At 31.9% G+C, this 131019-nt stretch overlaps 14 protein-coding genes and 1 pseudogene across 15 annotated transcripts; 8 read left to right on the top strand and 7 right to left on the bottom strand.

Annotated features, from left to right (window-relative positions):
• Positions 1-21519: 21519 nt before the first annotated feature.
• PTAC12 (plastid transcriptionally active 12) lies at positions 21520-26903 on the bottom strand. The gene is made up of 9 exons (XM_047298708.2): positions 26689-26903; positions 25846-26523; positions 25396-25508; positions 24317-24576; positions 23587-23708; positions 22881-22949; positions 22409-22462; positions 22183-22287; positions 21520-21964 (listed from the first exon to the last, which is right to left on the bottom strand). The coding sequence occupies exons 1-9, from the start codon at positions 26740-26742 to the stop codon at positions 21866-21868; spliced, it is 1554 nt and encodes a 517-aa protein (XP_047154664.1). The 5' UTR covers positions 26743-26903; the 3' UTR covers positions 21520-21865.
• A 2505-nt stretch (positions 26904-29408) lies between these two features.
• Positions 29409-32910, top strand: LOC124825949 (BTB/POZ domain-containing protein At5g03250-like). Its single transcript, XM_047298709.2, has 5 exons — positions 29409-29656; positions 29852-29921; positions 30195-31406; positions 31964-32473; positions 32607-32910. The coding sequence occupies exons 1-4, from the start codon at positions 29598-29600 to the stop codon at positions 32441-32443; spliced, it is 1821 nt and encodes a 606-aa protein (XP_047154665.1). The 5' UTR covers positions 29409-29597; the 3' UTR covers positions 32444-32473; positions 32607-32910.
• A 1637-nt stretch (positions 32911-34547) lies between these two features.
• Positions 34548-35267, bottom strand: LOC124825950 (ubiquitin-like protein 5). The gene is made up of 2 exons (XM_047298711.2): positions 34969-35267; positions 34548-34786 (listed from the first exon to the last, which is right to left on the bottom strand). The coding sequence occupies exon 1, from the start codon at positions 35195-35197 to the stop codon at positions 34976-34978; it is 222 nt and encodes a 73-aa protein (XP_047154667.1). The 5' UTR covers positions 35198-35267; the 3' UTR covers positions 34548-34786; positions 34969-34975.
• A 685-nt stretch (positions 35268-35952) lies between these two features.
• LOC124825951 (hydroxyproline O-galactosyltransferase GALT2-like) lies at positions 35953-42429 on the top strand (annotated as a pseudogene). The gene is made up of 7 exons (XR_015786660.1): positions 35953-37243; positions 38306-38538; positions 39192-39482; positions 40924-41023; positions 41201-41374; positions 41480-41602; positions 41688-42429. The product of XR_015786660.1 is annotated as a hydroxyproline O-galactosyltransferase GALT2-like (transcript).
• Positions 42430-44739: 2310 nt separating this feature from the next.
• ERD4 (Early-responsive to dehydration stress protein (ERD4)) lies at positions 44740-49401 on the top strand. Its single transcript, XM_047298712.2, has 6 exons — positions 44740-45295; positions 46323-46480; positions 46666-46941; positions 47260-48110; positions 48452-48707; positions 48835-49401. Exons 1-6 carry the CDS (start codon positions 45025-45027, stop codon positions 49207-49209), a joined length of 2187 nt encoding a protein of 728 aa, XP_047154668.1. The 5' UTR covers positions 44740-45024; the 3' UTR covers positions 49210-49401.
• A 995-nt stretch (positions 49402-50396) lies between these two features.
• LOC124825953 (Tetratricopeptide repeat (TPR)-like superfamily protein) lies at positions 50397-52296 on the bottom strand. The gene has a single exon (XM_047298714.2). The coding sequence runs from the start codon at positions 52220-52222 to the stop codon at positions 51107-51109; it is 1116 nt and encodes a 371-aa protein (XP_047154670.1). The 5' UTR covers positions 52223-52296; the 3' UTR covers positions 50397-51106.
• Positions 52297-56666: 4370 nt separating this feature from the next.
• LOC124825955 (nucleoporin protein Ndc1-Nup protein) lies at positions 56667-60168 on the top strand. Its single transcript, XM_047298715.2, has 4 exons — positions 56667-57281; positions 57359-57583; positions 58041-58409; positions 59456-60168. Exons 1-4 carry the CDS (start codon positions 56871-56873, stop codon positions 59921-59923), a joined length of 1473 nt encoding a protein of 490 aa, XP_047154671.1. The 5' UTR covers positions 56667-56870; the 3' UTR covers positions 59924-60168.
• Positions 60169-67477: 7309 nt separating this feature from the next.
• Positions 67478-71026, top strand: LOC124825956 (BAG family molecular chaperone regulator 2-like). The gene is made up of 4 exons (XM_047298716.2): positions 67478-67845; positions 68583-68839; positions 70042-70188; positions 70669-71026. Exons 1-4 carry the CDS (start codon positions 67632-67634, stop codon positions 70807-70809), a joined length of 759 nt encoding a protein of 252 aa, XP_047154672.1. The 5' UTR covers positions 67478-67631; the 3' UTR covers positions 70810-71026.
• A 5911-nt stretch (positions 71027-76937) lies between these two features.
• On the top strand, positions 76938-81513 carry LOC124825958 (potassium channel KAT3-like). The gene is made up of 11 exons (XM_047298719.2): positions 76938-77700; positions 77796-78011; positions 78095-78250; positions 78365-78422; positions 78520-78837; positions 79210-79449; positions 79552-79650; positions 79748-79780; positions 79869-80054; positions 80179-80893; positions 81124-81513. The coding sequence occupies exons 1-11, from the start codon at positions 77519-77521 to the stop codon at positions 81255-81257; spliced, it is 2337 nt and encodes a 778-aa protein (XP_047154675.2). The 5' UTR covers positions 76938-77518; the 3' UTR covers positions 81258-81513.
• MNS3 (alpha-mannosidase 3) lies at positions 81339-85541 on the bottom strand. The gene is made up of 6 exons (XM_047298717.2): positions 85264-85541; positions 84074-85038; positions 83645-83906; positions 82413-82610; positions 82093-82241; positions 81339-81936 (listed from the first exon to the last, which is right to left on the bottom strand). Exons 1-6 carry the CDS (start codon positions 85339-85341, stop codon positions 81687-81689), a joined length of 1902 nt encoding a protein of 633 aa, XP_047154673.1. The 5' UTR covers positions 85342-85541; the 3' UTR covers positions 81339-81686.
• Positions 85542-100271: 14730 nt separating this feature from the next.
• On the top strand, positions 100272-104823 carry NMAT1 (Intron maturase, type II family protein). The gene is made up of 2 exons (XM_047298720.2): positions 100272-102769; positions 103853-104823. Exon 1 carries the CDS (start codon positions 100419-100421, stop codon positions 102498-102500), a length of 2082 nt encoding a protein of 693 aa, XP_047154676.1. The 5' UTR covers positions 100272-100418; the 3' UTR covers positions 102501-102769; positions 103853-104823.
• A 583-nt stretch (positions 104824-105406) lies between these two features.
• LOC124825876 (uncharacterized) lies at positions 105407-106298 on the bottom strand. Its single transcript, XM_047298605.2, has one exon. The coding sequence runs from the start codon at positions 106221-106223 to the stop codon at positions 105744-105746; it is 480 nt and encodes a 159-aa protein (XP_047154561.1). The 5' UTR covers positions 106224-106298; the 3' UTR covers positions 105407-105743.
• Positions 106299-107913: 1615 nt separating this feature from the next.
• LOC124825960 (transmembrane protein (DUF616)) lies at positions 107914-111171 on the bottom strand. Its single transcript, XM_047298721.2, has 4 exons — positions 110708-111171; positions 110405-110608; positions 109610-110170; positions 107914-108501 (listed from the first exon to the last, which is right to left on the bottom strand). Exons 1-4 carry the CDS (start codon positions 110955-110957, stop codon positions 108131-108133), a joined length of 1386 nt encoding a protein of 461 aa, XP_047154677.1. The 5' UTR covers positions 110958-111171; the 3' UTR covers positions 107914-108130.
• A 437-nt stretch (positions 111172-111608) lies between these two features.
• LOC124825877 (uncharacterized) lies at positions 111609-113126 on the bottom strand. The gene is made up of 4 exons (XM_047298606.2): positions 112691-113126; positions 112444-112590; positions 112279-112365; positions 111609-112070 (listed from the first exon to the last, which is right to left on the bottom strand). Exons 1-4 carry the CDS (start codon positions 113063-113065, stop codon positions 111867-111869), a joined length of 813 nt encoding a protein of 270 aa, XP_047154562.1. The 5' UTR covers positions 113066-113126; the 3' UTR covers positions 111609-111866.
• A 15104-nt stretch (positions 113127-128230) lies between these two features.
• On the top strand, positions 128231-130408 carry LOC124825961 (gibberellin 2-beta-dioxygenase). The gene is made up of 3 exons (XM_047298722.2): positions 128231-128775; positions 129173-129518; positions 129890-130408. The coding sequence occupies exons 1-3, from the start codon at positions 128375-128377 to the stop codon at positions 130139-130141; spliced, it is 999 nt and encodes a 332-aa protein (XP_047154678.2). The 5' UTR covers positions 128231-128374; the 3' UTR covers positions 130142-130408.
• Positions 130409-131019: the final 611 nt, after the last annotated feature.

Raw genomic sequence — 131019 nt, 5'->3', positions numbered from 1 at the left:
GTTTTTTAACAGTATTAGGATTTATTTAAATTATTATTACTACCGAATTTATTGAATTGATTAACCGTTTGTTATTCAGTTACTGTTTAATTACTTACATATATCGGATTTTATAAACTTCACGCTACAAAATCCTATATTAACTAATGATATAGTTAATATAATTTGTAAATACTAATGATTACGTCTTAGTATGTGTTTGCGTGTTTGATCTGACATCAATCCATTTCCCTTCATCATTTTAAGTTTTGCTTATCTTGATACGTGGAATTTTTTTAGTCAATGTTGTTAACAATTTTTCAAAAATAACTTAAGTGTTTGTTTGTAAAAATGTTCTCCCATTCTTTTCAATTCAATTGAGTATTATACGACAAAAAAAAAGCATTAAACAGATATTTAATTTAAAAATAAATCTTAGAGCAATTTCTTACAGATTGTATGCTTCGTTCCTTCGGTCGTAATTATTCTTACGAACGAGTAAATAAAAAAAACAATTCTAAAAAAGTATATAATTTTTGTCTTGAAAATAAATATAAACAAACCCGAACTCTTTTTAAGAATTTAATTAAACTCGAATTCTAAACGTTATAAAAAATAAACGTACAAAAACATTTCCGCTCTAGAAGTTTGTATACTGTTAGATAATATTTTCGAAACTGGTTGGGAAAAAACCTCAGATTAAGGTAGGTTTAGGGGTACTAGGTATGAGAATGAATTGAATATTTGGATAACATTGTCATGCTGTGGGGGTAGAATACTTTATTTAAGATAAAGTTGGACCATTTGCAAAATCTAAATGCAGGTGCATTGATTTTGACAATGCAGTGACCCAACTTTGATAATCATGAGGTAAGGAAGATACAGTGTCTTATGTTGATAGTCAGTTATCTCTTTAGATGTGAAACCATATCCTCTTTTAAAATTCCCCTCTTCCTCCTCATATAACTTCATATTTTCATAGCTTTCCTCTTTATATTTCATCAAATTATAATTAATATCCTATCAAACAGACTTTTTACAGTATTTCAAGTTTTCAAGAGTAAATGTTTTGTTGTATGGATAAGGAGGTCACACTTCTCGCAATTTTTATCGAATAGGTAATCAATATGTACATTTAAAAATTGTTTAGACAAGTGATAATATCCTATCAAACAACTTTTTACTATAAATCTTTAGACAAGTAACAATATTTGATTAACTAGAAAAATATTAACTTCTATTCTTAAAGGTTAAAAAACACAATAATATTCACTCTTTCACATCATACTCAAAAAGAAAATTATAATTTTGTAAATAAGAAATAATGAGTATAAGAGTGAATATGATATTCTCTAAGTATAGTTAGAGAACATAGTTAAATGAAATTTTGTTAATTATCTCCTCACCTATATTTTACTAAACCACAGCTTTGGAACCTGCCAAAATAAAATAAATAATTTTGGGATGATTCATTTGTCCCATGACTTGAAAAAGGTCGTGAGAGTAGCGAATTATATTGCCAATTTTGGCCCTTATGATGAGAGAAATTAAATGTTGAATAAAACAAAGCATGGCATGTTATTGTTCTCTTTTAGAGTTTATATTTTGTGTACAACATAAGTATTTTATAGATCAATTAATAAAAATATTATTTTAAAGCGATTATCATAAAACCAATAATTTATAATACAAAATATTTTACATTATGAATACATTATTGTTAAATTTGAATATTACGTACCTACTTAAGTTCCATATGATGTTATCTAACCCCGTATTCCTACCCACCACGTGATTGGTTGAAATTGCTTAGTTCCTTTTTCGTTCGGTATCCATGTTTTAATACATATTAATTTCACCGGTGGGAATTTATAAATATGGCAATATCTTCCCTACCAAAGAAAAAACAACATTTCTTTTACCCTTAATTTATACAGCCTGCTAAATTTTCCTTTTTAGTCAACAAAAGTTAAAACCTTGTATACTTATATTTAAAACATTTATTCAATTAAAATAATATAAACCATGCAATTACTATGCCAGTGGTCGTTCCTTTAGAGAGAGAGTTGTTGTATGAAATTGACTTATCGACTACATAAGTACCCTATATATTATAATTAAGATCAGAATTTTCAATTAATCGTAAACCTTTTGTGCAGAAAGGACATTATTATTTTAAAAAGTATATTTATTTCATTGCAATTTTAAGTACCGTTAACGTCTATATAATATTTTTTTTTTCTTAAATCACAGGACTTCATTGAATCTCACCTATTCAAATATATACAAGATTAAGGCAGAATAGAAGCAACCTAAACTGTAATTAACAGACAGTTATAAACAGTGATGTCATTAACGCACTCTCATGTTAATGTCAAAGACAAATAGTGTCTGGAACGAAGACATTCTAACTATACAAACAAACTTAATTTGAAACAAGTTTTTTTTTTTACTATGAATTAAACATGAAAGAACCAATAATGCATTAAATATAAAATTATGCTGGAAATATAAGTACGAGTTAAAGTTTCATATTAGATAAAAAATAAAATAAAAAATGTTTAAATTTTTTGTCTTAAGATTTTTTACTTTTGAAATGAGGTCAATATTTTTTGAAAGACCTATAATACTCGTGATTGGAAAAACTTCCACTCAATAAAAATTATAGAAGTATTAAAGAAATTATTAAAAATTCAAATGAGTTTAAATTTCATTTATTTTATATATTTGGATTGAGTTTGTGTCTCATATTGCATATGAATTCTCTCTAAAAGTTTCATGAAAATTAAAGTTCAAACATAGAAGCATTGACCATGGCGGTGAAGAAGAAGCTAATTTGACAAGGAGTGCTTTTAACGAATAGTTGGTCTGAGAGGTGGGGGATGAGGTTTGAAAGTTCAAATGGGATCCAAGAAAAGTAACCAGTTATTTTCTACAGAATCAGGCACATTCAGAGAAAAAATAAATCAATATTATATATTTACTTTTTCTATTGTATAGATATATACCTTATAATTTCATTAGACAGATAAATGATTTGTAACCGTTATAATAAAAAATAATTAATTATTAAATATATGGAAATTTGTTACCTGATACAGCTATAAAAATACATAAAAAATCTGTTAGTTGAGTTCTCAAAATTTGTTTCTTAAGATTATTTAATCAAAGTCCATAATATATTTCTTATTTTCTTTCAATATTTCAAAATTTATTATCAAATATTATTTTATGTAATACAATAAAATCTTTCTCACTTCTCTTCCATACTTCTCCCATGCAAAGGAGATAATACAACGATGAAGGTCTTTGAACACTTTTAGTTTATAGTTTGATTTTAATGATTTATGTTAAAAAATGCAAGTGTCTGTTTTACTTCTGTGTAAAATAAGTGTGAATCATACGTTATTTACACAGTCTTATTAACTAAAATTGAAACTTATTCCGTAATTATTTCGTAAAATTGAAACTTATTCAAGTATTAACTAACAACTTGAAATTTATAAATAATTTGATGAGAAATATTAAGTGAATTTTAAGGTGTCAGTATAATTAATACGTCAAAATTAATAAATAACTTTCCACTATTATAATTTTTTCTTTAATATTTTTTAAATACTATTTATATGTTACAATAAAAAGTTTCTACTTTTCTTCCCTTTAATACTTGAATACAGACAAACACTCGTAAGGTTCTTTTTTTCTTCATTTTATTTAAGGTAGCAAATTGGTCTGTTTTCCCAATCAAACTTCTCCTACTTCACTTTTACGGTAATTTTTTCCATCAATTTTATTATACCACGCCCATGTCAACTTTCTTCGAATTATTGTCAACATATTCCAAACCTTTCATTATTTCTTCATTTTTTTTCCTCGATAATAAATGGAGGATGATGCTTCTTCACACAACTTTTCCAAAACAAGTAATAATTAAAACCACTGAATTTAAAAAGAAAAGAAAGTCCACGTATACGTCGGTTTTATTTAAACTGGGAATTTTTTTAAAACAAATACTTTAATAAACTTTGTCTTTGAAAATCCTAGAGTTGAATCACACAATGAGAATAATGAAAACCAGTTTTCACCTTCTTAAAATATTCACTCAAAATTATTTCTTTATAATTAATTTCAAAAAATAAGTTACAAATTTTATCATCGTCAATAATCAAATAGATTACAAATCACGAGCTTTGATGAATGATCAAATCGCTTACATAAGAAGGGATTGAGCACGAATGGTATTAAGGTTATAAACGTTATAGCTTATATAGTTTGTCTAATAGAAAAAAAACAATTATTTTTTAAGGATTTATAAAAATTATTTAACTTTATATGATTGACGATGTCAGACGTAATTATCTAAGTATTTGTATAACCATTTATTAGTATCATTTCTTAAAATACATCACTCCAACAATTGACCTTAATTTTTGCATTATTTAGTGAAACTTAAATATTAAAAAATAAAAATTGAGCTTAAATAATAAATAATTTAAGGATTATAAAGCGGTAGAATTGGAAATAGGGATAAGGTGTTAGCATAGTAATTAAGAAAAAAGTAAAAATTAAAAGAAAAAGAAGTGCGTAAGTAGGAATATTTAGGGATTGAGGAAAAAGAGCGTTGAGTGTGAAAGGAAAAGATTTGGTGATGGGACATAACAGTGTACAGTAGACGTAGTGGTATAGCTACAGTTACAGTACTTTCATTATTGGTCCTTGTCCAACTTGTACGTACCTCTTACCCCACCATCACTTTCGCACTTTACACCCTATATTATACTTCCACCTTTTCCCCAATTTATAATATCATTTCACAAAATACATCACTCACACTTTCATTCTCGACTACTTCTGATCAGTAACACGGAAATTTTTTTCTTCTATTTTATGTTTTTCATTTTTAGTTTTACAAGTGTGGTTTTTAATATTTAAATTTTTTAATTTCAGAAGTTTATTTTGTAGTACTACAAGTTTTTAGTATCATAAGTTTCTTTTGTAGCAATTTTAAATTGTTAATTTCAAAAATTCATTTTCTAATACTTTATATTTAGTCTCGAATATAATTTAAGAATAATCTTCTTATAAATACAAGATAATACTGGTCTAGAAAGATAACTCAAATAATATTTTAGTTTAAGACCACTTCAACTTTGAATGATAACATTCATATTTTATAATAGTAGCCTAGATTGTTTAATTGGTCCAACTAAACAAATTGTGATAACTAGATTCGTTAAAGTGTTGTACAAATGGTATTTAAAATAATGTAGATTGGCATTTTAATATATATATATATATATATATATATATATATATATATATATATATATATATATATATTACTTATTCTTTTCATTTGTAAAACCCCACATTTTTTTAAAATTCTTTTACACTTTTATATCAGATTCTGATTTTGTTTAACAATTTTTTTTTTATCAGAAAGGTCAAATTTGTAGATGACAGTTTGAAGTTATTATATAGTCTTTTTTAGTAAGCTTTTTATTCACTCAAATATATTTTTGGGATGCACGAGATTTATTCTATGCATCTAAGATTAGATCTGTTGAGTTAATCTACTTAGGAAGCATAGAATTAGAGGTGAGGAGAGATACTAGCTTTAGTTACTTTAATTATTATATATTTATATGAGATGTTGAATTTTAATGTATAATCGAAGGATAATGATAATATTTAGTTTAAATCTTGATAGTGTAAATTAAGTTTATAGCTTGTAGTAGAGATGTTGATTTTGATATAAGTATTATATTAAATATTTAAATTAAATAATTGTTATGAAGATTCGTAGTTTAATCTGGTTAAGGATAGTTCGTTGAGAAGAAATTATGAGATGCTTTTAATCTCATTTGAAATTTGAGATTAAGTTTTCAAAAAATGCATAATATGTGTACACACAAAAACTTGAATGATGGTAATTGATTAAAATAATCCCGAGTGAATCTTGTTAAAATTTTGATTACGTTTTAAATTATTACGTAGTTTCACTTCACTGTTCTTTTTGCTCAAGTGATGCAATCTTCCTGCAACAATGTATAATACAAGTTAAATTAAAAAATGGATTACGTAGTTTTCAGTATCAATATTCAACACATGCAAACGAGGATAAAAAGCTTTTCAAATGAATAGCCAACAAGCCAAACACACAGTAGTCAACTATGCTGCAAAATTTTAATTCAACCAATCCAAACGTGCTGTACTCAACCGCATGACATGTATCATGTTGACAAATACACTCAATAAAGTTTTTTTCTTCTTCTAATTATGTCTTCAAATTAATTTTCTTCAAATTGATGTAGATATATATTAAATTGTAAACTAACTAACACAATTAAATTTATTAAATAAAATATTAAAGTGTATTCTTATTAATAGTAATATAACTATATTCAAATGATTTTATTACTTAAATATGTATTTTTAGACCTCTATGTTGTTTTATTATTTAAATAATGAATAATATCATTTATTTCCTTAAAAATAATTTTAAAAACTTATTGAAAATAGTATTTAAAAATTAAAAAAACATTATTTAACTAACTCAACCCAATCCAACACATTCAATGAAAAATTAAGTGAAAGTGGATGTAATAGAAAAAAAAATATGTATATATATATATATATATATATATATATATATATATATATATATATATATATATATATATATATATATATATATATATATAGGGGTTTGCTAACGCGCGTACGCCTGTTTTTCAGTTGGTACATTTTAGCAATGTGTACCGGATTTTAGTAGACAAAAATACCCTTATATATCATGGATTCAAGTTTTAAGGTTAAGGGTATTTTAATAATTTTCATTCTCAAAACTTAAAAAAAAAAAAAAAAAAGAAACCCCCCAAACCCTTACTCACCTCTCTCATTCCTCTCAATCCTTTCTCTTTCATCTCTCTCACTCCAACCTTTTCTCTGTCATCCCTACTGTAGCCCTAATTGAAAAAATCAGAAATACTTGCCTTTAAACAATTTGTCTTTCTAAAGAGTTGAGTCATTGACATATTCACCTTGAGGCAAAGGTTCATTCAAGATCTCTTCAATTTCACCATCTTCACTAATTTCTCTAATTTCATCATCTGCATATGTTGAATCATCATCTCTAAAAAAATCCCTCCAGGCCAATTACCAATTCTTTCGGATGTCATTATGCTTGTAAAAATTAGATAAGACAAAAATTATAAAATAAAAACTCATTATAAAATCATTTTTTGTAAGAAATTGTTTAACAACAAGTATTTCTGATTTTTTCCAGGTCAATTACCAATTCCTTTATACTTGTGAAAATTGGATAAAATTAGATAAGACAAAAATTATAAGATCAAAACTCATTATAAAATCATTTTTTTGTAAGATTGTTTAATGGCAAGTGTTTCTGATTTTTTTAATTGGGGCTATAGTAGGGTGTTTCTGATTTTTTTCAATTGGGGCTACCATAGGGATGACAGAGAAAAGATTGGAGTGAGAAAGATGAAAGAGAAAGGGTTGACAGGAATGAGAGAGGTGAGTAAGGGTTTGGGGGTTTCTTTTTTTTTTTTTTAGTTTTCAGAATGAAAATTATTAAAATACCCTTAACTTTAGAACTTAGAATCCATGGTATATAAGGATATTTTTGTCTACTAAAATCCGGTACACATTGCTAAAATGTACCAACTGAAAAACAGGCGTACGCGCGTTAGCAAACCCCATATATATATATATATATATATATATATATATATATATATATATATATATATATATATATATATATATATATATATATATATATATATATATATATATATATATGAACCACTTCTTTTATGAGAATAAAAAATGAGTTTCTTTAAACTTATTCCAATGGATACACATTCAACCCATAATATCTATCAAGTACATTTGTTGTTACGACGATAAAATAACTCCAATGAACAACTTTTCTTTGAATTCCTAGTTTGTAAGTTGGAGTTTTCGCCCAAAAAAAAATCATTAAAGTTGTTGAGTTAACATGTGGATGTTCTTGATAATAAATATTAATTTTCATTTAAGAATCAATATTTAAAAATAAAAGAAATTAACTATAATAATTATATTATTTTTGAAGTTATAAAAAAGTAAAATATAAATATTATCAAGTAAATTATCCATCAAAATTTTGGACGGGAACAAAATTTCAGTAAGTTAATTATAGATTATTGGACATGATAAATTATCCGTTAAAATTGAAATTAAGAATCATCCACAATTTCTTACAACAATCTTTATCGAAAATGTTCTTTGAAAAATTCCTAACAAATAATTCTCTCGGAGTATACACTAAAATTCATATAGTTTTTTTTTTCTTTTACAAATTCATTGAGATTTCTTTTACGTTATTATAATTATTATTAAAATCCTACATACGATCTTGTTGTAGTAGTTTAGCGCGTGAAAGTATCTTCATCCAGAAATCAATCTGTTGTTGTATCGAATAGAAAGTAGATCTTCAAGTGTAATCTACTATCATATATGTGAGAACAAAATGTCTTACCTTATATAAACTGGTTTAAGGTATAGATATAACTTATAAGAAACTATGCACCACACGTACAGAGCGCAATTTTCTTGAGAGTCGGTGTTTGCAAGTATTCGAAGAATATTGAATAGATTCGAAGAAAATGATAAATTGTGGAATCGCATATAAAAATGAAGTAGAAAGTGGTAGGAGAAGCTTGGTAGGAACCAAGCATTATTGGTTGAAACATCAAAGTCGAATGCACAGCATAGCCGCGTCTGGTGTGGGAGATTTTTGGAGTAGGCCACATGTGAAGGGATTGCACAGATGTTGTTGAAATTGAGAGAAGAAAAAGACATGTTTTTTAGGTAATTTTTCTGCACTGGAAAGCAGCGAAAAAAGCCAAGTAATTATAAAAGGCGTAGGTACTGTCTCGGGCAGAAGTGGCAAAAAAAGCCGTTGGGAATTTTGCAAAACACAAGGTACTGCAAAACCTAGGCTGCTAGGTTCTCATAATTCAGATTTTGCAAGCAAGATAGGGTGAGAGTGTTAGGGGAAGATGAGTTGAATATAGGGAATTTCTTCAACAGTGGTTTGTGTTTAGTGTTTTGCGAACTGTGAATTGTAGTGATTGCGACAATGCCCATCCACCACTGTGTTTACCTTAATTCTGTAAAACGTGGACCATTCACAGCTACTGATTGCGAATGTATTACACACCCAACAGATTCATGTTTCGAATAACCCTTCAAGATCAATGCTTTAATCATTCTTTAATTAATGCCAAACATGTTATTCGTCCAAGAAGTTTCAATTAAGGAGGCAAGAACAGACAAAACCACTCAGAAAAGGAAAAAAAAACATCTTTCTATTACATGCAAAAACTTTCTCTGTGCCTAATTTTTCTTATAAATTAAATATACATCAAAATTATCAAAAGTTCCCTCCCTGGTTCAAAAAAATGTAATTTCAAGATGTCCAGTGAAGGAAAAACAGGATTATAATAAATCAAATAACGATTGACAGAATTACTTTCTTCTGACATTTATTATAACACGTCATTTAGAGTATGAACACTTTTTTTACTATTAAATAAATTAAATATTTATAGTTAACTAGTTTAAATGAGCATTTCCCAGTTGTCGAACATTAAAAGAAATAGATGGTAGGAGGGTGTGAAATAAATGTGGATGGGAAATTAGACGTATGCCCTTAAAATTACTATTTTAATTGGCAATGATAAACTTAGTGGGGCAGATTATAGATAATGAAATTTTGAAAATGGAAGAGGGTGGGACACAGGATCCAGCTTCAGATTTGTAAATGGTTCCCCACCCTTGGGTCGGCTTCTTCGGGATAACACCAAAATTTAATAGACATGGGCCCACCTACTTTTTTCCTTAATATGTTTTTTCAATCTTAATTACATCTTCTGGGATTGAAATTTATTCACCTTCATATTTCATACCCTCATACTACTTTGTATTTAAGGTTCCCAAAATGTATATTGGATCGGTCAGAAATTAGAGATTACACTTAATTTATACGAAATAATTAAAATATGGTATTTAATTTGTATACAATAAAGTAGTTCATTGTAATGTATACAAAACCGTGGTTGATGAAAGAATGATTAAAAAATTTAATATTCCACGGAACAAGTGGGCATGATATTTAGTTTTCCCTTTTAACAGATAAATAAAAAAGCATCTCCTTTTTCCTTGAAAGATTCGGATTGATTTTAAAAGTATCATCATTTTCCTTCCTTTTGGTTAAGAGTCAAAAAGCCTCGTTCAACAAGGTGTATAGCTGGTTTCATGCCTACCTATCTCTTGTTGAAGCCAAGAACAGACAAATTAATACACATATGATACTAAATTAGGGCATTACATCCTAGGAAAGTACAATAAGCTAAGGTTATTTATATTATAATGCAAAGCATGGCTACCTTATAGAAACAGTGCCAATAGTTCAGCTTGTTTTATACAGAATTTAGCTAAAACCATATGCAACAGGCTCGCATTTTATGATAAAAAGACTATTTATTAAATTAAAAAACAAAATATATGTCATAAATACACACAAAAACACAGCTTATAGTAGGGCCTTACACATATATAAACTTTACAGGGATCAAAATCGTTCTTAAATTAAGTTGACCCACTAGCCAATTCAATCCTCTAAAAATAGTAGTTGAAATAAAATGCAAACCGTTTTTATACATATAAATTAGCCAAATGACTGATATATTTAAACATCATTGTGTTCCTAGAGTATTTTTTTTTAACGGTGAGCAGTAAAATATAAATAAAATAATTGTTTGAAATTAATACTATTATTATAAGGAGTTTTGACTTAGTTTTTTTAATTATCATTCTAAGTGCTCATAATTAGTGATATGATTGTAGAGAGATGAGACAGAGCTTGATGTTGTTGAATAGGAGAAGAAAACAGCACTTAAAGGCAATTCCTAAGTCCTAACTCCGAAGGAGAAACATGGGACAAAGATGCAGTGAGCTTGGCCTTCATCCGAAAATTTGGGCATCCCTTGATTGCGACAGTTGCTACATAAGAGTGCCGAAGCAGTACCAGACAACCTTTAAGCCCTTGTGGTCCTGTGCATCTTAGGATCTACAAACAATTAACTTTCGAAATCCATACGTAATTTGCATGAGCAGTAATAGGTTTTCTGTCGCAACATAGACTCTTCCTTCTAGCGGCTATCGTTAATTTAATCTACTTCTTCCGGTATTCGCTTCCACATCCAAGTTCTCATCATGCACACAAAGCCAAACTTCTGATAGTAAATTCCTTCTCATTTTATCTTCAAATTATTATCGCTCTCTTTAGCATTTGACAAGATATCAATTCAACATTAGAACATATAATTATTGCTAAACTAATGTATATAATACAATAAAATTATCTATCTGTCTATCTATATCATACGTCTAATATATATATAAAATAATATCAGCAGGTGCCTCTGATTAAACCTGAAGCGTCTTTCAATCTGATATGAATTTTCTGACTCCAACAATCACAATATCACATCAGAAGGAGGAAGCTTATCTGGTGGTGCACTGATCTCAAGGAAATTCAAACCATTCACACGTGCAAACAAATAGACAGATTCTGACCTGATTCTGATACATGAACTTCAATCTTAATAAATTTAATTTAAACGTAAGAATATAAATATGTGCTGCAGTAGGTCCGTGGAGTGCAGTAGACAATCTTAATTCTTGTATATATGGGCCTTTATTAAATTAAGAAACGAAGCAAGAAATATTGCAAGTAGATTAAAACTCAACAACTAGTGGGTCCTATAATAATACCATGACCTAGACCATCAACTACACTATCATCATGCATCCATTTTTCGCCTCTCCTTTTTCTGCCATCTTATTTTCTTATCATATACAGCTATATCCCTACTAATAAATAACTCATAAAAAATCATTATATGAGAAATTAACTTACACAAATTTATTTTAATTTAATAACTGATTTTTGAATTCCAACTTTCTAAATATGTATTTGTATGAAATATATAATGATTTATTTTTGTGTTTTTAATGTATTATGTCATATCCGTAGTGGGTATATAATGGTGATGTTATACAGAATTGTAGATATTTAGAGTTTTATAATTAATAAGGTGGTAAAGGAAGATGGGTGGGGAAGGATAAGGTTATAGGAAATGGGTGTGGAGTTAATTTATAATAAAAAAAAAGATTTTGCATGAATATGAAGAGATAGCTTAGGTTAGCTAGGTAGTCTTTCATTTTCGTACATTCTCTATCATATTTTTGAATTGATAAGTGAGTTTGTGGGTTAGTGCATAGAAAGAGAGGGGGGAAAGAAAAAGTGAGAAATGTCAAAAAAGCAACAGCTCATGGCTTAGATTTGAGGGACCCTCCAAATTCTTCTCTCTGGATTTCATAGTTTCCCTTTTTGACGCTTTCGAATTGGACTCCATCGTCACCCCTTTCTCTTTCTCTTTCTCTCTCCACCATCATTTCTGCCTCGGTTTTGGAAGAATTTAATATAATATAACATACTTTATATTTAAATTTAGCTCTATGTATGTCTAATTTCAACCATTTTAGAAAACATCATTAACAGAAATTTTGACCTTTTTAAAGATAAAATGTTGTTTGTAACTTTAAGGTTTAATAGCCAATTTAGTCCCCACTTTGGTTGAAAAATCTCAATTTAGTCCCTCGTTATAAAAGTGTTTTACATTAGTCCTAACTTTTAAAATAGTGGGTCAGATTGGTCCTTTCTGTTAAATATAAGTTAACAAAATTAATGGATGATGATGTGACACAACTTAAAGCTAACGAAGGACCAATCTAACACATCAGCTTTAAGCTGTGTCACATCATCATCCATTAATTTCGTTAACTTATATTTAACAGAAAGGACCAATCTGACCCACTATTTTAAAAGTTAGGACTAATTCAAAACACTTTTATAACGAGGGACTAAATTGAGATTTTTCAACCAAAGTGAAGACTAAATTGGCTATTAAACCTAACTTTAATTTTATATTTGAAATAGTAGTTCAGTTTGCCTTGTGTTAAATCAAATCATTGAATGTGGATGTGAGAATTGTTTCATACTTCTCTTCTTTCTTTATTTTCCTTACCCAAACACACAAACGTTGGGGTTTCCATTATTCCACTAGTTTATGACTCAGTTTAATTAAAGAAAATGATAAATTATTTTTACTTGAAATTGACAAGTTTCATTATTTCAATTAATTGTGATCCCCGACTTATTATGAAAATAAAATATCATTAAACCTGTTGCTTCATGATTTTCAAGAATTTTATTCACTTCTTATATCAAAATATTCGAAATTGAAAATTTGAGAAACACCCAAACCCAAAAATTTGGGGGAAATTATATAATTTTTAAGAAAATTGAAATTTTAAAATTATTTTAATTTATCTAACTTTTAGAATAATTTTTTTAAACATTACTATTTTTTTTCAATAAAATATTTACTATCAAATATAAAATGTTATCAAATAACATTAGCAATGTTTATTAAAAACAATTCATACAAACATAAATAGAAAATATATACATTATAAACTCAAATCAAAATATAAACTAGCATGTGAGGATTGTTTTATAGATAATGGTTGAGAAAACCTTTATCAAAGTCAACTAACCTATATTAACAAATAGATAATTTTGATGATGTTAAAAAAAATTATTTTTTTATCAATGTTTGTTAAAGAAACTCTTATTTATTAAGAAAAATTATTGCTGTTGATAAAAAACTTTGGTTAGTACTAATAGAAAATTAATGTTAGATCTAACGTTTTCGGTTGTGGCTTTTGAACAATTAATACAATTCATACTAATTTCTTTCTAATGGAAATAAAATATGAATCAATAACTTGACTCACTTAATTGAAACAATTTATGCCTACTAATTAATATTAACTGTGAAACACTTATTAGTGTTGATGGAAAAATAATCTGTGATTTACATTTAAAACAATATGATTAAAAAAATTAACTAAAATTAATTCAAACATAATTTTAGTATGTTGATTAATGAAAAAAAAAGATAATTAGAATGATTTTAAGAGGAAAGAAACTTCCACTGTTACCAATAAAAAAAAAATAGTATCACGTTGAGGATATCCCAATTTTAATTAAGCCACCAATGTCATAAAGAAATCAACTCGACAATTTCCTGATTAAATTTGAGTATGTAAAGTAATATAAACTGAAAGAGATATATTGAAAATATAAAAAAAAAAGTCTAAATTCTTATTATTTAAGTAAAATTTAAATAATTTAATTATTCTTATAAATTTCTAAATTTTCACTTTTTTAGCTTTTATATCAAATGGCATGTTTTATCATAAAATATTTTATTTTTTTAAAAAAATTATTAAAAAATTAGAAAAAAAAATCTATTTTATCTGAAATCTTATCAAAGTTCCACCATCACCATGCATTAACTAAGTAATACTCTCCACCAATAGAAACAGAGAGTAAAAATAAAAATGTGTCCTAAAAAATTGTTATACAACAATTTTTTAAAAGATAGAAAGAAAAAACTTCTGAAAGAGTTCTTTAATAATGAATTCACATCGTTGTTCTCTTTTGGTTACTATTGAGCATAATTCATTGAACCTAATTAACTTGCTTGGTACATTATATCTTGTTCAAATGGTAGTGATGTGGCAATGATGTATCCAATTCAAAACCTACCTTTGTTTGTCTCATCAAAACATGTCCATTTTCAATCGCTGTGTATTATCGTTTCATCTATTGTTTTTCTTCTCCTTCTTTGTTTCACTATGACAAGTTGAAAATATTGGAGCAATCAAATCATTGAGAAAAAAGACATTATCACCGAGTCAGGAAAATTTTACTACTTCAATGTCTTTCGAGTCAAACATTTCCATCACGCAATCATTCAAAGTAAACAGTCACTCGTTATATTTTTAAAACAAAAATTATATAATTCGACTTATTTTGTTTTTCATTTTACAAACTAACCCAATGGTGCACACTGTTGTGTAAAAGAGAGTAGAAAAACTGATCAAACTAATAATCTAATTACCTTTAAATTATAGGCTTGTTTGTGTTATGTGTGTTTAACCTTGTTGAATTTGAATTGGACTTAATGATCGTTAAAATACATAAAGATGCTAATAAAAATATGACAATTTTTTCTTTGATTTTACTCTAATTTATGACTAAATTGACAAATGGTATATAAAAAAAATACAACAATGAGTAAAACAATAGATGGTGCAAAACGATGATATGAAGAAAGGATAAAAGCTTAGAATTATGGATGAAATGATGGAAACGAAAAGTGGAAATAGTTTGTGTAGAGTGTAACATCAAGTTGTTTTCAATATCAGCTACTAACGTGCTTTATTCTCATTGGTATTTTCTCTACAAAACCTTTTTAGGAGGTCTTCCATTTGAAAATAGTTCCAAAGTACACATCTTTGTGGTATAATAAGTAACAACTAAATGGTAATTTTGTTTGAGTTATTGTTAACTACATGTTCTTATACTCGAACAACTTTATAATTTATAGTATTTATTAATACATTTTTTTTGTTTAGAATCTGTCAAAGAATAATTCTTATAAAATAAGGTTTAGACTCATTTATAAATTATGAATTGATCTTATTTATAATTGATGTGTAATTTTTAATCGATTTATCTCCATATGGTGAGATATTATAGGGTAAAGATAGGTAGGGTTAATTGGGTTGAATAAATGAAGGTAAAAATAGGAATGCATGAAGAAATAATAATGGATAGCAAAGGGACAAGGGAGAAGGCATGATGTTTGTAGTGGCAATTTATCTGGAAGACATTGGTTATTGTGTAGATGACTAAAAAGGACATGTTATAATTGTGGGAGAGAGGTGGCTTTCAACCTCCAATAATTTCGAGGATCTTGCGGAATTTGTGACTCCAGTATGTCCACTAAGATACTTTCTTTTCCACTCCTCCATTCTTGTCAATCAGCTAGGTATCACACTTCAAAATCGCTACTTTCTTTTTATTTAATATTTTTTTTCTTTCTAAATTTACTAACTCTTTGCTTATTTACTAATGGATTTCTTTAATCCCTCATTTTAAATATGTAAAATTTATTGTCTGAGAAAAATATGTTCTATATTTTCTTTCTGCGCCAATCATTTCATATCAATACCTGCAATGCTGATGAGGTAGACTCTGTAAACACGTGTAACATGATCGTACGTTGTCATTTTTTGTCATCAACAACATACGCTTCATCAAACATTGTTCTTCAAAGATTGAAAATCTCAGAAAAGTGTTGCATCTTTGCACAGGTGACCATTTTATTCTCTCTCTCTCTCTCTCTCTCTCTCTCTCTCTCTATATATATATATATATATATATATATATATATATATATATAATCATAAAAGGGAAAAAAAACATGAAGAAGAAGAATTTCATCGATTGATTTTTTCTGTTTTAGAATTTAACTCGATAAAATGGAGGAAAGTGTGGTAAGAAAGCTACGATTATATTAAATATGGAAGAAAGTTGTATGCAGATAAATCATAATCAATGAGTGAGTCATTTAAGTGGTATTTATTCTCTTTGCTTTAAATATTGTTTTGCATTTAGGTAAATAATAGACACCGTTAACCTTATCGTATAATAAAAAAAATATGATTTCATAAAATTATCTTTTTAAAAAATATATTATCTCATTCTACAGATTAAAAATAAATATATTAAATTAGAGTTTTTTCAATTATATTTTAGCAATATATGTTTTGCATGTGCTTTTAAAATAATTATTAGTGGACAAAAATAAAACACGTGTAGTTATTTTTTAAGAAAATATCTAATATAAATTAAATTCTTTATAAGGAAATAAAAAAATGATTTCCCAACTCCCTTATTCACCTAACCAGTTTCATTTCTTAAAAAACATGTAATCTCTTTTTTTATTAATGTCAAGATTTAATAAGAAATTCTGAGAGTAAATAAAATTTAGAAATTGACATATTTAGTTATACAACGTTGTTTTACTGCAAATCTGTTATTATTAGTCATAGTTGATGATGTGTGATTTATTTTCCGGATAAGTATAGTCACTAACCCAAAAGACTAGAGAATTACTAAAATAATTTTTCAGAACTTTCTGTAAAAAGAAGAAAAAGATGATGATGATAAATATGATTTTTGTGGAGGACCAATTTTAACAAAACTAAGGTCTAAAAGTAATATTTATATTAAATTGAAGGATTAAAAAACATTCATTTTTTATATAAATTCCAATACGTTTAAAAGAGAGTACCGAATAATTAAAACAACTTTATATCACGGTGTAATTTAGTATGAACATAAAATATATATTTTAAAATATTTTTTAACTATAATAATTTGCCCATTTAAAATTAGTTAATTATTATGTATTTTAGAGATACATACATTATACAAGCTAAACTATTAATTTATAAAGTTTTTAAGAAAGAAAAGTGTAAACAACAACTTAACTGGTCACGCAACTTAGTAAGAAATTAATAGGTCACGTAACTTTCGATCGAGTTGGATGGTGGATACATTTCCTTTTAATTATATCTTAACGTATAGTCTTTATCATATTTAAATTAAATTCCCATTACAAAGAGAAAAAGAGAAATTTAAATTTCTCTTTTTGAATTCAAAATATTTTTAATATTCACAACAAATCAGGAAATGGGGATTAGACTACGATTAGGTAGTTTTTTCTTATAATTTTACTAATTGTCGAGAGAAATTACAATAATATTTAAACCTTACATCGTTGCTTCCTTTTTATTCCCCCTCAAGTATCTCTTTAATATAGTTCGAAGTTATAGAAAATTGCTGTATAATAAGTATGAGAACGAGACTTGTAGGGATCAGAGACATCACAGTCCCAAAACAACAAAAACAACACACCTGTCCCATTTCACATGCTTATAAAATTTATGAATTATTATATAATCACAATCTTCAAATTAATTCATTTCACTGAATAAAATAAATTAATTCTATAACCTAGCCATTACATGTAATGTATTTCTTGTAAATATATAGATATAAATATTGTTTATTCAGAGAACTTTGAGATTGTACTACAATTTAGTTAGAAAAGAAAAACATGAATAATAAGAATTATTATTAGTATTACTATTCTATGATTCTAGTGATTTTATGTATATATATATAGCCCTTTGTGTGAAATATATGTTGAAGCTGAAGATGAGATGGAGTGAAGGTAACTAACAGTAACACAGACGCCTAATTAATTTGAAAATAAAGGTGAAACATAAGAATCAGAAAAATTGTTAAGGTAATTATGATAATTAAAAAGCAGTGATTAGAGGGAAGATGAAAGTAGAAGGTAGAGAAAAAGGGAAGAGAATAATTTAGAAGTGGAGCCCACAGGTAATGATTAAGGTGTGTAGCATGAGACGAATGCGACTAATGAGTGATAAAGAAAGGTTAAGAGTGGCACTAAGCATGATTATAAGTGATGAATGAAAAGGGGTTTGGTTTAGGCATATTTTGAAACGTAAGAGAAAGAAGAGGATGAGAGAGAATGAAACATGTTGACCAAATGTTTGTGTTTTTCACTCTCTTTCATTGCCATATTTCAAAGGTAACTGGGAGGCAGGGAGCAGAGGGAGCAGAGCAAGAAAGCAAGGCAGCATCCATTTGGATTTTTTCTTGGCCATGTTTTGGGTGACACACATCAAACATAATAAACCCATTAACAGTTTTTCCTTTTAATTATACCAATTATAATAATAAATTCATGTTTGCTCAACACCATACTTCCTAATCATTTCTATATCATCTTGGTTAGTGAAAATGGACCTACAACACCTACAATAAACATTCTGTCTTTCAAGTCAAATCCAAAATTCCTTGTCATTAGACCCTTAATATATTTTTTCTCTCTCTTTTTGTCTCTCTTATGCACATCTATATCTACATGTAGCCACATGAGCATGCATGGCATGATGTGGGAGTGAAAGATGACATATTACAAAGGATGTTTTGGGAATAAAATAAAGTAGAAAAATTGTAGAGCGGTTGAGATGGGGTGGTCAAACATTTGATGGTATTAATTCGAGGATATCGGTATTGTAGAAGGGTGAATTAAAAAGGTGTTGTGGAGTATCCCTTAAGATATAGAATTGAAAGGTTTGATGTTATGAGAATGTGTCAAAGATGCATTTGAATATGAAGCTCTGAGTAGGAAAGGGTCTATTATTAATGGGACCACATTCCAAGCAAGGCAAGTGGGTTCAACACATTTCTTGGTTTAGAAAATGTTAGACATCAATGATGGTATTAATTCTGCAGAGAATTATGACCATAAAAGTTCATTATAATATTGTTAACATTTTTCAATCGCTGGGATTTAATATTACTGGAAGGAATGATATCTTAATTTGTAGGGCACTTTTAAGATCTAGGAGAAGAATCCCTTGGATAGTGTAGGGTAGACAGAATAAATTATTGTGATCTAGGGGTAGAGAACAACACACCTGCCCTTTTTATTAGATTTCCTTTTAATTTCACCAGATTTCACTCAAATATGCTCTGCAACTCACTAAGATCCAAAATTAAAGAAACCTGTGTTTATTCTTCCTAATAAATCAAAGGGATTATTGTTTATTTTATTTTATTTTTTGCAGTGATTGTTCATTTTGGTCTGTATTATTTGGTTGATGGTGACGAGTTTTATAATGTGGCGAATAGTGCTTCGTATAACGCAATGGGAGCACATGGTTGAGTCAAACATCAAATTATCACAAGAGAGCCAAAATAGTCTATGGAAAAGCAAAATACACGCGCGCAACACACACTGCATCGTAAGCATATAAAATATATATAGTACGATTTATAAAAATTAGTCAAATAAGTTGCATAGCTTTTTTCTTTATATATTTGTCCATGTTTGAAGTATAATAATTGCTTTGAATTTTTTAAATAATTAATGAAAGTAATAATTTAGTGAGAAATTAAGCAAGCAAGTAACAGTTTTAGAAGAAGATGGCTCCGATTGAAGTTGAATTCCAGATGGGATTTCAAATGTGAAGATACGCACCCAATACCTAACTCTGGAATTGAGGTCAGAGTCATCGAGTTTCCTTTGTTCAAAGTAGGATATTTAATTACTTATCTTTCATTTTTTTAATCATTACTTTCTTGAATTCTTCTCCTACTTCAATTTTTTCATACATATAATTGCCGATACAAGGAAAGCATATCGATGGATTCTCAGAATTCCGCTATTTCACACACTGAATAACTCCTTTCATTTAGAAAAAAAGTCCAGAATGTTATTTTTGCATTATGGGTTCTTATCCTTTCAAAATAAAAGGATTTGAATACATAACGTTTAGATACGGTAAAAAATGTTCTACATCATTTACCCAAAAGAACTCTGAAAATGTGACTACTTTTTTTTTTGCATCCAGTCTTGGACATGTCGTATTTATTGTGGAAGGTTTTTGGTATGGGTTTTTTATATTTCGAAAGCTCATTTCAAAAGGAATGGTAGTTGCCCAAAAATTAATTGAATGAAGAAAAAGAAAATACTCAGAAATATTACAGCTTAACTGGGCCCGATAACTGTATGAGACTTTACCACTTTGGGTATTGCTTTCTGCAGCCCCGTAGTTACGAACTGCACCCCCATAACAACAGGAAAAGACAAATATTTTCCACCTCTGCACCACACTACCATTGTCACTGTCAGTGCTGCGCCACCGCACCGCTGCTGTATAGGAAGAATAGAGAAAACGCATAACAGAACTAGTTTTGGGACACTCTTTCTTAAACACATTTTATATATGGAAAATGATACTTGAACAACCATTTTTGACAACATTTAGACACGCGCACACGTGTCAAAATCTGAGTGGTCCATTTTCATTTAATTTTTCCAACTGGACCACTCAGATTTTGACACGTGTGCGCGTGTCTAAATGTTGTCAAAAATGGTTGTTCAAGTGTCATTTTCCTTTATATATTCCAAAAAGGTAGCTCTTTCTAAAATATATTTTAGAGGTGTTTCGAATTTTTTTCTCGTAATATATTATTATATACATTCCAGAAAGATTATTTTAAAAGCTTGTTTCAGAATGCATTTCACACGTTCCAAAAATTCTGTACCAAAAATCTCGTTCCAAAAATTTTGTTCTAGAAATATTGTTCTGAAATCTCGTTCCAAACATGTATTCTACAGGTCACTTTACGGAGGGTGGTTATTTTGAAAATTTGAAGAGGTGAGAAAATAAACTGTTGAGGTGCAGGAAGTAAAAGCCTACAACGTGATAATTTCTTTCAAATAAACCATAGCCATCTGATTAAATAAAAATAATCAAACGGATCAAACAAAAGTGCTGGACCCATATACTTTGATGCAACCAAATCTAAAGTCTATGTACATGCCTTGGGCCAAATTCTGAGGGAGGTCGTAAATCTCAATGAAGGAGGACATCGTAATATGAACTACTTGAGAAAGAAGATGTGACTTCACATATCTATTTTGCACCAAAACTACAAAATGCACCAATATGTTTAATATATTGGATTGGTCACCTCCCTAGTTAATTTATCGACTAAGTTCCGTATGAAGAGGGATATCAAAATTGTTAATGTAGACATGTCTAGGGAACAAGTGCTTAACAAAAACTAGAACCCTTGAATCAGAATCTCACTCTAACTATAATCGCATTGGCCATCATCCACTCTAACAATATAGAAATCGACAAGGAAGACTAACAACCAAACCTTCTGTTCTGTCTACAAAGCAACACAATACTCCACTTGACATGGAACAAAGGATGCATGTCATTCTTCTTCTTCAAAGTCCATGAGGAAGTCAGTCAAGTTTTCTGAATCGCCTACAGCTTCTTCCAGTGACATAGGACCATCTTTCTTTGGCTTTGGCTGCATATTCAAGGAGAGGAAGGGATGATTTGTCCATTAAACAATGTTACGGATAAGAAAGAAACGTGCGAACTACAAAAATATGTCAACGATTTCTTATTTGATTGTCATCCCAATACTAGGAGATACCAGAAAGCCTTTGATTCATTACTTAACTAGAAAATAGATGACACCAGCAGAGAAACGACTACTAGAAAATATTTGATTTACAACAGTACCTTTGACTTGCGAAGCTCAGGAGTACTTTTCAAAACACTCCAATAATCACTAAGCTTCTCTTCCCCCTCTTCCTCTACCTCCTCAACATCACTCTCCTCTTCATCCTGGTCGATAGAGAGAGAAACAAGGGAGAAAATGTTTCTTATAGCCAATCATTTTGGAATAAAACTAACAAGACAACTACTATAAATGAAATCCTATACAACTGACTGAACAGAAGCTCACATCATTTTCCCCAATGTCAACAGCTTTGGCCATAGCTTCATCCATGTCCGTCATCTGCCATAATACAAAACAAAGGGTATCAGACCATATAATAGAATGACAGGTCAAAGGTAGTATTAAATGGAGGAGGATGAAAAGCAGAAGGTAATTGTTACAAGAGGTTCATACTTGATCCTGAGTAAAGGAAGAAATTCAAGTGAAAAAACCAACCAACACATAAAGTTATTCCATAATAATTCTGTTGTCAATGAGTTATACATCCGTTTATAACTTTTGAGAACTTTCGAAAAGGTCATGTCTACCTGCTATAAATTAGACATAAGGATCATAGTATAGGTTGCCGTGATAAAGAGGAAACTTACTCATTAAATATGTAATTTAAAATGGATCTTCCCCGTTTTATAGCTCAACTTTAATAAATAAAATAAAAGAATAAAGATATTTTTCTTATTTGAATTTGTAGCTTCCTTACCTCAACTTGTTCAGTCTTTTCATCGGCCATATTCTTCTCAAATTCTTCCCTTGAAATGAGTTTTCCATGCTGATCGTATAAACAATAGAAATTCAGAAATTGTGGCATAAATAAAATAATCACAATTTTTATTAAAAAGTTGGTGTTGGCATCATGTAACTGTGAAAATGAATGACAATCAGTAAATAAGACAAAAATCAAATATTTGAGGGAAAAATTTGGCCAATGACTACAGTGCGACACTTGTAACAGTATGCCAAGTGCTTTGGTGGATTATCCTCATAAAGTAACAATAACAGTAAAATTGAAAGGATTAGAACAGAAATGAATATAACAGTAACAGATTCAACTCCATCTCGTAACCAACATGGAGAATTGTCTTACTTTTTTTTTTATAGAATTCGAAAGAAAAGTAAGACAAGATATCTTATGAGTTAAAACTATCACATTATAGTGTGTAAAAATCTAGTTATGACGTGGATAAAAATAACAAAAAATTATCATATGAAGCTCACATTTTGAAGAGACAGTATAAGTAGTATCAAGCACATAATTTAAACGGTGTGAAAATTTATGCCAATTTTGTTAGCACACCACCCTGGAGATATATGTTCATATTCATCTAAAGAGATTAACTATTGCAACTTCAATTTTAACGAAAAGAAGGAGTAATCAGAAACAGGGACAAGATCTTAGAGTAAATAACCTCCTTCAGATAAGCCACCATATTTGGTGTTGGTTCATGAAAATTTGGCCCCCTGTAGTCAATCACTTCATTTGGATCTTGAATATAGTTCACAGTCGGGTAAACTGGATCTCCGCCCCATACTGCGAGACAAATATTGTTTAATCAAATATTCTGAATTCAAATATTATCAGTAAAGCGAGCAAAATTGTTAGATAAAAAGATGGCAATGCATAAATTATGTCATGATGACGACAGACAACAGGTGAATAGTTTAACAGTAATTATTAGAGGTAAAAGTAGATGACCTTTAATTAAGTAAACAGGAAATAAATGCAAGCCCGGAGTTTCAAGGACAACAACAAGATGTAAGATGCTGAAAACTCCCAGTTATATATTGTGAAATTGATATAGAAAAAAAAATGAATAAAAGGCTTTCGAATAAAAGCAGATGATCAGTAAACAGATATAATAACAAAAGGAAGTCAAAGTTCTCCTTTCTGATATAACTTCAGTTAATTATTCTCTTATTTCTTAAATACATTAAAAATTGGTCCAGATAAAAGCATACATAGCGTTTTTTTTTTTCTGAGAAAAAAAGTTCATTAAATGGTTCTTTAACTAGCAGCTAATTAAAGCGAAACAAATTCAAAATCATAGAAATAAGAAGAATGGGTCATGTGACATTAGATGACTGAGAAACTAAAAAGTTACAGCCATGACATAAATATTTAAGTTTTAAAGTCAGTACTTTGCTTTATCTGATCTTCCCTCATTCGCATTGCCAAAGGATCCCTTTGTATTCGATAATCAGTCCCCATCATTACGCGGTACTCTCGATCAGTTTGGTGGCTAAACATTTCAATTAGTTGTGTATTTTCATCTTCTCCAGTCTCTTCAAAATGTTTCTGAATAGCTTCGCGAGATGTGTCCCTTTTCCATGCTTTCACCCATTCTGAATAGTATGCAATTGGACCGTCTCTTTCCAGTCTTTCTTGCTCAGCCTGAAGCCTGCAAAAATCAAGAGTACTTTAATTGATTAAATTATGTGACTAGACAAAATAATACAGGAAGCTTTTGTACTAGACATTTTCCCGGTTTGAAAGCAAAAAAAAAATGAAGTGAGAATACTTTTTATTCCAATTTAAGATAAAATGATTTTGAATTTTAAAATTAATTCTTCTGTATGAATTTACAATTATGAAAAATTAAATTCAACCCCAGACACTTATGCTTAGGCACACTAAAACCCAACACAGCCATAGTAGGTAGGTTTTCTCAATATTTTTTCCTGCGTTCAACTGTGCTCTTTACTTTTGCTTTAAAAAAAACAACTCATAGTGCATTTTCTTTTCCTTTTGAAAAGATACAGATTTAATGAGTCTTGTAATCCGTTGTTCACCTATTACATCCGTTTTAACAAGGAAGCAGAACTCAAACTTGAACCTTTTAAATGAATGAAGCATATTGACTGGTACCACTTATTTCTAACTCAGTTTATTATAAAGTACATACAATGTAGGGGCTTAGATAAACTTGGAGCAGCATATATGTTCGGCCAGGACAGCAAGAACTTTGTCAAATTACCCTCCTTACAGTAAGTGAATTCATGATGTGATTTATGTCAAGTAGTCTTCTTAGCATGTGAAGGTTACTCATGCATTTTCTCAGTCCTTTCAGAATGTTTTCCAATCTTCAAGCAACCGGTGTTTAACCTATCCAGTTAATCACTTTGTTTGCAGCTGTTATATGTTTTACATTTAGAATGCACTACAAGAATACCATTTTTATTTCTAGGATTATCAGAATTATGTTGTTAGTCAACAATACCTTTCTTCTTTATAAATTTCGCGCCTTGCTCGATAAAGGGCAGTTTCTGTTAATGTCGGTTCTTCGCCGTGAAGCTTAATTTGACCAGTTTCTGCCATAGCTTTCAGGAAAACCTGAAAAATGAAAGAGAAGTTGAGGTTCAATATGTAAAACTTAATAAACAAAACAGAATTTGTGACTTCAACATATATGACTGGCTTTTAGACCTATTGTTTGATGAACATAACCATGGATGATCTAACAAAATAAAAGTATCTCACACGGGGACTGGGAGCACCTTACAAGAAAATGATTTTACATCCCAAATCATTGTAGTCAGTTAACCGTATTGCCAACAGAAAAAATGAACTGCTCACATGACCTTTTAATCCATAAATTGCCCGTGGTGAATTTATCAACAGACAGAATAAATTCCGATCATAAAGCGCAAAATCGAAAATGAACACTAACCGTTTCAACATCAGGTTTCCTCCTTTGCCACCTGGACCATTGTTCTTTCTCCGGCTGTTGCCAATTCCACCACAGCTCCTCATTGGGAAGCACCCCCTCTATCGGCTTTTTAGCCTTTGGATCAACAAACGGATGAGGAAGGCCAACTCTCTTATTGAACTCATATTCACTCAATTCTTCCTCCACGGGTTCAGACTGATAAACAACAAAGTCAGACGAGTGATCCTGAGAATCTTCAGAAGACTCAACCAAAAGCTCGGAAGAGCCAGACCCATCACCAGTAAATTCAACAACGGGCTCAGAAGAAAAAGAAGCAGCAGGAACAGATGCCTTGTAGTTCTTCCTCCTACTTCCAGGCTTGGCTCCATAAGATGGAGAAGTTGATGATTCAGCAGTTGGAGCAGGTGCCCTTGCAGCTCTCACACGACTGGCAGTTCCCTCAGGCCAATACTCCTGACTGGGAATACTCGCTCGGGCGCCGGAGGCCGGCTCGAGCTCGCCGGAGGTGGAGTCAAAGTAACTGCTATAGGGTGGCCGCTCCACTGATACATGCTTAATGTGCTCCTCATCTTCCTTTTCGCACTTTATGCAAGGAAACCTCTTTCTTCTACAATAATTGCTTAAAATAACTCCAGGTTGCACAATACCAGCACCAACAAGATACGCTGATGGTGGTGCCTATAATGTTTGGTTTCAATTTTCAACCATCATTACAATACAAACTAAATTAGCCAAATTTCTCATCCAACAAAGGCATGTAATATAAGAAATGGATTTCCTTTTTTGTTCATGGCGTTAATGTAAAATGCAGATAAGGCGAAAAGTTGAAGTTAGAAGGGAAACCTGGAAGCGATTGAAGGACAAATTGGGGATGAAATTAGAATGAATGGAAGCCATGAGCTCCCACTGAAGTCTGGGTTGCCCTAAGGCGTAGATGACGAAATTCAAAACGGCGTCGTTCACGATTACTCCGTTACCGAGAGATAGAGTTGCAGCGATGGAGAGGGAAACAGTGCTTCTTTATCGATTTTCTCTGTTTACTTCCATCTGGATAAAATTCTTCATTACTTGTAAGAAAAAATAAAACCCAATTAAATAAAATCATTTTATTAGGCTTCATTTTCTTTTTGTTTTAAATTATTGTACATTTGTTATTTATTTCTGTAATGGTTATTAGACTTTCATAATGATCAATTTAGTTATTCAACTTTTGTAAATATAATAGTTTAATCCTTCTTTATATTTAAATTTCATACTTAGTATCAATTTTTTACTATTACAAAAAGAATAGAACGATGAAACTAACCTGATATATGATAGTTTTTTTATCATTAATCGTAAAACGAAAGACTAAAAGTCGTAAATTTCAAAAGTAAAAAGGGTAATTAATAATATTTGAAGTGAAAGGTTTAAATCCAAAAAAAAAATCAGAAATAAAAAGCATAATTAATTTTTTTAAAGCAAAGTTGAATTCGAATCTCAAACATAATATTACATTAAATATTAGAGAAATTGACTTAATTGTTTTCATGTGCCATCTACTTTCAACCAAAGAAACATTTGATTAAAAATACAAAACTATTCGAAACGATAGTCTCTTTTAAAAGTTTCTAAATAATAAAAATATTATCTATAAAAGTTTTTAATTAATAAAAATGTTATCTTAAGGTAAATTTTATAATAAATTCCTTACAATGGAAGAGAGAATATATATCTTACAAAATAACATTGTTTATTAATAAATAACAAAAATTGTAAACCTAGTAAATATTTATTTTTATGTATGGTATATGTAAAACTTTTTTCAAGTTAAAAGAAACTCCTCTTACACATTTATTTGTTGTTATCGACGAAAAGTAGTATTAACACTTTATTCTTACATTTTGTTTCGTCACCAAAATTCTTATCACATTTTTTCACACTCACTTCACACCTTTCTCATCTCATTGGACAATGGTTTATTGCATAACTTAAAAAGGAGAACTTTTCTATTACACGCATTCTTAATTTAGTTTAAGCTAAGTTTTTTTATCCTTTTGTTTTGAGTCAGTCCACTTCCACATGCAATCGTTCTATCTTCTCTTATATATGGCTATTGGATATCTTTTTGGTTCTCTTCTTTATTGTGAGTTCAATAAGACATTTGAATCAATAATCTGAACTCCTTTTGTGATTCTAGAGAAATTTTAAGTAGCGGAAACTTTAGGACATATTAGAGAAGCAAGAAATTTATCAAACATTGGAGTGATAGATGTGTTGGGATAAATTTGATGTTTCAGTATATATGTAATTTGAAAATTTTAAAGATATGTTGAGATAAATTTGATGAAATTTAAGGTTGTATTGTGGAATTGACGAGGTTTCCAACTTATATGAAGTTTACAATGAGTTTTTGGTTCTTTTGGCATTATCAAATTATAAAATTTGAATTTTTGCATCATGCAGACTTGTTGGGTGAGCAAACAATTCACTCAACGATTGTCAAAATCATTTTTGGCAGAGAAGTTATCTTGTTCGGCAAATAATCCCCACATTAGGTGAGTTGAGTTTTTCTCTTCTAAGTCATATAAAAAAATGAAATTATCTTTTCATTAACTGTTGGATCGAGCTAAACTTTTGACAACAGATACTAAACATATGATTCTTCATTATGACCTTTATAATCTTTAATCATAAACATGTAGTTAGAACATTTTTTGTGTAAGATTATAGTAGTTTATGTTGTTGACTACTTTAATCTTTGTTACTTGTGTAAGATTCTTGTAATGATATTTTTAATTATGTCAATAAATGAGAAATTTGAAAGAAAATATTGAAGTTGTCGTCTAGACTTATTATATTAGAACTAATATTTTTACATTATATTTTCAGAAATCTTGTAGACAACGTTTTAAATCTTAAATTTCATATAATTGTATTTGTATGCATCTCTCATATGTTATTAGAATTATTTTGGATGACTTTAATAACACTTCTCTAAACAGCAAACTACTTATTTATGATTATTAACGATGAGATATCCTATTTTAGTAACTATGATCTATTAAAGTGAGATGTTAGAGTATTCCTAAATCAAACATAATCCCAATATTGATAAATTTATTATTTGTATGTGAAAAACTTTAAATCAATTTGACTTGTGACTTATTGTTTGTAAATTTTGTATGCTAATTAATTCGAAATCAATCTGACTTGTGAATTTAAGTTGTGGAAGAATACTGTAAAATGTAAGTTTTTTAATAAATAAATATTTTCCATGAATCGAAAAATTCATTTATTATTTTGTAACTTTATTCTTATTTAACAAAAAATACCAAATTGTTTACTAGAAATAACCAAAACATATAAATGGCAAAATATTAGATTGAATGAATTGAATTAAAATGTTATTTTGAAATCAGTTTAAATGGAATATCAATTTTTTTTTTATAATCGAATGAAATCCATAGCTACGTACCTGCACGCACAGAAAATGATATTGTCCCACGCGCTACGCAAGCTAACAAATTATTGGATGAAAGAGGAGAGAGAGAGAGAGAGAGAGAGAAACATCATAAGCGGAATTTGGAGATAGCTACGTTAACCGTTTTCGTCGCTCCTTCAGTTACTGGCTTCTTGTGTGTGGAGCATCGTCACTTCCATCTTTCTCTTTTTTTTCTTCCTTTGAACCCTCCTCTACCCTCCATATATCAATTATCAATCTTCAAACAACAATCCGTATTCCAAATAATTAATTAGATATATGAATAATAATGGCATTCATGAAGCAGGGGTCAAAGTCTGAACCTTTTCGTCGGGAAGGTCAAACGTGGTGATCATTCATCTCTTTCAAAATCTATACTTTAATGGTTCCTTCTGCCATTAACCTTCGTTTTGTTAATTTCATAATTGTTAGGTTCCCACATAAATAAAAATGTAACCTTGTGTCCCTTGGCGGTTTTTTCATCACTTTGTTTTTGAATTCTCCTGATTTGGATCATTTATACTAATATTGTTTTGCATTCAGGGTGTGTACGACAGGACTACCAAGTGACGTGACCGTTGAAGTTGGCGAAATCTCGTTTTTCCTCCACAAGGTGCTTGGTCCTATTTAGCATTAGACAACTTAGATGCGTGTGCTTTTAGGTTTGCATTAAAAATGAATATAAGTTACCAAGGTGAAGCTTCAATTTTGACACGAGAACAACACTAGAAGCTCCTAAAGATCTGCGTCTAAGTTGTATTCTTTCATATGCTGCATGCGTTGTGTAGTTGATCTGTCCCCGTCTCTTCAACTTCTATGACTTTGAATGCCTTTTCAAGTTGATCCTTAGTTTGTTTCTACGTTTGTGTTTGTGATTTTGATGCAGTTTCCATTGCTTTCTAGAAGTGGCCTACTGAAGAAACTTATTGCAGAGTCCTCTAATGAGGATGGACCAAGTTGTGTTTTGCAACTTCATGATGTTCCCGGAGGAGCAACAACATTTGAGGATATAACCAGCTTCTGCTACGGTGTAAAAATAGAAATCACATCATTAAATGTAGTCAGCCTAAGATGTGCAGCTGAGTACCTGCAAATGACTGAAGAGTATGGTGAAGGAAATCTTGTTTCACAGACTGAGACTTTTCTCAATGAAATTTTCAGCAATTGGCGAGATTCCATAAAAGCCCTTGAAACATGTGAGGAAGTGCAACCCTTTGCGGAAGACCTCCATATAGTTTCAAGATGCATTGATTCCTTAGCTATGAAGGCTTGTTCAGATCCGAACTTATTCAGCTGGCCAGTGGCTGCACGTAATTGCAAGCAAAATCAAGCAGACAACCGTGCATTATTGAATGGAATTTCTACTGATACAAGATCTTCTCAAAGGGATGGTTGGTGGTTTTATGATGTGTCTTTGTTAAGCCTACCCTTGTATAAACGACTCATTATAGCAATTGAAGCAAAAGGAATGAAATCTGATGTTGTTGCTGCATCTCTCATATATTATCTTAGGAGGTTTCTCCCCTTAATGAATAGGCAATCAAGCTTCACCGATAAAGGCCATGCTACCATTCCTAGTACTTCCGAAGCAGACCAAAGGGCTCTACTTGAAGAAATTGTGGAGCTGATTCCTAATAAAAGAGGGGTCACATCCTCAAAGAATTTGCTTAGGCTGCTTCGCACAGCCATGATATTGAGTGCAAGTCCATCATGTAGAGAAAATTTGGAGAGAAGGGTAGGAGCTCAACTAGATCAGGCTGAACTTGTCGATCTTCTCATTCCAAATATGGGATACTCAATGGAGACACTATATGATATAGACTGCATCCAGAGGATCCTTGATCATTTTATGTCTATATACCAGCCTGCATCTGTAGCAGCTTCTCCATGTATAATTGAACAGGGGGCATTGATGGCTGGAGCTGATGCATTGACACCTATGACAATGGTTGCAAATTTGCTTGATGGATATCTTGCTGAGGTGGCTTCAGATACTAATATGAGTTTGGCTAAGTTTCAGGCACTTGCTATTGCAATTCCAGATTATGCTAGGCCACTTGATGATGGTGTATACCATGCAATAGATGTATACCTTAAGGTTAGATAATTTTGATAACCAATCCTAACCTGTGTTATGTTTCTGGTTTACCTAAATGTTTTGGTATGTAGATAACTTTTGAAGCAGAATTGAAATTGGGGAAGAATGAACCAAATTAGTATTAGTGATATTTGAAAGCTACATCTTACTGCCTTATCCGCAGTTATATTGAGAATGAAAATAAAATTAAACTCATGACCAAGAAAAAAAGTGTTTAACAAGTCTATTTGGTGAGTGAATCTCTCATACAATAGACTACTAGGTTTCATATTTTAGATTATTTAAAGTGTGATGGAATCGAATGGATGGAGCAATGAGGCAATGCAGTAAATTCCATTTCATCCAATATCTTTTCTTGTTCTTCCCTCCAATTTGGAGATATGGAATGGGACCAACTTTTTCTTTAAAAGTTCAATCATAAATCTAAACAATGAAATGGTAGTTTTGTTTTTATCTCAATATGCTTTAGAAATCTTCACTTCTGAGAACGACCTCGCAAGAGTAATATAATAATATTATTATATGATCATTCTAATGTAAAACTCTGACAATTACAGATACATCCATGGCTGACAGATTCTGAACGGGAGCAACTCTGTAGATTGATGAACTGTCAAAAGCTCTCGCTGGAAGCAAGCACTCATGCAGCACAAAATGAAAGACTGCCTCTACGAGTAATTGTTCAAGTCCTGTTTTTTGAACAGCTTAGACTCCGGACATCTATATCTGGATGGTTTTTTGTTTCTGACAATCTTGAGAACGGACATCAGCACAGTGGAAATGTCCTCCCCAATGACGATCTTTGTCAACGGGACACTGCAGAGGGAAATGAAAACTTGAGGGAACGTCTTTTGGAACTGGAGAAGGAATGCTCAAGCATCAGAAGCGAGCTCCAGAAGTTGACTAAGACAAAGAAAAGTTGGAGTATTTTACCAAAAAGATTTGGCTTTAGAAAAAAGTCAGAGAGTAGCAATAGCGGTGATATGAAAACACCAACTTCCACTACGAATGGAAAACCAGATCATGGAAATGGTTGAGAGATTTCAATGAACTTCACAATAGCACAAGTAAGAGCAGATGATTATTTCCTTCTGACTTGCATTCTATTTTTTCTGTGTCTGTAACTTGACAATCAAATATGTTGGTAGAGAAGTTCAGGGTGTGCTATTCTCACATTTCTTACATTACTGTGTCTGACAGGTGGAATTGTGGTCATCACAACTTTTGGTGTTGCAGATCCTCAAACATTCTGTTGTTTCTTTTTGTCTGATCATTTTAGTTGAGATGGTTGTATAGAGCAAATGTTTTAGCTCTATTTATTTCTTAGTATGGTACATACAAAGGTGAGATCCTGTCAGATTTGAAACTCTAGGGTGATTATGGTGCACTTTCCGATGGGGGCTCTTAGGGGTGTCCATCCTTTTTTGCCATTGACAATGACTCTTGATTTTCCATATTTTCTGTCCATAAACAAAGTGACTAACCCTATTCATTCCTTAGCTAACCTGTGTTGATTATCTGGAGTAGTTTCTTGTTTGAAGAACCCTTGGCTCACTAATGGCAAATACTACCTGTGTATATCCATTTACTCCAGAAGGTTGTGCCTGATCATGTTTAACGACCACTTGAATGCGGCAGCATGCAGAAGTTGCTTGTCGATTAGGTAGATAGGTAGATGGCATAGACACTGTAAATACAAAACTACATGCACATGCGTATGGAGTAGAAAAATAATGAAAATATCTGTATCTAACATTTAGTATTGACCTAACAATTTTAGTCCTTTCCACGTAAAAACTAAGAATTGCGATAGAGAAGATGAATAACATGTTTTGTTCCCTTTTCAAACGTACTTTTCATATTATAAGATAAGAACGTATCGCATTTACTGATCAGAGAATGAACGTACTGTGAGTGATTGGGAACGGCAATTCAAACAAGCGTGAGAATGAAAATCTATTATTTTAATCAATCGCTCTGCAAACCGAACAGTTTGGTTACCGGGAAGTATATTTCTATAATTCCTCGTATAATAAAATAAGATGTTGCTGAAAATGTTCTTTAGTCCAAGCACTGGTATCCTGAACACAAACATGAGACTTAAGCACATATTTGATGGAATGACAAGTGTTAAGTGCTATCATGTGCCAAGTGCTATCATGTACACACGAACTAACCATGCGCCAACTCAATCAACCCAATTCTTCCCATTCTCTCTGCCCCGAGACTTGATGCAAATCGTGGAATATCAGGATTGCTGTGCCCCCAAGACTTGATGTTATCTCGTGGCATGTCAGGATTGCGTCCTAATGAAGCTCTGAAGAGGTATGCTAGGACATGGAATGACAAGTGTTAACAGCATGTACTCATTCTGGAATGGTGAATAAGGGGATTGATTGAACACAGGGTCCATGTCCCGTAAGATGAATCTTTATAAAACAATGCGAGACAGAGGAGTCATAAAAACATCAGACTGCGTTTGGATAGATATAAACATTACAGTTCATAAGTTCTGAATGGGAAAGACCTCTCACACCTCTATCAGGCAGAGTATATTAAATGGTTAAGGAATTCAGACTGAATTTGAAAATCACCGGTTACAAATAAAAGACAGATCTTGGGGTACATACAGGTATACACTGAGAATAAGGATGTTATACCCATTTGTAGTGAGACGTGAGCGTACTAGATAATAGGCAAAGAACTGTTAATTGCAAATAGAGTGTTTGCCAATGACTGTCAAACTGCAATCCTAAGCTTTTCCAAAAAGAAATAATCATACAATCTTTTGAACATTCGGAAATGCTCTATCAACTTTTGGGGGCATTCAAAAACATCAGTTAACTTATTAATTAAGCAATTAATAACCACATGGCAGATTTCGTGAATTCAAATGCCAAAATAGAACAACAGTTCAAAGAACATCTATCCACGAACAGTCACAAGATTAGAAGATTAGGTCTGATGAATATGTTAATTTGACCTCCATACGAAAAACGATGAATATGTAAAACGTCGAATGAAAGACTGCTTATGTAGGGCTATAACCTTAGTTTAACTTACCACATAATTACTATGAAAAAAGAATACTTAAAACTGCATTGGCTTACTATCTTCAATTTGAATCTTTGGCATTTCAAGTTATAGAAAAAAAAACACGTGATTTTAGATAACATTGAACTCGTAAATGTAGATTCACGTGTTCTAACATTATAGAATTAAAAAGCAAAAAGGCATAAGCAAACACTGCATGAGCTCCAATACATCGATCACCCATAGTAAGGGATATACATTATTCAAACTAAGGGGCTTTAGGAAGTCAGAATTACATTTAGAGCTTATCCCATTCACAATACATAGTATCATGCGTATAAACACACCTGAAACAAAGAAACGAAAATACACTATGTTATTGTCTAAGTCGAATTATTAGAATTACAGACATATCAGAAAACAGCTTAATTGCAGAAGAACAAAGGACGGGAGAAATCGAATCTTGAAAACCCTAAAATATAAAACCCTAATACCAACTTGAAAAGGATTAAAAGAAAAATTGAAATACTTTGAGTTTAGTTGTAGTAGAGTTCGAGACCCATGCCGTCATGAATCTCGTAATCCTTCAGAGTGATGTGATCCTTGTAGATGGTGTACCACTTCTGGATACGGATCTTGTCGGCTCTGGTGCCCGTCTGAGCCGCCACAAGCTTCTTCAGATCGCCGATGGTGTCATCGTCGTTGCACTTCACGCGCACCTTCTTTCCTAATCGATCGTTCAACACCACCTCGATCATCTTCACAATGCAAACAACCCTAATTCCCAAATTCCAAAACCAAAGTTATTCCTTTGTCTGGAAACTTTAGAAAAGTCGTATTTATACTTAAGTTCTCATTGCGTGGCGACCAAGTTTGACTTGGCTATTTAAATTTTCAGAGAGAAAAAATAAAATATATATTTACACAATTTTATATATAGAGATTTATCTTTTGTTTATATAGATCCTTTTTAAAATGTAACTACTTTTTTTTTATTTGATAGTTTCTTTTAAATTTATTTTTTTAAAATTAAAATAATTATTTATAATATAAATTTATCTATAAAATAAGTGAAAATAATATGTTTCCAACATTTTAGCCTTAACGAAACTCACATATTACGAAGTTAATTTTTCCTGAAAAATAATTTTGAGAAGCTATTAGATGTTGACTCAGATCAAAGTACAACTTTATAAAATTATGTGATTTTTTTGTCTCAATCTAATGTTCAAAATTACATTTGATGTATCTAAATCTATTCATTTCAGGTTTGAATATTACACTTGTTTTGCATGACAATAAGGAAGTTTCAAACAAGAGCTTTCTCTGAGGTTGTCTCCAAGACGAAGGAGCAGTGAAAAATGCAGAAGAAGGCGATGGAGGAGAAATAGAAAGTTAGCTGCAATATTATTAGCTCATTAAACTGTTATTTATAAAAATTAATAAATTATACCTAAAATATTTTATAAGTAAATAGCACTATAGAATTATTTTTCTTTACGTAGTTATTTTTTTCACAAGCATTGAAAAATTAAAATTGATTATTCCCCCCTTGAATGCCTTCCTCTAATACAAAAGTTCCATTCAACTACCTACCTCTCTGCTTCCACTCTGTTTATGACGTTTCTTCAGATGCTACTTCCCGCATGATGTAGGACTGCGCGTCCCATGGCAGTCGATCGAATCACTGCAGCATTGGTTGTTTTAATTTGATTTACATGAAAGTTTGATTCTTTTCATCTTTCCCTCAAAGCCCACCAACAACTCTCCAACACGTTGCCACGTTGCTTTCTTTGGATTGGTGGGTTTGCCTTCACATTTTGAGTTTGTTTGTGGGCCACGGGGTTTTGAGGGACTTGTTGTAGACTAGATTGTATTATTATTTGAAGATGAAGAGATTGAAAAACGAAACCTCTAATTCAAGGAGGTTTAGGTTGTCTCATTTTTTGGTTGCTGTTGGGGTGTTGTACTTGGTTTATATATTGTGTAACTTTTCACAGTTTGAGAAAGTCGTCTCATCGTTGAGTGGGGATGAGAGTTACAATGGAGTTGGATTGGATAGGGTGAATGCTACTGGGGACACTGATGATGCAGCTTTGAGCCAGCCTTTTGTTAGTTCTGTTTATAAAGACGCATTTCATTGGAGGTTAGTGGATGATAGGAGCCAGGATGCTCCCTTGAGGCCAAAGGAGGAACCAACGAAAGAGGAAGATCTTGGTCTAGAATCTGTGAAGCATATTCCTAAGGGATATGGTAGGATTACCGGGGAAATCTTGCGGCGAAGCAACGTGACTGTGTTTTAGAGAAAATGGCAGATGAGGCTTGGACATTGGGCTTGAAGGCTTGGAAAGAATTGGAGCAGGTTGATGATAAGGAGGCTGGAGAAAGAATTGAAAGAAAGACCGAGTTGTGTCCTTCTTGGATATCAATGAGCAGGGAAGATTTGTTGAAGGGGGGTGGCTTGATGTTTATTCCTTGTGGTCTTGCTGCTGGTTCTTCAGTCACTGTGGTAGGAACACCTCATCACGCTCATATGGAGTATGCTCCTGTGCAAGCAAGGTCGAGGTCCACGGGGAAAGGTGATGGATTAGTATTGGTTTCGGTTTCACAGTTTGTGGTTGAATTACTAGGGCTAAGGTCAGTGGAAGGGGAAGATCCTCCTAAGATTCTTCACCTGAATCCTAGGTTAAGAGGGGATTGGAGCAAACAACCGGTTATTGAGCATAATACTTGTTATCGAATGCACTGGGGAACATCTCAAAGATGCGATGGTTCGCCATCTGAGGATACTGAAGAAATGCTTGGTATGATTTTGTCATGTTTCATGTTCACTTTGAGTATGTTAAGTAGGGAAAAAAAAGTGTTGCAGGATGGAGTTGCATTGTCGTTATGTAGAATGGGAAGAAAACAGCAAAGTAAGTAGGTTTAGTAATCTTGAAACTGATGGAATAAGAAGATGATGACGACAAATGCGCATGAAAATAAGGAGTGCCTTGTTACTTGTATAGTTAGCCAAAGAACACTTATTGGCTGTTTGTAGCATGCTATTAAAAGGAACACAGCAAAAGTAATGATTATTCTTGTCATAATTATAGGGTTTATATAGTAGTGCAAGTTTGGATTAGTGCTTTTGTGTTCTGAAAAGTCTTTATTCAAAATGCTGCTGTTGGAGGTTTTGGCTGAAAAGCTGTTTTGGGTTAACATTTATCAAATACTTACGAACTTCGAATTAGATGCAAGATTTTTGTTGCATGAGCATTTTGTATACATAAGGTTCCATTTGCAGATTTTGTTGACGTGAATAAAAGGATGTTAAGACTTTTGGCTATTAGGATATATCCTTATTCGGCAACTATCTATGATCAGTACGTAAAATCATTACTGTTAGGATTCTGAGTGAGCTTGAGTCTCACACTGAATAGAAGAGAACAAGATGAACAATAAGAAAGAAGACTCACAAATCTAATCTTAAGGTTTTGGGTTAAAGACGGTGTCTTGATCTCTTATAACGTTTGCTCATGAGACTCTTGTGTGCTCAATCTCCCTGACATTTTCCATCACAAGAACCCAACTATCACCGTGAACAAAAGGCAAGTATAATAAACTAATGCAACTTCTCTAGTTTTTGTGATATGGGTAATCTTTGTTTATTAATATTTGATAAATGACAGTATGGAAGCATGCAGAAAATAGTTCTTTATGGTTTGATTATTTTATAATATAGTGGGTAATAATTTGTATAGAATGTCATTCACTCTAAAATAATTATTTTAGAGTTCCATAATTATTATTTTTCTGCCTAATTTTTTATCTTCTTTGTGGGTGTTAATTTAATATATAAGTAAATTTTTTGTCATGCTTGGCAGTTGATGGGTACAGGAGATGTGAAAAATGGATGCTGAATGACATTTTAGATTCGAAAGAGTCCAAGACAACGTCACGGTTAAAGCGATTTATAGGGCGTAAGCAGAAGCCAGAAGTGACCTGGCCATTTCCGTTTACGGAGGGTAGAATGTTTGTCCTTACTTTACGTGCTGGTGTTGATGGATACCACATCAATGTTGGGGGTCGCCATATGACTTCATTTCCATATCGCACAGTAAGTTAATCAAGACACCACAGAAGTTTTCATCTTATGTTCCACTAAAGATCTTGATGCAGTGAAATTGCGTGATTAATACATGACAATCATTATTCAAGGGGATGAGTTTCTTAATGTTACTTTTATTTTGCATGTTGTAGTTGGTTGAAGGAGGGAATTATTGAGGGAAAGTTGTCCTAAGGAGGGAATTACATGTTGTACTTATGATTGATCTTTTATGCGTAGCCTGATTGCAACCAGTCACTAGAGTAATCAAGGAACTAATTAGGAGTTAACCAGAAACTATGTTACCGACTAATTATTGGCAACTAACTCGTGGCCTTAAGTAACCAGCTAATTTAGATAATACAATATTCTAGCGTAAATAGTTATAGTAATATTTAGTATTCTACCAGAATTAAAAAAACATATCAATTTCATATGAATCCTCTTGCATTTATGACGGATTCTATAGAGCATCTAGATAGAATCTTGGTCTATGGCATACCCACGGTTACATTGTAGTTTATACTGATGATGATGTCTCTCTTACTTACCATTTGCCTGAAGGTATTAAACTAGTCGGATAATTGAAATTAATTTCTGAATTCTATACTGCTCTGTGATTACAAGTTTTGCCAGGATGATTTTTCGTTCCCCTTTCTCATTAGGGTTTTACACTGGAAGATGCTACAGGATTGGTGGTTAAAGGGGACCTTGATGTTCATTCAGTTTTTGCCACTTCTCTACCTACTTCAGATCCAATTTTCTCACCTCAAAGAGTACTGGAAATGTCAGAAACCTGGAAAGCCGGTGCTCTACCTAAACATGCTATTAGGCTTTTCATTGGAGTTCTTTCTGCGTCAAATCACTTTGCAGAACGTATGGCAGTTCGAAAAACATGGATGCAAGCTGCTACAATCAAGTCTTCGGATGTGATAGTACGATTCTTTGTTGCATTGGTATGGCCTCTGCCTTTTTTTGGCGTGAAAATGATCTACTTTTAATCTGGTACGAGCATGGAGAAATGCGTGATACCATTGATGATTTGGGAGAATTTATTGTGACCAGGGTTTTTTATTCTATTTTGAAGTATCTTATGCCTGCTCAGAATATAGTTAACTTTACTATATTTGGTTTAGAAAATATAAATTTACCTTCAATGTAATATTTGAGACACTTATGATTATTATGGGGTTGAATTTCCTTCGTTCAGAGAGACGGTGAGTTCTGATATTTGAGTTGGAGGAACACTTCCAAAATGAGTATTTTTTGGTTTTTTTATTAAGGAAATACCCTGTCTTAGACATCACAATAGTATTGTGCTACATCATACCAATAATGTTGTTGAACACTAGAACTTCTGTAAGAATTTCATGAAGAAGAGAAAAACAACCTTCCGGGGTCATTTTGTGGAAATTATGGGTAAAAGTATGTACTCAAACCCTGAAGGGACAACATAAAATATTTCTGACCTTCAAGTGGACCTGGTAACTTCCACTTTGATGGCCCAAAAGCTTCGGCAAATAGAATTTGGAGTCTCTAGTTATTTTAATTGGAAATTTCTTAATTTCAAGAGCTAGGATCTGATCCATTCACCTGGAAACTTTAATTAAAATAAACAGAGAAGTCAGTGACATAGAAGGGATCTTCAGGTTTTTATAAAACTCTCACTTAACAAAGGTCAGTCGTGATCTATTGGTTGTCTGGCTATAGTTTTTGCTAATCCTTGTTGAAATAAATTGAGACATGGTTGCCATACCTCACTTGTAAGCTGCTGAAATTGATTTTGGAAAGAAGAAGAGAAGATGAGAAGTGCTCTAGGATCAGGTTTCCTAAGGCATTGCATACATTTAGCATCATAGAACATTCATTCAATTCGTGATCCAAATTTGCAATGGAGCCCAGCGAGTTCAGTGTATCACTAGGTACCTAAAGCTAGTTATCACCTTAGCTACTTTTGTGCTCCAAGAAGCTCTTATTGATTTCAAGTTTACAAGAGGTTCGATTTTTCCAATATTTATCTTTTAATATAGCTGATATAAATAGTTTATATTTGCATGAGATTGTTGTTTTAGTTGGTTATACTTTTAGTAACTACATTGGTTGGTTCATGGGAATCACTATTGGTTGTGCAAATCACTTATTTTATATTTGTAATCCACCTCTGTATTGGTCATTTATAATATAATTCTAATTTCTAAAGAAAAATATAGAAATGTAGATAAATGTAGTTATTTCGGAGTGCTATGAAATAGAATGCAATTTGTAAACAATTTTTTTTCATTTTGACCAAGGGCTTTCTGTGTTTTTTTTTTCCACTATTCTTCTTCTTATTGATGTGATATGGCTGATTTGTCTGTGTTTTGTTACCTGTTATAATTTTTAAACATCAACATGAAGAATCCAAGGAAGGAAGTTAATAGGTGACACTGTCATTTTGCCCTTTATGGACCGCTACGACCTTGTTGTGCTTAAAACCATGGCTATCTGTGAGTTTGGGGTGAGTGAATTTAGTCAGATTTCGTGCTTTTCTTTTACTATTTACAGATATTGGGGGGTGAGTAAATTGCATTTGTCCAGCTAATATCTATCAGCTCCCTCGTAATGTGCAACTCTTACAGCTCCCTCTCATTTTTCTGTTGTTTCCGGTTTTATAAGACAATTTTCTTCAATGCAGATTCAGAATGTGAGTACTGCATATATCATGAAAGTTGATGATGACACTTTCATCAGGGTGGATACTATCTTGAAAGAAATCGAAGCTGTACCCCGGAATAAGCCCCTTTACATGGGCAATCTCAATCTCCTGCATCGCCCTATGAGAAATGGCAAATGGGCTGTTACATATGAGGTATCATAGTTGTCACATTTAGTTAAACTTGTAGGTAACATGCAAGTGTGTACATTTTCTGTTTGTTTATACAATTTTTTCAATTTATGCAAAAAAGAAAAAAAGTAACGACACACCATCCTTTCTCTTATCTTGCTGAATATATATTAATCAAATGGCCCTGCATACATACTGTCCAGAGACATTGTTACTTTCATCATATCCCAACACAAGGAAAGGAGGCTGCGGGTTTGTTACCAAAACCAACATTCTATAACCACTTGCAGAAAGTAACATTCTATTGACTGATGAAACGTTTTGATTATGGTGGCAGCTTTTTAAAATGGAGGATGTAAGCATGGGAGTGTGGGTTGGGAGATTCAACAATACGGTGGCCGCAGTTCAGTATTCCCACAACTGGAAGTTTTGTCAGTACGGATGCAGGGAAGGCTACTTCACTGCACATTATCAATCACCCAGGCAATTGCTCTGTCTGTGGGACAACTTGTCAAGAGGTCCTGCAAGATGCTGCAACTTCAGATGATTTGCCCTTGTATATTTTAAATCTTGTACCTATTTCATATACATTACTGTTGGACGAAGTTATTACACATATTCAATTCCAAAGAAAATAGAATTTAGCATGCTCTTCATACTACTTCCACTTTTTCTTTTCGCTTTAAATAATCATCAGCCTTTTGAAAGCGTATTTGGCCCACCTCGACCAAAAAACTAGTGATCTTAGTTGTCGAAGGGTATTTGTTCTTGCATACCTCTATTATTTTAAAATAAACTTTCCGAAATATAAAATATATATTCTGAAAAATTCATTCCACATCAAAAGGATCACTGCAAGGAGAAAAAAAAACATTAAAAAAATAATACTCGTGAGCATGTTGTTCATTCATACTTTATTCTTAAAACGTGAAATGAAAGCTAATTAAAAGCAGGGAATATCCAGCACCCTTGTCTAATCCTTATACTTCAACAAAATTTGAGCCTAATGTATAATTTTTTAATAACAAAAATTGTACAGGTAGCTGTGAACAACTTTAAAAAATGAAATAAAAAGAACATATCCGAATGTCCTGAAAGTCATAGAGATATATTGGTGAATCATGATTGATAAGAATGGGTCCACTAAAGTAGAGAAAAGAAAAGAGGTATGCAAGGTTTAATTCACTGCTACTTTCATCCGTGTCTACCGCGTGTTTCACTTTCAAAAAACTCAACTTGTATGGTCCCCCAAATCTCAACCCTACCACACTTCTCATTCTCATTTCTCTCGTTAGTTGGCACATGCCATGACCCACCTCAGTTGTTATCATCTCACCCAACCGAAAATAATTACATACACTACTAAATCCTAATACATATCTCACCGAACTGAAAATAATTACGTATACATGTCATGACAAATCTAGGAATTAAAACTTTAATTTGTGTTTTTAAGAAAATACGAATGATTTGTGAGAGAGGCAAAAAGTTAAAGTTTTTATTTTTAGTGGAAAGAAAATTTGGTTTGAATGGTCTTGAAGGTAGGTATGTGTAGCATAATAGCATTTGCATAGCTTTCCTTCTTATCTATCCAATATGTGGATCCCTCTGTCGGCAACACATCCAGGTGCCACCTGTTCCTAGTACCACCGACACGTGTCAGCTGGATACACTGTTTCCTCACTCTTAGGGTAAAATTACTACCCATGTCGACAGCAACATGCGTGTGTAACGAACAAATAGTCAATTTGAATTGGACTGCCCATTGGTACAAATGTAGATCTAGAATATTACCGGTTAACTGATTTTATCCATATTCCCTGCAGTTACCACAATGCCCATGGTTTGATCCCTCTCTTTGTTTTTTCCCACAACTACAAAAGAAATATCATGCACATGATCCAGATCTCTTGTCCTTTTCTGTTTTTCGAATCAAACTCAAGTTCCATATGTATTATGTAATATAATATAATGCATACTATAGTGGGTAATAATGACACGACTATGCTGTATATTGTAATTATGTTCATACTAATTTATTAAGCAATTTGCTCAAATTTAGAGTGTGTTGTGTATTTTAATTATATATGCCTCTCTCACTCAATCCTTTTTCTTTAATGAAAAATCTCCTACTTGCTTTTCATAAAACTACTTTGACATTTTCAGTAGCTTGTTTTATTTCCAAACATATTTGACTAATGCTAATGAGTTACTTATTTTTTTAATCATATAATATGTACTAAACACGTGAAAAATAAAATTCTCCATTTACGACGTCTGTGTGTTTACTTTCGGCACTGTTACTGAAAAAAAGTAACAGTATTAATAAAGTAAAGAAAATAAAAGGTCATTGCTTCATTTTGTATGTTTAAAACATAAAATATTGAACGATATTTCCGAAAAAAGAAAAACTTTTTGATGGGGTACACCAACTAGAGTGATCTGTGCTTTGCAACTATCAATGTGAAGTGTTTGGAGCTGTCATGAAGTTCGGTGGCCAGAAAGAGATGGGTTTCTGGGAAAATCTACCTAAAATACAAGTTTATCGAGTACACTTGGGGAAGATATACACATTACTCTGAAATTGGAACATGAATTGGTTTGAAACATCAGAAAGTATACAAAGCCTGCTAAAGATTTTCAGAAGGCAAAGAATCAACATGATGAATGAAATGATTTTATGATCTTTGTGAAATGAATGGTTTATTAAATACGTGAATTGTGAATAAAATAATCCACGTAATATTAGCTTTACGTAATACGTGTTTATTTTGAATGGAAATCTACTTTAGTGTTCTTTTGTAGACACATAACAGACAGCGTACCGTTATGGACTTCTGATGGTAAGCAAGAAGCTAGAAATACACAAAATATATTTTGACTTCCTTTTGAATCTCATGGACAGCACGTGAATAGGTCCCGTTTTTTTCTCCGCTTCTGTAAACTTCAATCAAATTTGAGTGGTTTCAGATTTGCTTCTGAGAATTCATCTTTTAGAAGGAAAAAACAAAATCTAACATCTAGATAAAATTTACAGGGGAAAAAAATGTATATCCCTACACTGCAAATTAGCCCATATTTACTAAGACATACACTTTTCCTCTGTAATGTTGTATAGTTTAAGGTAAGTTGAAAAAGGGTATCACTTGCGATAATTCTGGAAGCAAGAGGCACGAGATCCCTGATTCAAATTATTGAGGGGTAATATTGGCATGCAGGGGCATCTCTGTAATACAGAAATAGGGACATGAAAAAGTTTTGTCTTTTTCAACAGCTCCTCTGCATCACCGTTTTGCATTATTTCCGCGCTCGCACACACTCATCCCACTCTTAATTGCCACGCAAACTCAAAAATAAAACCTTCGATTCATTACATTAATTGAACACAAGCAATCCAAAACGTAAGGTGCCCCACAACACAACTACCACCTTTGCTCAAAATATCTCCTTCTTTATTATATCCATTTTCCTTTCATCTTCTTCCTTCGTGTCATTGCCGTTTGCTATCATTGCTACATAAAACAACACCCTTTTATTGTCATGCTTCGTAACCGTTTGCAACGGTTGGTTTGAATGAAGGGAGTGGTAACGGCTACGGTGCATTCGTTGATGTTGATCAAGTGAGGGACTTTGTGTTGTATTGTGTTGTATTGTGAGAAAAGTGAGAGGCCCAGATGGATTTTACTTCGTTTTTGACGTCCCTGGGAACTTCGTTTCTGATATTTTTGGTTTTGATGATCGTGTTTGCTTTTCTATCGAGTAAGCCTGGGAACAATGTGGTGTACTACCCCAACAGGATCCTCAAGGGGTTGGATCCGTCGGAAGGAGGGCCCAAGAGCCGCAACCCTTTCTCATGGATCAAGGAGGCCATGTCTTCTTCAGAACGTGATATTGTTGCCATGTCTGGGGTTGACACTGCCGTCTACTTTGTCTTTCTCACCACTGGTTTCTCCCTTTTCCCTTTTTTCTATCTATATATCTGCCTGCTGTATAACTTCCTCTTTGTCGAAGCTCCTAGAATAAACTTGGATATGGTTTTATGGGTAGTTTTTGGTCCTGTTCTCCGTTAAAAATTGGAGTTTTTATCTAAATGAAACTTCAATTTTGATTGAAGAATAATACCAAAAAGCACATAGGAACTGCATCGTGAGTTATGTTCAATGAAAGCATAGAAGAATCTTCGTTAAATTGTCTGGTCCCTTGAGAAATTTTCACTGATAATTACAATAATGCTACCTTCGTGTTCTGTTTTTGATAATTTGTACAGGAAACAAGAGCATTTCATTGTATTCACTGTTCACTATTCTTCGGTTTAGCCTTTAAGAGCTGAAACAGGATTTACACTAGGATTTTCAAACTAATTAGTAACGGAGGTTTTTGAATTAGTTTAGCCTTTTAAGAGCTGAAACAGAATTCTTTAGAAACATTAACCGTCAGGAATGATATTTGGATAAAATTTGGGGAACTGATTTAAGTAATACTTGAAATCTCGAGCTTTGGTCTTTATCTCATGTTCGTAGTGAAGGACTAATTCTTGGTTCTATTTGCAGTACTAGTATTAAACAAAACTGAGAAAGAAATTTTGAATTACACTAAGAAAGTCACATGTTATTCCAGTTTGCTTTTATTTAGATTGTCATCTTTTTTTGCTATTGATTCACCATAGTACATTTTTAAATGGTTACGAAAGCCAGGTTCTTGATTGTGTGAGCAAAATGCTAGCTTGTCTGTGACCTGTGTGTGGCTTGTAGACTCTAGCATTGCGTTTTCATCCTCAAAATATGTTTTCCCATCACATAACACAGAAAGAGAAGACAAGTATTTTCCACTATAATATTATTTTCCCCTATAAATATGTTTGTCTGGTGGTAAACTTTCATATTTTACAATAGTTGACCATAACATGTTTATGGGATCAGTAGTGAATCCAACATAAAGGATTTTAATTATTATTATTATTGTTCTGTGCCAGTGTTGGGCATCCTAGTTTTATCTGGAGTTATTCTGCTACCCGTTCTTCTGCCGCTTTCTGCTACTGACAATGCTCTGAAGAGACAAGATGCAAAAGCACAAACAACTAGCAAAGGAACTTTCAATGAACTTGACAAGTTATCAATGGCTAACATCACGGTAAGATCAGTGTTTTTTTTTCTTTCAAAAATATTATGCTAAATCTTCCTTTGATTCAACGTATTAGCTGTGTGTGTGTGAAAAGTAACGACCAATATTTTTACGGAGTTAAACAGCTAATGAGTTTCTTTAATACCTACGAATGATAATAATGCCAGACACTGAATAACTTGTTGTCAGTGTAGGCAAGGAGTTCAAGGCTGTGGGGATTTTTAATTGCCTGTTACTGGGTTTCAATCGTTACATTTGTTCTCCTGTGGAGAGCTTACAAACATGTCTCATGGCTGCGAGCTGAAGCTCTTAAGTCCCCTGATGTGAGGCCTCAACAGTTTGCTATAGTTGTGAGAGACATACCTAATGCTACTCAAGGTCAGACTAAGAAGGAACAGGTTGACACTTACTTTAAAGCCATCTACCCAGAGGCATTTTACAGATCTATGATCGTAACAGACAACAAAGTGGTAAGGTGTTCGTACGATTATCTTCTTCCATACCCTCTCAATTAACTATACTATTTCTGACTCCATATCAAAGTTTTAAAAGATGATGCATATAAAATCCATTTAATGTGGCCATACATCTTGCAGATGAAAGAAAATGAGGATAATTTCTATAGAAGTAACCCATTATATTGTTTAATTCTAAAAATGCAAATGTCTAACGAATTTGTTGTTCCCGTTGTGTAAATGTATAAATAGCCTGTGATGACGTTTCTTCCTAGTTTTTCCTCACTGAATATTGTAGTATTTAATTTAATTGCTCAAAGTTATTGCTAACAGGTGAACAAGACTTGGGAGAGCTTAGAAGGGTTTAAGAAGAAGCTTGCCCGTGCCGAAGCAGTATATGAAAGGTCTAAAACAACTGCAAAACCAGAAGGAACAAGACCTACTAACAAGACTGGCTTCCTTGGACTTGTTGGTGAAAAGGTCGATAGCATAGATTATTACAATGATAAGATTAATGAACTTGTTACCAAATTGGAATCTGAGCAAAAGGTCACCCTTAGAGAGAAGCAGCAAGACGCTGCTCTGGTGTTTTTCTCAAGTAGGGTGGTTGCAGCTTCTGCAGCTCAGAGTTTGCATGCGCAAATGGTTGACACTTGGTCAGTGTTTGATGCTCCTGAACCCATTCAACTAATATGGCCTAATTTGAAAATCAAGTATTTTCAGAGAGAGCTGAGGCAGTACTTGGTTTATGTCATTGTGGCATTGACTATATTCTTCTACATGATCCCAATTACATTTATATCTGCATTTACTACTTTGGATAATTTGGTGAAATATCTTCCATTTATAAAGCCAATTGTTCGTATAAAGGCTTTAAGAACAGTGTTGGAAGCTTACCTCCCTCAGCTTGCGCTGATTATTTTCTTGGCATTGTTACCCAAGTTGCTTCTGTTCTTGTCTAAATTTGAAGGCATTCCAACTGAAAGTCACGCAGTTAGAGCTGCATCTGGAAAATACTATTATTTCATCGTGCTGAACGTTTTCATTGGAGTTACTATAGGTGGAACCTTGTTCAAAGCATTCCATAGAATTCAGGATAACCCCAACATAAATGAAATTGCGTCCTTGCTAGCTGAAAGCCTCCCCGGAAATGCTACTTTTTTCTTGACCTATGTCGCCCTTAAGTAAGATGTCTTCCTAACTTTATTTTATTTGGTTTATTTATCTGTGGTGATACTTTATTTTGTTTATTTACAAGCAAAAGGAAATGCAGAAGGCTTAAAATTTTAGGAAATGGTCTTCCTCATTGTATCTTGTTGTTATCTTTTCCTGCATTCTTTTGCAGTAAAAGTTACTGTGTTTTTTAAAGGCATCATATTTTCTCACATGATTTGGGTGTAAAGTTTAAAGTTGAAAAATTGGACTATTCCTACTAGATTTGACATAAGTAGAAAAGGCTTCACCTTTCTCTTTTAATTTTAAAACACTTGACATGACACATATTAATTGATTTTTTCTGTCTTAGATTTTTCGTTGGCTATGGCCTTGAACTGTCCCGAATAGTTCCTCTCATTATATACCATTTGAAGAGAAAGTATCTTTGCAAGACCGAAGCTGAGTTGAAAGAGGCTTGGCAACCTGGAGATCTTGGTTATGCAACAAGAGTTCCGGGTGACATGCTGATTGTCACAATCGTGTTCTGTTACTCTGTTATTGCTCCTGTAATAATCCCATTTGGTGTTCTATATTTTGGCCTAGGATGGCTTGTCCTGCGAAATCAGGTGAAGTTCTTGGAATTTTGTTTTCTTTACTGGCTTTAGTGAAGTCCGTTTTACCATGCTATTTTGAAATCACATCCGTTAGTAAGTATTTTCTTACGGGTTTGTGTATATTTGTGTTAACCAACAGGCACTCAAAGTCTACGTACCAACATATGAAAGTTATGGAAGAATGTGGCCTCACATACACAAGCGTGTACTAGCATCTCTGATATTATATCAAATTACCATGTTTGGATACTTTGGGGCGCAGAAATTCTACTATACACCACTTGTGCTTCCTCTTCCCTTTTTGTCACTGATCTTTGGTTTTGTCTGCGGAAAGAAATTCTACCCTGCCTTCGAACATCCTGCACTTGAGGTTGCAGCTAATCCACTTAAGGAACCCCCCAACATGGAATTGATTTTCAGATCTTTCATTCCACCTAGCTTGAGTTCTGAGAAGATAGAAGATGACCAGTTTGAAGATGCATTATCTTCAGTTTCGAGAAGAACAGCTGTTTGATGTAATTATCTGAATTTCAACTGCTTTTTACGTGTTAGTTTTAGTCTTGTAGGGATACCTTCAGACATTCATTGTTCATAATACGTCTTAGGAACCACGATGTTGAGTGTTAACTGTTGTGAATGTGATTGTGTAGAAATTGTTGGATGGACTGGTAATATTTCCGTGTAATGTTATGATGTGTTTGTTCAACTTGTATTACTTGCGGATAAGTGTTATGGTGTTCAGTATGCAATTCATAAATTTCGGTACTGAGTGAGAAGTGATATGACCTTTTACTTCGTCACAAATCGACAATGTTGAATATTGTGTTTAAAAGTAGCTCGTCGTAGGAGGATGTATTGGGGTTTTCAGGGGTACAAGGGGTAGATTTAAACCATGACCGAATTCATATTATGGATTATGACATCACTTATAAGTATGCTCTTATTTTAGGTTCTATTCATGTGTTATTACTGCTTAAGCAAAGCAGTTATACTGCTATAAACAAGCAGCCGGTTCAGTAGAGTATACTTTGTAATTAATAAAGTGTAAAAGACAATTGACGGGTTCAGTAGAGTATACTTTGTAATTAATAAAGTGTAAAAGACAATTGACGGAGGAGATACTGCTACGAATAATGATGTGTGTGAGTTAAGAGTTTTGACAACTTATATTCAATCTCAGAATTGGCAAAAATTCACTAGATAGTCTACCTTTCTGCTTCTGTTTTTTGTCTACCCTACACAAACGTCTTTTAATTTAAGCAAACTAATGTCATATATTCTTCTCGTTAACACATACCTTACCTGATTTGTTTATTCAATTATATAAATGTAATATACTAATATAAAAAAACCAGAGAGATAGTGAGCGTAATTGTTTCTTTCCTCAAAGATCAAGATCAAACATCAAAGAGTGGAGGACCAATTTGTGAGAAATTTGATTCAACGTTCATTTTCACATGTTCCTCGACAAGAGGTCTTCAATACCATTTATTGATTTTTGTTTAATGATAAAAAGAAAAACAATTGAGCAAGGAAACAGCAAAAAATATATTGAATTACACATGCGAGTATCAATTTTATTGAATCCGATTCATGAAATACACTAAAATTACTGAATAAAATTATTGCAACATGATCTTAGGTGCAGCTGACTATTGAACAAAAAAGTATGAAACTAACTAATCCACCAACAATTAGAAATACAATAACACATATTCTTATCAATTTAAAAATTGAGTTGTTCAATTTAATACAGAAGATCAATGTAATTTCTCCCCTTACGCCATCAAGACCAGTAGGGTTGCTAAGGGGAATTAGGGCTAAAAAATAAATATCTGTAACTAATACAGACAAATGCTAGCAACTGTAAAACTTTTAGCTAACATCTATTGAAGATTAATTATTGGAGAAACAAAATGATGAACTAAGGGAAAGAAGTTAGCAACAAAGAACAATCAGATGAATATCGGGTAGCTTTGGTTTTTTTGCAAAATACCATAAGATACTCATCCGCTACGGCAAACTACCCACGAACAACTTCTGCATGATTGCATAACAACAACATTAGGTGGAAATTGAACCTCAGGATTTACAAGGCCGTGGTCTAGTCCATTCAGCGTGCTCAGAAGCAACATTTTATCATAAAAGAAGCTTGCGCCACCTTATCATCAATATCAGTGTTTATAGAACTAACACCTACTCAGGTGCCCCCTCCATTCACATTGCAAGTTAAATTAGTCCAAAAGATGTTGAGAGCAATTCTCCAAGCAAATACAATTATTTATCTGCATTAGCACTCATTCAAAAGAATCAGCTTCCTCATAAGAGCAGGAGATTAACAAGTTATACTCCAACAAAAGCAGCTTTATATGCATCTTATGCTACCTCAAGCAAAGGCATTAGCACAAAACCTACTCCCGGCACGAAAAATGCAACCCGTCCAACAAACTCACGTACATCTTCTCACCCATGGAAGCATCCCTCTTCTTCCATTCATCAAGCAGTTCAAAAGCATCATCGACCCTTCCCTCCCGACACAACCCTTCCAAAACAGTCTTGTAAGTGAGATGATCAGGGGACCTAGACTGCCCCAACATATCAAACACAACCTCAATGGCGTCCTCAAACCTTCGCTCCATCGCAAGACTACACACGATTATCACGTAAGTACTGGTACTAGGCACAAGACCCTTCACTCTCATCTCCCTATAAAACTCCAAACCCTGACTCACCCTCCCTTTCTCACACAACCCCTTGGCAAGGTAGCCATAACTATAAGCGTTAGGCTCACAGCCATACAACCCCATTTCGCGAAAAACCCGAACCGCCTCATCCACCTCCAAGCACATGGCATAAGCCTTGATGATCATGTTCAATACAAAGGTATCAGGAATAACACCAGAAGCCTTCATTTGCTTAGTCAAAGACCTAACTGCGTGCAGATACACGTAACAAACATGCAACTTATTGAACCTCCGAAGCAGCGAGTTGAACAAAAGGGAATAGGTTTCGAGGTCAGGTTTACAATCGTTGGAATTAAGCATCTTCTTGTAGACATCGAAGGCGCGATTGAAGAGGAATTTGCGACCGCAGCAGAATCGAATGATAGAGTTGTAGAGAGGGACGGAGACGTCGTGGCAGGCGCCGGCAATGACCTCCTCTATCAGGGTTTCGGCGTGGTGGTAGCGGCGGCCGGCGATTAGGTGTTTGATGATGAGGAGGTAGGTTTGGCTAGTGTGCTTGTAGTTGCGCTGCTGCGCGGTCCAGCGGAAGATATCGAGGGCCAGGTCCGGGTCTGATTGGGCCTGCAGGGCCTCGGCAACGTCGAAGGGGGTGAAGCCCGGTTTCAGGGCCTGCACCCACGTCTCGAATTGTTTCTCCGACGGGGTTCTCGATGGCTGGGTGGAGGACGGGCGCGCGTGGAGTAGGGGGCGCGTGAGGGGGAGAGAAGTTTGTGGCCGCGTGAATGGAATTAGGGAATAAGCGGCGCGGAGGGTGAAGAGGCGTTTGGGGACGATGATTGCCATTTCGTCAGAGAAAAGGAAGAAACATTGGGAGTGATTGAGGAGAGCATTCTTTTGCTACCATCTTCATAATTCAAAGAAACCCTAATCATTTTAGGGGTTTTACAATTTAAATGTAACAAATTAAATTGAGTTAGCATATTTCGAACCTAATTAATTTATACTATTACACCAAAAAAAATTATATATGTTATTTTCAATTTTATTTTTTAAATATTTTTTCAAATTAAAATAATTATTTTATCTTTTAAGTAATTGTTTTTTTTAATTTAAACATTTTTTATCATTTTTAAAATTGATTATTATTTTTAATTAAAATAATCATTTGAAATAAAAAATTTAAAAAAAAACTAAAAAATACTTATTATAAAATTATAAAAATTATTTGAATTTAATTTCATAATTTTAATATAATAATATATTTTTTTGCCACATGAAAAAAATATACTCACGTGTATTTTTGTTATAGAAAATAAATTTAATTAAATTGTTGTAACATCCCAAATATACAGTATAAAACTATATAATAGAATAATCACATGTTAATAATACTACAGATTAGTCTTACAAAAGATAGGACGTACGCTTATGGCCGAACGACCTTACAGAGTAACGATAAAGTTAAAACTATACAAATAAGCAATCTAGACCGAATGGTATACAAAAGGCCTATACCGAACGGTCTTACAAAAGAAAAAGGTAAAAGATGATCGAACGGTCATCGTACAAATAAACTAACTACTGACCGAACGGTTATATTATTCGGTCTTAACTTCTACCTCGACCAAACTTTCTTCTTCCAGCATCTCTTCTCCTTTTGCTCACATCCACACGGATGATCATTGCAACAGGACAAACGACCGAACATACAAAACGGACAAGACAGTAAAATAGGGTAAACTTATGTAATTTAATTCATGTATCAGCATATATTTCACACAATCAACTAAACAAGATAAATCATTAACTCCTTCATGCAAAGCCTAATACTAGACTCTGACTGTCCGGACTGTATGAATTCTATGTAGCTACGACGTTCGTGCACCCGGGTGATGTAGTAACTGGGATACCCTCAACAGCTGCCACCCGAGGTTAATCCTATTTGTCCAAATTAACCATAAGGACTAGGACCTCCTGCCATTCCCACACATGACTTATCCTTCTCTACGTGAGAACGAGTAATCACGAAATATCATGATGATCCGCCAGCTTAGCGTGCCCACATTCATACTTTACTAATTCCAATATTCATTCATGAGATATTCCTCCCCATAATACTCTTTCATAATCAAAGTCATTTCATCCATATCATATTCCATCATCTTTCATCATTAAAACTTCAACTTAACCAATTTGAATAAAGATCCCGTAGGATGCCAAATACCGAACGTTAGTTTTTAATCCAGAACAAGACGTAACACTTGGAGTGAGACCGAGATGTCTCCAACTCAAACATAATCAAATTGAAAGAGTTACTCACTAGTTGTGAAAATGACCGAATATAATAATACTTCTCAGAGACTAATATAATCGAATGTTGTTTACTAAGTGAGCCAATTTAATGAACTAACTCTTGAGAGTTCAAACCGAACATCGTAAAGCCTAGGCCGAGTACTGAGACTCTAGGCTGAAACCAATTAACACATATATTGTAAGACATCAAATAATAGCACTTGACGGAATCATATAAAGAAACCGAACGCCAATAAATACTTAGTTTCTTAATGAGTTAAACATCAAGGAAACCGAATGCCAGTCGAAGACTGGACAGTGTAGAGAGCGAACACTATTGAGTTTGGACGAACGCTCTCATTATAAAGATAGATTACGGAAATGAGAACTAGCGCTAGGTGCAAGACCGAACAATTACTTAGTACGAGCGCTTGGTGTAAGACCGAACACTACTTAGTACGAGTGCTTGGTGTAAGACCGAGCACTACTAAACTTATAAAAGAAAGACTTGATAAATATAATAAGATACCATTTAAATAGTGTTTACGAACGAACGAAATATACAAATACATATAGATATACTTAAGTTTATCATCAAACACCAAGGAATGAATATCATTGGTTGAACGCTTATATACAGATATTACTGAACGAAGACGCTCGGTCCTTAACTAGAATTCTTTCCAAATGAAAGAATCCAGTTCCAACCGAGTCTCTAGGAAAACCCAACGGTCAAAGATCTTCAGTGACGAACATCAATTTTCACATAAAACTCTAGACTTATAATTCATAATCTTATCAATACATTTCTCAACATCTATCTTCATACATTCATACATCCATATCATAGTAAATATTCACACTTCATACAGTCAAAACATATCAACACTCATACTTCATATTCATTCAGAAATCAACGAACGTACATTCATTCAAAACAAGAATCTTAATCAAATTATATAAGCTTCCCTTACCTCTAAGCGTGACCGAACGTTCACATAGGCAGAATACGACTTCACCACTATGGTTTCTTCTACCCTTAAAGCTCACCGATTTCAAAACTATACCAGAGTAAAGAACCAACACACTATCAAAATTAAATATGGAAAGGTGATCAATTCAAGCAGCCAAAACTAGGCTTGCATGCACAGAAAAATCACTCGGCTGAGAGAGATGAACTTACCAGTCCAAAATCCGAAACTGATCGGTTCAAACGGACGCCCTTGACGCCGGGAAAGTAGAAATGGTGCTTGAGTGGTGATCGAAGAAAGGAAAAATGAGGATTTCTTAGAGAGAAGTAAGAGCTTTTTTAGAGAGAAGGAGGAGAAAATGGTTTCAGAGATTTGGAGAAGAAGGTAAGCATGAAGAAGTGGCGTGAACTTTTGAAAACCCAAAATTTTACTCCTACCGTCATTAGCGAACGCCCACTCCACTGCTCACACTTGTCTTCCATTTTCTATTTTCCAGTTCTCCTTCCTCGACACTTGTCTTCCATTCAGCTGGATTTTGGATGGATTTTTAATTGTCATAATTTCACTTAGTTTTTTTAGAAAATATATCATGTATGATATATCACTTACATTTATACATTAACTTCATATTTATTAATTAATGAAATATCTTAAGGGAAATGTAAGCTTCAATTTTCACATTTGTTTTATTTTTCTTTACTTAACTCTACATATCATAGTTTTCTTAACTTAATTTTGTAACGAAGTTTCAATACTATTTATTGGTCATATCTTAAAATTTGTGAATCACATATTTTTTTCTACGTTTTCTTTGTTGTTTTTTTGTTGGTAAAAAAATTGGTGGTAATATTTTACCATACGCAAAATCAGTGACTAAAATAAACTATATATTAATGGTCGTATAACATTGTCTACAATTTATTTTATTTTAGATTCATTTGAATGATATTAGATGATATTTTTTTTAAAGAGTCACTTATATATTATGAATATTATTCAAATACTTTCACCAACATATCAATTATATAAATCTACTTTGTATAATACAAGAATAAAATAAATACATGCATGAGACAAGCATATTTTATTATAATAAAAACTTGTATTAAAACTTAACTCACAAGAAAAATAGTTAAAAATCTAAATATAAGTTGAAAGTTTAACATTGAGTATAAATAGAAAAATTGAGAGATATATATAAAAAATAAAACTCACAAGCATTGAACTTTAAGTTTTTATGTTGAAAGTTGCGTTATATTTTTTATATAGATATCTCATATCTCGAATGTAGTTAATCTCGACCGTCTTTTCTAGTAAAATTTTTATAACATAATTCATTATATTTCTATGTAATTTTGTTTATTGATATGTTTTTAAATATAATAAAGTTTTATTAAATATGTAATTAAATGGGTATTTATACTTACCAATCAAAATAATTAATGTAATTTTTGAACCTGGATTTATGAAAAGATATTGGAACCAAAAGACATTTTGACGACTAAATCAACAAAATATTAATATAAAAAATATATTGAAAAACTAAATAATAGATATTTGTTTATATTATTTTAATGAACTTTTATTTGAAGAGATCTAAATTGACAATTGGTTCTTGATACCTAATTAGCATTCTCCATGTTATTTTATTAAGGCAATGTCTTTTTAATGACAAAACAATGATATCGAATCGCATTATTAATATCATCTCCATTTCTTCGTTTCAAGGAAAAAAAAAAAGAAATAACGTAACATCTTTTAAGTCTTTAACAACAGAGTCTGAATTTTCATATATTATATTTATTAAAGTTAAATATACAGATAAAATAAAACTTTTAAAAAACAGTTTAAAAATAATAATTTTAATTTAGGATGGACCACCCGATCCATATTGTTTGGGCCGAGTATGATTTGAGCCCGCGGAACCCAACCCATTGAAAGCTTAAAATTAATTACAATTTTAAGAAAGTTATTATCCAAGTTGTGTAAGAAAGTTATTACTTTCTGGCCAACTGTGCGTAAGCTAAAGATTGTACTTAAAAAAAATTCAAAAATTTAAACTGACCTAAGAAACGACTGAGTCTTACCTCCCTTGAAAGAAATAGAGTATGCGAAGGGAAGAAGAGGGAAGAGGGAGCGAGCGAGTGAGTAAGAGAGTGTGGAATTTGAAGCATTGTGGTTGGTGCAGAGAATAAAAGAAGAGAAAAGAAAAAGGTGATTGTTTGTGAATGATGATGTCTGGGAGCAGAGGAAGGTTGGAGTTGGTGGTGAAGAACCGGTTGATGAGTTTCTTGATCTGGCAATCCATTTCATCAGCTATCGTCTTCCTCCATTTTCTCTGCTTTCCCTTCTCTCCACCTCACTACCCTTTCTTCTCCTTCATCGTCTTCCTCTCCTCCAACCTCCTCTTCTCCCCCACCCTCTCCTTCCTCTCCTCCCCCAACCCCCGCCCCCGCCTCCCCCTCTCTCTCCTTTTTGCCACCGCCGCCGCCTTCTCCGCCGCCCTCTGCCTCCCCGCCACCACCCTCACCTCGTCCACTCTCCCCCGATCAATCCTCCGGGGCTTCCTCACCGGCTCCCTCTTCGCTTCTCATTACCTTTTCCAGCGCCGATGGCTCCTCCACTTCCCCATCATCCAGGTCTCTCACTCTCTTTCCTGTTATTAATAAATTCATATTCTTTATGCGTACTGATTTTTTGCTTCTTGTGGGAGCAGCGTCCTCCCTTTTTCAGCTTCAAGATGGGTGTTCCTTCCGCTGCTCGAAAAGCCTTCAAGCTTTCCTTTCTTGCTTCCGTCATATCCGGTGTTCTGTTAGAGCTTCTCCCGCATCCGTTTAAGTACCCGGTCGCCACCCCAAGATTCTTCGTGGAGCAGATATCCTCTCTTGCTGCCACTTTTGTTATCTTCTTCTCTTGGGAGTTGACTCATCATTTGCATTGGGTGGGTTTTTCTAAAACTTATGACCTCTACATGTTTGTTGATATGCCCAGGAGAAAGTGATCCCGTCTGCTCATGCACTTTTTCGTTTTAGGTTTTATTTGTATGCTTGGCTTGGTGTCTAATTTGTTCAACTTTGTTTCATTGATCTGCTGTTGTGATGTTTTGGAATTTGGGATCTCTATCGTGTACATTGGATTTTGGTTCTCTGTGTACAACTTACCCTATTATGTATAATGTTCAGGATGTGTTAAAAACAACTTTGAGTATAGTTTTATCTTAACTATCCAAAATGAAACCCTGTATAATGTCACCTGTGTACCAGTTACAGACATGTACAACAAGTAGGGATTTTGAATTGTATGAGTTGTTTTATAAGCATTTATATCCCCTAGCCTTTTGAAGGGCAGCATTGTTTCCGAATGCTGAAGTTTATGTTTTGGTTGAATATGCTACACAGGTTTTGCACACTAAGAGGTCCATATTTGCACCTCCAAAAGGATCGGCAGCAGCAGAAACAAATCCAAGTGAGCATCTCCTTTCAGCCTTGGAGGAGACTAATCCTACATCGCTTCTAAGATATCTTGCACATCTTGATCTGTGTATGGTTTGCGAGAACAATGTTGACACTTGGAGGCGTGCGGGGTTTTTTGAAGAAACCGGTGAAACTTACAAAAGAGTAGTTGCTGTGTGCTTGAAGCCGTTGGAACACCTTGCAACTAAATTAGGTGAAGGCTCAGGAAATTCTGTTGACAAAGCTACTCAATTATCAAATCAGCTGTTGTCCCCCACGGATTTGAAGAACGTGGAAGAACTGTACAACTTCCAGGTACATGTATAACTTAATTATATTTATACTTTATATGAAGTTAAAAATCAACTGTTTTCCCCCTCCGCATAACCTGAAAGCTTTGGGCATTTGTGTTTACACTGAATATTGAACTTCACTAGAAGTTTTTTCATGGCTTAGCATTAGCATTTCTACAATGTCTTTCAGGACTCACTGTTTAATGTTCACTTTTTTTCTGTGGTATGGACTATGGTTGGAAAAACTTATTTTTTAGGTTGTGGAACCAAAATAAGCAAAGTTGCTAGGAGTATGATGATAAATGTACCTCGTTATAAATAGAAACATATAGATTGAAAGAAAAAATCATGATTTAAAGACTCTAAACTCTCTTCTTAAGTTGTAACAGAACACTGATTATCAAACACCCAGAAGTTTCATCTTCTTGTTTTAAACACAAACTACCTTAAAAATGGGAGTTTGCGCATTAAACGAGGTCCTTATATTGAGGGAAAACTGAAAATGTCTATGGTGGTATGATACACTAACCTAATATTCCGATTTTCAATAATATTTTAGGCGCATTACTGTTGTATGAAAACTATTACGAGCCCATACCAGTTGCAGTTTTAACATGATGATAATTATAAAGCCCTAATATTATATTGATTTTCAGTATTTGACATGTATTAAATGTGAAATTGCTCCCAGAACCAACTATTGTGTGGTTGATATTTAAGCCATCCCTCTTCATATGTGTAAAGAGAAAATAAATTCAGGGGAGTTATTTTTAGTACTTTGTACATGTAAACCAGTTATATATATATAACTCTAGGTGGATAGACTTACAGAGGGGAAAGCTAACTCATGATTCCTCTGGGCTTCATAAATATTAATGTGGGTCATTGACATGAATTGCAACCCTGTAAATTTGATCAATTAATAACCAATAGTTCAAATGTTCACTTGTTTAACTTCTCTATGACAAGAAACCTTCTAGTTGTGGGGCGACAAAGCTGAACACTCCCAGCCTTCTATCCAGAATTTGTGGATAACATATTAAAAAGCATTTGTTTGCTTAAATGCAGCTATATGCATGGTGTTCAAGGAGTGTTGCTTCACTGACTGCCTGTTCACGTAAAGAAGACAAGTTTGGGGTTGCTCAGCTTTCCGGGAGTAACGCTGCTGTGGTTTCAACACTTCTATCCTGCCTTCTGGCTGTTGAAAATTTCATGGGAAAGAAAACAAACCTGCAACCCCCAAATCAGTTGCTGGGACCTGCTGGTATCAAATGGGCAACTGTGAATAGTGGAAGAGTAGATGTTGCAGCTGGTAAAAGAAGAAGTGGCCCAGTGAATTCAAAAGCTTATGCTATTGCTGACGTTCTGAAGACTTCAATCTACCAGATAGTCTCTGCATTCCAAGATGAAATGTCGGCTGGTGCTAAAGCAAATCTTCTGGAGAAGGACTGGATCACCACTGGGAAGCCCGTTTTTGGTACTCGGGAGATGCTAATACAAAAATTACGTATTTTTCTTGACTTTCGAGCTACCTAACTGCCTCGTTGTAGCGTGTTTTGAATACTACTTTCCTTATTAAACATGCTTGTGAGACATTATACGCCCAGGAAGTTGACAAGTGAGGAGATGTAGATGGAATGGAAGGAAAAGGTTCAGTTTTGCTGTAGAAATTCGAGATGAACGATATTAATCTCTTGAGATTTTGTTGAAGATACTGGCATTGACAGTAAGTGATAATTTGGACGAGCTTTTCTTAGTAATGAACAGACTCGTTTTCTTAAGATAGTTTTTCATGATCATAAAAAACCTACCCAACAGTTGAATAAAAAGCCTTTACAGGAAAAACGAGTTGAAAACCGTTGGTCTTGTTAATCATATGGAAGCGATTCTCCGTGTTCTAACGCGAAACAGTCCTGTAGTTCCTCATTACTCATGAAAAAACTTTTGTCAATTCTTTAACAAGGGTATATGGGTTAGCGTTTGTTCAAAATGTTTTCATTTTTAAAAAATGTGTACTATTTTTGGACATTGGGATAGGTGGGCAGAACTGGCCGACTCAATTAAACACACAGATTATAAAATTTAGAACCCGTATGTATCCGAACCCAACCAAAATGCGTTTTTCAAACGTACAAAAAAGACGTATTTATGGAAGGGAAAGTAGCATTCTGCCATTTATCACCCTGTTTTCGCTTCTGCAATTGACAGAAAAATAATAATTGAAACCCACTTCACTTGGAACCTTGGTCCAAAGTTGTGCTCCTCGTTACCAAATCCAAGCTATCCTTCCTCTTCCTGAAAAAGAAACTCTCAGAAGATGTTCAGCTATGAATCTTTTCAGGTTCTCTCTCTCTCTTTTTGTGTGTGTGAAATATGTAGGATCTAAAAACTGTGAGACTTGCTACTGACTGTAGTTTACTTTCTCAAAACATGCTATATTCTAAACATGCGGAGGGTTAGTTACACAGATTTTGCCCATGGAAAGAAGATACCCGGATTGATATCTATTTTTCTTCGGTTTTTTCAAGGTGGTTCTTGTTTTTTTTTTTATTTAATAAGTTTTAATTTTTGTTAACTTTATTTAATTAATTTTTTTTAATGTAGTTTAGATAGTTAACTGCATGTGAACAATAAATATATGTTATGTGTCGGTGATTTTATTTATCTTTTTTTCGATTCAGTTTTTATATCTATTATTTTTGTTTAATTTAGTCTATTTTTTTAAAAGATAGGACAATTTTATTATTTTCTAAATTGAAACTAAATTTATTTTTTATATTAATAATTTTATTAAAATTGACATTTTTATTAGTTAGTATTTTTGGAATTACTTTTAAACCAATTTTAATAATTATATTTTAGTAATAAAGTTAGAGTTGTTTTTTGGGTACATATTGCACAATTTGTATTTTGTTTACAAGGGATTGAAACTATAAATATTTTTTTTGTTAACTAATGTGATTTGTGATGTACTTTATAAGTAATGTGAAATTATTCTTTCTACATTTTTAATATAGTAAGAATAAAAAAAAGATTGGTCATCGATTGTGAATATTGTATAATATTTCTCCTGCTAAAGTTCTTAACTAAATTTTAATTTTGGGTTTTATTTTTTGTTTTTGGTGGTTAATAAATTTACATTTTGTTTTTTATTCTCAATAATTTTTTTTCTCATTTTGGTTTTCATAATTTATTTTATTATTTATTGACATCTTTTAAGTTACTTAATTATTAAGTGATTATGTGAATGACTTAATTCTATGTTTGATTGTGGTTGCAAACTTTTTAACGTGTTTAATTGAGAAAAAAAAAAAAACACACACACACACACATATTTTCGTATAAGTGATCAAACATAGAAAATGGATAAAAATGATACATGTAAGTTTTTGACCTTTTAAAAAGTAAAAATAAATGTATTTCTTTTAATATTTTTGAAATTATTTTTAATACATCTATCGCTTCAAACTTTATTTTTAATATTTTGAAATTATTTTTAAATTAATTCTAACGTTAAAATATAATTACTAGAATTGATTTAAAAATAATTTCATAAATAATACTATTAAAAATGTAAATTTTAAAAAAAATATCAATATAATATTTATATAAAAGTTAAATCTAGTATTTAAAAAAAAAAACTAAATTGTTCTATTTTAAAAAAGGGTTAAATATGTATTTAGTCCTCAACTTTCAAACGCTTTTGGGTTTAGTCCATTTTTCAAAGTTTGCTTCATTTTCATCATTCTCTTTAATGAAACTGTAATTTTTAATCCTCTGTTACTAACAATCTTAATTTTTTTCTAATGTGGCATGTGGCTAACAATTTGCCATGTATAAGACCAATTCTAATTTTGTTCTGATTATAATTAAAATTAAAAAAAAATCATTAAATTATTGGCTCAAAACTGTAATCCCTCTTCTTTTTCGTTCATGAGTTCATCTTGTGGAAGCATTCTTTTCTTTTCCATCTTCAACCAGCCATGACCAACTAATGTTCCAAACCAATTTCAAGTTACCACCCAAAACCCAGACTGTTCCAACATTTCCCATTACTATGCATCAGAAAACAATAATAGCAAAACATTCCAGACCAAACTATCAATCCTAGCCAAAGATACACCAGTTATAACCTTCTATAACACCTCACAGTGCACAAAATTTCCACTTTTAAATGTATAAATCCAATACAAAAACATGTATCATATCATTCTCATCTTTTCCCTAACCTCAATATTGTTATCGAAGTACTTACTGTTTTCATTTTATAAAAACCCATTCAACATACCATCAATCTGTTCACAATTAGAACAAAGGACACAGGCGAAACTATTATCCAATCAATTAACTCATCAAGATAAAATAACCCCCTAAATATGGACACTTTGCTCTTCCTCTATGCTTTACCCTTTCCACCAAGTTTCGCAACTTCACATGTTTTGCATTCCATTCGAATAATTTTCAAACCCTAGAATTAATTCCCCCTTGGATTCTTCTTCTCCTTTACTCCTTTGAAACCCCAACTTCCTTTCCTTTAATCACCCTTTTCGTTACTCTTCAGAACAATAACGGTTGTCGATCTCCCTCGCATAAGTGATTCCCTTACTCTAGGGTTTTCGGTAGTCTTCTCCGGAGGCACTGCCTTCAACGGTGTCATCGAAGAGCTCAAGAATTTTACTAACCGCGTTGCTCACGTTCTTCCTGTTTTCGACGATGGTGAAAGTACTGCAGATATTGTTCGTGTTCTCGGTACAACGTTTTGTTAATTAATAATTATAATTGGAGAAGGGGAGAAGAAATATGGAATGCCCTCCATCCCAATTTTTGGGGGAATAGGTTTAGGGAAGGGAGGAAGGAAAGAAAAAGTAAGAGATAGTGGAAAGTATATAATAAATATTACAATCTGAGTTGAAGATAGACGACATTAAAAATGAGGTCATAAGGAGATGAAATCATGGTTAGAAGAAAGTGAGTGCAATAGTTGGAGATGGACCTCGTGTTGGCCATGACCGATTGAAGATGGAGAAGAAAAGAGGGCCTCCAAATGATGAACCCATGAACGAAAGAGAAAAGAAATTCCATTTTTGACCCTATAATTTAATGATTTTTCTTTTAATTTTAATTATAGTCGGAAACAAAATTAGAATTGGTCTTACCCAAATTGTAGAAAATTAACGTTGGAGGACCAAAAATTACAGTTTCATTAAGGAAAATGATGAAAATGAAATAAACTTTAAAAGATAAACTAAACCAAAAACGTTTGATAGTTGAGGGATTAAAAACATATTTAACCTTTTCATTAATTCTAAATAATTACTAGAATTGATTTAAAAATAATTTCATAAATAATAGCTACTAAAAATGTCAATTTTTAAAAAATATCAATATAATATTTATATAAAAATTAAATCTAGTATTTGGAGGTAAGAAGTCTTCTTATATGAAAACGTTATATTTCAAACATATTTCTATAATTATTACTATTTTTATTTATGAATATTGCATATTGATATTTACTATGTTTTGGTAATTTTAGCGAATTCAAATTCCACATTCTTGGGCGGTGCGGTGTTGAATATCGTCATCAATTGGAGCTTTTTCCCTCTGAAATCAAAATCCTCGTTCGGTTTTATTCTTTTTGAATTGGCAACCCTAAAATGGAACCCTCTTTTCCAATTCTGCAAGGCCACCTCCACCTCCACCTCCACCTCCTCCTCTTTCGTGGTCTCGTACCTCGTCAACAAATGTGCCTTCTCCCAAGAAACCGCTCTCAAAGCTTCTTGCAATCTTCATTTTTCGAAACCCCAAAAGCTTGATTCTGTTCTCTCCTTCTTCCAAAACCATGCATTCTCCAACTCTCATATATCTCATATCCTTAAAACCATCATGCTGGAAGCCACCCCAACCACGCATGCAATCGAATACTTTGGAACCGAATATCAGGAGTGGGAACCGAATACGCCTTCTTCATAAATTGTTTACACGATCTGGAACCGAATATGAAGGTTGGGAACCGATACGAACATAGTGTGAGAAGTATGGGAACCGAATATCAGCACTAGGAACTGAATACCATTACTTCAAAAATTCTTCACCCCCTAGAACCGAATATTGCTGCAAAGTAACCAAATACACCTGCAATTCTTCCTCTTCAAATGCTTCGAATGGTCTTCATCTTCAACCTTAAAATCGATTATTTTGTCAATCAGGACTGGAGTTGGAATTATATAACGTGTAAAGGGTAGACTAGACATTGTATAGTAAATCCTTGCAAATCTCTACACTCCAGCGGATGATGAAAAATTCACCAATCTTGCAAATCCGCATCTTTCCTTCTTCGCATTTCGGCTTAAATGAACACACATTTTCTCGCATTTCATAGCTTTCAAACTTACACGAACATTAATTTCACATCAAGCGAAGCTAAGTCTTGTTATAAAGTTAAGCAAAAACTAAAAGTTTAATGTGAGAAAACTCATTTAATAATAAAAAGACCAAAACACCCTCCATTTTCATAACCCGTTACGTTAAAGAAAACCCGCAAAACCAGGTGAGAGCTGTCAGCTATGGATTACCACCGTTTTTTCCTGAACTTCCATAACTTTCCTCAGCATTTTTATATAAAAAAATTATCATTTTATCCTTTTCAGATTTAGATAGTGTAATCTGAAAATAAAAAAGATACTTTCAGACTAGACTGTACAGTCTAAACATAATTATTTTTCTTAAAAATGTCAAAAGTAATTCTAAAAATCGTTTTGGATTATATAACACAAAAGTCAAAGTAATTTTCAAATTGTGTAGTCTGAAATTCAAATGATTTCTAAATTATGTAAACGTTTTAGATTCTGTGATTTAGAAGTTATTTTTTATTTCTTGCACCATTCAAAAAATGACAAAATGATAACTTTATTTAAGCGAAGGTGCAAGAAGAAATTTATGGAGGTGCAAGAAGAAACTGTACGAAATACAGTGTGCAGTTTGGATGGGATTGTTTGAATTTTAGCCCGAAGCCTTCCGAAACTACCCACGAGCCGGCCTTCGTATGAAAGCTCTTATCTAAACCGGTTGAGATCTGAATTTAAAAATAAACGGAGTGCTAATTTAGTTCTTGAGGTTTTCATCACCTACCATTATGATCATTAACGAATAAAAAAATTGTCTTTTATATCATTAGAAAGGAAGTTTAGTTATTAAATATACTATAATCACTAGTCAATTAGGTTCTTAAAAATAGCATTAATGATTAATTTCGCCGCTACTATTATGGGAAAAGCAAATTTAATTCGACTTCTGTCCTTGAGAGAAGAGTGTTGTTTTGATTTTCTGACAGTAGGAAATTTTGTATGGTTATGAATATTTAAATAAGGATCAAGTTAACTAACACTTATTAAGGTGGTTGAAAACTAAATTTGTTTCATTGTAGCGTCAAGGATTATAGGGTCTGGTGCTGCGCTGTCAATTTTGGTGGCATAATTGATTGATTTTAAAACATCAAACGTTTGCATTTAGCTGTATAATTTGTTTCTGTTCCTTAATTTGTCCCTACGACCCTCCTGTAAACTAAAAATGAAGGACCGTATACAGTTTCTCTGTCAATATTAAAGATTATATTATTTTGTCTATATTCATACTCAAGTTGAACCTATTTTAAATGACTTTTACTATTTTTCACATTTGAAACATGTATATCCAAAGCTCCAAACTAAATCAAACTCGTTATCAAAGCTTTTTGACCTTTGATGTAAAACTTGTATAAAAAAAATTGGACGCAAATGTTGAAAGTAGGCTTGTGAAAGTTTACAAAGAGACCAAGTCTGGCATCAATACAACTTAATAACTTATGCATCAACTTCTTCAACCTTTCCAGAAGTTATTTGTGAATTAGGTTTATGAAAAAAATAAATGAATAATTTAGTTATGGAATTTTGAAGTCAATAATATAGTGATGATTGAATGGATGAGTTATTAGGGTTTATTATGATTATTTGACATCAGCAGCTAGCATCCTAATCAGTGACAACTATGATCCATTTGGCAAGTAAGCGTCATTTAGTCAAAGGGATGTTCAAGTTCCCTAATCATAATCAACTTTTGCAATTCAATTCTCACTCTTAATATAACTTAACAGCAAGTTGTTAAACCTTATCCATCTATCTTAAAAAACCACCATAATTTATACCCTAAGTAATGTCATTTTTGGGTATTTTCGCTGCCTACTTATGAAAACGAGAGACTAATCAAACACAAACCAACCACATAAAACGAAATTATTAATCACAAACCAACCACAACAACGAAACCGGGAGATGGCTCAAACTGCAATCATAGGAACTTAAAAATCCTCATCCAATGCCACCCATCCACGTGTCCCTTTCCAACACTAAGCAAAAGCAACGTGTTCATTCCGCGTGTTCCTTCAACTGTCGGCAAGCTTAGCTGTCACTGCACACTAGCTAACTCACTCCTACACGTGGCATGCCTCTCATTGGTCCAACATTCTTCCTCATACCCCGCATCACCACCATAATTTCCCTCCACACTCTAGTCTCGTCTCTTCCAACTTTTATGACTCAAGTTTTATATTTTCTAAAATCTAATATACGATCACAAGAAAATATTATTCATAATACTCTTTTTAAATCTACCTTGTCTTCATAATTTTTTAATTACAAGTTAATTATGTATTTTACTTTTAGATTTTTCAGAAGTAGAGAACCGTATCATCCAAGTGATATTAACGTGTACATCATCGTCGATTGTTCATGTCAGATATAAGCGTCTTGTTCTGTTAGCAACATTATGATAATTAAATGTATGATAAACTGACTTAATTTATAAAGATAGGAAGATAAACGTGTAATTAATTTTCCTTTTAAAACTGCGGAGACCAAAGGTTAATTAAATCTAAATATTTAAAAAATAGTATATTATAACAATGCTAACATTGATTTCTTGGTAGTATATAAGTATTAGTTTTTTTTAAAAAAAAATTTACAATAAAGTAATAATAACGCTCTCAGTTAAATAGCATTAGTGAGAAATGACGCAATATTTTGTGTTTACCCCCTCCTCGACTGATACCATATAAAATCTCCGCAGCAGCAAACGTTGCAACCTATTTTGTGTGTCGGCAAAGATTACACAGTTTTTTCAAATACAGCTCGTCACGCGTTAGATATTTTCCCTAGAAAAAACACTGACCACCACTGTATTTCATTTTCCCGGGAAAACTGAGTTCAAAATGATAAGGAAGAAACCGAGCGCCAGAGAGAATTCGTCGTCGTCGTCATCGTCGACAGTGGGAGAAGAAGAGACGGAGTGGGAAATGAGACCTGGAGGAATGTTGGTGCAGAAAAGGACTGTGCAAACGGATGCTCCAGCACGCAATTTGCGCCTTCGAATCGCCTACGGTGCTCTCCGTTACGAGATCTGTGTCAGTTCGCTGGCCACTTTCGGTAAGACAAGTTCTGGATCTAAACTTCCATTGTTAATTTTATTCTGCTCTGCCTAGTCAATGAGAAAAATGCTACTGCGAAGAGTAATGTTGTTGAAATTGAGTTAGGTGGCTGTTTCAATGCAGAATTGTGAATCCATCGGTGCTGATGCTACGTGCCCACGTATCATGGCATTGTCTGCTAGTTTTTTTGCTCAATTTTCTTTGAAAATTATAATTAAGATATAGAATGAAGAGTTTAGTCTTTGTGTATTATCAAATTTTTATGTTGGGAATAAGCAAAAAACGATGTTAATATAATTTTCAAGTAGTTTGATTGTCTTGTAAGAATAAGGTAAAAATAATATTACTTAACGAAGAAGAATCAAAGTAACATTAAATAATTAAATTTAAAGATTTAATTAGAATAAGTATACATTGTCATTCATGTTTTTAATTGCGTGGATTTGTGTAAAAGATTTTAAGAACAGATGAGTGTTTTGTCTTTATAATATAATTAATACAACCATTATTTATTCCTTTCATCTTAAAAACAATATTTGAGCATAATTTTAATAAATTATTAGTTCAGAAAATGCAAATCAAAACTAAAGAGGATGATAATATTGGATGTGTGAGAGGAAACATGTGGAGATGGGTCTGATTTGATGATAATTGAATTGTTAAAGGAAAAAGTTGGTAGTGGAATTGGGAGGAGGGTATAGTGTGAAAATGATGTGACATGAAATGAAATGACAGGGGAAGTGAAGAAGGTGCTGAGTGGGGAAACGGGGTTACAGGTGGATGAACAGAGAGTGGTGTACAGAGGCAAAGAGCGACAAAACGGAGAGTATTTGGACGCGTGCGGAGTGAAAGACAGATCAAAAGTGGTGTTGATCCAAGACCCTTCCAGCATCGAACGACGCTTCATCCAGATGCGTATCAACGCTAAGATCCAAAACGCACATCGCGCAATCAACACTGTTGCACTCCACCTTGATCAGCTTGCAGACCAGGTATCTGCATCATTTTCACATCCTAACAATTCAATGTTTTGAATAAATTCACAACAGTTCAATGTATATTTACTGTAAAAATATTAAAGTAAATGGTTGTATTCTTTTACCGTGTATGCATGTCGGTGGTTATTCTTTTCCGTCCACTGTGGATGAGAAGGAAAAAGGGAGAGATGAAAAAACAAATAGAAAAATATAGTAGCAAATGAATGAAAAATTTGGAAATCGAGGTTAGTTAAAAAATCTTGTCATAGAAAAATGAGAATTTTTTTGAAAAGTTAAAGAAGACACACAGAACTTAATTTATGTTACTAAGTATAGTATAGAATAGAAGGATTTTGTTTAAAAGTAAAAACACATGATCATCTGTTTATTTTATTTTTTAAAATAAAATCTTCATTTTCTTATAGTTTTTTCTTTTTCAACAAATAATCTATATTGCTATTCATTTATCATCCGATTTTTCTCCTTCTTTTCTTTTATTTTTGTTCTCTGTCAATGATTAAGGTAGAATTGATGGGTCAATGAGTGTATTGCATGACAGTTTTCCTTGGTAGCCGGTGGGTTATTGTCATAAGTAGTGAGTGATACATTGTTTTTGCTCAGAAAAAAAGATGAAAGTGATACATTGTCTTTGTCACAACAGCTGTAACTGGAATGACCTGGGTCTGTATTTCAGTATACTGTGGGAAATGCACAAACATACAAACCCCATAAGTAATAATAATAGTAACCTAACCTCTTAGCTCTGTGCTACATGGACCAAGTCTATATAACAATTTGAGTGAATATGACATCATATTGTGTCGTTATGTTATTCGGCGCTGAAACTTCGTTCTTTTTTATAAATGTATTTCAATGATAATTAGATAAGGGTCGAGCCAAACATGACTGGTTGACTTTTTTGTATATGCGTATGTGTTATTTAGAGAATGAGCTGTTAAGGTTATAATCATGAACATTTTAGACATACACTCTTTATCTCAATTAACTTCATCAATGTTTATATGATATAACCTTCAACGTAATAGTAAACTCAAGCAACCATCAGCTTCAACAATACTATTCCTTTCACTCCCTAAGTTTGAATCCGTATCTGAAACATATTGCTTGATATAAGTAGTAAGCACCATGTACATATAAGTGCTACCCGATTTTTTGTCCGAACATAACATACAACATACATTTTCTTTCCAATGTAGGTATCTGCCATTGAAAAGTCTATTTCCAACGGAGTCAAAGTACCGGAAGTTCAAATTACAACACTAATCGAGATGCTTATGAGACAAGCAATCAAATTAGAAAGCATTACTGCAGAAGGCGATGCTTCTGCACAGAAACATTTGCAGGTATTTTCAATATAGTTCCAATTTCTCTCACCTATACTTGTTTTGGTGTTTGTTTGGTTTCATTTGAATGGTAATTCGTCTAAATATCATGGTATGGTCATGTGGGTGAAAAACATCTTTTAAATAACATAATCATTTCTTTAATCTTGTCATAAAATTATAAAGACAAAATTTACATGCAGCATCATGGTTGCTATTATGTTGTTTTCTGATCATATTTACAATCTTATCTTGATAATATGCATTTTATTTAATACATTGTATATTATAACCAACGTGAAATTAAACATATGATTAGAGAACATTAACACTTCCTATAATACTTTAGGTAAGTAAAGCAAAAAATTAAGGAAAAGTTGGTTTGTTTATTTAGAGTACCTTTACCAGGGAAAATATTGTTAGACGGGAAATCTACAGTGTTTGGACTATGCAAAAGTTGAATTGGTAAGTCACAGAATAATCTACTATTTGCTTTTTCAGGGAAAGAGAGTGCAAAAATGTGTAGAAACCCTGGATGAACTTAAGGTATCTAATGCCAGAATAAAGCCTGTTGTTGTCACAACCAAGTGGGAGACCTTTGATCATATTCCATCCTCCACCACTTGGGAAATATTCGATTGAGTTTGCTCCATTTTTTTCTTCTTTTCCCCTTCTTTATTCCATTTTCTTCCTCTTTGTCTATACGTACAAACTTCTTGTTTCGGAACTCTGTCAATAAGTCTTGCTGTCACACTGTAATAGCTACCTAAGTTTTTGTTCAAAATGGCAATTCAAATAGAAATCGGAAATGTTAATATAACCATAATTATTATTTGATGGTGAATTTTTTAATTGTTTATTTCATGTTTGTATTTACCATTCCATGCAATTTATCACTAACCACTTTGATTAACAGTTTAAATATATTAATTGTTTATATTTTGGTGCGTTAGTTTTTCATGTTTGATTTATGTGTTAAACTATAACTTAGTGTGTTGTCATAAACTACACTCCTTTGTGCTGTTATAGTTTAGATAGAAGAAATAGGTTGTCCATTTTATAAAATATTTTATAATTTTTTTTCTGGTGAAACTTATAGTTGTTACTTCTACTGCAATATAGCTTGTAAGCCATGTTAAAACAATGATTAAGCCCCTTATATATAGAAGTGACTAAAATTTAAAAAATGGTTCTAGAAATGGAGAGCGAAACAAAAAAAAAAAGTGACAATAATTAAGGTGTTGGAAAGTTAGGGAAAAAAAATCAGAGGAGTGAAGAAATTTTGAGAAAATGGGGCAAAAGCTCTGATTCTTAACAAAAACATTCTGGACGCGCAATACAGAAAGAGAATATCAGAGGGTGGTACAGGACAGTTTTATTGTAACTTTTTTTTTAAAAAGTAATATGATTTTTTAATGTTCATGCATTTGTTTTTTTAATTTTCCAAAAACTTAAGAATAAAATGAAATCAGACGCAATTTTAATTCACTTCCCCTGAAAATAACTGACTTTTTTTTTTTCAAAAAGGAAAATGATTTCAAATAAAGATGTATTAACTTCTCATTCTTGGAATGTTGAAAAAAAATTTGATTGCATTTAATATAAAAATTATTATTTTTATCCTTGAGAAAAACAAGGTTTTTGAATCTACTAGTTTTTATTCGTATTTTCAAGTTGTGATACATTTTTTTCTCATTTGAACGGAAAACAAATTGAAAATTTTAGAGAATAATTTATTTTTATATAAAATTTAAAATTCTGTACGACAAATTATATTATATAAATAAAAAAATTTAAAGAAATATTAAATTCTAAAAAATTTATAATAATTTATTATTTTAAGTTATATCCAAAAATGATAAATTAAACTTGGTTATACTTTTATTATCCCTTAAACTTATTTATTTTTGTTCATTGTTTTTCTCTGACACAATTTTATTTATTTTGGATCAATTTTAATATAGACTTTGATAGGAAAATTTTGGGGTTTGATTATTTTCTCTTGTTTGTTGGAAGTTTGTCAAAAAAAAGTATAATATTCAAATCTTATAAGGAATCAAAACATCACAGCTTATTAAATTTTCAATTAACACGTTATCTTGGGAAAACAAATCAGGTCATCCACCTTATTTGCTTTTGACCCTTCTTCTAAAAGGAGCCAAACCATATAGATATTATTATCATTTGTTTGAGTTTGAAACATTTTCTCACAATTTTATTTTTAAAAAATTTATCGATCAAGAATTAACTTTCAAAATTACTTTTTCATCTTTACAAAGGTTATGAACTGAGTTAATTGAGATAAATACCATTAAAATCAATCACTGCAAAAAAAAATATTCCTGTTAAACTCAAAAGACACCCGACAAATAAATATATTAAAATTGTAATCTTTGTCTGAGCTGATTTCAGTTGAATATTTTAGTCAAAATCTAAGAAGAGGACATAACATAAGCAATGAAGCAAATATAAAACATGCCTCTCAATTTTGACGCCTAGCTTCCAATTTTTCAAAATCTTCTGTTTCAAATTTCTTCTCATTTAGTTTCATTTTCTTTTATTTTAATTTGTCTTGAAAAACTTTGATGATAATAGCCACCTTATCTCTTTGTAAAGCACTTTTAAATGAATACATTTTTTTTTATAAAATTGTGAGAATATTATTTTCTTCAAAGTGTTTTAAATGTTTACATTATGTATTACTAAGCTAATATCTCCACTCTGAACCCATACTTTAATTAAGTACTCATACTAACTGTCACCACCATATCCTAGTCTAATATTTTCTCCATTCAACTAGTCTCTGACCCGGATCTTCTGTTAGTTTTTTATTTAAAAATTCATAAGATAAAAAATTTTATTTTATACAAATTTACAAGTATCCGGAACCATAATGAATTCAAATATTTCTGCTGTGTATAGTGATCAGCATTCATACAAAATTGGAATAAAACTCAAAGCAGTGCACTTCTTAATCTTTTAATCCCCTACAAGTTCTGATCATTTATCTTAACGTGGCTTAAATATTAATCTCCATGTTCGTCTTTAATTCACCATAGGTAATATATAACAACTTGTCAGACTTACATAGAGATAAAAACGAGTGACAGAAGAAACAGTCCCTGTTCCGACTAAGATGCACAATAGACTAATCCTCATGGACCTAGCTATTACACAAATGTGTTTTACAGACTCTGCCATTCTCTTTCCAAATAACGCCTTGCAACAAATTGAACAACAGCACACCGGAATGCCAATGAAGGACACCAAAACAAACAAAAAAAACCAATACCAGGAATATAATCAACAAAATGAATTTAAACAAAAAAATACAGATTAGCCACCCAATTTCCAATACCTAAAATATAGGTTTATAAAGATTGAAATAAGCAAAAGCTATATTTAGAATATAATTGCTACAATATAAGTAAATAAATGATAAAAACACCACACAACATATCACCCAGGAATAGAATCAACACAGAAAGATCAAAACAGCAAGTAACACAAAATGAAATAAACAAAGAAACAAAATCAAAAAAGAAAAAAATTCTGCAAATGCTGCTTTAATTACATCAGGTTGGCCCGCCTCCGCATGACGATCCAATAATAGATAAAATAGAAAAATAAAATGTCTATATAGAACTCGTTAGGATAGACTCTTTAACCATGATTTTGATATCATATTAGAAAGTAGATTTAAGTTTAACTCTGGCTTATAAAATAAGACTTACACCTTAGTTATATATTATATTTTGACCTTGTCTCTAACCTAGAAACTTTCAATACATTGCTTCCAACTTAGTATATCATGGTGCTCTGTTTCTATAGAGCCTGAAAGCATCGAAGACATTAGACAGATAAAGACCAGCATTTTCCATTAAATATAAGTATTAACCATTATATTCAAATAGATTTAGTATCCTAGGATCTTTCGGATTTCTTTCTATAAACTCTCTGTAATGCTTCACAGCTTCGGGAAACTTCTGCTGCTTAAAGAATTCATTTCCTACATAGCAGTTTCAGTAATAGATAGTATATAATAAGTTAGACGGAATCAAAAGCAAGTGATTGTACTGCCCCCATTTTTCATCCCAGCATTCTCTAACCTCTTCTTCAAAATATTCAACTACAACTCCACATTCTCCAACTGAACTTCAGAAAACCAAACCAAAAACACAAAAAGTTAACAACTTGAAACCCTAAAAATCACAAAAAATAACAAAAGAACTTCACCGTAAATGCAAAAAAATAACTTCTAAGTCACAAAGAAAATACACATGTTTACTGAAAACATTCATTCACCTCACTATCGCCAGACCCTTAAGCATTAACAGTGTCCTTTTTTCACAAATTGAATAAAAGTAAACCCAGACCTGAAGTGAAATAAAAAATTTTACCATTCACGATAAAGGGGCATAATATATAAATGTGAATAGAACAAAAAGTCATTACATACCTGAAGAAAATGTAACAACACATCAAAACGAAAAAATACAAGTAGAAGAAAAAGAACAATAACTGAAGAAACCAAAATCACAAAATCTTACTTATCAGATAATAAGCCCTTTAGGAAGAAGAAGAAAAAAAATCCAGAACCAACTAAATGGAACAATCTGCCACAAAACCAAGAAGAACATTAAAAAAGAATAAAAGCTCAGAAAAAATAGAATGAAAACGGCACTACGACATTATCAAACCAAAGAACAATTAAAACCTAGATTTTAAACTATTTCAATGTAACGCGCAGACCATTTAAAAATTTAAATACCAACAACTAAACCCAGAAAAACCATGGAGATGTACAATGCAGAAACGCAACAAAACTCCACACCCAAAACCATCCCTCAAGTTCTCTTCGCAGTTTCATCATACAAATATTCTCTTTTTTTTTTTCTTTCTAGAATCTATCTTACATTTTAGTTGACATTAATTAATTAGCTAGTATTCAACATTGTAGCACTCTTATTAGAAGTGTTGTTCCCAGCTCTTTCCTTATATGTGTATATATCTTTTAAATAATAACACATATTCATTTGATACCTTTGTCCATGGCAAACACGCAAAAGTGAGCCCCAATTGATACCAAACCCAAATGCTCCTTCAGGATGTGATTTCGACCCTATACTTGTAAATACAATTTTAAAACAAACTAACTTCTGTGCCTTTATAAAAAAATCTATCTTTTTCATGGGAGAGAAAAGTTTTCTATGCTCTATGCACATTTGGCCAATGAAAAATTGCTTAACTTCATTGCCTAATACAACATCATTATTTTTTGCTCCAGTGGGACTGTTAAAGGAGAAGCTAAACCACATTTTGTGACACCAATTCAATTCAATATGCTATAGAATTGGTGAGAAACATTAAAGGTTACATGGATAGTGAGAATTGGCAATGCATTGTCAACATCCATGAGAATAATGATTCGTGATTTAACCATGGAGAACTAAACCACACTCAAGAGTTCTACACAGTAATCCTTAACCAACAAGATTTGGGATGATTCGTATTGGTAATCAAAGGAATCCTGAAAAACTCCCTTATATAGTCCACGTGGTCACACTGCCACATTGACATCCTTCTACATGTATCTGTGTACCTCGAGAACATGCCTCCCACGAGAGGTGGGGCTTCTCTGGCGGCGCCACCACAAGAAACAAACAGTCTGCCTCAACCCCTCTTCCATGTTTTCATAATTGCATTAATCATTATTAAGATGCTTATCAGCCATTGCTTGCATACTACGGTTGGATAAATGTTTGAGTGTAAATATGAGTATCAAGTTTCCCTTAATCTCTCAAGACTTTGTCTTAGATGTCCTACCAAGTTCAATTATGCTATTCACTTTCAATTCACTGACAAAGATCTTCTTTTCAGTTCACTTGTTACCAACAATTTTCTGTTAAATGTCAAATTGCGCTGTATACAACGCACTCTTTCTTGTTCCATGTGCATAAAATCCAAAATATGATCTATGTATCGTGCACATGCTTTCTTCCAAGACTCATATATACTATACCAGAAGTCCCCTATTCATATTTAGTTCTCATATTTTTGGGTTTTTTAGCAGATTTTTCTCCTCTCTTTGGCACAACCTTTGTAAAGAAGCAATTGGCTTTTTTCTATCCCCCATTATCTCTGGGGAAAGATTCTTGTGGTATATTCATACGGGACCAGTACTTAGATAATGACCCTCTTCCACATGCTAAATTAACTAATGAGAGCTCTCAAAACTTTATTCTTCCTTCAAAAACCACAAGTACATTGTGCTTCATTCCTTTCCATCAACTATTTCAAAACGTCACACAAACTATAATTACTTTTGTTACCTTGCAATGTAGACATCCTACCTTGTGGCTTAAAGACAAGAATGAATGAATGGAGAGAATACAAAGAAAAATGCTGCCAATACATGATTTTACCAGATAATTCCAAAACATTTATCAACACATTACTTCACAATATATAATCCACATGCAGTAGATTATCATCACCTAGTCATATATGGGCCACAAGGCCCCTTAATCAAAGGTGAAGGTCGGTAGTAATCTGAAGCATTCATTGTCGGCCAATCCAAAACTACAACGAAAAAGAAAGGAGGTGAATTAGCACATGAAGATATCTTGATAATCAGCTACATTGATTGATAATTGATATTTTCTGTTAGTGGGTTTTGGACAAGTATTAGTGTGTTACAACCCCCTAGAAAAAGGCTTATTGGCCCACGTGTCCTATTTACATAGAATCCCCACTCATTCTATTGTCTGTCTGGTATGGTTTGTCCTTTGATATGTGAACTAAACACTAACCAATATGTTTCATCCTGAATCTATTCTTCAAAAGCAAGGCTATATTTTTATTATATAATTTCTACCCTTTTATGTAGCGATGGAGCTACCACCACATCAACCAAAACCAACCCCACGGCCACCAATACCACCACAATATATGCAGCAAGAAACACCATTGCATTTTCTTTGTATCCCCTAGTCGGCATACAAAGTTGCCTGCAACTGCATTTCAGAAACTCTCTACTCTCTTGTCTGCCACTTGCCGGGCTATCACTTTTCATCCACTCTCCTTCATTTTGCTAATCTTAATTTGTTGAGGCAAAACGAAAGATTTTCCCTACACGTTTTCACCACTCCCTTATCTATCTTTTAATTTGCATTAGTTTCATAAGCTTCATGATTGTTCCTTTATCACAGGCTACATAAGGAAAAAGTCAGTAAGAGAAAAAGTAGTCAACAACCAGACTATAAATATGGCCAATTCCTTAGGATTCAATTCAATCCCTTGAACACTTAACTACCTCTATATAGCCTTGAGGATTCAAACTTAAACACACATGTCGCTTTCCTGTGCAAAAAACTTCTTCCAGAGGTTCTGGCTAGATGAATACCAAATGGGTAATATTCCCCATGGAAGCTTTTTGGCCAATGGTGATCTCCTGCCATCTCTTGGAGCCAGAATTAACCAGGAAATTAGACTTAGAAGATACGTAATCTCCCCTTTCAATCCTCGCTATAGGTGATGTAATGACCCTTCACATATAGTCACAAGAGGATACATAACTCTTGTGAATATTATTTGTGTCTGCATCTTCTCATGTTCTTTTATTACAGGGCTTGGGAGTTGGTACTGGTTGTTCTAGTCATATACTCAGCTTGGATTTGCCCATTTGAGTTTGCCTTTCTGCCTTACAAGGAAGATGCTCTATTCATCATAGACAACATTGTCAATGGTTTCTTTGCAATTGACATAGTGTTGACATTCTTTGTAGCATACCTTGACCACCATTCTTATCTTCTTGTTGATGATCCGAAGAGGATTTCAATCAGGTGAATGTACATAACTTTTTCCTCAAAGCTTAATAATGCTACAGCAACTCTGCTTACTCTAAATGGCTCAATCAAACTTGCAGATACCTATCTTCCTGGTTTGCTTTTGATGTCTGCTCAACAATACCGTTTCAGTCCTTTAGCTTCCTCTTCACGGATAGTGGCAGTGAGCTTGGCTTCAAAGTTTTTAACATGTTTCGGTTATGGCGTTTGAGACGAGTCAGTTCTCTGTTTGCAAGGTATACCAATACCATCATATCATATTCAACTTTATGGTTATGGATGGTTCTCATCATAGGCTTCTAATTGCAAGTATATGACATTTCTTAATGCCGCCTTTGCTTTGCTTTCAGGCTTGAAAAGGACATTCGCTTCAATTATTTCTGGACTAGGTGCACAAAGCTCATCGCTGTAAGCTACTAGAATTCATATGTTTTCTTTGTTCTTCTTGCTGTAATAATTTCAAGGTACTTTCAATAACTGAGTTGCCACTTTCACAAAATTTCAGGTGACCTTGTTTGCTGTGCACTGTGCGGGATGCTTTAACTATCTCATTGCAGATAGGTACCCAGATTCCAAAAGAACCTGGATTGGTGCTGTGTACCCAAATTTCAAAGAAGAAAGTCTTTGGGACAGATATGTCACAGCAATATACTGGTCCATTGTCACTCTTACTACCACTGGTTATGGGGATTTACATGCTGAGAACACAAGAGAGATGTTGTTTGATATCGCTTACATGCTGTTCAACTTGGGTTTAACATCCTATATCATTGGAAACATGACTAACCTTGTAGTCCATTGGACCAGCCGTACCAGAAATTTTGTATGTACTCTCTCAAACTCCTGTTTTTTCTCTTCTGGTAATGCTGAATTTATCAGTGCCAATTATTATTATGCGCTAGATTAAACTAAAATCTGCTTCTCATTTAATAATGCCCTTCAAAGTCACTATCCAGGACAATGTTCAAAAAGCTAATTTTAGATATTCTGTGGGCCCCACACTTCGGTGTTACAATTAAAACAGCAAATCTAAATCTAGCATAACTCTACTGTTAGTTTCATGGAATGTTGGCTGTGCTGCAGTTTCATTTTCAGCAATAACTAACTATCTCCTTTCCAATAAAATAACTCGTTCAGATAAGAGGAATTTTATTTCTTCTGTCTAATGAAGAGAGGATTGGTTTTGGTGCCGCAGAGAGACACAGTCAAAGCAGTTTCTGAATTTGCATCAAGAAATCATTTGCCCCATCGCATACAAGATCAGATGTTGTCACATATATGTTTGAGGTTTAAAACCGAAGAACTGAAGCAGCAAGAAACATTGAATGATCTTCCAAAGGCAATTCGTTCAAGCATTGCACACCATCTGTTTTTTCCTGTCGTGCAAAAGGTCTACCTTTTCCAAGGAGTCTCACATGATTTCCTTTTCGAACTGGTGATACCAATACCCCACATGCCTTGTTTGTTTTTATCATCGTGACATTTTGTCTTAATGCTAAAATATCCGTAATTGACTAAAGTGACCCTGTTATAATAGATTTCAGATATCGAAGCTGAATATTTCCCACCCAAGGAAGATGTCATACTACAAAAAGAGTCCTCCACGGAACTTTATGTGCTGGTTTCAGGGGCAGTGGTGAGTTAGCTTAAATCGTGAATAATTCAATAAGCATTAATTCATATTGGAGAATGTTTACTGACAATTTTTTCTTTTAAACTGTTACCTGTTGCAGGATCTGGTTCGCTACATCGATGGGCATGATCACGTAAAGTTGTTCAAGATCATGACATTTTATTCAGCTTCAAAATATGAAATAACTGAATATAACTTTCTCTCTACATTAAACAATTCAGGTTCATGGGAAGGCAGTTGCAGTTGATGCGTTTGGAGAGATTGGAGTTTTGTATCAGATACCCCAGCCTTTCACAGTTCGTACAACAGAACTTTCTCAGATTTTAAGACTCAACAAAACATCCTTAATGAATGTTTTACAAGCAAATCCAGGAGACGCACAAATTATAATGGATAACCTTTTAATGGTAATAATGAGGATATGGAAGACCTCTAAATTCAAATCATGGAAAATATTTAATAGAAACTTCATTTATAGCATATTCCGCCAACAATAATAGAATCCTGAACCACTTTTTTGTGCATTGACAGAGGTTGAAGGGGCGTGAAGATTTTGGCTTTGAATTTCTTTGCACAGATTCTGGGCGGTTTACAAATGAACTGCTTCAAGGAGATCATACGATACGAAGCTCTTCTCACGAGTGTACAAATAATTCACATGAGCATTCATTAATGCGTGAAGGAGAGTGCATAGATATTAGAAAGTCTGAGATCAGTTTGCGTAATGTGACTAATGATGATGATTTAGTCACTAAACATAGCGTGATCCCCGAGCATGATACAGGAGAAGCTCGTGCCCCTGCACGCAAAGAGAATCGAGATGTTGTTGAAATTCTGCTGGAAAGAGAATCAAATCCTAACGCAAATTCCATAGGGTGGACACAAAATGCTCTAGCAAAACAGCCGAAAAAGAAGAGCATTTGTGACCCAAAAAGGAGTCATGAAAAGGAGAAGTTGGATGAATTTAGAATAGAGATAGAGGAGCCAGAAATCCTCCTTGACAGGGATAGCTCAACGAGAAACAGAAGACATGGAGGTATTAGATCTATCAAGTATCCAAAAGAAAAAATAAGCACAAACTCCAATTCAAGAAATTCTAACTGTCCAAGTGATATCGATTCGGCAAGGCTTCCCAAGAAGAGAGTAACAATCCAGTTGCTACATGGATGCAGGAGTAGCTCACAGGGAAGCCACGGAAAATTAATAATCCTGCCCGATTCATTAGAAGAGCTGCTCAAAATTGCCGGTAAGCTTTTTGACTCAAAATAAAAACGTTGATTATGAATTATGATTTAAGAACCTATAGAAGAGCAAATATAGTTTCACCCACACACACTGGATCAGCTATTTTAATGGGGGAAAGGGGCCGAGGGGAAGATGGTGAAAAAAATACATGTTATATTCAAGAAACAAAAACAGTGTAACTTTTTACTGCTCCCACTTTGTCCTCCTAACTATAAACTTGAAAAATTGCAGGTGAAAAATTTGGCGGCTTCAACCCTACAAAAGTAGTAAATACAGAGAATGCAGAGATAGATGACATAAATGTAATCCAAGATGGAGATCGTCTCTTTCTTCTGTGCTGCGATAACGAAAATTTGTGTTCGTGATGCTATGAAGATAGATAACATCTTTTGGAACATAATGACAACCGTGTAATTGAATCATAAAATGCTAAGCATTCAGAAAGATATGGAAAATCATACAATTAAATTACAAAAGCTGCTCGCTGTTCAATGTTCACTACTTAAAACAAAATTTTACAATCTCGATCAGATAGGGCCGGCTATAAATCCAAGAAAATGAGTGGAAGTCAATTTGACGGTCTCTAAATGTGTTTTCTGATGAATTGCCTGATCCAAACAGTATTTCACAGTTTTTAATATCACTGAGAACCCAGCTAATCAATTCCTTTACAACCAGAACTGCTTTTGGTCAGTGTAAGAGATGCTAGACTGAATTCAAAGAAGCATCTCACTTTGTGAGAACAGGGTCGTATTTCTATTAATTGACTGTTGAATGCCTTTGATGAATAAAACTCATTTCTTCAAATTGATTGGTATAGGATGTGCTTCTGTGTTGAAAACAAATTTATCCAGAGGAATAAGAGAACTGTCCGAAAAAAGTAAGTATAAATACTTGAGTGTTTCTCCTAGAAAGAAAGTCTCCATTTTGTCTCTTCTGTGAGGAGGAACACTGGTTACATCGTCCAGGGAACAATATCCACCTGTATCAACCTTTGTGTGTTTTTCAAAAGCTTCAAAGATTTGCCAACCCCATTCACGATATCTGTAAGACAAGATAGTCATATCTAGTTATTTCAAAAAATAATGAATAAGTAAAACTAGAAAAAAAAATTAAGCTAACTTTCACTGTTTCTTAGATATGGTTAAAAGAAATATATAACTATAAACTAATCATATACAACATAGGAGGAAAGCATACTTTGGATCTTCTGTGATGCGGTACAAAACAAACAACGACTCCACAGTCTCAGGTCTCAGAAGATTATGACGGTCAGCAGGTCTTATTATGATATCATTAACAAATTCTGAGCTCTTATTTCCTCCGTCGTGACCTTCTTCAGAAAAATCCTGGACACAAAAAGCAAGAGGCAAGATGTCATGTTTCTATTCTTGCCATGAAAAAATTCAGTAGAAAAACAAATTATTTCCATAAGCAGCACCATAGAACATAAATGTTGCCTTTTCTTGTGATCTTCTTTCAACTGATGAAATAAAAAATGCTATATAAAGTCTACTAACCTCGGTATGAAAGTAAGCAATTTCAGGGGCAAGACCAGTTGAAGTTACTGCATACATTTCAAAGCATGTTTTAGTCAGATCTTCTGCTAGCTTCAGATTTTCTAGGTCTTCAAAGTTAAGCATATTGTTTTTCATTGCCTGTTTCTTTGTAAGACCTTTAGTGGCACCAAGTGCAAGAGTACCAGGTAGGAAACACACCTGAGAGGGCAGACATTGCAATTTTACGTCAATGTTAGTATGTACAAGTCAGTATTAACAAGGGAACTCTTAAATCTTAATTATGATCAATCCGCTTAACAGAATTTTCATGAGAAAAATAAGGGCAGAAAAAATAAGCAAATAACAGCAGAGTATTTTTCTACTAAACGGAAGAGCTACTTGATACTCTCTGTCAAATCCACAGCTCAAAGAAATCTATTAAACTCAAGCTTCTCTATAAATGTTTGGGACAAAATCTTTCTAAGAGCATTAAAGCTGTCATTGGAACCCATCTTACTACTCCGAATCAATACTGCTACTGTAAATGTAAATTTCCGGACCAGTCACGGTACTCATACGGTTCAGGCTTCAGAAAATTATGGTAGCCATTTTTCCATCATTCTTTTGTAACCTCAACCATGAAATATAGCCTCAGTTTTCATTTGAATGTTGTCGTTGAGTACAATTATGACGTTCTCATCTCAAAAAATGCACCCTAATCATATGCTTAACTTGTAAAAAATCATAACCGATTCCAATTATGTATACAGTATAATTAAACATAAGAGGAAAACTTAGTTCCCAGTATGTGAAACAAATTATATAGGCATTTTAAAATGTTTATGGAACGAATTTAAACCACACACAGACGTAGCAGAATATGACTCAGCATTACAGTGGAAAATGATAACAGAGAAGCCCTGCAGGAACATCCGCTGTTCAATTTTCTATAAAATCATACATAATCGTAGTAGGGTGGGAAACTGGGAATGTCATAATTTCAAAGGCAATAAAAAATTGAATTTCATAATTTACGTACATCAAATACAATTAGACAATTTCTAATGACAAACCAATCCAGCAGTTCATAATTAAGGATACTGTATAGCGAGTGCAGCATATTACATATGGCACAGGAACTAGATCAAACCTATTGCACGATTTCTACTGAATGATATTTTCAAGCAACTATACTATATGGCTAAATAAATTGCCTGCAATGCCAAGTTTAAAAATTAGAAAGTACCACATACCAAGTGATCCATTTTTGAGCTGAAAGCACCGTTTAACCCGTAAGGTAATTCTCCAACAAAAACTAGTCCATTTGGAATTGATTTCTTAACAAGACGATGTCTAACACCATTCATTGCTTCCTTGTACATTTCATATAGATATGATGTATTACTATTGCTACTATCTCCACTCTGAAGCCATACTTTAATTAAGTACTCATAGTAACTGTCACCACGAGATCCCAGTCTAATATTTTCTCCATTGAATTCGCCAGAGTGAGGGCTGCATTTAGTTATTAGAGATAACTAAATGTCAGTAGAAACAAGATGAGAAAATAAAAAGAAAATATAATAAGTATATGAACAAAACCAATCAAAAGACTTATCCAGAATTACTCCAATTGAATATGAATTCCAAATACAATGATTAAGTTATATTCAGTTTCATACCTAATATAGATAGGAACCAGTCCTTCAAATTTTGGAAGAGTCTTCATGTGCTCCATGACTTTCATTGCTTCCAAACCATATTTCTGATCACCAGATACAGAACTGAGATAATTAAACTCAAGCTGCACAGTGGAAACTTCTGACGTGCTACTCAATCCACCAGGAGCTGGTTGTGCTGACTTGTCATGAAGAATAACATCACTAAAGGGAATAGCAGTGGGACTGGTCGTAAAAGCAGATAGCAAACGGTCAGCCAAATCCTTAGCAGTTGCTAGATAAACTTCTGGTTTAGGTCCTGCTTGAGTAATGTTCATTCCATTTTCCCCACCACTTAAATGGTACGCGCTCAAAAGTCCACCCAAAACTCGAATCGTGGTTTCAAATAAATTCACTTGACCCTTGCTCCTAATTCTCTCAGAAAGGTGTTCCGCAACCCAGGATCCAGCTTCAGCAACAACCTCATCAAGACCCATAATCATAGCAGTATCGAGAGCATCTACAACCGTCGCACCTAACCCTCCTAATCCATCAACTCCTTGCCGGCTGAGTGGCATAAGCTCATCCCTACCCATGGCAAATTTTTTGTACCCAGACCACGCATGAAGAAAAGCTTCCTTAACCTTCTGTTGCCTAGCAATCCACATTGACCTAACAACATCCGGATTTCCCAATACCTGGCCAGCGCCATTACTACTTACCTTTTCATCCGGCGATAATCGAGGAGGAAGCCTCGGAGGCCGTCTCCAGAATCTCTTTATTTTGCCAGCACCATCAACAAAGCTACTATTGGCGTAACTGACTCTATTCACAATTGTTTGATCATTAGAAACTACACCACCTGAACTCGAGTGTGCCAACACAAGATAAGCCACGCCAAAGATCAATATCAAGAACAGAAACTTTCCTGTACTACAGCTGACACAATCACGCTTTAGGTTACCGGTGAGCAAGTTCTGAGTAACAACCTGGAAAATCAACACATAGCAAATAACTAAACATTTATTCCTTCTTAAACTAACACAAATGCCCGTTACAAACTCACAATGGCAAGGAGTACAAAGAGAAACTAATGTGAAGATTATAGAGAATCGCATTAGCGTGATCAGGATTGTAGGAATGGATGCAGCTAAGGAAGACAGGTATTGGGGAAAACGACGATGATTGGATCTGAATTGAAGAGAGAAACGTACCTTGGAGAAAGAACGGTGGCGAAACTTGGCGTTATCGTAGTCAACATCTTTGATGGAGTAGGGCAGAGACTTGGACATGGTGTTGGATCCGATCAACAATTCCAATTGAGCAAAAGACACACGAAGATCTAGCTAAGAATTCGGTTGCGTAAAAACAGCGGGATTCTATGCCTAACTTGCATCGTCTCATGCGACCAGAGAGAGAGAGAGAGAGAGGTTTCTCCGCTGCCAGAATAGGGAAGTTGTGAGAGGAACTTTCAGATCAATGGTGTTTGACGCATTCAACACGTTTTAATTATATCCTATTATTTTTACAAATCTTCTTAGAGGTTTTATGAACCAACTTATTATATGGGAAAAAATGTATTCAAAATTTTAAAAACATAAAATATACTTAATTGACAATTTTTTTATAAATATAAATTTTAAAAAATATATGTATATATATTTGAAGAGAGTTTTTACTATTCTTAATTATCTTACCCACAAACCACGTTGAATTCCCATCTAATGGGTTTATATGCACCAAGTGTACAAATTTTAAGGTGTGATTGGTTGTGATGTTCAGAATGTTCACCAAAAATTTGACGATGTGGCGGCTGCACTGACTTTTACGAAAAGAATCAATTATCTGTGTCACTTGGTAAGTTGATGCAACATTTACACATAGGTTTTATCTTTTTAGTGGCGTTAATTATTTTGTGTTGAAAATGGTAGGAGCTATTGTTAGAGATTTACTAGTCAATTGTCATACTATATCATAGTATCTTGCCTAATTGTACTTATGAAGGTCAACTTCTAATATAAGTTCTTTCTAAAGACGGACAGTATTATGAAAGTATGTAATTATTATCTAGTTATGTTGTAGGAATTTTTGACCGGAGAAAAAAAAAAGAACTCATTCTTTGTGCATTGTACGAGTGAGAAGGTTTGGTGCATTTATTTTTGTAAATCTTTATTGTAGGAACTTGAAGTGAGGGTAAAGAACTATTTTGAATATATAAATATAACTGTAAAGATGGTGGGTATATTAATATAATATACATATACATGTAAAAAAAATTCAGAGATTAACCCTTTTAAGATGAGATATTATTGAATATATATATATATATATATATATATATATATATATATATATATATATATATATAAGATGAGATATTTTCAAGTATTATCACACGACAGTTGAATAATAAAATTGTCTTTTTTAATATATATTTTTAATGTATAATTGAGTATTATCTTTTATATATTTCTATTGAATATAAAAGAAATGTTATTATTGTGATATTACGTGAATAATGATAGACTATAATAAAATATTTGTTAAATTGATAACTTTTTGGCAAGTATACCAAATCGTTCAAGTAATACAGTGAATTAAGTTAAGAGAATCGTTCTTTTAAGGGAATTTGAGTCATGTTATTCAATTAAAAATATTTATCAAGATCAATTATTGATGATAATATTTGTGATTTCAATTTAGAAATTAACATGAAATTAACAACGTAAAATATGATAAAAGATCACTGGAATTGATCTTTGACTAACATTACAATAAAATCCTGGACAACATACATTCTCTGTTCAAGCATTCACATAAGAGTATCTTGGTTTAATTCCTTAAAACAAGTTCTAAAATTATCTATTGAATTATTAATTCCTTAATTAATTCAGCAGATAATTTTGCATTAGATTCAGATGTTGAGAATGACCAAAAGCACATAAGTTATTGCTAGCGTAGTTACTTTTAGTTTCTTTTCTTATGTTTTTGGTTCTAAAAATACTTCCCAGTACAAAATAACTTTTAAAGAGAATTATACTTCCGTATAATCAAAAGCAAGTCAAGAAAAGAACAATAATAGAAACATATATTGCACAGTAAATTTACATTAATGTGTCGTCATACAACCAATTCTAATGAACAGAAAATTTAGCCTATCCTAGACATCTCAAACATACTCTTTACAGCAATTCCTTGCAGAAAGTGAAGTTTTATTAATTCGCTCAGCGCATATGTACCGGTGCGCTATGCGAATTTTCTTAACTGCTGCACTTTAACTGATGTTATTCGCTCAGCGCACAGGTACTGGTACGCTATGCGAATTTCCTTCTTCTGACAGTGTGAATTTTGGCTTTCGCTTTGCGAAAATTGGCTGACAGAGTCCAAATAACACACCCTTACAATATTTTACATAACAATCTACTACCTATTACAACTTTTCAACTAGGAACAACATGAATAATTACAATATTGAGCTCATTTATAAGTGTAAAAACAACTCTTTTTCACGCTTATCATAAATTACATGAAAATATAAAAACAAAATCATAAAGACTCCATTTTCATTTAACGAAAATATCACATGGATTTCCTCAAACTAAAATCTCTTATCACACACCTCTGGCACCCAAAAGTCATATTAATGTAACATTTCGTATAAAATTATTAAAATATTACTTTATATATATATATATATATATATATATATATATATATATGTGTGTGTGTGTGTGTGTATATGATAATAAAATCACTTAAATTAAAAAACAAACTTACAAGAAGACAATAGATTTATCCCTACCAACTCATTTGCTTCGCCCTCATCTCTCGAGTAGCAACTGACATCATTTAGGTAATCATTGCAAAAGAAAAAAAATAACACACAACAGACAACACAAAAGCAAGGTAAGTTACTTGTAACACAATTTATTATAATAAAATAACATTACAACATGTTTTACACTTCACACAAATGCAACAGACAACTTAGACTTGACCATCCGCATACACAATAAATGTCGAGCTATAACATCTTATGTTCTTTATGTGATGTTATGTTCTTTATGTGATGGAATAACTGACAACCATCAGAACTACCACACAAATGCATAACCCACTATGGTCCTATGAGGGTCTTTCTCCATGGCAAAGGGCATGTTACCTTATGGAGTGTCAATAGTGGTTGCTTTGATCCTATGTAGATTTTAATTCTTCTTCTTTGGACTAACAATTTTAATCTCATCCAACAATTCTCATTTGCATGCTCTCGTGATTGATTAACACAGAAAATAGAAACAATCACTGAATAATTACGTGTTGAATGTAAATAATTATTATTTTTAATTTAAGTAAGAATAATCTTTAAAAGTTTGAAAATCAAAATATAAGTTTTATTTAAAAATTATTTTCAGTTTCTCATCAAAATTTAAGAATTAAAAATATATTAAATTCAAGAAAATTTCTCATAAAAATTATTATATATGATTATAGATTTCAAGAAAAAAATTTAATATTTTTATAAAATAAAAAATAAATATTATAAATTTAACGATTCTTTAAATAATAAAATAAATAGCATTAAGTTTGTGAATTAATTAGCACAATACTGATTAAACACATCTCTCTGGATGTACAGCAAAATTGAATACAATGATAAAAAAAATAACTAAACTAAAAACTTTAAAAAAATTAATGAAGATAATTAAAAATAATCCTTCATCATTCCTAAAACAAAATTTAAATATTTAATCTAATAGCATTTCCAAACTCAAGAACTCTAAAACGGTAGTTTTTAGCATTTGAGGCTAAATTGATTGTTTTATAAGAATTGAAAGGGAGTTTAATTTTGGGGATGATTATTAATTCCACTTATTATGATTTGCATAAAGTTAGGGACAGCATAAATCAAAGTTAAGTTGATTAGTGACTGATGTGAGCAAACCGAAACCCTTTGATTAAACAATTACCTTTACATGGTTTAAAGCTGCTTCCCCATCAGTATCAAGCAATAGGTTTCAAATTTGCTTTAGATGAAAAAAAGGTTTAATTTCATACCTATTTTTATCAAATGTGAGATATTAAATTAAAATACAAAAGTTAACTTAATCCATGAAAATATTGTAATACTAATAATAAAGATAAATGAAAACACAAAGTACAAAATATTCGAAAATATTTTTTAAAAAATATCAAAATTTAATCAAAATGCTTAAAAATAGTTTCAACGACGATTTATACGGAATTTAATGTTATGTTTATCTCTAGTTATTATCATATTAAAATTAATTTCGTGATTCTTCTTTTTACATTGTTGTTCCTTTTCTCGTTTTTATGGTTTACGTATGTCTTGATGTATTTATTTCTAGGTTTAAGTAACTTTTTCAACTTTTTTATAATTTTTTATATCTTAATTAAATTTTTATTAAAAGGTTTGTTTGCTAAATATTTCAAATTTTTATAATTTTAAAGTGAGTTATTTCTGTAGTTTAAATTTTCTTTTAAGCGACTGGGGTGAATCTTATTTAGGTACGGTAACAGGACATAAATGAATTTTATTATTTTATTTTAATTCTTAAAGATAAAATTCTTATATAAAATTTTTGTTCCATTTCTATTCTTATTAGATATATTCTTATTCGCGTTCATACATGTTTTTTTTTCAATATAAATTATTTAACTTTTCCAAAAAACCTAAAAAATCATATCAAATGAAATATGATATCGTTTGGTATTCAATATCAGAATGATATTATGATTTTTTTTTCAATATTAAATATTTATAAAATAATTATAAATATATACACTTGAAATTAGAGTGTAAAGTAACATTTAAATAAAAGTAACATAATCATAAAAAATATTACATAATTATACGTAAATAAAGTTTTATCATAACCAACAAATTTATTGATTTTGCAATCATTACTAAAATAAAATTGATAAAATTTTTAAAGCAACAAATATTAAAATTTAAAAATAGTTTAATGGTTTCTTTATTTTCTTTTTCTAAATTCTAATAAAATATTCTTTATTAATAAAAATTATAACGCACTTGAATAAATAAATAAAAAATATTAAATTAATAATAATTTAAATTTAACATAGATTTTTTTATCCTTTTCACCTTTAACAATGATATTAAATTATTTACAATAAATTATATACCTTTGTTTAATTAAATCATAAAACTAAATGAAAATGAGTTAAAAAATAAAAAATAAGAGTTAAATATGTATTTAATCTCTAAATTTTGATGTAAAATTATTATTTTAACTCAATAATATTAATATATTTTGGATTTGTTAAATGGTGTTCCTTGACAATAAAGTGGGAACTTAAACACTTTAAAAGAAATTGTTTTTGGTATGTAAAAAAAAATTTAACCTAGTTGAATTAAAAATGATTATAATTATCTATTTTTTAAGTTTAGAGACCAAAATGTATTAAAATTTGCATAAACTTAAAAAAAATATATTTAACTCTAATAATATTATAAAAAAATTATATCATAACAGTATTTTACATGATAAAATAAGTAGCAAATAAAAAAACTGAAAAAAATTAAAAATGATGAAATATATCTTAGTCACAACTTGATCCATTGAACGAAAGTGCATAAAAAAATAAATACAAAATCAAGATATGATAAAAGGAAAACTATCTTGATATCTAAAAAAGCTTCTCGTATATTAAACTAATCAAACCATTTAGAGATAATCAAAATTATTTTAAAAAAACAAAAATTGTTCAAATAAAACAAAAATCAAGAATTAAAGATAATAACAAAGAAAATTTTTTTTATATTACTTTGCAAATGAAATATTTAACGTAGTTTAACACTTGAACTCGAAGATCAATCATTCTTCTACGGAAAAAAAATAATAAATAAAAATATTAAAGAAAAGGATAAATAATTAAATGTGAGACCCAAAAACAATTTGATCGATTATATATATATATATATATATATATATATATATATATATATATATATATATATATATAATTTGAAGCATGAAAATTGTAATAGTAGGAAAAATATCGTGAATGGATTTTATAAATATATAAATCAAGAGAAACAATTAAAATAAATTAAGAAAAAGTCTCTAACAAAAAACATAAAATTAAAAATTAAGAAAAAATATGTATAACTCTAGCACTTTCATGTTAATGGATTCGTCCTCTTACTTAATGGGAAAGGATGATAAACTAAAATAATAATTTATCTATATCCGAATCAACTCAATGAGACTGCAATTGTCATCTTTTGACCAATGTGGGATTTTAGGATAAAGATGAAAACTTTGCATTTGGGTCATCAAGTTTTGCTTATTGTACAGTGTTCAATAAAGAAAGGATGATGGTGAAGGGTTTTCAAATTATAGAGTTTTATGAAGAGATCTTGAGTTTTCCACCAAGAATTACAAACACCCTAGGCCCTTATAAACACCATCAATCAATGTTAATCACACATTTGTTACAAGTCATCATTTGTAAAATTACTTCTGTATATACATAGCAACTGAAGTCAAATTCATGGGTTATTCCATATTTTATAAAAAGGATTGAGTTACACTGTTATAGCTTTTATTTATATCATCAACAACTTTAGAAGGACGAATTTGTGTATTACAATTAGGAGATGAATTATAAGGTCGTAAGTTTGAATAACTTGCAATAGTTATAAGAAAAAAAATGAATATATGAAAAAGTAGTGATAGGACATCATTATGTTATATATAAGCCACAAATCGATCCCATCTTCCAATACTATTAACTTTTCTTCGCAAATCGATCTTCTCCTCTCTCCTTTTTCTCTCCCTTTATCGTCTCAAAAGTCTCAACCACCCATTGGAATTCTCGTTCATCTTCAATCTCGGCACTCTCACTTCCATAATTCCCTCTCCTTTTCCTCTCCACACAAATAATGCACCACCAAATACCCTCAGACTTCTCAACTCTTCAGTCTCATGGCCAACCTCACTCCAACCCTAAAGTGCATGTGCACAATAACACTCTTCATTCTCTTCCTCCTCTCTTACACAGTTTCTTCTTCATTTTCTTCTTCTCCTTCGTCCTCACGCTACTCCACCCTAGCAGAGATCCAGCACCGAAACCCTTCTCCAACCATCACCCCTTCACAACACTACCAAATATTCTACCTCAAGAACACTCCCCACACCACCCCTTTGCCCAAACAAGAACGCCTCAAGAAGAGAAGAACAAGGAGAAACAAGAACACGATGAGGCACAGAAAGAAGATAGTGTCCAAGAACATGCACCAGTCACGTGACTCGCAACGTTTCTCTGTCATGCTCCCAAAGGGTTATGTCCCTCCTTCTGGCTCCTCACCTTGCCACAATGATCAACCCAATACGGTGTCTTCCTCCTTCCACTGCCATCTCAGTACCACTGCACAACCTTGATGAGATAAGTCAATGTTTAAAGCTCCAATAAATAATCTACACATTAAAATAACCCTCACATTTATCTCATATTACACCTGGAGCATTCAGATTACCAAGATGAGGAAACGGCTACTACACTGTATTGATCATTGCTTTTGATCCTTAATTCTTCCTTATCCGTCACCACTTACTCACTGTTCGTTTTTCTTGCCTTATCTTAATGTTGTAATAAAAGACAAAATAAGAGAATTAACAAAATGTATAGTGATAAATCAGTGAGACTTCATTTTTGCTTCTGCAATTTTCTATTTTTGCTTCTGCAATTTTCTATTTTTCCCATGGTTTTGGCTACTTTTAAACTTTTAGTTCCATTTCTATACAGTGTAAAAAATTCAAACAATAATAATCATGGGAGAGTGTGTATATTTTCCCTTTCTTGGTTGAGATATTGCTCAGTTTTGGTGTTAGTTTACCTTTTATTTGGTTACAAGTTCCCTTTTTTTTAGTTTTTTCTTTCATTTAGTTTGAACTGAACTTATATCATAAAAGAGGGAATTATTAATTACGATAGGTCCATTAAATAATGTTGTGAAATGTTACCATACTGTTATTAATTAATGAATGCAGTATTTTCTGATATGAGTTATAGAGACAGAGATGTCTGTTAAGATGCATATATGGTGAAAGTATATATGTTTGTTTGTTGAGTTAATGGATTTGATCTGATAGAAGGTTTGGATGGTGAAAAAAAGTAAAAAATGAGAGGTAGGTGGAGGAGAAGAGAGGGAGAATGAGAAAAGGGCATGTGGATTTGCATCGTTGGGGGAAAGCAAAAGTCGTATGTTAGAATAGCATTGAAGTTTCGTGGCGTTTACTTTGTTGTTGCATGCAATGAATTATGCATTGTAGGGACGGCTCTCTAGACGATGTGCCACACAAGTCGGATCCATGTCACAATAAATATACCAAAAATCATATACCTTTCCAAGTAAGAAAACATTTCCGCAACATCATAGTCAAGATAAAAAAAAAGTTGTCTCCTTTAAATTCTGTCTAATAAAGTCATTTATATATAGCTTACAATGTTATATATCATACTTTGTTTCTTTATCAACCAAAAGGAAACTGCATCATCTCCTATCATCTAAACACCTCCAGAGTGAATAACTCACCTCTAATTAACCTTTTTTAAATATTCAATTACATTATATATCATAAGTAATGATAGATAAATATTATATTATTGTTAGAAAATAAACTTTAAACTTGATTTAACTTTTATAAAAGTGTTTGTGAACTGAGACTCATCCACTTTATATAATGTTAATTGATTAAGACTAAATTTAAATAATAATAAATGGTTCACTAGTGAGTGAGACAGTAAACTTACAAAATAAATATTAAAATATATATCATATTAAGAAAATAAATTTTAAATTTAATTTAATCTCACAAACCATAAATTTTATACATATTTTATATATTATAAAATTGTCTTATTATTATAATTAAAAATAATGATTATATAAACAAATGAAGAAAACATTGCTGTAAACTACAAAATTGGAACACATCCAAAAACAAATCGACTATGAAAAAATGTATTAACAATATAAATTTTACAATAATAAGATATTTTCACCGTCCGATGAATTATTAATTTTATTTTTTCTTCAGCATATCTTCAAATCAATGACTTTTTTACACAAAATAATGTATTTATGAAAAAGATAGATTACTAGTAAAACTGTTTCTAAAATAATATATCTATTATTCTTCCTCATAATTAGTGCACATAATCTTAAACAAAAAAATGTTATAAAATAGAGTTTCTAATGAACCCATACACTACTTGAGTATGTAAAGCATTTTTTGTTTGATTAAAAAAAAAAGCACTAGCAGGAACTGTAACAGTGTGTTTAAATCAAAATGTTAAAAGAGCATAATTTTTTTTTATATTTTTTTCAAATGTTTTATAATAAAATATATTATTTAAGGAGGGGATTTTGGAAGAAAGTAATTATGTCACTCAAATTTGAGAAACATTGTTAACTTGACCGACATTTAAATGTAATAACATTGACATTGTTTATTGATAAATATTGGTAAATGTTTCAGCCTAAAGTCAATTGTGTTTATTTTTAACTAACATCACCACCATTATTTTATAATTGATATATATATATATATATATATATATATATATATATATATATATATATAGGTTGAAAATATGTCTTTTTATCAATGATTTTTTTTATTAATGTCAAATATGTCTTTTTATTCAATTTATATCAACTTGAAAATATTTTTAATTTATCCCATTTGAACTTATTTTTCATTCAATATCAATCAAAAGTTATTTTCTATACAATATAGGTAGGTTATGATTATTTTTCAATCAATGTTAATTAAGTTTTTTCTTACTAGTATTGAAAAAAATCACTTTCCAATTACTTTTTTAATATTAACATGAGTTATTTTTTATCTACTTAATAATTTTTTTTATAAATCATTATTATTTATTGCTCAAAATTTAGTTAAGATTTTTTTCATCAATGTGAAAACCGCTATTTCTTGACAAATATGAATTAGATTTATTTTATTAACATCATCATTATTTTTTTTATTGTCAATTTATGTAGTGACATCTTTTATTAATTATACCGATATATTTTTTGTTAATGTTTTATTAAAAATATTTTATATAATGTTGATTGATAAACTTTGGATTAATATTGACTAACATTCTTTTGTCAATATTAACTTAAGAGAATTTTCAATATATAACGATTTGAAAAATTGGAAAAAAAAATGCTTTAATCAATATTATTATGAAAATAAGTTATATTAATCTAAATAATTAGTGAAATAACATCGATCTACGTCAATTGAAAAAAAAACTTTATATTATTAATATCAGTTAACATTTCTTTTAATAAAGCTTGAAAAAAAAGACAATATGGATCAAAATCAGTTAAGAGATAATCAATATTAATATATTTCAGTAATTATAATTTATTTGATGTTAAATAGAAAATTTAATAGAATTAAATAATATAAAATTGTGAAAATTTGCACCCATGAGTTGTGTAATTTTCGGGGCAACTTTTTAAACTGTTCGTATCTTTAGTGTTGATAAATTGTCGTTTAGTGATTGATATTGTGGTTGTGATTAAGACCTTATCACTAGATGTTAATTTAAAATTATGACAAAAGATAATCTTTCTTTGTTAATGTTGTCTTATGTTTACCTTTTTCTTTTATTTAACATTAACCGTGTTTCATAGAGTGGGTCCCACTCTTATTTCTGGAGCCACCGAACGTATTTTTGTTTCATATGATTCTAATCATCGTTTCGAATTTATTCGCCTTATTAAAATTACATTCAATAAAAAATTATTTTTTTCAAGATAAAATGGTAAATATTATCAAGTTAGCCGTTTTCAAAAAATAAAAAAATAAACAGTATTAAGTGTGAATCAACTAGCTCAATACTGATCCAACTTATTCCTCTAGCACAAGCTCTAATATATAACTAAATCGAATACCACGATAAAAAAAAGTAACTAAATTAAGTTCTTAAAAAAACAAAGTGATGATTAAGAAATTCTGCATCCTTTTGTATTATTTATTATATATCAAAAATAAAATTTAAATATTTAATCGTAATAGTATTTTCAAATTCAAAAACACTCTAAAAGGCTAGTTTTTAGCATTTGGGGCTAAAGATTGATTATGTTTTGTTAGAATTGGAAGGGAATTTTGTTTTGGGGCGATTATTAATTCCACTTATTATGATTTGCTTAAAGTTAGAGACAGCATAAATCAAAGTTAAGTTGATTAGTGATTGATGTGAGCAAACGAACCCTTTCATTAAATAATCACCTTTATATGATTTAAAGCTGCTTCCCCAACAGTATGAAACTATAGGTTTCAAATTTGCTTTAGATGAAAAAAAAGGTTTAATTTTATACTTATTTTTATCCAAAATGAGAGATATTAAATTAAAATGCAAAGCTAATTTATTCCATGAAAATATTAAATACTAAATAATGATAAATTAAAACATAAAGTACCAATATTAAAAAATGTTCTTTTGAAAATATTAAAATTTGATCAAAATGCTTTAAAATATGTAACAACGATTTATACATAATTTATTGTTACCTTTACTCATGAATAGATATTATATTAAAATTAATATCTTGATTCTTATGTGGTACACCCACTTTTTGTCTTGTTCTTTCTTTTATGGTATACATTTGGCGTATTTATTTTTTCCAATATTGCTACTTTTCTTGTCATATTTTTAAAATCCAGGATAAATTATCATGCACAAAATATCGGTCATGTAATAATACAATAAGAATACTCCGTTATGAGTTTGTTGGTTGATTTAACGTCACCAAGATACATAGCTATCATCCTAGTTGTTAAAGAATAATTTAAACTCTAATTTATAAATTAATTAAAATATTTTTTATTAATAATACGAACTAAATTAAATATTAATGATTTTTAATTTATAAAATTATATTTAACTTAGTTAATATAGTAACCAATTTTTTTATAGTTGTTATTTAATGACTTTCTTGTAATACATACTCTTTTTTTTTATCATAAAACTTGAATCAATATTAATTATAAATAGTCTTTCTAATTAAATTATAATTTTCACGAAGAATTAAAATCTTATAAATCAAGAACAATTGAAAATTTTTTTAATTCCAAAATTTTAAGTTTTTAAGGTAAAATCTCACATATCAAGAAATAATATTGTTATTTAAGTTATTACTTACACTAGTACAACGAACAGAAATGATAACGGTTATTTTTGACAATACGTCTCGATTTTTAAATAGAGATATATACAGACGAAATAAAAGATTAGTGATTTCTTTTATACTTAAAAGAAGTCATATGCACATATTTATATTTATTAAATGCATATAGGAATAAGTATAAGACTATTACAATTCATCAACCATCAAAATATAACCAACTCAAATCACAACACGGATCACAAAAAACTTTTCAAAATTTCATCAAATCAAACTTCACAAAATCTTTACAAACAATTTAAATTATCAGTTTTCCTTACAGTAAGACTCCTATCACAACTCTCCCCTTATTCAGCTTCACCACTACGACAATCCTATTTACACAACCCAAGAGCTAAATCAATTACCAAAGCATGGTTTAAGAATAATGTCTAAATGAAGATGCATCTAGATAACATAAAAGCTACAAGCAATTAGGGAAAACTGCATGTATAAGAAAAATAATATTTGCTTTCTAAGAGGAGCAGAAATTGGAACTTACCTGAATATGAAATTGATCAAATTGTATGGTAGAACTCTTACTAATTGTTTATATGACTTTCAATCAAGAGAAAAAAAAGAATGAGACCAATTTTCTAAGAGAGAAGGAAAGGATATTGAGAGAACCTAACTTTTGAGAATTGAGAATAAAAGGGTTTGTGTAGATAGCCTCTGCTTTTGAAAAATCCTTTTAAAATTTTAAAAACATGGTAATAAGGAAAGCATATTATCATTATTATTATAATATATATATATATATATATATATATATATATATATATATATATATATATATATATATATTCTTTGTAGAATTTTTTTATCTAGGTTCTTACAGATGCTACCATCACTAGAGACCTATAGGAAGGTATTTAAATAAGAGAAAAATTCTCTCTATATATATGGTAGATTAAGCTATGAGAATCACTTTTTTCAAGAGAGATTGATGACTAAAACATCAAAAAAAGAATGATTATACAAAGTAAATAAAATCTTACTTTTGAAATCTTATATGTTCAACATATGTTTTTTAGCTTCTTCATTATTATGGGGTGTGATCAAATTGTGAAATAGATGAAAACTGAAAGTGAACTTTGAAGAAAAAAAAAAGAAAAGGAGGATGATTGGTAAAGAAGAGAGAGAACAAAAAACGAATGAAAAAACTTCTCTCTTTATTTTTAATTATATTGATTTTTACATGAATTTGTTTATAGACAATCAACTCACACCACTTCATCATTGACAATTAGCCTATAATTTTGAACTCTAAAAGAAATAATACCTCAAATATAATAATTAATTTTAATATATTATTTTTAAACATTTTGTATAATTAAAAATCAGCATAAATATAATTATCCCTTAAAAAAAATTTAACTTTAGTCTTTAATATATTTTACCTCGTTCAAATCCTTCGTATCCTTTCCTTAATTTTATCAAATTTATATATCCATGTTGTCTATTGTCTCCAAACCTTAAAAAAAAAATATTATGACACATTTTTACAGATACAAAAGTAAAATGGTTATAAAAATATAAAGTTTTGTATTTTTTTAAGAGAGAAAAAAGAAAAAAAGTAAGTAAGAGTAGTGTCAAATGAATATAAAAAATTTAGGTATATCAAAAAATCATTTTTCATAAAAAAAAAAAATCTCTATATTATTTCATTCATTTTTTTGGTGTCTTATTTATAACCTTAGGATACTTTTATATTTTGATACATTAAGAGTAATTGAAAAATTACAAATTCAGTTCATTTTTAAATAAACCTACTTAAGTAAAATATAACATTAAGAAATATACTTTCTATTTCAACAAAAGTCTAAAAGAATGTTTCTATGTGTTGAATTTGTATAACTTTTAAAGGTATTTTTAATTATCTGTTAATCCAATTATTTCTTTTTTCTTTTATATCCTAGAATGAATACATTTGGAAGGATCGACCACACGTATCAATAGTAATATATATTGCTTTTCGGTAGATAATAGGTGTGTGTGATTCAGTAATTATAAATAAAAGCTTAATTTGGTTAATAAGGGAACTTAATCAAAATGAAGAATTAACTCACTCATATCAGGTGTTAGCTAAAGTCGACCAATGGCATTGTATATGAACAATATTGTTAACTTATACTACAATTAGACGAAAAATAATGCATATAAACTCAAAAAAAATTGATCACGTAATACTTAATTTTTTTTTGAGACGTTGATTTTCATATTTAGAGCTACAAATATCCAAGCCCTTGAAAAAACCATCCAGTGTTAATCACACATTTATTAGACAGTAATAGTAAAATTACTTTCGTATACACATGATAATTTCATTTAATAAAGATTTTTTTATAGAATTTTCCGTATACACACACACACGTACGTATAAAAAGAGATTAAATTATATCGCTATAATCTTTGTTTAGGTGTTGTATAACTGATAACTTTATGTAAAAAAACAAATTTTATTTACTAACTATTAACTTATAATTTCATATCATTACAATAATTTATTTTTATTAAGATTAAAAAAAGAAATCAAATAATTTATATCTTTAGTGTAGTTTAAAATATGCATTGTATGGATTTTAATTTGTAAAAGTAAGTCACTAAATAATTTTAAATTAATATAGTTTTTTTTTTATATTTACGTGAAAGGAACGTGATTTTTTGAAAAAAAAAGAATTCAATAAAAATATTAAATAACGTAATATTTAATCAAGAATATATCGATTATAATTTGATCATATCTGATTTGTATATATAACATATATTTATTACTATTTTATATATCTGCATTATAATATTATTGATGCCTTAACATGTTAAACTAATATACTAATATCCGTAAATTTTAGTTTTAACATACCTTTTCAGAAAAGTAAATATAAGTTTCAGTGAATAAAATAAGTAAATGTGATATTGAATATTTATAATGCATATTAAATAAAATAATTGTTTTGTTTCTAATGATCATTCATGGAATCACTTTGTGACAGTTAGTACTGAATGAATTTTGAAACTTATCTGTGATATAAAATGATTCATGTTTCTAAGGTGGCCAGCACCGTTGGAGTTGAATAGTTGGGGAACCCCAGAGGGAGCTACGTCGCCCAAGTCCACCAACTGCAAGAATGTGAAAAAATGTCATTCAGGAAAATCGTCGAACACTTTGGGTTCCATCGAACCGCACTCTCTTTCTTCCACTTCCACCACTTATCGCGTCCATTTTCCTCTCATTCCCCTCAACCCCATCACCAAGGAAACCAGAACCCAGACCCGCACTCTCTATTGAAACAAGACCCAATCGAAATTTGCACTTCTCTATGGGTCAAAACCTTCTCCTCTCCGCCAAACACCTCGTTCCCCAACCTCACCGGCTTCCTCTCCAACTTCGATCTCTGGCTCTTAGCTTACCAACGCTCATGTGCCCACGCCACCGGCACTTTCCCTCCGCGTAACGCCGTCGGCACCCCCGTTCTCCACTCCCTGCTCTCCCTCCGTAATGCCGTAATCCGCAACCGTTTCGAATGGAACAACAAAACGAATCCTCTCCTTCGTGCCCCCAACGACGCCGCCCTTTCAAAGCCCCTCTCTAAACGCAGACTCCAAGCAGCTATCAAATCCGACGCGTCCTGCTTCCAGGACCGCGTTGTTCAGGAGGTGCTACTCATGATTCTCGAACCGGTTTTTGAACCCCGGTTCTCCCCCAAATCGCATGCTTTTCGACCTGGTCGAAATGCCCACACGGTTATTCGCACCATTCGGAGTAACTTCGCAGGGTACTTGTGGTTCCTCAAAGGGGATTTGTCTGAGATTTTGAACCACGTGGATCCACATGTAGTAATGTGTTCCCTTGAAAAGGGTACCAGGGATAAGAAAATTCTGGGGTTGATAAAATCTGCGCTTGAGCGGGTAAAAATGCGTAGTGTATCGCGCAAGGAAGAGAACGTAGAGGAGTTGACGAGACTTAAGAAGAGAAGGGCTACGAAGAAGAGGATTCTAAAAGAGAATGAGCCGAAACCTGATCCTTATTGGTTGAGAACGTTTTTTAGTTTTGCTCCTGAGGAGGCTGCTAAGGTACCTAATTATGGCCATTGTGGGATTTTAAGTCCTTTGCTTGCTAATGTTTGTCTTAATGAGTTGGATTGTTGGATGGAGAAAAGGATTGTCGAGTTTTTTAGGCCTAGTGAGTTTGATTCCATATGGAAGTATTCGATTGATGATGGGTGTCATAACCCGGCATGGCCTGAGTTTGTTCCATCGAGTGGGAAGGAAAAGACTAGGAAGATGGATTACATTAGATATGGGGGGCATTTTTTGATTGGGATTCGAGGGCCTAGAGAGGATGCTGTGGAATTGAGGAAGAAGATTGTTGCATTTTGTGACAGTGAGTTTGGGGTGAGGTTGGATAATTCCATGTTGGAGATTGAACATATTACTAGGGGGATACGGTTCTTGGATCATACAATATGCCGGAGGGTGATACACCCTACCTTGCGTTACACGGGTTCTGGAGGGAACATTGTGAGTGAAAAGGGGGTGGGGACTTTGCTTTCTGTTACTGCTAGCTTGCAGCAATGCATTCGCCAGTTTAGGAGGCTTGAGCTTGTTAAGGGTGATAAGGACCCCGAGCCACTTCCGTGCAATCCTATGTTGTACTCGGGTCAAGCTCACACAAATTCTCAAATGAACAAGTTCCTTGAGGCCATGGCTGATTGGTATAGGTATGCTGACAATCGCAAAAAGGTTGTTGGCTTTTGTGCCTATGTTGTCCGGAGCTCATTGGCCAAATTGTATGCTGCTAGGTATAGGCTGAAGTCCCGAGCCAAGGTGTATGGAATAGCTTCACGAAATCTCAGCCGTCCTCTGAGAGAGAGCAGCAACAATTCTGCACCTGAATATTCAGATCTTTTGAGGATGGGGCTGGTTGATGCAATCGAAGGTGTTCAGTTTTCGCACATGTCTTTGATTCCATCTTGTGATTATACTCCATTCCCAAGGAATTGGACCCCGGATCATGAGAGGCTGTTGCATGAGTATATAAAACTTGAAAATCCCAAGTTTTTCTGTGAGTTGCTCAGATCTGTTAAGCAAAAAGGTTTAAATCTGCCTCAAGATGAAATATCACAAATGGTATGGAACTACAAAACTCGCGGAGTTTGTTATTTTCGATCTAACGAGAATAACAAATTAAAATCTGATTTTAAGGAGATAACTGAGTAAACATAAAACGAATGGAATCTTCTCAATATCAAGATTCTGCTTCCAAATTGGTGTGATCTGGTAGAAAATTGGTTGAGTGCATTGCCGAGCCTTTTGTTTTTTAGTACTTCAGGGTGAAAATCCTTCAAATACCATTATCACGAGAAATGGTAGTCCGTGTTGACATTATGTATATGAAAGGCAGAATACTCCCATTGGATGGGTGCGGGACTCGGATAGCAGCATTGTAATTAACTACTGAGTACTGACAATTTGTAACATAGCAAAAGGTACAAACAATTTTTTTAACATTGTTGAATTGTTGGCAAATGGTGAAGTTAAGATTCATCGAGGCCGTGGATTTAACATGAAATTATGAATTGAGGAAGATATTGTTCATTATATTAATATATATTCCTTTGCTGGTTATGTCTCCATGTAAGCACTGCTTGCAAACTTCTATCCGATTATGTATGTGCTGAATGTTTGCATGTGGATTTCTGGTGATATTAAAGAAGTTAGCTTCGGATATTAAGAGTTAGATGGTCTTTTATGGAATACAAAGAGGAAATTCCACGTACTAATACATTTTATGTACTGCGGGCTATATTTCTTGGATATCTGTATTCGGTACTGGACAAATGTTTGATATTTATAATAATAAAAAATTATATATGTTGCGATTCGTTCTCTACATCAAAATATATGGTTTTCTTTTTTGTTTTCTGTTACTTCTGAACTAATCAATGTCTTTTGCTCATATTTCTTTTTCAGTTTTTCTTTAGTTTGAATTTGTATAGCAGTTCTGGACCAAAAGTCATCTCATTGTGCTTGTGTAGCATTCCAATCTTTGGTACAGTTTAGTTATCCTTAGGAGTCACTTGACTCTCAAGTCTCAAGGTATATGATTACCTATAGGAGTCACTGACTCCGAGGGACCAAAAGTCATCAGTGTTAGGAATTTTGATTTAATATCAACCATTTTGTGTATGTTGTTAACTTCATAATTAAACATACGCTGGAATTGTTTGCAGCTGCTTTGTTTACCAAATGAGGTTAATTCGATGAATTTCTTCAAAATTCATTTTAATAGGTAGTTGAAATACCTAATTACACGCTTGGCATATGATGAGTGAACATCATTATTTAGTTGACTGGCAAAAAGAAGCTTCAATTTGAGGTTTACCTTTATTTGTATATTTATGCAAATGAATGGTTGTATCTTGCACTTGTCCATGGATCTGATTTGGAGACTGCATAACAAAGTGTTTTTACGATTAGTTGGATTGCTATTGCTTGGATGTATCTATTGTTGTGTTTCAATTTAAGGGAATAGAGAAATTTTTTTAACATTCTTCTATATTGAAAACTAGATACTTGCTGGAGAGTGGAGACTATTCATGAGATGAAGGAAACCTTGATGATTGATAGACATACAAGTTGAGGGAAGTAAAGTTTTCAAGGTATGATGTTTATCATTCAGTGTACCACTTTTCCAGGAGCTTCCAGTTAGATCCATCCCAACTATGGTAGAAACCGTCCTTTCTTATTGACCAATAAACTGTTTGGTGGCCTTTGTCTCTCTTGGCATGGTACACGTCCCAAGTGGTGAACGACGGCAACCACTCAGCCGTGCATTTGGAATCTTGATCCTCTGTGATAGTGCTGTTGCGGTGATGGCATAGTTTGAGATAAATGAAAGGACTTTTGTCGCAGCCAAGTTCCAATTGCACCTTGGTGTTGTTGGGTAGGTCATTTCTTATGTCAACTACTGCGTTTGGCCCGTGACTCTGAAGCCAGGCAAGTGTTGGTGTGGTCAGAAAATAGAACGATAGAAAGAGTAGAAAGAAGGCGAAGAAGGGGTGGAAAAAACCCATGATGATTGTATCGCGTTGATGGTGGAGTTGGTCTTAATAGAGAGGGTGGAAACGTATTATTTTGTTGGGGTCTACAGTTCACACAATTACCGGTTGGTGTACCTTTATCAAAAAAAGGTGAATGGTTCACGGTTCCTCCATTTTAGGAAAACCATCATGATTTGTGCAAGACAAGATTAGAAACCAGCCTGGACTATCAATCAAATTCAATATTTAAGGTTTACGTCATATTCATCCAAGGTTTATTTAGTTGGGTTGAATTAATGACAACAATATTTTTCTCTGTCAAGTTCTCCCCGTGAATTTTTAAGTTACTGCATTAGTTCAGTTTTAGGAATACAAAAACCCCCACTTCTAATTTTTCTGTTGCTGTTTGCAAATAATATATTTAAGGCTTTGTATGTAGTTTATGTAAATTATTTTTGTGATACATAAATATCTTTAACTATTCTTATTTTGTTACAAAATATTGAAATTAAGTTTTTATTATAGATAAAATTGTATTAAAATTAAAATAGATAAACAATTTAGAAAATAAGTATACAGGTGAAGATAAGAAGAGTAGAATAAACTAGGAAAAAAATTATTTGGATAATTGTTCGATCAAAACAATAATTTTATAAAATTGAATTAAATATTCATTATATGATATTATGATAAGAAATAATGCCAAATGTTAATCGTCATTTATTTGAACTAAATGCATTTGTTTGCTAAACACGACCTTTAACAGCTAAAAATAAAAAGATCTTGACGAAGACAAAATAATGTGACTTTTTGTATAAATTCCATCAACAATTTTTCTAGTAAAATGATTTATGAACATTTGATTTAACACTTAAAATGGAACAAAAAGTTATAGATTTATAAGAAATATGGTGTGATAAGAAGATAGAGATAGAAAAAAAAAAAATCATAAAATAAAAAAAACAATATATAACAAGTATATATAAAATTAGAAAAAAGTATTTAAAATAGGTCTATGTAACATGAAGCGTATGCTCGTATCTTTTTCTTCCTTATCATGTCACATTATTTATACCACCTACACTTCTTTAAGCAAGTTTGTGACTTGTTTTTCAGATAATTTTTGGGAAGAAAATGAGACTTTGAAGGGAGAATATCAAATTGAAGGAGGCCATTGAACATGCTAACTTCTCCAACTATTTAATATTTCACTCAGATCAATCATTAAAAATATTGACAGTATAAAACCAAAATCCGAACCTATAAATGTATATGCATGCATGCAACGTAACGTAGCAATTCATTCCTTCAATCTTAATTCTCCATCAAACTAACCTACATAACAAAGCAAATTGAGAAATAATCATTCCAGAATAATGTTAATTTTTTTTGTCGATGATTTTGGCAATTGCTACTACTCCTACCGTTTGTGCACGGCGGTGTTGGTGGTGTTGTGTTGATGTTGTTGTTGTTCGTCTTGGATGGAGAAAGCAGAGAGAGGAAAGGACCTTGAAATTCCGGTGGAGTTGGCGAAGGAAATCTTAGCGCAAGCGGGCTCCTCGACGAAGATTTCGGAAATGGTGACCCAGAGGAAGAGTTCTTTGGTCTTGACACCGGTGACCCTTCGCATGCGGTGTTCCTCGACGAAGGCAGTAACCTCGGTGTCGTAGGAAACGGTGCGTCCTATGGAGGTGAAGCGGTGCTCCTTCTTGTGCTTCTGTTTGAGCCAGACGAAGCCGGAGGTTCGGTTGTAGCCCATCTCCACGATGTTGTCCAAGGGAAGCAACCCTCTCGGGAGCAGAATTTCGTCCAGGAGGAGCCGTGACTTTTGCTTGCACACGGCTTCGCCCTTGTAGATCTCCGCCGCGTCACGGTGGTGCGCTATTTGTGTGGTTGTCATTGTGGTGGAGGAAGTACGAGGGAGGGGACAGCGTGGTAAAATATTGAGTTAATTTGATAGAGATGAAAACATTGATTGGGTGGGTGGCTAGAATTATAATAGAATGGGTTTGGGGCAACGGGGAAGGTGTTTTGTGTTGTGGGGTCAATGACACTTTGTGGTCAGGGTAGTTAGTTAGTTAGGTTGAGAGGAGGGTTCTACCTTTTTCTTTTATATCTTCATTTTTTATACATTATTAAAGTGAATAATATTTTTTCTAATAACCAATTACAAATGACAGTATATTTTTCTTAAAATGCCTTCAGTTTTAATCTTGTAAATAATTTCAAAAACATTTGTGTAAATCATTGACACTTATAGGAATAAAATGGTCACAATAACTTTTTGTATTTGTAAAGAAAAAAAAACAATAAATTATAATGTCATATTAGGGTAAAACAATTTTGAGCTTTAAAATAACATTTTATTCTTTAAAAATTAAATTTTATTTTATTTTATTTAATAAAATATTAACTTTTTAAAAATTATCATTTAATTAATTATTTTCTTGAGATTTTATTTTATTTTGTTAAAATATTAACTTTTATTTTATTATTTTATATCCATAAGTTGACATACATGATGAATTCTTTATATTTTAATAGATATACATAGCATTGATACCCAAAATTTTAAACGTCCATACAAAAATTCAGAAGAAAAATAATCAATATACACAAGTGTAAGAATTAACATTGTCCCACCTTGCCTAGTCCTACATGGACTATGGGCCTATACAAATTAAAGAACTTGAAATCTCAATCCACCACATGTTTTTCATGCTGGCTTGCAGGTTAGACCGACCCACTAATATTCTATTAAACATTCATTACTTCTTGATTAGCAACTTCAAATGATTTCTTCATATGCTAAAATTTTCAATTTGAAACATAAAATATTCTATCACAAGTTACAAATCAAAATAAATAATATAAAATATAATTTAAGATTGATTATTTCTACTCATACAAAACATTTCTAACGTCTATGTAGAAATCCAAAAAGAAAATAACTAACCTACACAAGTGTAATATTGTTTTCTTTTTATGCAAGTGTGGTTCACCCTATCCCATCCTAAACCCGTGCGAACTACAAACCTATGCGATCTAGGCCTATGTAGACTTACATACCTGAAATCTCAACTCATCTTATATTTTTCATGCAAGTTTGTGAGCCCAAACTTGTGATTAGATTTTGGTTGTGGTCATATTGATTTTTGGGTTTGCTTTTTTTGTAGGTACGTCAAAAATAGAACAATTTACTTTTGTCATAATTATAATAAAAGTTAAATTAGAAAATAAATGCGCAAATAAATGCACGGATACAATTGAAGATTAGCACCTAGCGTAACATAATGAAAAAGTTAGTTGACTTAAAACTAATAATGATGTTACATTTTAAATAATAATAATTGTTTTCTTATAATGTATAAACTATATGTATCCCATGAGTCCCTTACGTCTTTTATAATATTATTTAGGTGTGAAAATATCATTATCTTTATATTTTTTATATTGTTTTGTTAGTTTAGATGTGGTAGAAAAAGTGTGGTAGAAGGAGTGAGTGGTACGTTTTATTCGAGATTTGCAAACTTTTTCTTTCAAGCAACCTTGGGATTACCGCATCTTACTAATATTTAATCAACAAATCATTCTCACTATGATTACATTATTCCACCCACAACTTTCAACAACGACGTGCAAAGTTCAATGATTAAAAAAATGGAGCAACAACACATAAATGTTACAAAAGAGAAGAACAAGGAAACATTCCTGCTACATGTAACAGGTTCTCAGCTTTTCTCCATAATAAAAAGAATCGATCTTTATATATTATATAAACAAAAGAATTTCTCTTACTATCTCTCTTTAATGGGGTCCTTCATCATTTGATGTATCACCCCACATTATCGAAAGATACTTCTGGCACTTGCTGCAACAACTTCCATTCACATACAGCAAATCAGGGTGTGCTCTTTTGGCTTTTCCCGAACTCGACACTTTCTTAAAAGTGGTCCCATCACTGCTCCTCAGATTGTGTCTGAACTCCACTGCCACCTGTTCCAAAACTTCCACCTCAAACATGTTTATCTTCACCTCCGGCTTCATCTTATCTCTCACAAATGCAAACGGTAATTGATCTCTTGGGTTAAAGGCCTCCAACTCGTTGAATACAAGGCATGAGAAAAGGTTGCTACCGAGTCCATGTCTCCTCAATATCAAAGCACTATCTGGTACATCTGCCATGAACAATTCAAGGAGGATAAACATTTCATATGCAAATACATTCAAATGACATGAGCAATGAGCAATGAGCAATCCTTTGTTATAGGTATGGGCTTGTTATGGATAATAAACATACCATATGCAAAAGTTATAGTAGACAAGCCAAGTAGAAACAAAAATGGTTTAGCCAAAGGACAAAATTAGGTACAAAACCAGCATCTCCATGTGAATGTGAGTCTCGCTCATCAATGTTTTAATACAACTGTTAACAAATACGTTATGTGTAACCAAAAAAAGGGACTGCTTAGATCAGTTAAATTGCAATATCCAATACTCTTGCGACACATTTCAAGGTTCACAAGCTTGAGGACCATGATTTTGGTGAGTAGTCATCTACTTTAATTATTGAAATTTAATGCTACTTTTCTTCTTACTCGAGTCTGAAATCTTGTTAGATCAAAAGATTGAAATGTTAGCTAGGGCCTGCTTCCTTGTAATGAAAAAATAACCCAATAAAGTAGCAGAATAGACCTTTAAATAAGTGCCAGCGCCTCAACATTAATTTCATAGTTCCATTTCATAAAAAGGAATTGGTTAAGGACAACTGGACCAAATTAAGTGAACTACCCCACACGGGGAAGAAAACTTCCTCCCATAAGCCTTCACCAGTAAAGATATTTCAGGGTTTAATGGGCTATTCTCTATTTATGGTCAACGGCGGTGCAAAAGCTCTAACGTTCCTTAAAGTAATAAACGTCCTCACACTCTTCAAGATTGGAACTCATTAAATTAAAGTGTATTTGACAGTCAAAAAGTATGTGGTATAGAACCTTTTCTAAGGTTCTTGACATAATACCCTTAAATATGATTAATGAATTTGAATTAACTTGCTCTTTTGCAAGTTTAATCTTTCTGATCAAGTTTCAAGGTCCACTGTTTAATATCTTCAACACACATAAAGATGTAATACACCTGTTGATATGATAAACATTGCTTCGTTTCTAAGGTTCTTGATATAATGTAAAAATCGTAGTAATTTTTAAGTAAACAACGTTTTCAATTTTGTACTATGAAAGCATAAAATTCAGCGAAAGAAATTAACAGTGAAACATGTCCAATTACCTGAATCATAAGGCTTTTTTTTGGGAGTCCATGGTTGCAGTCCATTTTCACAGTATGTCTCCATTTGCACCTTCAGGGCATTGACATCCAACCATTTCTTCCACCTTGCAGTTGCCATTGCTTCTTCCATGGTATGAACATAAAAAGGGTGCTTTGATATAGCCATGTCGACATCATCAGATATAACGAGTGAATGAATCAACAACAACGGATCAACCATTAGTTGGATCTTTGCATCTATCCAAATGCTGAATTGGGAATTCGGGAATAGTCTGTGGAGTAAATACTTTGGTATAACCCCGTTCATCGCTGGGTTCTGATACAAATTCTCTTTAGCAACCTTCACAATCCTCCACACTCCTATATTGTATTCTGTTGAATTCATTAAAATCAATCCGTGATGTTCAAAACCTTTGAGGGTAACGTCGTCTACAAACATAAAAAAACACACTTCCTGCAATGTGATGGACCCAAGGCCCTTTGGTTGTCGGATTTTATCATGATCATTGAAGATTGCTGAAACCACAACCACACTGTCACACTGTTCCATCGCAATTTGATCTGCATCAAGAGAAGAAGGCACGTGACATAAGCAAATTACTATGAAATATCAAACTAAAGAAATGGACTTTTTATACTGTATTTACAATATAATGTAAATAATCTCTGCCAACAAAATCTTTTACTTTTCCAATGTATGGATCTCAGTGGCATGTTATAAACCAATCGAAAGTCGATGATAGAATATTTCTAGGGTGAATTAAGATCTGACAAGCGAATTCACGTGCAACTGACCAGATTCACTGACTGGAAACTTCTTGAGAAATCCGCAGAGAACTTCGGTGTTACGATTTTGATGATCAAAATAGGAAAATCTGGCAAGGGTGCTGAGATTTCCTCCAAAACTATCAGCATTGCCCCGTACATACCGCAATGCCCCAGAATAAGGCCGGTTGGTCTCGCGGAGACTCTTGATCTCCTGCACAACATCCCAGTAATCTAAATCCAGAACCCGCGACCCATTAGCAAAAAGTGATCATCTTGATGGCGTAATCGTGAAGAAAAGTGGTGATAAGACCACGGGTAGGTAATTGGTACCTGAGAAAAAAACAGGGGAGGAGCATGTCGAACGGGTGGTTGGAACAGCGTACTTGTGTTCTCCGTAGGAAGAGGGGTAAGAGAAGAGGGAATTCTGAAGAGGATCCAAAGGGGAGGATCGAAAGAAGCATTTGGAGTGAGAGAGAGAATAGAAAGCAAGGAAAAGAGTGGTGAAGAGATAGAGCAGAGAAAAACAGAGGAGCTTGGAGTAGAAGATGAGAGGCTTAGTTGTGGTTATTAGCTTCCCCATTATGAAAAAGTGATCTTCTTTGGGGATTTCTCTTCCATGGGTTCAGTTCGTTCCACTCTGTTTATCGAAGATTGATGACGTTGTTGTTGTTGTTGCTGCTGCATGATCATGATCATGATCGTGACCCTCGCGGCGGTTATTTGTCATTTCTAACAATGTTGATGTTTTCTTGCCTAGGTTGGGGCCTACTTCTGATAATACAAGGTTCGGTCGAAATGTTTCAGAATACATAAATCCACTACTGCATTTTTATCTATTAAACTATTTCCTTAATTAAAAGATCAAATTTGGTAGCCATGACTTATTAAAAATGGTATAGATCTCCACGGATTTTTTTTTCAATAAAACCAGTGCATACGAATGTTATAAAAAAATACATTTAAAAAAAGTGTGGTGGTACAGGGAGCAATGTGTAATGGTGTAGGGAGTAACCCTCTTTTTATTTTGGTACTTAACTTTTTTATTTCAGTTTTTAAGATGCAAGATTAATATTTTCAAGGAAATGTTTTTAATCAAATTTAATTCCTAAATAACACTCATGGCAAGCTAATAAATACATAATATTAATAGTTCTGGTATCCGTTATACAAATGAATTAAAGAACTACTAGATTATCTTAATCACTTATTAATGATCCCATTAATCTGTATGTGATATATAATAAAATACCATTTGATTATTTTACCTCGAAATTACAAGCTTGAGCTTCTGTTAAAAAGAAAGCTTAAAATACATCTCTTTTGGGTCTGAATCTCCAAGGGATTGCACTAATTTGAGAAGGTGAGAAGTTCCTTCAAGGATTCAACTTACGCTTCTACGCTCAAATCAATAGAAATTATAGTAGAGTAATAACAAGACATAGGTTTTTGTAGCTTTGAAAACAAATGTAATAAACATATTTACAGGTAATTAAATGGAGAAAGTTGAGAAGTTGATGCTGCTCCTTTTCTTTGTAACATTTTCTGTTGCCTTTTGAAGTCGAAGCACATGAAATGTAAACGTATCAAAATCCATTTCAATTTGACGACCGAAAGCTGGGTCTCGAACTACAGTAAATTCATCCCAATGTTCTTTAGCTTTCTCCATATTCCCCAGCATTTTGTATATAATTGCCTGTAAAATATATCCAAAACAACAACCATGATCATCCATATTTCATATAATTAATTCATGTACTTGAGGACAAATTTAAAAGTGTATGGCCAACATGACCCAACAATATATGTTTGATTAATAAGATTTATGGTTTATGGTTTGTTAGGTAAGAATGGATTTAGGTTAATCGATTAAAAAAAGGTTGGCAAAGGTATGGTATATGTACTTTGTACAGTGGGCGTCGTGCATCTTTGAGCGATTCATCTGCCAAACATTCACATTGCAAGGCCCTTTTTAAATCCAAAATTCCTCCCTGCCATTAACACGTTCAAGGAATTAATGTCAAATAATTTGATAAATAAAAAATGAATTAAAAACCAAAATTGGATACCTTGTAGATGAGCACTTCCACTATTAACATTTCAAACTCGTAGGCTTCATGTGGTTTCTCCTTTTCATGAGCCTCTTTCAACGCTGGTCTAAGTATTTTCTCTGCATAATCCTCCACTTCCCACATCTCCAACTCTCTTACTTTTTGCTTCAATGGTAAGATATGTAAAAAACATCATTAAATAGTGACACTTTCCAACGTTAATCTGAACATGAAGAAGCATGTAGAATGTATTAATGTATCAAACCTGAAGAATCAGTAAATCAGGTAAACCCTTTTGAAGTTCCCTAATAAGAGCATGGGCGCTGTCTACTGCTGATGGATGTTCATAATCTTCTGTCATCAGTCTATCAAGTGCTGGATATCCACTGTGGAGTTCTCTAACGATGAAGGACCTGGTAGATTGAAGTTTATTGGGCCTGGGCTTGGGCTTGGGCTTGGACCTGGTTCTTCTCAGTAGCACAGAAATCAAAAGAGTAAAAGTGCCAAGGATTACATAAGATATTACTTTCGTGGCATTTGCCTCGTACTTAGAACTCACATATGAGATGATATTTTGTATATCTTCACACCAACTTTGACCAAGAGACAAGTTACAAAAATTTTCTACCACCTGCTTCATGCTTAAGCACTGTTCCTTTTCCTCCACGAAAGAGAATGAAAGTGTATTTTTTTCAGATGAATGTTTTTGACAGTTTTGAGCTCAAAAGCCAATGTGAAAACAGTATAAATAGTGTTTACATGGCTTGTGAAATGTCATAAAGTATTGTGATTCTATGCTTGACAAATAGGTAAAGAAATGAATGTCTTAAAGAAAACCCTTGTTTTAAGTAAAAGATATATGCTCTGCTCAAGAAAAATACTGTAAAAGATATGAAAGCTGGTCGTAGATGATTAGTACGTGGGGATATGGATGCGTCAAAAACTCATATATATCCTTTTACAAAAACAATGTACGATGTGAAAAAAAAAATCAAGATTTCAAAATACTCCTTCTAAAATAAAGAGTAGTTTATATACAAATTAAAAACTATACAAATAATACATTAATAAAATGATTAAGAAACAAATTTTAAGTTTAATTCAATTTGATGAAACTAACTTATAAAATAAGATTTTATACAATTATTAACAAACTGTTTCTCATTTGTTTCAAAAGAAAATCTCATTACAACTTATAGGGTCTTCTACGTTTTCATCCATAAAACCTAAATATAAGAGATTCTTTCAAAATAAAAGGTTATAATTTAAATAAAAGGTATATATTTAAATAAAAAAAATTACATAACAAAATAACTTCATCCTAAAAGAAATTAATTATATTTATAAAATATCTTGTACCCTGTAAAGGAAAAAAAAAATGCTACATTAAATTGATCGGCTTTTGAGAAAGAGATCTCTGAATTGTCTAATGTATATATAGTATGGTTTTACTTTAATTTTCAACTGTTTATAATTTCATTGTCTACAGAAATTGGTGCACTGTCTAAAGAAACCCTTTTTGGTAGAATTTTTCCCAAACATTTGAATTCATTATAGTCTCTCAAATTAAAGTGTGTAGTCTCTTTAGTACTAAGCACCACTCAGGTTAAACGTTAGGTCGCGTCTTTTCAGACCGTCTATCTAGGTTATTTTCTCAGACTACTTCTCTCAAGTCGTTCACTTAAGTCGTGTCCAATATGACTTAAGGTATGATTGAACCATCATTAGGCTAGCGAAAGGTAAAGACCAACATAACTAATATAAATAAAAGTCTCAAGTATGACTTTCGGATCATTATGCACAATATATGCATCACTTGTTGTGCTGACCGTTCAACTATATTATTAACTTGAACGTCAAAGTGGTTTAACAGGTACTCACCCACACAGCTTGGACAAAAATGAGAGAGAACGAACAACATAACTTAGATGATAGAAGACTACTAAAGAGCTCATCCAGTCTTCAGAATAACTTGAAGTGTTTTTGAGTAAGAGACCTCAATCTCCTATCCGAAATACATCTAATATTTTTAAGAGAGTTATCTATACTTTTTTTGGCTCGAGAGATTTATTTAAAATTAGATAAAACCCTGCTTCTAATTTAAAGTTGGGCCAAACAAGCCTGTTAAAAACAACATGGGTTTCAAAAGTCAAACTCTGTTTGCAATACTTGTAAACTTGCGTTATGTTTTTGTAAACGGCGTTCGTTCTGTAGAAACAATCCTTTCGGCCCAATTAACTGAAGAATTATACAAGCAAAACTTTTTATGACATTAACATGTTTGTTTTGGAGCAATACGAATTTAAAAATCTGACGAGAAAAATGGCTCAACGTTGTGGCAAAAGCACAACCTAACATTAATTGTTTGTGATAAAAGTAACCTCACGTTAAATTAACTTTGTTTATAATATCAAGTTTTAAATTTTGGATTTAATATTTTAGAAAAATTATTTAATAGTCTTACCAATCTATGTCTTTAAGAATTAACATCATCCAATAAATAAATAGAAACTTTTTATTATTAAAATGGCATTTAAACTCATAATAAAGAGTATTGTGTAATAAATTTAACATTGTTTTTCTATTTTAATTTACTTTTATCATAATTTGAAACTATTGCATAAATATTTATAAAGGCTAGCTATAGATTTGAAAGCCACATACTATAACTCTCGATATACATTTTATTAATTAAAAATAAATATGGTACTAATACAATTATTTTAAAATATTAAAGTGTGTATTAAATTTAAATTATTTTTATTTGAAAAAAAAGAATTCTAAACTTCAAATAATACATGTGTATTGTGCATTCAAGATTATCATTAAACGGTCTCCTATTTTCTCTTTAATTGATCCAAAAGTATAAGACTAGGAGACAATTTCATTTTTTTCTGACTATGTTATTAGAAGAATTATTAGAAAGTGGGTTTTTAAGCCTAACTCAACCCCACAAAACCGGTTTGTAAGGTGAGGTTTGCACCTCACTTATATATTATAAATTGGCCTTATCTCTAGTCGATGTGGGACTTCCAACACACCCCCTTCACGCCAAAGTATAGACATCTCGTGCGTGATAGTAAAAATTGGGTGGTCCAATAGCGGCCCGATTGCGGGTGGAATAGAAGAATAGAATGCCCACTCAGAACTCGCTAGGATAGGCACTAACCATAGCTCTGATACCATATTAGAAGGTGGGTTTAAGCCTCTTTTCTCAGAAGTTACTGATCAACCCTTTTACCACTTACATCTCCTCCTTCTATTGTTTCCGACCCTGTTATTTTCTCTTCTCAGCCTGTTTCTGTTGAACCTGTCACTGCTACTCCACAAAGAAAATCAATTAGGCCAAAACATACACCATCTTATCTGCAGGACTATCATTGCAACATGTCATCTACTTCTTCCGCCACTCAGTCATCCACAGGTACCTTATATCCTATCTCTTCATATCTATCATATGATGCATTATCGGACCACCCAATTTCTAAGTTAGGCTTAAACCCACCTTCTAATATGGTATCAGAGCCATGGTTAGTGCCTATCCTAGCGAGTTCTAAGTGGGCATTCTATTCTTCTATTCCACCCGCAATCGGGCCGCTATTGGACCACCCAATTTCTACTATCACGCACGAGATGTCTATACCTCGGCGTGAAGGGAGTGTGTTGGAAGTCCCACATCGACTAGAGATAAGGCCAATTTATAATATATAAGTGAGGTGCAAACCTCACCCTACAAGCTGGTTTTGTGGGGTTGAGTTAGGCTTAAACCCACCTTCTAATAAGAATTTCATTTTATTTCAATATAGATTCAGCATATTGAGAAAATAATTATTTAGATTAATTTAATACATGTTGAACAATACTCAAATATCAAGCAGTGTTCAATGGGTTTTTAGATATAACTCTTTCAATGAGACGGTAAAAATAAGAAGTTACATCTTCTTCTCTCTTTTTTTTTATAAATATTGAACCAAATATGTTTCATGGGAGAGAATCACAAGGTAATGGATTTGCCATTTTAGTCCTTAAAAATACAAATTAATACTTTAAATTATTAAAATTTCGAAGCTGCTTTTAGCACTGAGGCCTTAGTTCGTCCATTCCTGGTCAACTAACAACTTCAGGCAGCTAATTTATAAACTTTAAATTATAGTTTTCATGAATAAATAATTTATATATATATATATATATATATATTTTAATTATTCTACTGTATTATTATATTTTATGAATAATTTTACAAATTTTAAGCATAATTGACACGTTAGCTTTATTGTATTTACAAAATTATAATTAATCGAGTTAAAATAAAACTATAATACTGATAATTTGAATTTTATAATATTTATAACAAGAATGTAAAGTTCTGGGGCCAAAGAAGACTCGACAGATAAATTTTATACTGGTTTTATCAGCGGCATTGTCATGTTCAAGAAGTCCCCAACGAACCTTTTTAGGTTTTTCCATTGATAAAATTGTCTGCACCTTTTAAAAGTAATGTCACTGTTAACCCTTTTGAGATATCTTACCAAAAATACCTCCAACCAAAACATACCTCTCTCTTCAAACACTGCTTTGCTTACTCAATATATGGCTTCATCAGTTCTTACAATTCAATCCAAACAAGGACAGGGAAATCCGAAACGACTGTCGATTGGGCAAAAATTCAACTGAAACAAAATGTTTCATTTTTTTAAGGAACTGGTCTTTAATAGAACTACACATTTTTAACGGAAACCCAAAATTGCAAACTAAATTAAAACACACAAATGTTACTGAGGGGACGGATCTAATTTAAATTTATAAAATTGATTTATTAGATCAAATTTACATTTATTTATATATTATAATATGATATTATTACTAGACATTTTTAATATATCTCTTGACACTAAAACATATATATAAAAGATTAAATTGGACATTAATAAGTAATTTAATCACATATGGTATAATATTGTTTGATAAGATTTAACATATGAGTATATATTAATATGTTAAAAAGTAATTTTAAGGTTAGTTTAAAATTTGTAAATTAAATTCAAACAATTTGGTATAAATTAATCATAAAATGCATTTCGAAACATTACCTACATTTGAAGATAGAATGCTGTAATTATTTCCACTTTGTCTTTGTGATGAGTTTATATATATATATATATATATATATATATATATATATATATATATATATATATATATATATATATATATATATATATTTGTTTTGCAAAGAAGAAAACGGAATGGAATGTGGTAGATTTCTTAAGTTTGAATTTGAGTGTGAGGATTGTGGTTTGAGTGGGTGAAGAAAGAAAAAAAAGGTTTTGAAATGAGAGAGAGATATTGCATGCGCGTGATAGAAGGTGTTTGTAGAAATGAATGTGAGGGCACATGAGAACTGGTAGTAGTACAGGGGAAGGCTTTTTTGAAAAGCGATGGAGAATAGAATCCGAGTGAGTAGAGAGATGGTTTGAAAAATTCAACTCAGGGAGGAAGAAAGTGTGTGGAAGGAAAGGAAAAAGAAATGTAAGCGAAGCACTGTAAGCCGTTTATAAAGGATGACATGGCCACCGAGAAAAGCAAAAAATAAATAAATAAATAAAGAAATAAAAGTGTGACAGGCAGAAAGACAGGAATGAGTTGAGGGCAGAGAGGACCAAAGCATATAGGTATTTTAGTTTGGTACATATGGCCCGTGAGTTTAAAGAAAAAATGGTGAGATAGAGATGGAAGTAGTTAAGTCCAGAATGCGTGTGAGGCTAAGGGGGTGAGGTGTCAGGAGCTGAGAGAGGGACTGTGTTGAGAGAGTGGGAAAATGATGCACGTGGGTGGGGAATTTCTACCCTTGCAAAAGAAAGAGTATGTGAAAGTGACTGAGAGAGAGAGAGAGAGTAGTAGTGTTGTACTACTGCGTGGAATGGAATAGGGTTAGAGTTATAACAACTGCACCTTCCACTGCTTCTCAATGAGGGCCGTCAAATGCCCACCCTCCCCAACAACATCTTTTTCATGTCGGATAACAGGACCAACACCTTCTCAACGGTCAACTTCACTCCAACCATTTCACACCACACCAGGGGCTATCTCATTACTACTTTTCCTATTCTCATGCTCCCTTCTTATGGAAACTTTACTTCCTGCTTATTACAACATCTTTATCTTTGGTTAATAATAAAACTTAGACATCATTTATTAGACAATGAGTTCTTAAGTCTAACTTAATTTTATAAAACCGATTTTAATTATAACTCTGGTATTATATTAGAAAGTGAATTTTTAAGCGTAACTCAATCTTACAAAATCGATTTATAAAATAAACTATCACTTATATATTATAATTTAGTCTTATCTCTAATGGATAATGACGAGACTTTCAAAATAATTGCCTCCACTTAAACTGTCATTATCTCTGGCTGATTGCATTACAGAGTGTGTGTTTCTTCGGAATCCCATCAATCCATTCATTCAGCGTCCTTTGTCAGTTTCTCCACTACACCACATTTTCTTTGCACTAATTAGAACCTTCTTTGTTCGTGTAAGTTTGGTCATGCTGTGAGTCAATGGTAACTCCAATTGGCGTGGCCCTAGTGCATTTCACTTCTTTCTTTTCCCTTTCCCACGTCCACCACTCATATATATGTATACTTTTTTTCAAATTTTTTTATCCTCGAAATCATGTTACTTTTCCAACATGGATTATTGAGTTTAATAAGATGAGCGAAACAGATAGGAAGTAGTGAGACAATGGAACACATCTCACTCGTTTGAGACTGCAGAAAGAGATGTCACGATCAGTCAATCGCGCAGAAACCACTCACTCCGAATGCCTTTCGAAACTTTATAGCTTACCATCACAATATTACCATTATGTCTGTTCTCTTTTCTTTCCCTTCCCTAAAAATTATGGCTACCCGTTACCAACTCTGCTCTTTGTGTGCGCATAAATATAAAAAATGGTAGTAAAAGGTTCTCCCATAAAGCTAATGCACACCTATCTGCTCATCACGGGGAACAGCAACCGTATCTCAATTATTGAACACACATTTCGTTTCCATGCTAAATAAATCTTCCTCACCAATTATTAGTCTAGTAACTACTTATCCCTACTTGGAATAATATCCAAACGTAACCATACAACACTGTTTATTTTTCACACAACCTATTTCTGATAAATATTCTCCCCATCCTTATCCCTAACACTCTTTCCCATGATTATCTCTCCGCACTTATCCATTTACAAATGAATAGTTTTTTCCCTTAGAATTGTGTTTTTATATATGCTTCGTCAAATTAGTTCTGTCACAGTACCTCATTTTTTACCTTTTGGATTTAATCGGAAGCTATTAAAGAAAATAAACTTAATCTTGAATTCTGAATTGATAAATAATTCAATCATTTTATGAAAATAGGCTAGATTTAAGCAGAAAAAAATGTGGGTCGTAAATTGAAGTACTCTGAATTAGGCTTGAAAAGTGGAAGTGTGGTGGAGAATGTAGTGGTAGTGTTTTTTGAGTTACATGAAACGTATTTAGTTTTGGCAAGCATTGATAGAAATGGTTGAGGCCGAAACTCGAAAGGTCTTAATCTAAATCCCCACGGGCAGAAGAGGTGCGCTGTTCAAACGGGGAAAGCACTACAGTAGCTATCTTTGATGTGCTTCGTAAAGTTTTGTTTCGTTTACCGACTCAAAAAGGAAGCAAGGAAGTCAAAAATAAAAGAAAAGAAAGAAGAAAAAAAGTCGACGATGATATCTATCTTATTTATTTATTATTATTATTTGTTTTTTTTATTATCTTACCAATTATTATCATCGAATAAAAAAAATGCTCGTAGTGAAGTAAAAATAAGTTGATGTTTAGATAATATATCGTGTTAGTATTATCTTCTGATTATTACGATAGAATAAAAATACTCATAATTATGGAATTAGTTTACACTTAAATTATGGTGAGAAAACATAAAATAATTAATTATGTTTACACATAACTGATTATATTTTATTTACACATAATTTTTCAGTTTCTCTTCCATAAAATTGCATGGCCTTTTCTATTGTAATGATTTATTTTATTAGTGCAACTGAAGACTTCGCTACTAATTTTTTAATCATCATACTTTTGTTATTTAAACATATTTAGATAAAGTAAAAACTAAGAAGTTTAAATTTTGACTCTAAATCAAAGTCTATATTAATAAGTTTCATTTTATATACCTAATTGCATGATTATAATCTTTTTTTATAATGCAATAATATTTTTAAAATATATAAATAACTATAAATTTCAATTATTCGGTTATTTGATAATTGAGACCTCTAGTTATATAAATAATTTTATAAATGTAACTGAATAAAATTTCGTTTAGTTTTTTAAATTGAAGCTATTAAATAAAGTTAAATATTTTTTTGTACTAATTTTCTTTTAGCTAAAAAATTGATTTTTTCTTTATTAGATAAAGGATAGAGGAAAAAAGTGGTAAGACATCAAATGAAAAACTATTTTTTCCACTTAAGTGTTCTTAATCACAAAAGTAAAACCGACATCATTTAAATTAAGAACTCGAATTAGATTTTCTGTTAAAGTGAAAGGAAAATAAAAACTTTCAAATCTTACATCACATTAAAATATGCACAGAAACATATTACAAACTCTAAATAATTCCTAAACAAATGAGTATTTGATATTTAATATATAAACATAGTGTTTTTTATATTTATGTCTCGGATACTTTAGAACTCATTTATATTTATATATATATTACAAATGCTCGAAATAGTGTAACAAATGATGGAGTTAGAAGAAGTATGATTATGATTAGAGGAAAGTGATTGTGATATTCCTAAGGCTTTTCCATACGTCTCACGTTGGTGTTCTTTGACCAACCAAAATCTTCTTTCAACACGGTAGAAGAACTACGCATGAGACCAGTTCCCAAGCATTACGTAAACAACCAAAAAGCCTGCACAAAACTAGGGGCATGCCATCACTGATACAATATGTGGACAAATCGATTGATTTGACCTAATCTTGTTTCATATATTACGAAATTTTAATATACTGAAATTTAATTTAATTTAATTAAATGTCCCTGACAAAACGATCAATCAGGTAATGAGAAAAATAAAATAAATTTCAAGTAGTTTTATGATATTTGTGTTAAAACAAGAAGATAGAAATATATGATTGATTTTGTCTTACATTGATAGTATAATTTGTTTGTCTTAGAAGAAGATATGCCTAACACAATAATTTTGGTCAAACGGTATTTATTGTATTGGCCTCCTAGTGAATATATTTTAAGGATCTTTGTGGTGTTATATATCGAGAACAAATTATCTTTGTTTCAGCCCATCTGTCTTTATGAATAAGACATTTTCCTGACTTATTTATTCGAAGCTCGTTCTTGAAAGGTCAGCCATGTTGGTTGTCGAGTATTATGAACATTGTACGTACGCTGTAATGCCTCCAACAAAACTTGTCTTGCTCCGTTTTATACTGAAACATCTAGATAAAAATAATAAATACGAACATTAATTTATTTCATTAAGGTTGGGATAAGAGAACTTAGGACAATTACCCTGAGCTGTTTGGTTATTTGTTTTCTTCTCTTTTTTTAGTGTGTTTTTAAGTTTCTTTCTTTCACCCATCGCTTTTCTCTTGTTTCACTTTGCATTTGTATGAACCGTACGTACTATTCTGTACTTATATTTTTAGTGCTTCATTGAAGAGACACTCACGGTTGAATGTTTTGTAATTTAATTATTACATTTTGACTCGCATTAATGTCACTATATATATAAACCTAATTAAATATTAGAATTTTTTAGAGAATAAGCTGGTTTATGTCTTCTTTGTGTCAAACTTGATGGAGTAAATAAAATGCAACCACACGCAGATTTATTAACAATTTGAATTATAAATTAAAATCATTTATCTCTTTTTCCCTTTATCGTATTTATCTAATTATTTTTTTGCACATTAGTTAATCCATGGTATAATATTATATATATACATTTTAGTTATTTATTTATATATCATATTAATTATCAATTGACCTGTAAAAAAATAATTAACAAAAACAAGAAAATAGATACACAGTGGAGTAGATACTTTTAATCCTTCCGTTATACCTTCTGAAATATAATTTTTATAAACTTGTGACTGTATTTAGCTTTTACTTTTTTCTTGAGATTCAAGATTAAATTATATTGTGAGAATTATTCTCATTACTGTGCTTGTTTTGCTTCAATAAATAAAATATAGATTGAGACTCAACTTGATTATGACACGAACAGATTGAACTAAAAAGACTCACATTTCAAAAGTTTAGAAAAATCCGGTTATCCCACTCTAACTAATTACAACTTAGTTTAATCTAAGCATTGGACTTCTTTAAATAGGAAAAATGCAGGCTTTAATTGTTGTTTTTCTTGACACATTTAATATGTAGATGAAACCAAACATGTATGTCTAGAAACTAAATCCCTAAATGACAGATGTCGAATCCAGCTGTCAAATGAACAATTATAGATCCAAATTTAATACTTAAGACTTCTTCTTTCCTCCATATGGCTACGTTCAACTTAGATTATGACTACCCCATGGGATTAATTTTAATTATTCCATACGAATTTCAGCAGGTTTTTTAACTTATATGGAACATAAATTATATAATTTTGTCTTTAATTTTGAAGTTTAAGTCAAACGCTTGTCTTTATTCGTCAAGCTATACCACCAAGAAGAAACACGATGTTCTATATGTAACTCTTTGCTTTGAAAGGTTCATAAGAATTTTCAAAACAAAATAAATCAACGGTCCAACATAGGATACGTCATTTTTTTCTTGTATATTTTTTAACAGTGAAAACGTTAGTTCTTTTTTAAATATATATATATATATATATATATATATATATATATATATATATATATATATATATATATATATATATTAATTAAAGGATCACTACTCACACAACCATACCAGCATCACATAAATCAAATTTAGTAGCAACCGTAATCAACATCAAAATTTATAACCAATCATACTTTAAAATCCATCAAAACAAACAAATTCAAAATATTTAACTCATAATATTAGTATAAAACATAAGTTAGTTTCTCTTACCTTATTTGAACTTGTGACTCATCTAAGTTTTACATATTCTAAGCTCTCACAGTATGCTCTACCTGTGTATTAAAAAACAGAAATAATAATTTCAACACATTTTGACAATTATAATCAAATAGAATTTAATTTTGAACTCTTTTAAGACATATTCAAAAACACATTATCATATGCATGTAAAACTTCTAAAAAATATTTAAAAAAAAGGTAAAACTTAACTTATTAAAAAAAATTGATAAAATTATATTGCTTTAATCTCGAGAATTTTATGACAGTTTCTAATATACAAAATTTACAAATGAGATAGAGAAAGAAAAAAGAATTTAAAAAAGCAATAGTCTTTATAAAATAAAACTCAATTAAATAGTTTTTTTTATTTATAAATAATTGTATTTTGATAATAAATATTCAAACTCAATTTATAAAGATCACTTCTTTTTTTTTACATTTAAAATAAAATTACTCATTTTTTTAACCTTATAAAAAGTATTGTTTTTATATTATTCTTTAATTTTTGTAATTTTAATCAATATGATATTTTTTAAATAAATTAAAAATATATTATCTTATTAAAATACAAGGATATATATTTTTCATTTGCTAAACATATATGGGAAGTAAAGACTACAAGTTAAGGAATCATTTAACATTGAAGAAGTTTTAATTTATAAGAAATAAAAACAAAATTAAACATTACCTTTATCTCGTTATAATGTGTACTATATTTATTATGGGAAGAAAGAATGATATAATAGGATCTAAGTTATATTAAGATGATAAAAATACTGTTTTATTAAAATAAAAGAAATTTTTGAAATAATTCTTTTTATATATTATTCAATGTAATGCTATAATTTTTATTGATGTGGTTTTTATCCATAATATATATATATATATATATATATATATATATATATATATATATATATATATATTATAATAAAAAAAATTTATATAATAATTCTTTTACAATTATTGAACTGTATGCTTGTTAATTCATTCAATCCGTGTACAACCACAAATGTGGAAAACGTGAATGATTTTATATTAAGGCTCTGACTCATTTTAATTGTGCACGTTTGTGTCAATAGCCTACAGAGTTGGGTCGACCCACATTCAAACTTCATGGATATGATAAATAGTGTGCTTAGTTTAATGTTCATAATCAATATTTAGATGTCAAACAACTTTAAAAAAATTAAAAATAATTTTCATTAAGATATAGTTTATGGATTTATTTTTAACTTGATTAAAGTAAAATCCTATTATTATTTTCACATAGAATGCATTTAGTATTATGAGATAAATTTTCCAATAGACAAGTTTTTTCATTTATAATTTGTTCATTATTTTTGTTAAATTTATTTATTTATTTATTTATTTATTTATTTTAATATTGTATTCATTATTCTTAATTTTATTCATTATTTCATATTTCAATCTCACATGTATAATTAACTATTAGATTATTCTTACTATATAATGTGTTATTTTTATTTGTATATAACTTTGAATAAACAGATTATCATTACAAGTAATAAATATTTATTTACATGATACAATGTTAAAATTAGACATAACAAAAATGATACAAAACAAATTGCATGTACCACGGTTTGAATTAAAAATAAATAATAATAATAATATTTTGAAAGATAAATGATTTTTTTTAATTTGTATCCATTACATTAACTTATGTATACGAAAATAACTTATTTATATACAAAAAAATGCATACATTTATTTTAAATAAATAAATATAACTTTTTTTATATATTTATTTCTTTGTTTATTTTAGTTATTTATCAAGATGCTATTAACCTCATTCTTATTTTGTTTTAACGAGACATCTATAATTTTATTTTATTTCACTTTTACATGTGAAGTACTTGGAGACAAAATGAATTCTTTTTAGAGGGATAAGATACAACTAGGGACAAAATAACTAGTATATAGAAAAATAAAAAACTTTCTAAATCAATGTGATCGAGGGCATTTAAGTTTATTCTTTATAATGGTCCTTTGTAGGGATAAGATGCACCAAGGTCGCGTAAATATATTCATGTTGATAATAATTTTAACTTGAAAAAAAAAAACTTTAGTCTCACTTTGAAGAATCATAAGAACATAGTTCAGAATTTTGAAAATATTAACTTAATGAGGTATTTTAAAGGAATGAGTATTAGATTAGTGTTAGAAGGTAGCGTAATACCTAAATAAAACTTTTTATCAATTGTTGTATTGATATATGTTAGATGAATTGTATGAATATAAATATTTTTAAAGAGATTTCCGAGACGAAGTAATCATGATTCTAGTAAATTTTCATATTCGTAGGAAAAGAGATTTAGGTTGTGAGAATTAAAGGAAGTTCCTAGTTTGTAGGATAGGTACGAAAAAATATTGTGATTTAAAGAATAAAATGGAATTAAATCTTTTCATGGTGATTTTGTGATAAAGATTATGATTTTGGGTTAAAATTTATGGTATTGAGATAAGAAAAATGTTGTCGATGGTTGAACTTACTTTAGAGAAATATTTATGATATGTGTAAGATTTTACAAGAACATTGACACTATATGTATACCTATTTGAAATTAAAGTTCTATAAGTCAATTTGGATTTAACGTTGAAAGATGAATTGAATGATTTATATTTGATTCCAAATTTATTAACATGATATGAAATGTATGATTGTTTTTTATAAAAAAATATTTTTTAAATAATTTTTTTCATAAATAACTTATTAAAAATTGAAATAAGTTTTTCTATGTTAAAATTAACACTCATAAATTTTAAAAAAATATTACGTTTTTTATGAATTAATTTATATCACATAGTTTTATACGATTTAATGTGTTTTTAATATATATATATATATATATATATATATATATATATTTACATTAAAATATGTTTAAACAAATTCTATATCTCCCACAATATGATAAGAGGAATTTTTCTGGGAAAGGGATAATAGTTCAGTGACTATTTAGAAATGGTAAAGTATACCATCACGATTTATTTTTCAATAGATTCAAGTATTAAATACTCTCAGATGCATTTTCTTAGCTTATGTTTATATTAGAGGATAGAATAAGTGAAATTAGGAAAAATAAATTAAAAACAAAATTGTTATTTTATGAGCTTAAGTTGTTTGATGCAGTCATTTCAATTTAAGATAGGAGAATTGTAATTTCTAATTATAGTGCTTGACTACAACAATAATATTTCCGTGGTTTTAATATTATTAATGAAAGTTCTAAGAATGGTCATTTAGCAAGTATATTATCTGTTTGAAATTTTAATTAGATTAAAAAATTAAATGATTTACAAATTAATTGTGTATTTTAATCTATTATTTTATATTTTTACTTGATAATAAAAAAATGTTATATTTAGCTATGGATCACTTAAATTTGATTTAACTTAACTCAAATTTCATTCAACTATGGAATTGGTATTTATAAAATGTTAAAATTTGATATAGTTAAATTTATAGTTAAATTAATGGAAGATAATTAAATGAAGTTATGTTATAAATAACAAAATTATATACACGGGTATTTACGTACGAAATCATATATTTCATGAGCCAAAAAATAAAAAATAACAACATATCAGTAATTTTTTTTAAAAAAAATCCATTAGAGCCTCTATTAACAGTTAATTATTATTCTGTCAAACACTGACATAGACAAGTTTGGCATGAAATCGCTATTTAGAACTGAAGCATAAAATATTTATCAATCAATCATATCACATTAATATACAAAACTTCGTTTCATAATAACATAATTGATAATAGATTCTACCTGATAAAACTTACTATCTTTTTCTTTTTTAAAGCCAATTGGTCTATATTAACAGTTAGTTATTATTCTCTCAAACACTGACATAGACAATTCTGGGCATAAAATATCTATTTAGAACTTAAGGATAAAAATATTTATCAATAGTACCATACTACATTAATATACACAATTTTATTTTATAATAACATAATTGATGACAGATTCATTTCCGGATAAAATTTACTATATTGTCTTCACTATTGGTTGAATGTATTTGCTGTAGTCTGAAATGTGACGAGATTCTTAATAATTTTTATATGAATAGAAGTATTATTTTAATATACATTATAAGTATCTAAATTTTCAAAATTGATATTAAAATAAATGTTTTATGGATAAGAAATTACTTTTGGAAATTTTGGCTTGGAGTTCAAGAAAAGGTAGCTATATATTCTCAGGCAGACAGGTGAAAACTAGCTGTGAATAAATGTGTTTAGAAATTGCCTTCTTTATCTAAGAGGGCATATGCACAAGCACAATGTATAAAAAAAACTAAAACTTTAACTCTTACATATATAGACAATTATATAAATATACCATTAATTAATTAACTTGTTAATCATATATTATTATTATTATAATCAAGTAAATAGTTATTTTAGTGGTTAAAATACTAATTTTGTTTATAGAGTAGTAGGTTGACATTCTTTAAAATTTATATTACCATCTAGGATTATTTTTCATTTAGTAATTTAATTGAATATTTTATTATTATATAGATTTGTAGAATGATGGAAATTGGAACTTGAGTTGTGAAAATTATTTTTTTTTCCTTTTTTTTTCTGCTATAAATGCTAATGAGAAGGAGAGCGTGAGAGTCAGATTACTTCTATATATAGTTCGTAAGGCCTATTTCTGATTCATGCATCATTAGCATTCACCACTTCTCAGTATTTTCCCCATCCAAAACCTCACCCTGTTCTGCTTCTCTTTTTCATAGTAATAGTAACAAGCGAACAAGAACCATGGTTGTTCTGTCTCAGCCAGCATTGAACCAGTTTTTGCTTCTGAAACCATGCAAGTCCACGCCCTTGTTCACGGGGATTCCTGTGGTCGACTTCACGCACCCCGATGCCAAGAACCTCATAGTGGAGGCCTGTAGGGACTACGGCTTCTTCAAGCTCGTGAACCATGGTGTTCCATTGGAGTTAGTGGCCAATTTAGAAAACGAAGCCCTCAGGTTCTTCAAAAAATCTCAGTCAGAGAAAGACAGGGCTGGTCCCCCCGACCCTTTCGGCTACGGTAGCAAGAGGATTGGCCCAAACGGCGATGTCGGTTGGGTCGAATACCTCCTCCTCAACACCAACCCTGAGGTCATCTCACCCAAATCACTCTCCATTTTCCGTGAAAGTCCTCATCATTTCAGGTAAAACAGAGTCCCCTGTTTTTCTTCTCTCCTGAAAACATCCTACTCACACGTTCATCACTGATATAATCAATTAAGCCTAAACCCAACATTTTAAAACAGAGTCAAAACATGTTTCAGCTGTTGGGTCTGTGGGATTTTTATCAGATCACTGACATGTGTCTGCAAATTTGAACATTTCAAATGGTGTCTTTGGTTTGTATTTAAAAGCTTGATAACTAACCTTCTTTGTAAAAACAGATAATTTTTTTTTGCTTTGATGTTTTGAAAAGTGCGAATCCGTTTGTGGTTTTCAACATTTGTAGCAGGAGTTAATTTCTGAGCAGAAATAGACCCAAATCTTAAATTTGAAGAAAGAAGTGACATTTTGTAGTGATGTGTTTGTGGTACTTTTCAGGGCGGTGGTGGAGAAGTACATTACAGCAGTAAAGAACATGTGTTATGCGGTGTTGGAATTGATGGCAGAGGGGTTGGGGATAGCGCAGAGGAATACCTTAAGCAGGTTGCTGAAGGATGAAAAAAGTGATTCATGCTTCAGGATGAACCACTACCCGCCGTGCCCAGAGGTGCCAGCACTGAACCGGAATTTGGTTGGGTTTGGGGAGCACACAGACCCACAGATAATTTCTGTCTTAAGATCTAATAGCACATCAGGCTTGCAAATCTGTCTCGCAGATGGCACTTGGGTTTCAGTCCCACCTGATCAGACTTCCTTTTTCATCAATGTTGGTGATGCTCTACAGGTACCATTAATGCCTCTCCCCCCAACGTTTTCATCTACTTCTTTAGCATTCCATAACTTCATTTATCATCGTCTTAAACAATTTTTTAGTTCAATTCAAGTTGGGATAAGATCGGATGAATCTTAATGTTTTAATTCTGACGAAGGATAAAAATATCATCCGAAGCGTGTTATTTCATGCTCAGTTTTTCCTTTCTTGTTTACTTGAACTGTTTGAATATCTGAATGACGTGTCGCGAAAAGGGTCACTTATCCTTGGTAAAGAAAACTAGAAAAGACATTCCGACAAGCATATTCATAAGATGATTTATTTATTTATTTTTGTGGGTATCTGTGTCTGTGACCAAACGTTGTGAAACCAAATTGAAACAGGTAATGACTAATGGGAGGTTTAAAAGTGTAAAGCATAGGGTTTTGGCTGACACAACGAAGTCAAGGTTATCAATGATATACTTTGGAGGACCAGCGCTGAGTGAAAAGATAGCACCTTTACCTTCAGTGATGGTAAAAGGAGAGGAAAGTTTGTACAAAGAGTTCACATGGTGGGAATACAAGAAGGCTGCGTACACTTCAAGGCTAGCTGATAATAGGCTTGCCCCTTTCGAGAAATCTGCTGCTGATTAAGCAAACACACCCTTCAAATTCTACTCATTTTTCGCACGTGTTATTACCCCACTTTTCTTTCTTTCTTTCCTTTTTTTTTTTTTTCTTTTGTTGTGTGTCTGTCTAGGTTTCAAACACTTGACTCCACTTGACATATATAGAAAATGAATAGGTTAAGATGTTTATCATTTTCTTTTTCTTGTTTCATCTAAATGTAACAGTCAGTCACTACTACTTCCCTTCCCTCTGTTGTCAACTCTATTTGTTATATATCATCTTTTTCTATTCCTTTTGCGGTGCACTCTACGAGAAATCAGGATAAACATGGATAATCATCCATCTTTTTATTTTTCCCGATTTAAAAATAAAATACGAATTAAATTATATAATTTTAATAAAAGAAAATATTTATATAGAAAGAGATAGGTTGCAGGCATCATCATGTCCACATTCTCGTACTTTGGGTTTTCCACCTTTCTTAGCTCTTGGAAGGCTACCTCGTAAAGAGGAAGATCTGGTACGCGCAATCGACCAAACACTGAACCGTGTAGTGAATAGGCATTGATAGGTGCACCTTGCTGGCTTCCTTTCGGCCACTATATTTACACTTGTGCTTCGCACTTTAAATTCACAAACATATTCACAAAACCATCTGACATAATTAAAAAAGGACAACCTCTGAGGTATATGAAGCAAAACAACACACATGGTTGGATTTCAACAAGGCACGCATAATTTTCTGTGGCAAAAAAATAAAAATGGATTTCATTTTAAGCTTTGATTGAAAGCAGCTCCGTGGTTGATGAACATAGGGGAAGTTGGATCAGATTTCAGTGACTAGTGTTTCCTCATCGTAATTTCTCTTCTTAGCAAGGTGTTTGATTTAAGCCCTTTCATTT

Source organism: Vigna umbellata, chromosome 5, assembly GCF_029865625.1.
Source record: "Vigna umbellata cultivar VRB3 chromosome 5, Vumbellata_1.0, whole genome shotgun sequence".
Lineage (NCBI taxonomy): Eukaryota > Viridiplantae > Streptophyta > Magnoliopsida > Fabales > Fabaceae > Vigna > Vigna umbellata.
This window is presented reverse-complemented; position numbering and strand designations above follow the sequence as displayed.

Excerpts from the sequence above, each read along its gene's own strand:
- LOC124825953 (XM_047298714.2), bottom strand. The coding sequence starts at position 52,222 with ATGGCAATCATCGTCCCCAAACGCCTCTTCACCCTCCGCGCCGCTTAT.
- LOC124825949 (XM_047298709.2), top strand. The coding sequence starts at position 29,598 with ATGGCATTCATGAAGCAGGGGTCAAAGTCTGAACCTTTTCGTCGGGAA. Across the intron at positions 29,657-29,851 it reads CGTCGGGAAGGTCAAACGTG|GGTGTGTACGACAGGACTAC; the intron begins GTGATCATTCAT and ends TTTTGCATTCAG. Across the intron at positions 31,407-31,963 it reads CAATAGATGTATACCTTAAG|ATACATCCATGGCTGACAGA; the intron begins GTTAGATAATTT and ends TGACAATTACAG.
- LOC124825956 (XM_047298716.2), top strand. The coding sequence starts at position 67,632 with ATGATAAGGAAGAAACCGAGCGCCAGAGAGAATTCGTCGTCGTCGTCA. Across the intron at positions 68,840-70,041 it reads TTGATCAGCTTGCAGACCAG|GTATCTGCCATTGAAAAGTC; the intron begins GTATCTGCATCA and ends TTTCCAATGTAG. Across the intron at positions 70,189-70,668 it reads CTGCACAGAAACATTTGCAG|GGAAAGAGAGTGCAAAAATG; the intron begins GTATTTTCAATA and ends TTGCTTTTTCAG.
- LOC124825877 (XM_047298606.2), bottom strand. The coding sequence starts at position 113,065 with ATGAAGCAGGTGGTAGAAAATTTTTGTAACTTGTCTCTTGGTCAAAGT. Across the intron at positions 112,591-112,690 it reads CTGATTTACTGATTCTTCAG|CAAAAAGTAAGAGAGTTGGA; the intron begins GTTTGATACATT and ends TTACCATTGAAG. Across the intron at positions 112,071-112,278 it reads CACGACGCCCACTGTACAAA|GCAATTATATACAAAATGCT; the intron begins GTACATATACCA and ends TATATTTTACAG.
- LOC124825958 (XM_047298719.2), top strand. The coding sequence starts at position 77,519 with ATGTCGCTTTCCTGTGCAAAAAACTTCTTCCAGAGGTTCTGGCTAGAT. Across the intron at positions 78,838-79,209 it reads CCAGCCGTACCAGAAATTTT|AGAGACACAGTCAAAGCAGT; the intron begins GTATGTACTCTC and ends TTGGTGCCGCAG. Across the intron at positions 80,055-80,178 it reads TAATGGATAACCTTTTAATG|AGGTTGAAGGGGCGTGAAGA; the intron begins GTAATAATGAGG and ends GTGCATTGACAG.
- PTAC12 (XM_047298708.2), bottom strand. The coding sequence starts at position 26,742 with ATGGCTTCCATTCATTCTAATTTCATCCCCAATTTGTCCTTCAATCGC. Across the intron at positions 22,950-23,586 it reads TGGTGGCTTATCTGAAGGAG|CATGGAAAACTCATTTCAAG; the intron begins GTTATTTACTCT and ends TTATACGATCAG. Across the intron at positions 22,463-22,880 it reads AAAAGACTGAACAAGTTGAG|ATGACGGACATGGATGAAGC; the intron begins GTAAGGAAGCTA and ends GTATTATGGCAG.
- LOC124825960 (XM_047298721.2), bottom strand. The coding sequence starts at position 110,957 with ATGGGGAAGCTAATAACCACAACTAAGCCTCTCATCTTCTACTCCAAG. Across the intron at positions 110,609-110,707 it reads CTCCCCTGTTTTTTTCTCAG|ATTACTGGGATGTTGTGCAG; the intron begins GTACCAATTACC and ends TTCTGGATTTAG. Across the intron at positions 110,171-110,404 it reads GTTTCCAGTCAGTGAATCTG|ATCAAATTGCGATGGAACAG; the intron begins GTCAGTTGCACG and ends CTCTTGATGCAG.
- LOC124825955 (XM_047298715.2), top strand. The coding sequence starts at position 56,871 with ATGATGATGTCTGGGAGCAGAGGAAGGTTGGAGTTGGTGGTGAAGAAC. Across the intron at positions 57,282-57,358 it reads TCCACTTCCCCATCATCCAG|CGTCCTCCCTTTTTCAGCTT; the intron begins GTCTCTCACTCT and ends TTGTGGGAGCAG. Across the intron at positions 58,410-59,455 it reads AAGAACTGTACAACTTCCAG|CTATATGCATGGTGTTCAAG; the intron begins GTACATGTATAA and ends GCTTAAATGCAG.
- MNS3 (XM_047298717.2), bottom strand. The coding sequence starts at position 85,341 with ATGTCCAAGTCTCTGCCCTACTCCATCAAAGATGTTGACTACGATAAC. Across the intron at positions 82,611-83,644 it reads GCTCAAAAATGGATCACTTG|GTGTGTTTCCTACCTGGTAC; the intron begins GTATGTGGTACT and ends CTGCCCTCTCAG. Across the intron at positions 82,242-82,412 it reads TTGCTTACTTTCATACCGAG|GATTTTTCTGAAGAAGGTCA; the intron begins GTTAGTAGACTT and ends TTTTGTGTCCAG.
- NMAT1 (XM_047298720.2), top strand. The coding sequence starts at position 100,419 with ATGTCATTCAGGAAAATCGTCGAACACTTTGGGTTCCATCGAACCGCA.
- LOC124825950 (XM_047298711.2), bottom strand. The coding sequence starts at position 35,197 with ATGATCGAGGTGGTGTTGAACGATCGATTAGGAAAGAAGGTGCGCGTG.
- LOC124825961 (XM_047298722.2), top strand. The coding sequence starts at position 128,375 with ATGGTTGTTCTGTCTCAGCCAGCATTGAACCAGTTTTTGCTTCTGAAA. Across the intron at positions 128,776-129,172 it reads GAAAGTCCTCATCATTTCAG|GGCGGTGGTGGAGAAGTACA; the intron begins GTAAAACAGAGT and ends GGTACTTTTCAG. Across the intron at positions 129,519-129,889 it reads ATGTTGGTGATGCTCTACAG|GTAATGACTAATGGGAGGTT; the intron begins GTACCATTAATG and ends AAATTGAAACAG.
- LOC124825876 (XM_047298605.2), bottom strand. The coding sequence starts at position 106,223 with ATGACAACCACACAAATAGCGCACCACCGTGACGCGGCGGAGATCTAC.
- ERD4 (XM_047298712.2), top strand. The coding sequence starts at position 45,025 with ATGGATTTTACTTCGTTTTTGACGTCCCTGGGAACTTCGTTTCTGATA. Across the intron at positions 45,296-46,322 it reads CTTTGTCTTTCTCACCACTG|TGTTGGGCATCCTAGTTTTA; the intron begins GTTTCTCCCTTT and ends GTTCTGTGCCAG. Across the intron at positions 46,942-47,259 it reads TCGTAACAGACAACAAAGTG|GTGAACAAGACTTGGGAGAG; the intron begins GTAAGGTGTTCG and ends TATTGCTAACAG.